Genomic DNA, 131,073 nt, shown 5'->3' with positions numbered 1-131,073 from the left:
AGATAACATGAAGGGTTGAATGGTAAAGTGAGATCCCTTGGGACTGAAACTTCCTTCTAAAGATGTGATTTAGTGTGCAGAGAGCAACTCCTTGCTGGTTCATAGCAAGTATCTTAACCAAACACACATCTTTCTCTGTTTCATTCCCATTCTGGATCCAATAGTCTCTTCAGCATGAAAGGTGACGGTACAGTTAGCTGCGCCAAATCAGACGTATGCTTTTGATTTGTAGACAAAATGTTTTTCTGCCCAAAGAGCAAACAGTCCCAACTTCATACCTGGCAGCAAGTGCTAACACAAAACAGTGAGATGGAGAGAAGGAGATTGTGTTGCATCTGTCCTGATTTAGAAATAAAAGTTTTTTCTTCAATGGGTATATAAGCATTGAGACTGCATGCTCTACAAGACGAGCTTAATGTATGTGTGTGTGTCTGTAGACAAAATCAGGACAAGTAAGTAACCCCCGAGCCAGCATGCGCTTTATTCCTGTACATCTCTCAGCCCTACGGAGTCTATGTTGGACACCTTGTTCTGACATGGAGCTGATAGACAGCGTGTTGGTGACATTGCTCCAAGTTCGCCGGCCTCTTTGCCTCCATGTCGCTTCGGTGGGGAATCCGCTGCGGGGTGCTATTCATTGCCTTTTTGTCCAGATGGTCAAGAGCTCCCAGGGTGCAGTGGGGTAGGCGCCGTTTGCCCAAGGGGGACTCCTGCCATCTGTTCCCATCCTCTCCTCTCTTCTCAGATAACTCTATGAGCCTCGGCCCGCTCAATTTAAAAGGCTCCAAAGCTGTTTGATTCGCCCCATTCAGTGTTTCCCCTGGAGTGATGGGCAAATAAAATCAGCTCACCTTATTGTCAAAACATCTGCACCAGGAAAATATGAAAAGGTTTTTATTCTCTAACGACAGGTCTATTTTACCATTGCCCTGTCCTCATTCCTTTTCTATTAGCTTCTATTTGTGCTATTTGTGTTTGTGTGTGTTTTTGGGGGGGGAAGGGGGGGATCCGACATAGTTTAAATGAGACAGAGCATCTTTCTGGAGTCATCTTAGCTCCGGGGAATGTCACGGGATAACGGGATGCTTCGCCTTTGCGGAATTACGTCTGCCTGGGCAGTAACCTACATTTAGTGAGCAGACTTACACATAAGGTTAATGAATCAGGCCTGCTGGAAGATGAATGGGCCCTTCACATAAGCATATACACACATAACAATTGGCAGTGCAATCATATCAGACAGAGAAACACGCACATGCTCACACATACACACAAACAAGGAGCTTTCTGTTTGCTGTAGCGCAAAAGCTAACAAGGTAAGCAGGCATCTGAATGGGTAATTTATTTATTTGTTCTGGCTCCGAGGAGCCGTGGGCGTCGACTAATAAGTGGAAGAAGGTTCCTGTGCACAGAACTGTGTGCAAGTGTGTGTGTATGAGAGTGAAAGGGAGGTTTTGATTTGAGAGTCGAAGCCCATCATCCGTGCATTGTTTCTTTTCACTCCCACCTGCAATTAAGACACGAAAAAGACGAGTGGGGAAATTCCTATCACTGATTCGATAGGTCAATTAGCTCAGGCATATCTAATGTCTGAGGCAGTTAACTAAAGATCGAGTGGATTAAGGAGGGCAGCTTGGATTCACTACATTTTGTCCAAGGCATGAAGGGAAGTGGATGTGTCGGATTACAGGGTAAGTGAGGTTGAGGGTGTGTGTGTGTGTGTACGTGTAACACAGAGAGAGATATGCTCCACACCTCCACCTCCATCTCGTCTCCTGTCCCTTCCCCCTCGATGGCGACCCTGGCTGAGATACGCCCCCCACCCCCCACCCTGGGGGAAGACCGCCATCCGACTCGCGTTGTCAAAATCAATTATACTCATGGCCCTCTTTTCTCCTCTGCAGCATTTACATGAGTCACAATTTTTCTCAAGCATCCACTTTCCTTGCTTCCTTCCCTCCGTTACGTCCCCAACACACCTCCCCACCCTTTGCACACTGCCTTGAGGGCCCCCCCGCTGTCAGAACCCAGGAATAATTCCCCTCCTTTTCCACCGCTTTTGGGAGGAAAGCGGCGCAAGGAGATTAATCTGCAGCGATGTACTGTGGGGACAAAAATAAAATAAAGGAGAAGAGAAGCGAAGCCGCGGGGCACAGCCTTCCTGCTAAGCAAAGCATAAAAAAACTGAACTGTCCACCCCAAGAGGAGGAGGATGGAGGGTTTAGAAAGAGGAGTGACAGGGTGAAACAGGATAGTAAAAGAGAGTTACTCACCTTGGGCCCTGGATGCATGATGTCGAAGGCAGCTGAGTTTGCTCACAGGATGTAATACAGATGGAAGCCTTTAGCTCTCCTCCTGAGCCAGAACTGTAAAAACATCTTTCAACATAAATGCTAAGCAGAATGGGCTCAGACCTGAGCTGTGCTCAGGTATCGTAGATCTTATTGAGCAGCAAACAATGTGACCTACGGCTGATATGTGGGAGGGTTTCAATAATCAATACCATGTTACTTGCCAGAGCACAGCCAAGCAGAGGCCTGGATGCTCCAAAAATTTCTCAGATTTAATGCCTGACTGACCCTAACAGCTAGCAGGGAGGGTTGAGTAGCAACTGCCACGGGCATCCGCAGGTAACGGCAAAATGCTTCGGGATTCAACCTGGAGTGTTTACCTGCCTCGACGAGTAACAGAAAATAATAACAATGCAGGGAGTAATTGGCATTGATGCGCTTTAAAAGCCCCCCTCCCAGCTCTCCCTCGCCTGCAAACACCTGCAGCCCACACAGCCAGGCAGCCCCCTGGGAAATCACACATTAGCATTTATCCGTTTCATCTGATGCACAAATCGGAGCCAAACATTTCAATAATACAACACAAGAGCAACTACACAACCTAAAGAAACAGGGGGTGGGACACTCAGCGAAAAAGGTATTTCCAGACGTTGAGAAGCATTTGGCTGTGATGCTAAATGGTTGGCTTGATCGGGGTGGAGGCGGGGGCGAGCGGGTGACCCCGGCTGACCCCCACTTGTTTCCCACGTAACCACCAGTGTGTTGAAATCTGTGAGATTTGCCAAAATAATTTACTGCAGCAGCTCCATGACAGACTGTGGTCGGTGAGGCCGTACTGCGCTTCTCTGAGCTGAATGCTAACGTTAGCCTGCTAACACGCTGATGCCATTAACACAATCTTTAGCAGGTAATGTTCACCATCTTGGTTTAGCACAATGGCATGCTAACATTAGCTACTTAACACACAGTCACTTTTGTTGGTCTTTTGTCAGGAGATCCCCAGAATGAATTGGAATCTTACTCACATTACCGTGGACGTCTGTATTAAATCACTAAATCAATTGATTTATCTGCTTTCTGGTAAAGACAATTCAGTCCCACTGTGGTTGACTGACGGACTGACATTACCAGCTAGGGTTGGCTACTGGTACCCTTAAAAAAACAACCTAGCTGTAAAGTCATGGCCACGTGTTTCGGTTCAAATTCTACCCGGAACACACTCCGTATCTGTTCTTGCTCACGCTAACTGGCAGGTTAGTTTGCACCCACTCTGGAACAACCCACGCAACAATTCATCAACTTCATACAGTTCCCCCCATTCAGACGCCAACCTCTCCTGCAGTCTCTGCTCGCTTCCTGGAGCTTGGCAGCCCCTGATCAGCCTCCCTGGCCTGCAGCGAGCAGGAAATGGCCTTTTGTTCTGAGATAATGTGAAATATAATGTTCCCCTGCACTCTCGGAAGGCATTCTGCCCTGACAGCCTCATCGCTGTGGGCAACAGTAGGCGCCAAGTATATGAGCACCTGCCAAACAGAGACGTCCATCAGCAGGGCGGCGATGCTGGTTCACAGCAGAGAGGAGAGGGGAATCCCCTGAAGACTTGTGGGAAAACAGGCTCCACTCACACACGGCGTTTCACGAAAAATCACCTCCGCCCACTCAACGCAACCTGGGAGATTTTCTATCATCTTCCGAAGCACACGTGAAAAAAAAGCACCTTTGAGTATATTCGGGGTGATGAAGAAAGTGAGGGCGAAACCGAGACGGTGCAAGAGAGCTTCTTCACTCCTCCGTCTGGAAAGGACCGGATTCAAACGCTTGCATCACCGGCGCTCGGCAGATTTCGTCTTCCTAAAATCATTTCATCAATCCACACGGTGTAAGCGGCGGCCGACGGGCGAACGAGAATTCACATGCGATGAATTCACACCCCCACAGACACATGTAAGGAATTAGGGCCGTTTCCAAATGCGACCGCATTGCGTCGGAGGGGCCTCACAGCGCCGATCGACATGACGAGGACCTGTATTTAGTCAGGCGCTGAAACCCTCATTGATCATTACGCCGTGGAGCCGCACTCTCCCCGCTGTGGAAACAGTGAGGGAGTTTGTTTATTTGAATGAATCACTGGCCAAAAACTCATAAATATCCTTGGCAACGGTACAGATTAACAGAACAGTTTGCAGAAGACGAACATCGGGGAACAAGAGAGGAACCTTTCGGCAATGGAAAAAAAAACGTACTTCAACCATTGATGCCATTAATGCCTACAGGAATAGGTTCGTGAACATGATAAAACGTGATCAAAATTGGAAGCTTGGTTGGGGACATCTGGATGAATTCAGCCAAAAAAACTTCTCTCGTTCTGGTAGATTTATTTGTCAGGCAGGAGCAGTTCTGGCAGCACGCAGGCCGGAAGGACAACTGACTAACCTCAGGAAGAACATCACGTTTTTAGATATAGAAGAAAATATTTCTATTGACCCAGAACTGGTGTCGTGGAGGAGCAGGTCCTCACGCCGCAATGCACGATCCAATCACATACATTAATGTCAACATAACGAACAAAGCGTGAGTGTTGTGTGGTGCTTGGTGTGTCTCTAACTCTCATCCTTATCAGACGTGTGTCTGCCTGGTTGGCACTTTCGGCTTTGCCCTCTGACCTTGCACTCCTCAAGACAGTGACTCCTTAAATGAGCACTATGAAAGAGCTGTTAATTATCAAACACGACACAACTCTTTTATCCTGCTCCTCGGGAGTTTAAAGTCAGTGTGCATTAGCAGGTTATTACTGTCATATTTTCTTACCTAAGCTTATATATATTAGCCCCTTTGAAGGATAATTGCGACCAGGGCCTATTTTCTGATGGAATAATAACTGCGTCCAGGAAACTTTATGCAGGATCAGCTCAACAGCTGGCAGGTCCTGAAAGTTAAAAGGCCTTTTTCTGCTACTTAGAGTAGCAGGTAGAGTTTCACCTCTTTCCACAGAGTCTATTCAGCTGTTGTCTGAGATAATGTGTTCTCAGAAACCGTGGAGAAATGCTCCTACAACTTCAACATTTTCACCGACGGGATTCTCCGTTAGGTGGAATATGTTGAGGGCGGCATATTCAGGTAATAAAAGGGTGTAAATCTGTCAGATTAGCGACAAAAATGTGTGTGGGATTAAGGTAAAGCATGTATGTGGCTCCTTTTGCTTTATTACTCATCTCACATTCAAGGATTCTTTTTTGGAGGAGGTACGCACCTAAATGGATTAAAGTCACAATTCACTCCACACACAATGCAGACATTTAGGCATATATCCTCTTCACTGTATCTCTGTGACTGTGCTCTTTGATGTTCAACCAGCCGCCCACTGTGACTTTCTTACAGCTCCTGAATTGTCTGTTCAGCAGGGCTTTGGCTCAGACATTTGGAGGTGCCTAACACTGCCATCTATTGTTCTTCTTCTAAAGGCTCTTAGGTTGTGCTTCACAGTTGGAACTGCATTGTTTTGGAGATTAAAGGAGGCTATCCACGAGGCTTCACAGCACTGGGTGAAAGTTTGGTAATATAACTTTTATGCCTCTCACCTGGGACTAGTCTATAAAAAAAATATATATATACTTTTTGGATTGTAGGATTATCTTCTTGTCAGTATTTATACTACCAGCCAAAGGTTTGGATAGATTTTCTCATTTAATTCAATGACAAAGTGTGTCCAAACTTTTGACTGGTACTGTATGGCTTATAGCTGCTGATTTTCCCAAAGTATGATAAAGAACAACCACGTTGTGGTTATTGTCAGGCGACTTTGTACACACTTGAGGTGTAACTGGGTTTAAAAAGGTTTTTTTAGACACTGATTTAGTTATCAATTTTTATAGGTGACAACTGAAAGTATAGCATTGTACTGGCGATCTCAAGAAAAAGCCATTGGGATTTTACATATCATTTCATAAGCTCTGTGGTTAATACGACCACCACTGTTATCAATCATGAATACAATCGCCTGAAGTGAAAAGCTAACGTTATAAGCACCACCACTACGGTTGCATGGGTTATGAGTATAATTATGATTCAAAATACTGTATAGTTTTAAGTTGGAGTAGTATACATCATAATATGTTGGAAAACACCTGTCAGAAAATAATTTCATAGAACGAAATGCAAGACATTATTTCAGGCAGTGCTAAATGCTAACTCAATTTCTGCAACATTCTATGAGGTTTTATTTAAGAGGCATTTTATGGCTTAATTAATTATCAAATTAATATTTTTTTGTGGTTTATGGTGCAGTTTGGACCATAAAAAAGGATAATGTTAAGGTTGTAAAAAGTATTTATGTTCACAGTTCATGTCTTTGTCTTTGTTCATTCCAATAAATAAAAAGAAAATCCAGAAATGTTAAATATTGATGCCTAGCTGCTTTACTTTAGTAGCAAGCAAACTCAACAACTTTATAGCATCTTTTTGGCAATCACTCCTAAATACCACACATTCCTTTTTGGATGATTTGCTGCCATGATTATCTCCTAGAAATAAAAAATACACAGAATCCAATCTTTTTATAATGTTCACGCTACCATTATATGCCCGCTTGCATCTCGAAACAGATCATAATTCTTACAAGAACGGATGCAAAAGGGCCTCGCGTCTGTACACCGGAGTTAGTGAATGCAAAAACAGGCCCATAAACTTGTAAGCAGGCATAAACAACAAAGCCTTGCCTGTCGTAGACCCTCTCCCGCCACACGCCGTTGACTCGGCTACAGTAATTACAGCGCCGCGCACCAAGGTATCTGAGATTACAGGGGTGAGTTACACCTGATGCCAGGGGAAAGTGCTCCATACTTTAAATATTTAATCAGTCCCTTCACCGAGACGCAAATGAGGCGAGTCAAAAGTTGCAGAGAGGCTGAGAGTTGGGTGGGAGGGGGCTTCCCTGGCTGCATTTTGTTTTCATGCAAACGTGAGTGGGTGGACACACACATATAATGTGAACACATGTGCACTCACATTAGAAAGTATTTCATCACCTCCTGATTTTTCTGAACATAGATCTTGCTCACATTTTGGGGGAACCTTAGAACCTTTGAGGGTGTACGGGGTGTGTGTGTGTGTGTGTGTGTGTGTGTGTGTGTGTGTGTGTGTGTGTGTGTGTGTGTGCGTGCGTGCGTGCGTGCGTGCGTGCGTGCGTGCGTGCGTGAGGACCCAGGGTGAGGGGTTGTCTGCACACCTGCCCAGAGTACGATGCCCAGACTCGGCTCGGCCACAGCGACACAGTTCTTCTCCGGGCTGAGCCGGTTGACTTGAGCTGCACAGGAAGTGACACAATCAGGCGCTAAATCCTGCGTGCCATGTATGTTCAAGTGACCGTGAAATTAACCGTCCAGAGGTGTATTTAAAGCACAGATCACAGGGGGAGGGAAACAAACTGATTCACACTGATGCCATATTACATTTATTTTACTTTTTGCGGCAAGTGCTTCTTAATATATTTGATCTTACATACCTCTCTTAAACAAGACATGTATTATTGTTGTTTATTTTGTGTTTTGTTCTTGTTGTTCATGAGTTATTGATCAATTAAAATATCTACAGATCTATCAGTGGTATCAATGTGGTATCAATAAAACCAAAATGTTGCCCTGATGGAATAATTACAAATGGTTTTATTGTTGCAGTCTGGGCTGACGGACTCAACTCTGTTGAGCCGATGCATCAAAGCTGCCTGCACTCGTTATCGTACTCATTTCTATGTCTAGATGAAAGAGAGCAGAGTGCAAAGGGGGGTTGGGGGGGCTTGTGAGTGGATGTTTGTGAATCTAAACGTGAGCACATATCTAAAGGCATCAGTGGAGAGTTGCTGGATCTGTCTTCAAAGTGCCAGAGATCCAAATGGGCTCCATCCGTTTCTGCACCACGGCAGTTACTGTTTGGTGTGTCTTACAACATGGTGTATTTCTCAGAACGATGACATGCAAAAGACTAAATCCCTCTTTAAGAAAAATATGTGTACATGTTCAGTAACCTTTAACAAAATCCAGTTTAATTAAACCAAACATTTAAGGCAGGGTTAAAACTGCTTTACTTTACCTCGTGGAAACAGATGAATTTGTAATAACACACAGCACCACATTGAACATAAAAACACAGTAGCATATCCATCATACTGCTGTGAAGCAGTAGACCTCCAACTGTCTGTTTTTACAAAAGTCATTGTCAGATTATAATATATCATAAAAAATTGTTAAGGTTTGGTATTTTTTAAAAAGTTAGCATGCACTATGTGTGATAAATGTAAGAGTATAATGTGTCATAAAAAGACTGTAATTGTGTAATAGGTTAAACAACGTGATAGTCTAGCCTGTTAAAAAAGTAGTGTTGTATTTAAAAAAAAAAAATGTAAGTCAACGAAATATGGGAAAAATGTCATAAGAAAAAAATTAAGTTAACAAGTTAAATAAGGCAAATTCACAGTGCAACAAGTCATTAAATATGTCACGACATTTTGATTGCCTTTTGTCTGCATGATGTCAAATTTGGAACAAGAGCTGAACATGAGTGTGCATTTAAACATCGTCCATCTGAACTGCGTACATTTGGACCGTCACTGTTGGTCCTTCCTGCCAGGAGAGTCATGTGACCCCTCTCGAGTGCTAATATGATACTATGAAAAAAACAATGCATGACAGAAAGTTTTCATAAACTGTGGCTCCAAAATTGTATTACTTTTATGAAAGATTCATTTAATTTATTTCCCGGCAGCTTTAATTACTGTTTATTCAGGTGTGAAGGGATGTAAACCAAAAGGGCCTCAACGTTTCTTACATTTCAAAAGGAGGAAATTGTGAGAAGGGGTTCTGTAGTTATTGGTCCTTAGAATTAGGCCAATAACTTTTGACTGGCCACCTCCCCCATTTCTCTGCATGTTTTTTAAATGTACTCTCTTTAAAGCTGTCAAAATGTAAGGTGTGACAGATATATTCAGCCAACTGCGCACTACGTTTTGCAGAAAATGTGATTAAATGCTGACGCTTTCGGCCCTGGTCCTTCAGACCAATTAAATGAAACCTTCGTTAAGTATTTTCTTTGGCCACTAAAGGTGCTGTGACAAGCCTTAATTACTGTTGTTTTTCCATCCACCTGGTGACAGCACTTCCAATATTCCAATGTTATCTTTTGCTTGTACACAGCGTTTCCTACCTTGAGTATCGTTAAAATATGTGAACACGGCAAATTGAGAACTAACCGTGTGTAATGGATAAGATTTACATCATGCCTTTCCAAGCTTCACCCCATTCTCACTCATGCCGGGACCACGCTGACATCACAGGCTGGAAGATGTGCCCGCACAATGACTTCATCACTCGCTGACATCACCTTGCACCTCTGTCAGCCGAGGGTGATGCGTCCGCGGTCTGACGCCATCCCTGCTGCGTTTACTGGACTGTTCTGTCAGTCAAGATGACATCAACGCAGCTTCACTTCTCTGAAACGATGAGTCAGCTGCTCCTGTCTGTTTGAAGGGATAGAGGAGGGAGGTTGGGGGGGGGGGGGGCAATTGTGGATAGCTCAACCTAAGATTCAGAAGGATTTCCATCCAAATTTCACATTTCCATCTACTACTATTACAATTGATGATGCTACACATAGAAACGGATGGAAGCAGATCATTCTGTGTGTTCAGCCCTCCTCCTTTTCCTTGGTAAATCACTTGATCAGATATATTGCTTCTGGTCCAAATGAAAGGTGGCAGGGGATCAGAGAGACTGACCGTGGTCCTGGGGTCCATACTACGGGAAGAGAGGTGAGGGTGAGTGCTGCTATGAATCTAATCAAAGCCCGTTAGGAGTTTTAGTTTGCAGAAAAGGAAACGGAGCATTTAGGCGTTTTTGTGAGACGGCTCAAGAAAGGTTCAAATTCAGCAGGATTGACTGCGGGGGCCCGCTGCTGTCATTCGGCAAGTTTGAATCTGAGCCTTGCACTATTTCTCCAGCGTCGTCCCATGAGGGGGTAAGCAGACACTCTTTAGACAATAGATCAGTTATCGCTGAACCGAGGAGGCGGAACCTGTGATAGATGCTGCTCCCTAGCTGATCGTTAAGGAGAGGGAGGTGAGGAGATTAAAAAGAAAGAAGGGGGATCTCTGAAGAGCTTTGTTTGGAGAGTTCTCTCCTCTTGCTGGTTGTTTCACGTGGTGGTTGACTCGTTACCAATGCGAGACAATGTAATCTAGTGCAGTAGGATCACAGGAGGAAGTCAGAGAGGAGTCCTCTCCCCTCATGTCTTCGCCTCTTCCCATTTGTTTTCTTTGACGCTCTTTTTTGGGCCAGCGCTGCGTGTCAAAATAGAGGAGAGGGTTTGTATCCGTACAGAAACTGTCTGTGATCCGTGTTTCCTCTTCTTTGATCCTCGAGCTGTGCACAGCCCCAGGATAAAGCATTTCAGGTTGTCTAAACAATTTCCAATCACCGTTTCCATATTTAGGTTCTTATGTGGAGGAGAGAGGAGAGGCCCTCGCATGCTAACACGCTCCTCTGTGAGCAGCAGGGGGAGGGGGGGCTGATTGTATCCATTAGGAGTGAAGCTAGACATTGATTTGTGCAGACTGAACGCAGACTGCGCAAACAAACGTGCACGTGTGCGCGCGCACACATCTGTGTGACCATATGCCGCGTGAGGTCAGCTTGTACACCCACCTCAGTCTGTCATGTGGCTCTCCAAACACACATCTGCTCCCCAGCGAGCCCCCCCCCCCCCCCCGCCCAACCAAGCCAGGATCTTATTAGCGAAGCCCCACCCACCACTCCTCCGCTCACCTTCCCAAATTACCCCAACATCTCGCTCTGCGGGAAAAAAAACAAAAAATAACCTGAAACAAATCAAGACCTGCAGAGCCAAACACAACAACTCTTCAGCTATTGAGTCTCCAGCTCGATTGTGTGGACAAGCACAAAACACTTGTGTGTGTGTGTGTGTGTGTGAGAGAGAGAGAGAGAGCTGCATGACATCATTCAGCAGTTCCTCTGGGCAGGACTCCATCCAACTAAATAATCCAGGCCAGCTCCATAAAGCAGGGAGTGCCGCCACATTCCCCCAGCCGTGAAATATCAAGTGGTATTAAGTCACCCTAACTGTCGGCCTCCTTACTCACGCTTCCTCGTGCTCTCCAACATGCATGAGTACCAACCCACACAGGCATCTGTCTCACCATGACACCAAAATATAAAGAAGTCTGCGTATCTGTTTTCTCTTTCTGTTTACGCATCAGTATCAGACGTGCAGTGAGCACGCAGCAGGTGGCTCCACATTAACCTTCGCCCACAGTCTGAGCAGCGCGGCAAAGCGCAGGGCAGGGATCTGGTTTCAGCCCCTCCAACTCGGCTTCCCTGCGGACTCCCATTATACATGACATCAGAGCCTCTCGACAGCCTCGCACAGCTGTGGCCGAGCGGATCTGAGCAACACCCAGGACCCAGCCCACCTTGTATGTCCTCAAACCCAGGCAGCTGGGACTCCTGCTCAGCTGAGACATTCAGACGCTTGCTTTATTTTTCATGTAACCAAATAGTTCTTTCTTTAATAAAAAAGGCACAATTCTGAATCTTTATTGGTTGACAGCTAGCGGCTTTGCTATGTCACTTGGTTCAATCCTATTGCTGGGAAACTTCGGCAATCGGTCCAAAGCGGACAGCCCTGTCTCCCACAAAATGACATTCCTTTGAAATTAAACTGCCTCCTCATTTAGGGGGAACGCCGTTTCTCCTGGATTTCACAGTCGTGGTTAATGCAGTATATTGAAACAAAACTAAAACACAGAACATTACTTGAAAAGTTTGTTGTTGTCATTACACAATAAGTGCAAAAAAAATGTTAAAAGAATGAAATCCCAAAAGTTTATGGAAATACAACAACAGGAAGCTCAATCATGCACATCATTTTCAGTTAACAGGTAATTTGTGAGCAAACAAGAACTCTCACAGTACTTTTCCGTTACTTGCAATGCTGATTTTTTTTTCTCTTTCGTTCTTGTGTGATACATTTGTATTTCCCCACACAGCTTCTTCTCCTTTCTGTTTCTTCAACAACCACTGAGGAATGCTAACAGGTGCTAGTTCCACTTTCCATCCGCCACAAACGTAATGGGACAAAAGAACAACTGGCGAGAGGCACCTGTTTTCTACCAGGCTGGGAAACTGGAACCCGCTTCCCAAATCACACTTGAGAAAGAAAAAAAAAAACAGAGCCCTTTGTTTTGTTACAGCTGAAGACAAGCAGCATACAGTTTGCATCAGTTAACCCTCCATGTCCCGCTGGATAGACGGCCTCTGAGGGGCGATGAAGTTCAGACTACGCTCCTCTCAGGGCTGAGCTACAGAGACACCATGTGGTGGGTCCTCAGCAGGGACACCCTACATAATGCTTACAATCATATGTATATATATATTTATATCTGTATATACAGTATATATAGATATATACATCACATAGTGGTAAAGAAGTATTGTACCTGTCTATAGGGTTTCGGGGCAGAGGATGTCGCATGTGTACTGTAAAACCCTCTGAGGCAAATTTCTAATTTGCGATATTGGGCAATACAAAATAAAATTAATCGAATTGTCTCAATGAAGAACTTTTCCTATATTTAAATCGCAAAAGACAAAAGAGAAATAAAAAAGTATTAGCATATTTTTGTGTGTATATATATCTCTACTGGACTACTCATACATCATGAATCAGGTCTAAAGGCTTCTAAAAAAAGACAGAAAAACAAGTTGGGCCCGCAGTGAACGATAGCTGAGTTATGACAAGATTCAAGAAAAACACACACCAGGATAACAAGATGTGTGGTAGAGTCCACCGAAAAAATACATTGTGGTTCATAGGTCTTTCGTTTTCTGAAAGAGGCCCTTTTTCAGTGTTTGGCCGAAATTGTATTTCTCTTAAAATGTTAGTATTATTATTAGCTATTTATTTGATCTATTCTACTTCTACTATGTTTTTTGTTTTTGTTTTTTTTCTATTAATCTATTCTATTTCTTTGAATTTGTTTGCACTTATATTACTAATAGTACTAAAGTACTAAATGTAAAAATGTATTTAAAAATCTATTAACATACACACATTAACAGAAAAAGATTCAGTGGGAAGATCTGTAATACATTGTTATGGTGCCGGGGGGAAAAAAAACCTAATAAATAAAGGCCGATACGAAATTTTATCTAGGGATTGATGACAAACGTTGGATTGTTGACTTTAAAAATATACACACACACACACATATATATATATATATATATGTGTATATTCAGTTGAGATCACCTGAGAGACATAAGGTCAACCATTCCCCAGAGAGCTCTGCAGGAGACAGCTGTTACAGATAGTCCATCCACACACACACACACACTCATGACGGCCGGGTGGATCCTCTCCAGGGCCATAGGTGCTGTGGAGCCATATGGTCGTTCTGGGTCACCACCTCCACTCAGGGTTCAGAGGTGCCTCATTCCTTATTGACATTAGATTAGACACATTTAACAGGATTGAACCATACGTGGGCCACACTGACACTGCTCCCACAGTATGTACAGCCAGTATTGATTTGAATATTTACTGTAACAATCAGTTGGCTGGCTGTGGAAATGTCAAAATGGCTTTTGAAGAGGCTTGAAAAGCGTTCGTTCCTGCCCTCCAGGGAATTTGACTTTCTGCAAAGCGAAAGGTAAAGTTTTCTAGAAGATTGAGGCGAATAAGCCTCAGAAGCTAAAGCCGTTTTGTGTGAGCGTGTGTTTCTCCGTTGCATGCACAGAGAACTGGCAGAACATTGCCCCTCTGAGGTTACATGCTAGATGGAAAATAACACTCCAAAATAATTCAGCAGTCTCTCCTTCTTCTTCTCCTCTTTACCATACTATCTTTGATCTCTCCAACCCAAGGCTCTCCTGTTCTAATTCATCTGCCTGTACCTTCCCCTTTTACAGCAGTACCCTCGTGCTGACTCTGCCTCTTTTCTATAAAAACTGGATTCAGAGGCTGCTTTATTCACAGAGGGATTGACTTCAATGCCCGTTTTATTTTCCTATCCCTTCTTTTTTTCCTCTCTGAGGAAATGCCACATCGAGATGAGAAAAGGGGGAGAGTTGTAGCAGCATCAGGAGGGAGAAGAGGAGCCTCTTTTGGATTGTATCTTCATCAGTTTGGCCCAGTGGTGCTGCTGCTGCAGCTCTGGGCAGCCCTTTTTTTTTACTTTCTTTCTCTCTCAGTCGTCCCTTTGCATGTGTGGCCAGAGAATATTACGTTTCGTGTAGACGGTTTCGATTACCCGAAAATGCCCGTTCCACCTTTTTGGTGAAAAAAAAGGAACATGTGATATCAGAGAAAAAATGTGGGCCGCGATAAGTTGCTCTGAGACCTCGTGGAGGGTGGGGGTTTCCTGATTGGAGATGATTGAGTGGAACCCTCGGGGCTCGGCTTTGGCATCTCCTGAAGAGGCCCCCGTCTCCCAGCTCCTCACCTGTGTAAATGCCCTCTTGTGCTGCCAGCTCTTGATTACTCTTCATCTGAGCTGGTGAGGAGAGTGGATGGAGGGCAAGGAAGAGAGAAAAGGGTGCCTTTTTGGAATAATTAAAAAGAGGAAATGCAAAGAGTCCCATCACAGACCTCCGGAAGCCAGGAGTCAAACAAAAACAACAACAACAAAAAACAAACCAAATAAAATGCAACATGCAACATTTAAAAACCCAAAATGTTTCATTTACAGATAAAACAAATACAAAAAATGTAATGTATCTTGTTGTATGTAGACCCCAACTTAAATATCAAGCATAATCCTGCATCCACAAATATATATTTTTTAACAAACAGATTTATGGATCAAATTGTTCTACAATCTATTATAAAACAAACCTTTATGCTAATAGTAGGTTGATGGAGCACCAACAAACTTCCAAAGAATATTGTGTACTTATCACAAACAAATATATGAATACTTCACATCTCGAGTCTTGGCTACAATATGCACTAATCCATTTGAAAATTCTCCAAACACAACTTCAACAAGTTATAAAATATGATATGCAAAGACACTTTTATCCAAAGAGACTTGAGTCAATAAGTGCATTTCGACCATATGGATACAAACCCAGAAGAACAAGAAAGTGCAATTTTATCAAATAAGCCAATTTACAACTTACTATAGATAAGAGCCATTATAAGTACAATTAAAGTGCTACAGATTGTTTTTTAGTCAAGGTGTAGATTGAAGAGGTGTGTCTTTAGTTTGCGGCGGAAGATGTGAAGGCTCTCTGCGGTCCTGGTGTCTTCAGAGAGCTCGTTCCACCATTTAGGAGCAGGACAGCAAAGAGTCGTGATCTAGTCGAGTGTTTTGCTCTCAGTGAAGGAGGGACGAGCAGTTTAGCAGATGCAGAGCAGAGAGTCCGGGTCGGGATGTGTTTGACCATGTCGTGGATGTAAGCTGGACCCGATCCATTCACAGCATGGTACGTGAGCACTGTAGGTTATTAAAAACTCAATTCTCCTCCTTTTTCTTATGTAATCAATAAAGAAATGAGAACGATGTAATGTCAATGTATAACTGTAATTCTGAGACAATCAATTGAGTCAATAAGCTAAAATATCATTGTATTAAATGTAATGTGCATACAGGAAAATGTAATAAAACCATTTACATTGTCAGACACTAAAAAACCCAGGTTACACTGAACGCGACATCCAGTGTAATACCACATTGCACCACTTCAAATAACTAGTCAACATTGAACGCATCAGAAGACGTCATGTGCCCAGAGGCGTGGACACTGCCTACCGCACCAACTTTAACCCAATCATCATAGAAGAACTCTGTAAACCAATAGAATAGTTTTCACACCTTTCCGATTATCTATATATGTGTTTGTCCCTTCGTTCGGGGTTCGTGAGTGAAACCGGTAGACAGTTAACTACGTTGAAGTCAAAGGACTCTCTGTGGCCTGTGGACTGGAGGAGCTTACGAATCCTCGATCGAGGTGTTAACTTTTTAGCGCAACGCTTATTCTTTTATTAAACTCTTTAGATCTAACTTTTTCGATCTGCGGTATCTTTTGTTCGTCCGGAGTTTTCTTCATTTTTGAACACAACAGCACCAATGTTTAGAACTGGATGCGGGCAGCCACCGGCAGCCAGTGAAGAGATCGGAGGAGTGGCGTAGGGTGGAAGAATTTTGTAAGGTTAAAGACCAGTCGAGCTGCTTCATTCTGCCGTTAAGCCTGACAGGTAAGGGTCAAGAAGGTTGGTACCCTCTAACCATTTCTAACTGAGTGGCTAAGGAAGCTGTTGATCATTTCTGCGTGGATTTAGATGTATCCAATGGGATCGGACGAGTTATTCAAAAATCAAGATTCTGCTCCTGTATGTCAGCCTTGAGGCCAGCACAAAACTCCACACACGGGTTTAAATGTGCTTTTAGCCTGGTACATACATGTTTTAGAGAACATATTCAGTTTGTTAGTTAATCATTTTATTTCAGGCAAATCTCAATATTTGACATGGTTTTGTATTGTATTGATTAACTTCTTCACCAGTTGAGCAGATTTAATGGTAGGACTATACCTCCTCCTGGCAACTTGAATTTCAATCTCTTCTCTCCTCTTTTTCTGCTTCTATCTCTGCTGTCAAAAGCTCTTTCTACCAATCCAGAATCGAATCTTCATTTTCTAACCCCTCAAAACTCTTTTCGATCTTCTCCAACCTCCTCGAACCCCCTAGTCCTCCTCCCTCCTCCACCCTTCTTCCGGGAGACTTTGTCAACTACTTTACCAAGAAAATAGTTGACATACGCGCCTTTCTCAAACCCACCTCCTACTTCTTGCATCGCACTGGCTTCACCTCTATCGCCCTCACTTTCCTCTTTCACCCCCCTGTCTCCTAACCAAATTCTTACCCTAGTAACCTCTGCCTGTCTGACCACCTGCCCTCTTGACCCCATTCCATCACATCTTCTACAACCTATCGCACCTGACCTTCTTCCTTTTCTCACCTGTCTCATCAACAATGCTCTGTTATCTGGCTGTTTTCCGAATTCTCTGAAGGAGGCAAGAGGTAACCCTCTCCTGAAGAAACCTACCCTCAACCCTTCTGAAGAAAACAACTACAGACCGGTCTCTCTTTCTCGCCTTTTTGTCCAAAACTCTTGAACGTGCGATCTTTAACCAACTCTCCTCCTATCTCCACCCTAACAACCTCCTTGACCCCCACCAGTCAGGCTTCAAGGCAGGCCATTCCACAGAGACCGCTCTCCTTGCTGTCTCAGAGCAACTCCACACTGCTAGAGCCGTCTCTCTCCTCTGTCCTCATCCTTTTGGACCTTTCTGCTGCATTTGACACAGTCAACCACCAGATCCTTATTTCCTCCCTTCAGGAACTTGGTGTCTCTTGGTGGCTCTGCTCTCTCCCTTCTCTCGTCCTACCTCGACGGCCGCACCTACCGGGTAACCTGGGAAGGATCTGTGTCGGAACCTTGTCCTCTTACTACAGGAGTTCCTCAGGGTTCCGTCCTGGGTCCCCTTCTCTTCTCGCTCTACACCAACTCTCTAGGCGCTGTCATTTGCTCGCATGGCTTCTCCTACCAGAGCTATGCCGATGACACCCAACTAATTCTCTCCTTCCCTCCCTCGGACACCCAGGTGGCGGCACGGATCTCTGCCTGTCTGACTGACATCTCTCAGTGGATGTCCACCCACCATCTGAAAATCAACCCCGACAAGACTGAACTACTTCTCTTTCCAGGAAAAGACTCTCCGACCCAGGACTTGACTGTCAACGTTGGCAACTCTGTGTTAACGCCCACTTTAACCGCTAAGAACCTCGGCGTCACAATCGACAGCCAACTCTCCCTGACTCCCAACATTGCTGCGACAACACAATCCTGTAGCTACACTATCTACAACATCAGGAGAATACGTCCTCTTCTCACTCAGAAGGCTTCCCAGGTACTGATTCAGGCTCTTGTCATCTCACGCCTGGACTACTGCAACTTCCTCCTGGCAGGTCTCCCTGCTACCGCCATTCGACCTCTGCAGCTCATCCAGAATGCAGCAGCTTGACTGGTCATTAACCTTCCGAAATTCTCCCACACTACTCCACTTCTCCGCTCTCTTCACTGGCTACCAGTGGCGGCCCGCATCCAGTTCAAAACATTGGTGCTCGCGTACCATGCTGTGAATGGATTGGGTCCAGCTTACATCCAGGACATGGTGAAACCTTACATCCCGACCCGCACTCTCCGCTCTGCATCTGCAAAACTGCTCGTCCCTCCCTCACTGAGAGGAAAACACTCGACTAGATCACGACTCTTTGCTGTCCTTGCTCCGAAATGGTGGAACGAGCTCTCTGAAGACAAAGGACAAAGTCACTGTTATAAACCAAGAAAAAATGCTAAGTTAATGTTTTATGTAAGTGTACTCTCAAACTTATCCCAAATTGAACCAACAAATTAAGATGGAAAGCCTTTTGTAAAAGCCTGTAGATCCAGTTTGTATTTTTGTATTGTGGGAGATTACCCATGCCAGACATTGGTAGGAAGTGTGCCATGTAAGGCATTTAAAGAATCATCCCCTGAATGTACCTTGACAGTGAGGAATAACCAGGTAAGAAGTGTCTTTTCTGCAATGCCTGTAACCATGTTAACTTAGCACACCAAAGATTAACACATCAATAAGACTTAAACGTTTTTCAACAACATTTAGACTCTTAGTTAAAACTAACAAATCTAAAAACTCAAACGTGTGTGTATAATAAAAGGTATTGAGGATTCATCTTTTGAAAAAAAGAACAGTTTAAGGCTGAGTCGGTAAAACAAATGAAACTTCTAAAAACCTAAAAAATAAAACCTCTAGCTCATTCATTCATCTCCACCAACCCTCACTCCCAACTTCCTCTCTCAGTTTTCTAATCCTTTGGATCCAAACTCCTCTGGAGGTAAATTATGCTGCAGCTGCTACTTTTAAGGTCCATAGTCTGTATTCAAAACAGGAAAACGCAACAACAAAAAGAATGTGTGAAAGACAGCGCACACCTGGGCGGGCATCTCTCTTTGAGCTCGGTTAAATAAGATCTGTGCTCTTATAATGGATTCTTGGGCTATCTGTGTGTGCTGATAAACACCAACAGACGCAGGAAACACAGCGGCGGCGGACCGTCACCTCCAACCTGCTCACAACGCCGGCCGGCCTCCATCTGTTGCCACTATTGAAAGCGTCTGGAAACACGTTTGTGTAATTTGGCATGTTCTTTCAAATGGAAATAATCCGCCTGTTTCTCTGTGCGAGGGGAGGCTCCACTCTGTCGTGGCTTTGAACGTAAGATTAAGAGGACGTTTTCCTTTTTTTATCGCGCAGGGTTCAACTCTCTCCCTCGACTGCTGATTTCTTTGCTTTCAGTCTGTCCGTCATAAAATGGAGGGCCTTTCTGAGAAGTGCTCTTGTCCGCTATCAGCTTGTGTGGAGGCAACGTTCAATGTATAGACTGTTTAATCTAGAGAGAAATAAATTCATGTAATTAGATTTTAAAGAACTCGCACACTATTTCTCGATGATGCGAAGGAGAGGAGAGGAGAGGAAGAGGAATCTGCTTTCCGTTTGTACTTGGCGGCATTGGTTGAAACGAATTGAATTGTCACAGGTCATCACCATAGGGTATATTGAAGGATATTGTACTATATGTGTATATTTGCATTAATGTTTTGTGTAATTACATTATCTCAGCCCCTGGCTAGCTTCTGACGTATCATTTAGTAGTTAAGCTTTTTTAAGCACATTTTACGAGTTGTCCTTTTAGATCAATAAATGTTGACCTGGAGAATTTATTTTTTTACCGACTGGCTTGAGGACTAGCTGAACAGATTGGAGCTCTGCTGCGGCAGCCAACATGACCAGCAGTGCAAACAAGTGTGACTCAGATAGCACCATACGATAAACAGTCTGATCCCACCGAGGAGAAAAGTGGAGGTCAAACTATTTGTGTGCACGCTTGAAAAGCTGTGTACTAAAATGTTTTTAATGAACATGCAGGGACAAAAAGCATTACGTCTGCAGTAAGTGAACATGGCTGTTTTGCATCACATTAGAGGCTGTCGGCACTGACGCCACGTTGGCATTTTTGTCCCTGGAGAACTGTAGCCTGCTTTAGTAAGATAATCCGTCATAAGGGTTTAGTGTTACAGCTGGATTTTGTGACCTGACTGAATTACAGCTGCTGCTGGCAAAGTTTTGACTACATCATACTGTTTATCTGTAGCTTTAGCCAAAACTGCTAACCCTCATATGGATTAAAAGGGCAGCAAATGTTGACAGCAACAATAGCAGAGGCTGGTGCAAAGTGATGTTTGCAATATCCTTTTACCTGGTGGTTAGTAGTAGCAACCAACAATAACACGTAGTCCTAATTAACAGCCAGCTTGATGTTCATTTAACACATAGCTGTTCATTTGGGAACATGGGATGTCATGCAGAAATACCATGTTCATAAGATATGCCACCAGGAATTCCAGACTATAGAGCACACCTATAAGCCGCACCACCTAAATTTAGAAGGAAAAAAAGATATGTGTACATATATAAGCCGCACCTCTCTATAAGCCGCAGGTGTCCAGCAGAAAAACGACTGCTGACGCAGAGGCGTCCGTGCCGGAGAGGCCTTTTTGTCTCAAAAATCGGAGACAACTATGGTCCACCTCTAAAATCTTCTTTTATGATCCTTTTGGCTTTCAGTCGGACCTGCACGGTGGAAACCCCTCGGCCGTCTGCTCTCTGTCCGTCTGTTCACCCAGTCTTCAAGAAAGTTTTCAAGTTCGGGCCATCTGCTTTTATTTCCTCTGGAAGCTTTTGTCGTCTTTTTACATCGAGTACGTTCTTCACGTTGCCGTCTCCAACGTCTCACAATTGATTCATTATTGCCAAGTTTACATGCAGCGGCTCTTTTTCTTTTCTCCGACAGCCAGATTGGTTGCCCGTAACTTAAATGCCGCATCATATGCATTCTTACGTGTTTGAATATGTGGCACGTCTTCCTCGGCTAGCACCTGTCTGTCTCACTCTTGCGCGATAGCCTGTAAAAAATGATACATTAGCCGCACCGTTGTATAAGCCGCAGGAGTCAAAGGGTGGGGAAAAAGTAGCGGCTTATAGTCCGGAATTCACGGTACAGATATTTTGACTGTAAAATTTACAAAAACCTTTGATAATTGCAACAGCATCTGATACTCTCTAACGTTTCAGAAGATTTCTGCTATTCTCCATTGCTAATAGTAATGTGTACAGATGTAGTCTTCAATTAAATATTGCCAAAATGATCTTCATAAAGTTGGAGGACACACAAAAGATAGGAAGAAAATTGAAAGAGGATGCTCTTGTGGGTGTAGGGCCGTCGTGAAAGAGACTGTCCTATCAATAAAAATGTGAACACCGAGGAAAATACTGCTCAAGCTGTTTCCAGAATGTTTTTTTTACACTCCAAGACCATTAGATAATAGTGTAATATCTGGTGTTTGACCCTTCTCTCATCATACCTGGACATTCCAGCAGTTCAGGTGGTCAAATCAGCAGCCAAATGTATCTTTGCCAACCGAATGGTTGGAATAGAGGAGGCTCTTGCTGCCAATAACTCACCTCTGCCAACTGCCAGCTGCTGACATTTAGCGGCAAACATCACAGTTTACAGCGTTCTCACAAATGTAAATACGCAAGAAAGCATTTGCACGTAGACAAACACTGGGAACGCACACAGCCAAGTTCTCTGCGTGGGAGAACTACCTCAGTATCAAAACCACATCACACCCTGAAACCACAGTGGAATCCCACAGCGAGACTGTGGCGGAACGACACACACTCATGCAACGCTTCACAGAGGGTTGCATGAGAACCTGGTCTCCAGCCTAACCCAGTCAGCCGGTTCTGGACACGCTGCCGGAGCAGAATGGAAACGGCAACATTGAATTGGGCTTCCAAGGTGAGAATGGATATCTAGGAAGGATGAGGAAAGGTATGTTTATTTCGTACAGCTCCAAATTTTAGCTGTAATAAGGGTAAATGCAAAATTCTATATCTGTAAAGAGATATTTCCGTTATATTAGGCGGCATGGTTATTGTGTGGTGCTACATTTATTTCTGTTTACTGAGGAACTGCTTAACTACATGAATTCACAGCACAGCTATTTTAGGAGATATCTTATTGTCAAACTAGCAAATATCAAAACTTTTTTGTACTTTAGATTGAGCGACTATGAGAGTTGTGCTGTTTCCTTCACTTGAAAAGAGTTGGCAACCCAGGGCTGTTCTTCTCGGTTGGATTGTTTTAGAAACCTAGCCAGCTCCTCAAGATTACCAACCCTAGCTTTTAAGACACAATTACGACTGTTGATGGGAATATGAACATGCGTGGCGTCTTTTCCAGTCTAGGTTAGTTGTACAAAAAAGACAAATGGCGAGGAAATAGGTCCGTGCTCTGGGAACAAATTGGACAACGGTTAGAGAGTAAATTCTACAACATTATATTGATGAACTCTCACACCCCGACAGAAAAAAGAAAGAAGCTGTGCACCAATGCTCAGTGTTGAACCAAACAAGTAAGGTTTATGGGCCAGGGGCCAAGATCTCACCAAACTCCTTTACAAATTACACTGCATTTAAACAGTGACAGCTGCTAGTAGGCCTCAGTTTGTTATGGCATATGAACAGGCAATTGGCATTCTCGTGAGATTTGCAGATTTTGGTCATCTTTAATGATGCCAGTGCTCCAGTGATTCAGAATGTTATAGAGGGGTGTTTTATGAAAGGTTTGTGCTCCTTCCTGACATTGCGTGCGCCACTAGACTTGACAATAAACTGTGACATTTTATGCACACTATTCACCGTAGCCAAGGTCAGCGGTTGGATTGTGGCATGTAGAATGCGTAAGAATATCAAATCGATGACAGACCGAGAACGAGACAAACATGCAAATAAATAAATTTGTTTCTGGCTTTACAGATGCTTGATGACTCAGCCTTACGTTGGGAGACAGCTCCTCAAGTTGAATGACGGCAATGGGTGTGCTTTTAACAGGTGGACACATGCACAGAATATATAAACAAGCAGCACACACACACACACAAACAGATAACTGCATGCTCCTCACCTCTTTTACTCACCTTCTGGACTCTGCAGGACAGTTGGATGGGAGCCCTCATCTTCATCTGGTAAACACACACTCTCACAGTCAGGACAACATGCTTTTCAAAATCCATGCTGAGCCTGAACAAATGCTCACGGCCCCGAGAACCAACACTCACAACGCCCTGCGGACAGGCGCACAAGTCCCCGCCCAAACACACACAAGAGACCCCCACAGAGGAAGTGAGATTAGCTTTTTGCTGCTGCTGTAATTCAGTTATCCTTCGCCGCCCGAGGCCAAACGGCGGGCAGGGAGCAATATTCCGCTGTGTCTGTACTTTGTGTAGCTGGCTGCTCGCTCATCCCTCTTGTTCACAGGTAAATGCAAACTCCTCTTGCTTGTCTACTCTATGCCTTATCTGTCTTCCTACAACCTCAGTAACACTGTGTGTGTGCTACCATTGGTACTAAGCTGCCATCTGAAATCCACCAAGGTAACGCTTCATATCATACTTTTCCCCCAGGAATTCTATCGTACCTTCATGTCTCACCTCTGCTCCCCGTCACAACCGCCTGAAAAACATACATCTAAATTGGCAGAAAGGGGCAGAGGGGGCGGGGAAACGCTCTGACAAGGCCCACCAACGCGTTGCCAGCGAGTGCTTGGCGTGCCAGAGGCCCACGTCATTAATCTGCGGCCCCACACTCAAACGCATGCACACCATCCATGAGTCATAAGCGCACATATATGCACTCCTGCACCCGGTGGGAGGAAGCTTTTTAGCGCAGGTTGGCTGCGATCCGGGGCTTCTTTCCTGCCTCCACTAAGGACCCCTTGCCAGGCCGGGCTTGGAAAGAGGTCACATCTCCAAGGTGTGTCTAAACCGAGATGACATGTGGATGTGGCAGGGAGCAGCGCTCTCGGCTCCCTACCGCCACATATCGCGCCGCCTGCCAGAAAAGCAGCCACGGTTCTTTTCTTTCCCCCTTTTTTTCTCCTTTTTTCTTCATTTTCTTCTTCTTCTCCCCCACAAAAACTACTCGTTGCCAGAGAAAAAAGGGGATCATTGTTTGTTTAATGGTTGTTCCATTCCTCAGGTTTATCCTGAAAAAACATAAATCAAGTAGAGAACGCTTGACAACTGGAATGATGCTTAATGCTCATTTGGGTCAACATTACTTCTTTTGCCTGAGGAGTTCTTTCTGTCACTTCTCATTTAACAGTTACTCCACTGACTGACATGTTTGTGGAAATGCATCCCTGGGACTTATCATAACATGACAGCGTAGTATTTACAGTACATGTATCGTCAGATCTTTCCCGTAATTACACCTTGGCAGATGGTTATGATAACAAATGTGTGAATTATAATTTAACACACAAACCCTTGTGGTTTTCATTCACAGAAAATATTTCTTTTTAATAATCTCAGTAAGGATGGATGTTGAATGTTGCCAAATCCCTGGTTCCTGTGAACAGTATGATTTGCGAGTGACACCTTCCTGTGAAACAGGATGTCTGTATTTAGACTGACTCAATGGAAGGTGAGTAGCCCATAAAGATTCCCTCCAGACATGTATTAAGACATAAAAATAATCTGCTTTGAATTATAATGTATCTGACGTGGTGCTGGAATGTGTGTGGGTGTAGGTGTGTGTGTGTACTTAAATAACAAACTACATTTATATAAGTTTATAAGTTGCGTATCGGATCCTGATTGGTTTCTAAATAAGTGGTGATGTTCAAACATGCTTATCTTCAACTCCAACACACACCTTCAGCAGAGGAATGTGGAAACGCGTGAGGTATGTTGTTAAAGTGAGGTAACAACATGCTGGAGACTTTTGAGAAAAGATGGGACTTGATCGTAGCAGAACCTAGATCTTACTCTCTCTCCCTGGAGGCTGGAGTCTGGATTCTCTCTGCAGACCCGATAAGCCGGTGTAGTCTCTTCTTGTCCTGTATCCAGGACATTTAATAACCTTTTTCAGGTGCTTATTTTTATCCAAGTCATGTTACAGAATGTCCGTTCAAAAAACGCTGTATTTCTTCTGTGCCTTTAAAAAGCGGTCTGTTTGCTCCACATATGTTGGAAATCCCATTCCCATAAACAGAATTTGGCTCAGAAGTTTCACTAGGCGGCCCAAAACAGCCGCCGCCATGGTAGAAAATAAGGTCTGTCCTGCTGCGTAAATCAGTTATTGAAAGTCAGAATGAAGAGGCCGATAAACCCAAACCTCCGTTGCAATCACTACTGGTGCAGCACCTTTCACAGTGTTAACTTTTTACTTTCTTATTTAGTTTAGTTGTTAAATTGGAGAAAATGCGGCAGTTCATAGCTGTAAACATCTGCTGCCAATAAATACAACTGTTAACTCATTTGGTGTAGTAAGAAAATAATTTATTGTGAAATATTTGACATTACGTGTTGTGAAATCCTGGAAATACAATTTTCTTTCAGGAATAACATGTATGCATATTAGTTACAGGTTTCTTGCAATTGGAGATTCCTTTAGGACCTACAGTTACCCTGTGGTCACTCCACAGTAGCTTTGTTAAAAATGTATGTGAAGCCACATGGGACCACATGGTGGAAGGGTTAACGGAGAATGCTGGAGAGGAGTTGTGCCTGTTTTCCAGCTGATGTGAAATTCTGTCCCAACTCTGCTGTCAAAGGCCCCCCTTTATTTTCATCTGCGGTAGTACATTTTGTAAGTATTGCTAAAGGCAAATGATCACCTCACAGGAGGAACTGTTAGCACTCTTAAAGAGTGAGTAACGTCTTCATTTTTTGTGTCAAAGGCCCAACACTGCTCCTGTGCCTCCCCCGGCTTTTTCTTTTTCAAAGCTGACAGCGCAGGATCACGGTTATCTGGTAAATGGAAATGCGCTGAAAGCTACCCACACTCAGCGGATTGCTTTGGCTTGCATCATTTTGCTGGCTGAATTAGTGCTTACTAGGTGGTAATAAAACAACTGGGAGCTGGAACATTGAGTTCAGGGTGAAGACAGCGTAGTGAAGGAGGACCCCTGGGGAATCTATATCCCTAAAACATAGTTATGTCCACAGATCCTGGCCAAGACCTGAGAAGGTATCAGGTTTGACGCACAGCGCAACACATCGGATTCAGACCTTTCCTGGTTTTGATTTACTGCATTTTGGAACATCACCTGCATTTGGTTTCCGCTGAAAAATCAAACCCAGTTGTGCTGAGAGCACACAAAATTAAGCGAAACTGAGACTTTATGGATTGCAGGAGTTAACGTGTTGCTAATATACCCTTTATTAGGTACACCTATTCAATTACTTTTGGGCAAGACAACTTGCTGAAGTTCAAACCGAGCATCAGAATGGCGAAGAAAGGGGATTTAAGTGACTTTGACCTTGGCATGGTTGTTGGTGCCAGGCCGGCTGGTCTGAGTACGCCACAAGCTGCTGAAATAATGGGATTTTCATGCACAACCATCTCTAGGGTTTACAGGGAAAGAGAAAACATCCAGTGACCGGCAGTTTTGTGGACAGAAAAATCATTGTTGATGTGAGAGGTCTGAGGAGAATGAGTAGACTGGTTCAAAATGATAGTAACTCAAATAACCACTCGTTGCAACCAAGCAATGCAGAATACCAACTCTGAATGTACAACACGTGGATCCTTGAAGAAGGTGGGCTACAGCAGCAGAAGACTGGCACTCCTGTTACCTAAGAGCAGGAAACTGAGACTACAATTCACACAAGCTCACCAGAATGGGACAATAGAAGAAAAAACGTTGCCCGGTCTGATGAGTCTTGATTTCAGCTGCAACGTTCAGATGGTAGGGTCAAAACCTAGCGTACACAACATGAGAGCATGGATCCATCCTGCCTTGTATCAACGGTTCAGGCTGCTGGTGGGGGTGTAATGGTGTGGGGGATATTTTCTTGGCACACTTTGGGCCCTTTAGCAGCAATTGAGCATCGTTTAAATGCGGCACCCTACCTGAGGATTGTTGCTGACCATGTCCATCCCTTTATGACCACAGCCATCTTCTGATGGCTACTTCCAGCAGGATAACGCAGCGTGTCACAAACCTAATATTATCAAACTGGTTTCTTGAACACGATAACGAGTTCACTGTCACATGATCTCAATCCAATACAGCACCTCTGGGATGTGGTGGAACGGCAGATCTGCATCATAGATGTGCACCAGACAAATCTGCAGCAACTGTGTGATGTCAACATGGACCAAAATCTCTGAGGAATGTTTCCAACCCCTTGTCGAAAGTATGCCACAAATAATTAAGGCAGTTCTAAAGGCAAAAGGGGGTCCAACCTTTTACTGGCAAGGTGTACCTAATGTTCTGGCATTCAGGTACCATGGATATTTCACAGCGTATGTATGATTTTATTAGGCCACAAAGAGCTACAGAGAGCACAACGATTTGGGATGATGTGCATGATGAGTGCAGAGCGGTGTGGTCAAGACGAGGTCAGCGAGGACAACGTGGGAGTGGACAGGATCAGGTTTAAATGAGTGTATCTATTAAAGAACTGCAATGGGTGCAGATCAGATGTAATTTGATATTTCAACAGTAAACAACATGGACATACTGATTATAGTCACAAGAATGAGTAGCCATGAGTGTTAGTCTAATCAGACACTAAAGCACTTAAGCATGTATGGAAATGTCAATGTAGTCTTCTGTGTGTGAGGTCACATTTCTGCTTGTAACAGAGGAGGACGTAATCATCGCAACGTCACCCAAAGGGCAGTTATGAGGAGTTCTTGGCTTGATGGCAACAATGAAGGTAAGTGAGCATATTTGGACAGCAAAGGGACGCATATGGCATGAGCAAGTGAGCTTTCAATCACAAGAGAGATCCGCCTTAAAGCATACCCTGCTTTATGGTCTATCGCTCTCAATGAACAATAATTTACTAAATGAATCATGCTGTATTGAAGCACACTTGAAACGAGAAATACAGGACATTACCTCATGTTTACAATGCTGAGGCACCCGTTCCCGTTGTACTGCAGGGAAGTGAAAAAAAGTGTGGTTGTAACTTGAGCATATCCAGCATCCAGCAGCAAAGGTAAACTGCACACTCACAACCAAGATCCCTGAAGCCCCGCCCACAATGCGGAATAGAGCACTGTTTGCTTGTAAATTCAAAAAATATTAATATTGAAAACGATGATTGCACCAAATTCAGCAAGGGTTTGGGTTCCCAAATAAATTCTCACTCAGAACAAGAGTGAAATGGATCAGATCCCTGTTATAGATTTAAGCTGCCAATGGGGAGGTCTTTTACATTTTTTGTTGTTGTTGTGACGTTAACCCATAACTCATAGAAGAAAAGGGGATTTCCAAATCCTTATAGTGATATGTGGACAATGTAGAGACCGTGAACATGTACAGTATGTTCTAGTGTTATTGACGACCATTCCTAAAGTTGCAGAGATATTTGACTCCAAATCAAAGAGGTGAAAGAACCAGATGACAGTGTATAACGATTAGGGTGAACAGATTAAAAAAAGTTATCTAATCAATTAACTTTTTATAATTAATTAAATTCATTATTCATTCATATTCATTCAATATATATTATAAATTAAAAGTTAGTTTTTCTTCTAAAGACTAAATCTTATAAGTAATTAGTAATCATTTTAGAAAGCGGGTATTTTAGACACTGTTGTTTGATTATATTTTTTTAACCGCAAAACTACCTACGTGTGATCATCTTGGAGGTAGAATATCACCAGGTGGAACATGTTGAACTAGCACCTCTTCCTTCTGTCCTCGTGCACTTTGCTCTCAACTCTCCATCATTTGACGCTGTGTTTGAAGTGCCAACAACCTCCCAACATTTAGCCAGGATGTCTTTTAGGGACACAGTGGTGGTCCTCTAGCTATCGACATGTTCCGGGCACAATCAGTCCTAAAGTGGTTCGTTTGCCACTTATCCCCTTTGTGATTGACATGTGGAGGAATTCCTCTGCACTGTTTTTTTACTTCCAAACCAAAAAGGTCTCTCCATCTTCAAGTTTTGCCTCACCAATCTAACTGCGGGCACTGCACGCGGTGGTTTCAGGGGTCAGGGGTCAACGCACACTGGAAGTAAACAAAGTTGTGTCAACTGCGTTGTCTATGTTACAGATCAATTCATCCCTCAGCAGAGAAAGTCCCCCTCCCTGTCCCACCCATTGAAGAAGCTTTGGAGGACAGGTATAGGTCACACTTCCAATGTCCAAACATTTGGCCAGACTGTAATCCTTTATGACTAATTTAATTTAGCTACTGACTGTATGAGGTAAATCCTTATTAGCCTCTTTGATTAACCACTAATTATGCTTCAGACAGCAGCCAGCTGTTTGCAGGCGGCAGCTTTTCCCTCCAGTTAGTATCAGAGCGTGTTGACGTGAGAGGGGTCAGGGTAAATGAGCCTGTTAGTCACCCGAGGCTGAACTGGGCCATAACAGTGATAGAAAAGTGCTGTTAGGAGCCTCTGGAGTTCTCATGTTGTCCTCTCATCACTCTTTACAGCCTGGCTGAGCAGCTGGAAGCGGAAAACACAGCCTTCGGTGTCAAACTAAAGAGAGAAGTCCCATGTTTGGGTTTCCTTTGGCTTTTGGGGGTTTGGAGAGCAGCAAGTCCCAAGGCTGAGTCACTCTCTCCTCTTGGATACAGTTTTTTGTGTTTGTGTTTGGACCCCTGAGCGTTCTGCTCAGGACCTGACCCTCACCTGACCCTCGTCTTTTTCCCCACAAGCACACACGTTAGAGCGCTGAAAAATGTTAGATTTAGAAGTGTTTTCTAGACAACGCAAGCTCTCAACTCCGGTCCCAAGGCATCAATTCGGTGCGGTGTGTACTCGTAAGAGCCCACATACTTTAAAATCACACACACACACACACACACACACACTCACACATCCACACAGTGTCACACCTAATGGTGTAAGTGCGTAGTAAGCGAGCTCCTCTAAAAGGGCTGAGATCCTTTTGACTGATTCATTAATTGGCTAAATGTTCACGTCTAGCAGTTAAACCTTCTTCAGGAAGGAAAGATATATTTTTTAGAATTTGGTATACATCATAAGTAAAAATAGGGACCTAACCACCCAGTATGGTAGACACTAGTAAATTAATTATAATTGATAGCAGACTATTTTAAAAAGTGTACATGAACTGAACAAGCAAGATTTCTTCAATGAGGTTATTATTGGAATGAAGGTTCCAATAATAAACGAACATTGAGTGTTTACAGCACATTCAGAGATGTCTTCCCTTCATTACAAGTTTACAAAGTTCTATCTCCAAAAAGGGAAGGGAATTAAATAGGAGATTGCTGGGACATTACAGTCCCATGAAATAAAGCAGTTTGTCTATTTCTGCAGGCATTCTACCAGTCGACATAACAGTGTATTAACTTTTGAGTGAGTGTGCTGTTAAAGCTAGTGACAGGCCATTGGAAGGTGTTTATATAGAGACACAGCAAGATTAGAAGATCATGTCAAATCAAGACATATAGTTAGCATAATGTGCCTTGGTAGAGATACACTTGAAAGCTCTGGAAAAGCAGACATTGAGTTTCAAGATTATTTTGTCAAAACAATCATTAGTTGCAGCTCTTTTTCCATCTGTAGGTTAATTCCATCATAAACCTGAGAAATAGAACCTGGACTTCTGAAGAGCTCACACTGTGGTGTGTGGTCGGCTGCAGCTGATGTGCCCCAGGTGCTGCACCGCCTCCATCAGCTCTCAAAGTGACCGTTCACCTCTAAATTGGACAAGAGACGGAGCAGCAAGTGAGGGGATCTGAAGCACGTGGCAGCTCTCCACATTATATAAATCCACACCGCTTTATGGGCTCCATCAGGGTAGCGATCTAAATCTGGGTTAACAAGCAGAGCTTACCGCTAAGAGCCCAGGGCAACAGAAAAGAGAAGAAAAGTTCTTTTTCTGAAATTCATTTCCCATAAATCATCTCAGGCTGCAGTCTTTGAAGTGGCTTTTTTAGGATCTGGACAGGATGTGTGTGGATTAGAGGGTTTTTTCCAACCCAAAGAGGGAGAGGAGAGAGGAAAGGCATGAAGAGTAGGAGGGGAGAGGAGAGGAAGGGCAAGGTGATGAGGAAAGTAGAGGGTTAGGAGAAGTGAAGAATGGCAAGGAGAGGACCTGAAGTGAAGGGAAGAGGAGAGGAGAGGTGAGGAATGGTAAAGGCACAAGATGAAGTGAAGAAAGGAGATGGATGGTAAGGTGAGAATATTATTGGCATTAAAGGAATCAGCATAGAAGATCAGAGGAAAAGAGATGAGAGGAGACAAATTGAGAGAAGGAATTATAAAAGATGAAAGGACAATAAATGAGAGGAGGGAGCCTAGGAGAGGTGTAATCAGAGGAGGAGAGGAGAGGAATCAGGAGAAGAGGAGAGAGGAAAGGAGGAGAGAGCTGGAATCAGGAGAGGAGAGGAACCCACAGCTGCATTGTGATGCTGAGAGCAACTGATAATCCACACATAAATAGAAACTGTGAACAAAAAGGGAACACAGCATGCAGAAGAATATGTGCTAAGCCTTATTTGGACTCTCATTGTTCACTGCTCGTCATCTCCTGTGGATGGAGCAGAGGAGGGGGGTGGGGGGGAGTGCCGCTGGGCAGGCACGCCGCCAAATGCAAATATTGTGGAATAAATGGTGCTAAATCTCAACTGTGCCACTTTGCACCTAAGCCTGTGTTGAATTAACACTGTTATCATAAACAAAACATTATGTCGGTGTGGAAGTGGGCTACGCGTTGACAGATGGTTAAGAGCATTAGAGAGATACCTGCCAAAGGGCGCCTCTCACCCCGTTTGGGATATTAAAATTCAAAAGGCGAGCAGCGGCGGCAAAAGCACCCGTGGCATATGGCCCGGTAAATATTGACTGATATTTTAATTACCCTTTGCATAATCTAATAATTAATCGCAAACATTAGAGTTTCACCTTTCCCCGCCGCTGCTGACTCGGTGTGAAGGGCCGTCACACACTAATGAAGGTTAACGGCCAACCGCCATTTCTTTTTGATGTAGTATTTAGATCCTTTACAAAGGCCAACACTGCAATACATGCTATACATTATAAATGAAGCGCCGCAAAAGTATTCACGGCGGACAACGCCCGCTTATACAGTATATATAATGTATTATTACTGAATTTTAATAGTAATTTTCATACCTCGTAGAGTGCAATACATTGTCTATGCTGGGTAAGGCAAGTCATATTATATTGTTTTACATGATTGCAGGTTTGTGATGGAAAATGCCCAAAACAGAATCATTTTGCTCTCTGGTCTGTAAGGTCCAAGAACATTTTAGTTTAATTCACTCCTCGTGAGGAGTACAACTCAGCCTGGGAAAACAGTTCTATAAAGGTTGGGCTTTTTATGGCTCTGGAGGATGTTGTGTGCAAAAACCTTTAGGCTAGGACAAAGAACTTCAGGACTCTTGGAGTCCTAATAAAGTGGTTTTAATAAAAAAAAGAAGTTGTGATGCAGAGGTTTCCTGAGCATTCAAAGTCCGCAAGCCACAAAGAACATTGGGTTGAATTCATTGGAACATTTCGGGCATAGTCGCCTCTTATTGGGTAACGTGCTGGTGTCTATTTTATTATTTAAGTTTAAAAGATATGGAGTTGGCTCTGGGTTGGTTTAATGTTCCACGCCACGACACGTTGACGTCATCTGCACCGAAACCAGCTACAACAACAGAGCTATCTGACCTTGGAGCTCGTCTCCACATTCCTGCGGGCGACTCCTTGTGAGCCTTTGCTTCGGTGTCTTTTGACTGGACACCTTCAAGTTATATAGGATAAGATACAATTGCTCATCTGTTACAGTTTATAGTATCATCTACATTGTGTTTACTGGGGGGGGGGGGGGGGGTCCTTAATCCGATTACATGTCCCGCAAGCATAAATCACTTCTAAACATCAAGCTAAATATGGCTTGGTTATATGTTACTGATACATAATGTCATAAGTCTTTGTTGTTTTCACTTCATCCCCTATTCCCACTTCCACAGGTTTGTTTCTTAGGATATGGGAGCCTGCGTGTTGGAGATGGATGTTGTTTCAAAAATGTAGCATGCGTTGGCAGGCCAAGCATACAGAGTTTACCTGTAATGCTAATGCCAATGTCCCATTCTCCATGGCAATAGATGTCAGATTAACGGAGATGTTGAGGGAATCGTGGATTTATCACAAAAGGTTACAGGAAGCGCTGAAGTTAAGGGCGCATGTTAACTGTGCTCTATAGGCGACACATTAAACGTTTATAAGGGAGATTTTGAACATTGTTTGATCAAGTAATAAAACGTCATAATTCACAGGAGGGGATGGCAGAATGGAAATATTCCCCACCCCTAGAAAATAGTCCCTCTGCAAACTATTGATCTACAGATTATCCAGGAAGACAGTTTTGTTTCATGTACTTATCAATCCTTTAACTTTATTTTCCTTGCAGTGTTTTTCTTACTAAATTTTGTGTGTGGGCATGTGTGTCCACGCACAGTACTGTACGAGTGTGTGCGTGTGTGTGTCAGTTCATGTTTATGCATCCTGTAAGAGGGATTGCATGAAAGGAAAAAGATGGTTAGACGTGAAGAGGGGCTCCGAGAGGCTCCACAGTGTTCATACTTTCTCCCTGGAGACAGGGAGGGGGGCTGGAGTATGTTGCACCGGGTCGGCATGGTGGGACCATCGACCCCCCCGCGGGCCTGAGGAGTTCAAGGGCACGCGGGCTTGCCGTCTGACAACTTGAGCACGGGAGGCGAGCGCACGAGGAAGCGCGTGAGGCACGCGGGCAGCAGTCAGTCGGTCCGCGCGGAAGAGGCTGCTTCTCGGTCTCCGGTAGCCGCGGCGGGCTGTCCGTGGAACTATTGAGCAAGTGTTTATTGTTCTGTGGGATCGCGTGGAACTCCCCTCTAATTGCTCTCGTTCATCAACACGGGCCAAAGGCTGATGTTGAAAACATCTGAAAACTTTTTAGCGCGAGTGCGCGTGCATGTAGAGTCCGACGCGAGGCTGGAAAACGAGGCCGCGATGTGCGACAGGTTGGAGGGCCGATTGTTGCTTTTACCTGCGAGTCCGAAAGCTGCCATACGTGACCTACTCAGTATAACTAACATTAATAATACTATTTAATTTTAGAATACATTCCCAGTGACGTCAGAACATGAAGTAAACAAACTCAAGTTACGGATTCTACAACGTTTTATTGCCTTGTCACACGTTGCAGATTTATTGACTGATGACATATTCTTGGTTGAAATTAGTCTTATGACACTTTGAAAGAGGATTAATAACAAGCACGCACCAGCTCTCCATTACCCATTTTACATTGTCTGACGTTATTCATGTTACCGGTGTAGACGGTCAAGGATGAGCCACGTTGACGTCACGTGGTCACTAGTGACCTCTATTTGCGGTCTTAATAGCGTAGACATGAATACATTATAGAATGAGGTCATTACGGAGGTGAAATCCCCACAGTACATCATAACAAAGAACGAATATTGTTACTTACTACTTGGTTACTTACTACTATTGGTACTTTTCCTTTTTCATATTCCATCTCTTGCTGTAGTCTTTCTGGGTTCTATCATTTCCAAGCTGGCAACATGACAAGAAGCTGATGTCCAGTAAGAACGTTTTACTGGATAACACTGGTAGAACAACAGTGTGTTCAGAGTTACTTAAAGTAATTAACATACATGACTACAACTGGTCTGCACCAGTCATGTCCTAGAACACAGTTAGTATTATACTGCCCTCTACAGGATATCAGAAATACTGTTGGTTGATGTTATGAATCAAAGAAAATGTGTTTACTACAATATACGCTGCTTAAGATGCGACTTCACTATGGAGTCAATAAAGAAAAAAAAGCTCAGAATTAATACATTTTCAGAGTTTATTTTTCTAATATTTCTTTATATCACAAAAAGTCTCCAAAGTGCTGACTAGGATCTGTATAGAAACTGTACACAAAGCAAGGCACTATACACTGAGAGATTAAAAAAAAAGAATTACACACATTACATCATCACCCCGGCCTACATCTTTTTCTTCTGACACAATAACGACAGTAGACGCAAAAATAAAGCTGCTTTGTTGGATTTGTAAAATGGCGAACTGTACAGAGAGTTCTGTGATTTCCAGTATTTATCATCATATGACACAGACTGACTCAATATCATTCAGCATTCATAGCTCAGTGAATATTCATGGAGCTTCAAAATATATATTCAAAGATAAATATAAATGATTTGTAATGGACAAATACATAAAGCAAAAGCAGAGCACGTGAAGTGGAGTGTGTTGAACAGGCTGACAGGTCTGCTCCCACTCTCCACAGAAGGCCGCATGACCGACAATGTAAGGTGACCGGGCTGTTTTCTGCATATGGTACATATGTACATTAACATTAAATTCAATAAACTTAACAAAAGGTGCATTTGTCTCCTAACTTTACGACCGGAAAACACAGACTCAAAGATGGTGGAGGAACACCTTCTCCGTAGCTTCGCTGCTCCCTTCCTCCGTCGTGGTTACCTCAGGTGAGGCTCCCAACCTCCGCTATGTCCCAGGCATCCCGGTGTCTTCAGATCAGCTCGCTGTCTCAACCCCCCTTAAAAAAGTCCTTTGGCTTTCTTCAGCTTCACCTGCTTCCAGCCAGGCAAAGCGCTGTACTCCTCTCTGGTGGTCTGCAGGGCTTTCTGCGGGAGCACAGCACCGATTATTCAAGAGATGCAACCCTTGTTTGGCCAACTCCAATCTTTTTAAAGTCTGGATTAAATGAAAAATGCCTTTCCAACCCAGTTCACAAACCCATTCAAAGTGGGAACCGTGTAACACATGAAATAGAAAGTCTATTTCTTCCTTATTTGTATGACAACCCATCATCATCTCTTCCTGTAAAACTGAATATGATGTGTGGTAACGTAAATGAATCCAGACCAATTTCAACCAATAATATCCTCAGTCAATAAATCTGGTGACAAGCCAGCGTGCTGGAGGACAAGCTTTTAAGCCCGCCCACTTTTCAGCAATCCAATAAAAACCAGAGGATTTGATTTAAATGATTTAAAAAAATGACATGCTATAGGTCTTCTTTACTCACTCGGAAGAACTTGGAACGTGTGTGTGTGCGTGTGTGTGTGTGTGTGAGAGAGAGAGGGAGAGACGTTACAGACCGTCTGCACTACATGAAACATTCACGTGGCACATGAGGGAAAGTTTGTTATAAAAATGTCATATCTTGGATATAAGAGACTGATGGCCAGTCACACGTCATGTCAGACCAGCTAACTACGAGACATCTCTAAGAACTGACACATCCTTCGGCTTGCATGGTGAGGAATGAGTGACATCACCCACGCGTCAGTGAGATGGAGAACACAGCTGTCATTCCTCAGCTCACACAGTGGCAGAGCTCATACGTTCAATACGTAGGTCAGAACATGCCGATAAATAAACGAGTTAGACGTTTTATCAGAGAGGAAATGGAGAAAAAAAACACCAATGAGGAAGACTTGGATAGAAAATGGGCCATTGTTGAGTTGAGTGAGGATGCTGTGCAGCAGAAGCATTAGTCCAGGTCATCCATGCCCAAGCACGACTCACCTTCCCATAAGCCCCTACACCCTGGAGGGTAGAGTGAATGAAATGATAAGTTTACATAAAGCCAACAAGATGAAAATGAAGACAAGAGTGGGAAAAGAGGAAGAGCGCCATGAACAGAAGATGAAATCTGAAAAAGCTCAATGATGCATATTACACATTTCCAGAAAGTATTTCTACAACCTCAAGTATTTATGAAGAGCAATCTTCCAGAAAGCCATATTTGAGTAAACACATTTGCCGGTCTTCGTACACGTACCGCTTATGAATATGAATAAATCGAATGAAAAGACCCAACGATGAATGTGTTGCTTGGTTTGTCTTATTGCATTCCCATGAGGACCAGTCCTATTATTTAAAGGGATTCCCTCAGAATTCTGAGGGATAATATACGTGTATTCATATTTTTTCTTTTAACCACACCGGCCAATAATTCATTCTACGTAACGCTCTCACATTTGTTGGACTTTGTTTTGCCCAATTCAACTATACGTTTCAACTCCCCAGCTAAACCCTCTCTCGTTCACTCACTTATTGGCAGGCCCAGATATTAATATCTATAAGAAACACGTGGCACCTCTAAAGTAACACGGGAGACAGTCTGTAGGCTCTCACCTCAAAGTCCTCGTCGGACAGGTAGACCTCCAGGCGAAGAGGGTCAACGCCCTCGGGCAGCGGCCGGATCAGAACATCTGCCAGTGGGTACGTGGTCTTACACAGCCGGGCCAACACATCCTCCACTAGGATGATCTGGTTACACACCTCAGCCTCCTGATAACAAACACACCAGCACTAACGTATATTAGCTTTCAAATGATGATCAAGTCTGTAAACTAGTCTCAGTCGGTGTGTTCATACTAATGGACACAGGCAGACAGTCAGAGCAGCACTGGTCCTTATTACATAATGAGTCATCAGATAAGTGGATTTGATCCACACCCTCTCAGTGATCTCAGCGATGTCCTCTCTGTGCTCCCAGCTGGGGAACATGTTGGTGAAGGTGAGAGGCTCCAGACCGGCGTGGATCAGGTACGCTTTGGGAGGCTTCTTCTCATTCTTTTCTGTGGAAAATAAAATTACAATATTTGTGTTTTATTACATTGTGATATTAGTATTCTCATATTATTTATCATGACATTCATAGAATAATACAGAGATGATGGCATGAAATGTAAATCGCTCATTTTTCAGGATCATGTCAACCAGAGAACATGTGGAAATAAAACATGTCTCAGATAAGGGACAGGGAACGATATATATTGATGTTGGAAATATATTTGTAAGATAACAGTGAGACATGAACGTGTATGCATGTATGTTTCAGAACCTAACCCTCCCTATGAGGTCGTTACCATAAGATCACTACTGTAACCAAATTTCGATGATTGCTCACGCTACCGCAGTAACCGTGTCGTAATCAGGCCATGTGGTTCTTTGACAAAAACACAATTCTTCTTTTTAAATTGTGTCTTCAAGATGAAGAGAATATTCAACTTTCATTGTCGTAAAATCCATGTCTTTCTCACATATTACCGACCTCTCCCGGCTCAGTATTTATGCATGTACCATGGCATCATAGGTGAAAGCCTTTTCTCTGTCTGATAAGAGAACGGGAGTACCTCTGCAGTACTGCAGCACAGTCTCCATGGCACACTTCCTGTCCGAGTCCCAGCGGATTTGGGCTGAGCCGGTGCTTTCGCTGTCCTGAGGCCACCAGCCCTGCCACAGATACACCTCGTGATGGTTGTCCACCAGGAACAGGGCTGAGCGTCAGAGAAAGAAAACAAGGGGAGGACCTTTAGGGTGAGGACAATGTCGTCGAGAGCCGAGCAAACGCAAAACACACCCGGGTGCATCGCAATCCTCCTCATTCATCACACAATCATGTAGATATACTTCTGATAGAGGCCTAGCTGCCAAAATCTTTTTGCATACATACTAATGTAAAAATGATGAAGACTGAGGTCATTCATAGGTGAAGTTAATGTCTCACTCATGTCAACACATTTCCTTCACAATTTGTAAAAAGGTCAGGTATCCTCATCGAAAGAGGTTTGTTATGTGCTTCAGAAATTGTAATTATATATTTATTGTAATTATATTCACATCGTAACTCTAGAATGTTGATGTCAGGATCTGGTAATGGTTCCCATCACATGTACAGAAGGAGAAAAGATTGCGTGTACCTGGTTGTGAAGCCGCATAGAGGTCCTCCTGCAGGAAGGGCATGGAGTTGACCTCCCTGGGGTCTCTGGCAGGGTAAAGAAACTCTACTGCCACAAACTCCCCGGAGCTGCTGCTCAGCTGGTACAGACGCGGTGAGAAGTTAAACCTTCCTGGGTCTGTGGGCCAAAGACCAGCACGGGCCGTTTACCACACCAACCGCAGCCAAAGGGGTTTGGGCTTCGCGCACACGGTCTCCCCCCTACCTTGCAGCATGCAGTCGTACGCTTTCCTGTCCCTCCTCCTGAGGGGCTCCCAGAATCCCGCGGGCTCTGCTCCCTCGTCACACTCCCAGATGGTCACCTTGCTGCTGCTGTGAAGGCCCGTTTCCAGAGGACAACTGCACATAGACAAAAGGTGTCACACTGGCTGATAACGCCATTAGGGCAAACAACATCAAGTGTTGATACACTCACTGCTCTCTGATGTGGTTGGCGGCGGTGCGCGCCACCTCCCGCGTGTGCGCCTGAGACTTGCAGCCGTGCCACAGGTAGATGGCGGCCTGGCTCGCACTCAGCAGCACCATGGACGCCCTGGAGCGCAGGCTAGTGCAGTGACAGGCCACCTCCAGCAGGTGGCCCTCCACCTCCGCCTCCCCCCGCACACAGTACAGACGCCAGTCACCTGGGGGACGTTGGTAAAACAAACAACGTATTTTGTATAATTATTTAGCTTAAGTGTGTGCAGCTCGCAGCCTGTGCATGATGGAGCAGCAGCAGTAATGTGGACTCACTTTGAGAGTTCTCCTCCTCCTCTTCTCTCCGCCCCGAGTGGATCACCATCCCTCCTTTGAAGCACTGCAGGAAACACGGAGGCTCCTTACCCTGCTGGACCTGAACCTGGAAGAGGGGTAAACATCAACACAACTATGTGTAGAAGTGGAATGGTATCGACAGGGATTCCTTCACGTACCTGCGCTCCACGCTCCTCGTCCAGCTCCACGGTCATGAGCGCCGACGTTCCTTTCTCGCTGACTGTGGAGTTGCGGCCCTGCCAGAAGAAGTAGCAGCACTTCTCCCTCCCGGCCCCCGCCGACTTCTGCTGCTCCGGGTTCTGTCTCCTCCCAACTGATGGACAGAGGCAGTCAGACAGTCCAAATGCTGCATACGGCAGCACAATCAACTTTTGGACGGTTTCCCAACATTTGTTTTTTTGCATCCAGTTTAGACATTGTTTTTGGAAATGATGATAGAACATGGTCTCACAAGGACAAATTATACACTTGATTAAAATGCACAAGGTCATTCTACCACATAATGAACATGATATACAGAGAAAGCATTTTTCACATTATTATGTAATGTAAAAAATGATATGCCCAGCGCAAATAGACACTATTCTGTAGAGTAGCAACATAGATAAGTCAAATAAATCATCCTGACTTGTTCTTGCAGGCTTTGGAAACAAAGGCAGTGTATTTTTGCAAACAAAATAACTGACTCCTTAAATTTGCAGGAACCAAAGACTCAGTGGAACAATAATGAACGAAAAACAAGTATCTAGTGTTGTATCTTCTAAAGCAAATGCTGTCATTAGTGGGGCTTTCAGTCTAAACATTATAGCTTCTCAGAAGTTACAGATGGGTCGTCACCACCCAAATTTTTCTGATTTAATTAAGTTGCACTTGAATTAAGTTATCAATAAAAATGTAATGCCATGGACCATTATGGATAATAGTACTAATAAAATATAGTAGAGCACAAGCTCCTTGTGTGGGTGTGAAAAGTGAGGACACTGACCCGCAGCGCTGACCATGTACTTCCACTTCATCACGTATGTGTCCCCCTCGTGGAACTGGCCTATGCTCTGGCACGGCAGGCGGCTATAGTCAAACTCCAGGATGTGCCACACCTCCACGCCCAGTGTGCTGATCTCGTAACTGCGCCACTCCTCGGCCTCCACCAGGCCGTAGCCCCGCCCCACGTTGAATCCGTCTAGTCTGGTGCAGACGGGCGCCTGAGGGAGGGGCAGCATCAGGGAGGCGTCATACGCATGGGGCTGATTGAAGGGGGGCTGTTCCTGGGGTAACAGGGCAGAAAGGAATGGCCATTTCCTTCTCTGCAGCATTGGTTATGTCACCGGCCTTTGCCGATACCGACGGGCTTTCTGGTACCTTTTGATTGGTGATGTGTTCGTTGTTTTTTGCGGGGCTTGGTGTTCTCCTGGAGTCGCACCAGTCCAGGAACTTCTCTTTGAACAGGGTGGTTTCGTTGTGCTGAGTCAGCCTGCCAAACACGGCCCAGTCCGGTCGGCCCTGACCTTTCCTGCAGGCAAGGAGACACAGACTCAGTATTGCATGAACACTTGATTGCCGTGGATTGAATTACTTCTTCACAGTCGGCCTATTATCTAATGCAGATTGAGTACCAGCAAAGGAGCAAATTGATGTCCTGCTGGCAGAAACAAAACCTTTAAAAAATATATTCATCAATTTAAGCTGCATGCTAATTTTAGAACATGATTAACCATATCATAATACAGCTCTTTCCAAAATGGATTGAAAGCCATCATATCCCTGCAGGCTCTGTTCACAGCCACTAGTCTAAGTAATTCTACCAGAATACGGACGTAGCTGTTTACAGGATCTGTAGAGTTTTGGAACTTTCCGCTAGTATTTTAAAGGGTTAGTACGGAATCCTAAGTATCAATCACAATAACAGAAACCAATGAATAGATTGAGGAAGCTGCAACCACTCCTGTTCTGTGAGGTAAAAACTCCTATTTTTGTCTATGGGGTCTTTGAAGAGAGGTCAGATACAGACTTCAGTTCTCCCTTCCAAAAGGCAGTCTGACAGTAAAGGAAAAAGTTCCTGATATGGCGTTTACATTGATATTGATTTTTTGTGTCAAAGATCTATTTTGCTGCTGCACTTTTGCTTCGCTCCCACTCGGGTGCGGTTTGTTTCTCAAAACTAGAATAACTGGAATCAAGTAAACACTAGTACTTTGGGAAAGCAACCCAACTTCAAGAAGTCCAAAAGTTTGTGAAATCTCCTCAGCCACAAACAATGTAGAACCACATGTTTCCATACTTGGGTATGAGAGTGTTGCACTCGCCCGGGTCGAGCGGGTTGATGTCACAGTTGGTGTAATCGAAGGTGCCGTTCCACAGGTGCTTTGCCAGCTGGAAGGCCACCTTCCTCTGTGCCAGCGTCACCTCCTTCCCGTGCCATATGTACATCTCGCTGCCAAAGTCAAACACCAAGACCTGTGCAGAAACACACGTTTCTTTGGTGGCGGCAGGGCTCTTGCACAATGTATTCTTTTTATTACCATTGGATGGAGCCAAAGTACAAATATACACAGGCCTGATTAACACATTCAACATGCATTTAGACTCCTTTCAGGCGGTCTGACCTCCTTGGGGAAGAGCAGGGAACAGCTCGGGACCTTGGCCCAAAAATCATCATCTGGGACCAGCTTGTCGTCTATCAGGCGGTAGATACAGTTGGTCTCCACGATGGCCCCCTCGTACAGCTCGTCTTCGTCTGGTGTCCCTGCGGCTGTGAGAAGAGAGACAAGGCCTTCAGCTGCAGTTCCGTTGCTCTGGGACAGGTTGGGTTGATTACGCCGGATACGAATCCTTACACTGATAACTCAACTGCCCCCCCAAAATATTCCAGAAGTCCTTGGCAGAATGGCTGTGCGTGCTGACGCCTTCCTCGATGACCTGGACGTAGTTGGCTCGGCAGCCTAAGTCTCTCTTTCTCTGGATGAAGTTTGCCAACTCTGAAGCCTAAACAAATGAGAAAATAACTATACAAATGAGTTTGGCTGATTACACAAACAAAGTGGCTTCTTAATCAACATAAAAATGTTTTTTTTTAAAGCCTGTGGGCTATAATGACCTAAACTCAAATAACCTCTCAGAAAAAAGTCCTTCTACGTACAAACTGAGGTCAGCCATGCAGGCTACGAACAATAGTCATGTTTTGTCTCCGTTTCCTGCAACAACTTGCACACACTTCTGCTGCTGCTGCTGTACCACAGTTGCTTCCTCACAGCGTTGTGTCTACATCTTGCACATTAGGAGGAGGACTCGCCTTGTTCTTCTCGATTACGTTGGCAAACTCCCCGGTCCAGATAAAGCAGTGGTGTGGCGTTACGAGTAGGAAGCAATCCCCGCTGTTCAGGGAGGACGCTCTGGGCTCCACCAGCCTGGTCTGGACGTGCCGTCGGCCTGGTGTTGAGAAATTAAATGAAATCAACATACAACATTGGTGGGAGCTCCAATAATCGTCACCGGCACGCCTGGATTCTCGTACTGAGGGTGTCGGGGGCAACATTGTGCCATTCACCGCCATTTGGCCCTGTACATGTATGTACGCGTATCTGCCTTGTCAAGTACTCGCCTCGTTGAGTTCCATTTCCAGATCATTCTGTAACTACATTAAATCAGAAATGGCTCTTCTAAGAAACTAGTCATACAAGCAGGGATAGAGACAGCTAGCCTCCAAACACCACCCCACCACCCACATCTCCCCCCTGTAAAAAAAAAACAGTGGGGGAATTTGCTTTGTCATTCTCTTAAACAGACAAATTGGATCACTGGTCAAGAAGCTGCCCTGCATGTGTCTTCACTGGAACACAGACACAGTTGGGGGTGCAGGTGCATCTGTTTGTGTACGGGTTGAGCCACCTGTTCACTTCACTGACCTTTGACCTGTAAGAGCATGAGTTTCTTGTAAGGCACAGCGCTATTGTTGGACATCTGCTCGGAGATGTTGACGCTGCGCAGGTTGATGTTGCTGAAGTTCTCCTTGCTTGCCAGACCGGCCAGAGCCACGTCGGAGAAACCAGAGTTTTTGTTCGCTGCGATGGACACAACAGATACAAACACTCGGATGGAAAAATCTATTCAGTGCTTTAATTTATTGTCTGTTATATAGATGAGACAAAGCCTGGAGATGACCTTTCATGCCAGACTACCCCGGTCTTCATACAACTAACAAACGTAGACAGATTAAGTGTTTTTTTATTGCAGTACAACAGTGATGGAGGAAGTTACTGAAGTGGCATATCGACTTTGTAGCTTATCTAACGTCACTCTTATAACAAGAAACACCCCGTCCAGCTTTTGAGGAGGGCTTCATTCAAATGAGCGGACCATTCATAGGCTGCAATAATATCAGTGACGCTAATTTAGATGCACCAAAGGGATATTCTGGGTTTTATTGTGCAACTTTAGAAGTTGTTTTAAACAAAATGGAGCACCTAGTCAGCGGTCACTCACTCTTCTCAGCCTTCATCCTCTTGCTCTCCAGCAGGCCAACGTTGAGTCTCTGTTCCGTGTACTCGTGTCTGATGTCCTCCCTGGCGGCCAGCATCTTCAGAGGGTTTCTAGACGACTGGACGTTACGTGCCGGGCGCACCGCCCGCTTGTGCTGCTCCATTTCCGAGGTCAGCCTGGGCGAGAGGTCAGAGGGGAACGCGCAGTAAGAGCGAGTCTCACAACGACGTTGGTTTTGTTACATAGAAATCACCGCCGGCAGGCGAGAGCTTACTTTGGCAGCTGGGGGCCGAAGATGGCATCGAAGTCGTCGAGGCTAATCTCCAGCCTGTTGGTGGTGGGGGAGAGCTCCTCCACTTGGCGGTAGAACTTGGAGAACGTTTCGTCTTCGAGGGTCATCACCTCCTTCACCTTCTTCTGCGTGACTGTGATGGTCGATTCTGGCAGTCCAGACACTGGGGAGGAGGGGAGGGGGAGTTGTATTATCCAGGATTCATGGAAGTTACTATTACAAATGATGAGCTCATGTTTTTCTAATGGAAGGTACTCTTATTTATTAATAAATAAATTAAAAACTATTATTTAACTTTATTATTTGTGAAGGACACTTTAAATTATTGTAGAAGTGTAGAACTTCAGTGTTTCTTGGTATATATATTTAGCGGATTTATTGTGTTTGTTCATTTGATGATTCTCAGAAGATTGTTTTTGTGCATTTAATTGTATTGGCATGAATGTTTAAAAAAACAAAAACACAAAAAATGAATGTATTAATAATATAAATTACACATCCCTATTGTTTGGGCAAATGTGGGTGTAGAGATCGTCCTTCAATCAGGTTCAATCCCTGACCCTGCAAATCTGTACGTCAATGTGTCCTTGAGCAAAATTGACCATTAACCCCAACATTGCTCCCGTAGCTGTGACCTCGGTGTGTTAATGTTAGCTTCTGATGGGTAAATGGCCTGTACTTGTATAGCGCTTTTCTAGTCTTCTGACCACTGAAAGCGCTTTAACACTACATGACATCATTCACCCATTCACACACTGATGACAGGAGAACCACACACAGTGACACCTGCCATCGGTAACTAATATTCACACACTGTAGTCGCAGCTACAGGAGCAATGTTGGGTTAAGTGTCTTGCCCAAGGACACAACGGCATGCGGGTTAGACGGGCCAGGGATCGAACCGACAACCCTCTGATTGAAGGACGACCGTGCTCCCCACTCACCCACAGTCGCCCCGGGTATGGGGCCTCTGTGTATGGTAGCTCCTGTTATCTGGGTGTGAATGATGACACGGTCACAAGAATAAAAAAGCGCTTCACTGGTAGAGCGATTTACAATCCATTTAACATATTTCAAATTATTTTATTTTCTTGTGCGGCTGTAGCCTCCCATCGTAACCCTGTAAGACGTACTACTGTTGTGACTTTCGTGTAAAAGTGACTTTTATGTGCTTATTTTAACTCTGGGTGCATGATACATTTTTAAGACATGTATGTAACACATATGCATGTGTAAAAAAGGCTCTTAAAATATTCTTGCTGTAATCAGCAGTCGGCGCAATACTGAAAAGTTACAGGTTATTTCGGAGGTATCATAAAACCATACCATAAAAGCATGAGAGATCTAGAAAAAATAGATTATCTCTTGCAAATGAATCATCACACAGCACTAGTTGGAGAATCCCATGTGCATACACCTGATATCCATCAGAAGATTTAATGCTTTGGAAGAATTTATAATCAATTCTGTGTTTTACTGTGGGAACATTTCTTCGCAGTGACTGAGCTGATGTGATAAACGAGACTGACCTTTGCTGTTGAGCTTGCCGATAAATGACTCCAGTTTATCCAGCTTCATGTCCGACTCCAGGTTCAGATCTGGCATGGCCTTGATCTCTGCACAACCGCACGCGCAGACACACACAGACAGACAGACATAGCTGATAGAGCCATACATTGACACTCATTGTAGCACAGACCCAACCGTATCTGGTGGAGGCATGAAGTCAGAGCTTCTCCCAGTCATTGAGGCTGATATTGAACATTGAATGAGCCTAAATGAAAAGTTGCACGCAGTCACTGTAATACTAAAGCACGTCACAAGTGTTATAATAACGCAACAGCCACTGAAAGTTAATCTTTTCTGTACTACAGACTCATGCATGTGGATGGTAACACTATCGAATGGGTTCATATTCTATTAGGCTTTGATAACCTAATAGAAGTGGTGATTGTTTTGTGGTTCTGGTTATGATGATGAATATTCAATTCAGTGCAACATCAATACAACAAAATAAAAGAAGAATAGACCTTCAATATCAGTCATCTCCTTCGTGTCTTGTGAAAGAGAAGAAAAGACTACACAGTGATTAAATAAGACAAACCCTAAATCTATCCATTGAAGTTCAAGTCAACAATTCAGCTAATTATAGAGTGTAGATTTTGTTGTGGACAGTGTGTGTTTGGTGTTGAGCTGACCTTCTTGAGGTTTGGCGATGGCAAGGCTGCTGTTCTTGGGTTTGGAGGACACTGGGGCCTGGAGGGCCGAAGGGGAAGCCAACCCTCGATTTGATAAGACAAAAACATGTGAGGTCAGTAGAACATGGTTCGATGCACAACAAAGTATAGGTCAGACTTGAAGACGCTAGCACTTTGCTGGCGTCAGTGATGTAGATGGAGTTGCCACCCGTCCCTTAAAATACGTAATCATCCCGTATGTGAGAATAAAATAATGGGTCCCGTTTTGAATCAATACGGGACGGGGTTTGTCCCGTACTTTCCGAGCTGTCAATGCAGCATCCTATTCGGCCCTGTATTGGGTAATACTTAATACTGCCATCGTTGGTTTGATGAAACCTGAACCTGAAATAATGGCGTCCCCCCCCCCCCCCTCCCCTCGGCCGTAGTGTCCCTTAGATGTAGAGGACTAAAAAGTTAAACATTGCTGTTACAGATCTCTGTATTATCGGCAATATCAAAATGTAGAAGCTTTTATTTGGTGAAAATCCTGAGGCATTGTGTCCTGATCCAAGTCTCGAACGGACGCTTGCTGAAGTAGCACAACAGACCGCGCCCTAATCTGCTAGCGTGCCAGTTGACCACTACACTGACCAAAGTTGCTAGTTTTTTAGGTTATTTCTCATGTTCAACTTTTTGAATGGCAATTGGTCAAAACTGACTAGAGGTGAAGGAATAAAGAAACACGGCCTAAAGCTTATCAAGCTTTACAGCTGGACTTGCTTTGCTAGGCACGCCTCGGAGATGGACAACGACTGGAGAGGACGTGCATGTTCAGGTTCTCCTCTCACCTTTCTTCACCATGCGTGCGGCCACAGTGAACTGGGTGGAGTCATTGGCGGCGCCGTAGCCTTTGGTCTTCCAAGACTCCTCCTGGGCTACGATTAGCCGCTTCCTCTCCTGGATGGACAAGTGAGCCTCATTCCCCTGGTGCTCCATCTCCGACTCAGCTATCCTCTAAGAAGGGAGAGAAGTTACCGTCAGAACACTCTTGATGGACTGAACGTTAAAGGGAGAACGGGGGACTGGGGTACCTGGATGCAAGGAGTATATCCTCCTTGACAAGATGTTGCTTACTACACTACAGCAAAATCAAACTAGAATATCAGCATGGTGTTCGTATGCCTCAGCTGACCAGTCATACAGCAGATGACATTCATGTCATGACTTCATTTCTTGCAACTCTATTGACATTTGTTTGACATAAAAATTGGAATATCTTTGCGTTATGGCCCAAAATCTATTTCTGAGGTCACAGTAACATGAACCTTTAATCAGGTTGTCCAAATCAAAAATGTCCTCCAGGCAATCCTGAAAAATACACATTACAACGGAGGGACATCCTGAAAAAAATAAAATAATAAAATACACCATCATGGAACCAATTTACGCTGTCATGGCCTGGTTGTGAAAATACATTTAAATGTGGAGAAATTCCTTTAACAGCCATCCACATTCACAACAAAATAGCAGAGCACAACGAGGACACCAAAGTGTGTGTGTGTGTGTGTGTGTGTGTGTGTGTGTGTGGGGGGGGGGGGGTTAACAGACCGGAAGCACCTTAATGTCTGCGTTTCTTGTCTACTGTTTACAAATGTTTTTGCATCACTCGTTTAGGTTAAAATAAAAAATGTTAGCTCAAAAGGAAAGAAAAGAATAGCAGGGTGTGTCTATTCGTGTTTAATCATCACATGACCCATTTGTTCTTGGAGCTGGAACTGGTCAATTCAACGGAGTGCGTTCACATGCAAAGGCCGCCACTTGGGGAGGGGGAGTTGGTGGGGGGACTTGCGAGCGCACTCCATGCGGCAATAACAGTGGTCACCTTCCGTCTCCAGGGGTGTCTCTCATCCACCTGGGTGGGTCTTGGAGATCTGGTGGTCTTCACAAACCAGAGGCGTGGGATGAAGAAGGTAAGAAAGGACGACGGGTTTAGAGATTGGAGAATGAGAGATGGCAGAATGTATCCAAGCTTTGCACACCATGCTGACTCGGGGAGGGGGGGGGGGGGGGGGGGGGGAGTGGCGAAGCTTCGGGACGGGGAGGCTGTGGAGAAGAGGTTCCGAACCTTTTTTGCCTCACAGACCAGTTTCATGTTAGGCAATGTTTCGCGGACCGGTCACACAACAAAAGAGGGTGGGGGGGGTGTAGCCGCTGCGCACGGCAAGACGCTTGGATGACGCTTAGGAAATTGTGTCGAGAGGGACAAGCGCATGGGGGGGGAGAGCATATATTTATAAGAGCCTGCGTGATGAGCAAACACTGTGGGGTTAGAAAGAGGTGGGCAATGCATTCTGTAAAGGGTTCAGGCTTCTTGCCCAAGCCAGGATACCTCAGCCAAAAATATATGTACAAGGTATATAACATGTATATATTTAGTTTAGTTACACTTAATCTGATTTGTTTTTTGTCCTTATGCCATTTTAAAGCATTCTTCAATGTGGCCGGTTTGTATCATTAGAGAATACAAAACTACTTTCACATAAAAAAAACTGTATGAATGAATTTAAATGGAAATAGTTCTAACTGCTAAATGCGCCACTATGACCACCAGCTCGTCGACAACTTTGTCTCTCGTTTCCGCCGGTGGCTCATTAAAGGGAATCTGCAGAGTTGTTAAGCCTCATGAGGGTTTGTCACTACAAGTAACCTTCTTGACATAATTCATCAGGTTGTTTCCAGCTTAAATGTTTGTACTTTTCTCTTCAAATATTTAGTCAGCGTGAACATTATAATCAGCCTTAAAAAAAGTCCATCATATTACTGGGGGAGGAGGGATGGGAGAAGTGTGCCGACGGGGCAACAGTTATGAACATTACAGTCCTACTCTGGCCTTCATATACAACAAATAAATATCGCTGGAGAAGTTACTTTACAGCAACAGTGTGTCAGAGATCCCCGACGTAATGCTGTAACCCAACAAGCAGGAGGTGGGATGAATTAGACAACACCGTCACCATGATTTTAAGGGACACACCCAAATACAGCACCACTACCAACACCACCGCACGCACGCGCACACGCACACACAAATCCAATTGAAAATGCCCTTGATGAATACCACCGTGGTGCCTGTGTGTGTGTGTGTGATTTCGGCCTCGCACTGGCCTTACCCAGAGCTCGTCGGACACGTCGATCTCATCGATCATCATCAGCAGTTCGTCATCCTACAGACAAGCGGCCACAGGAGAGAATGGAGGGACATGTTTGCTGTTGTCCCGGGAATAATATCAAGGCCAAATCACATGACCGACTTCTTAAAGTCTCTTTTTTAAACCGTCTCCCATCAGACACATTTCATCACAGCCAGAAGCTGTAAAAAAATAACTTCATTATGGTCAGATTTTCAGCTTTGAGACAGGTCCTTAAACACACTGTGGGTGATGCTCACTACTGTCCAAAAAAGCACCAAAACAACTTCAAGCTTCAAACTGTGATATTTTATCAAAACATTTAGTTCTACACGTCATTTAGCTGCATGCTAAACAGTTTGCTAAACTGTTTGCTTGGACTAAATTCACCTCATAAAAATTCAGAGCAGATAGGTTGTAAAAATGGGAATCGAACAATGTAGATTTATAAATTACATTCAGAAATTCAGTTTTTATAAAAATAAACAAACAATTTATGGCAGTTATACAGTTAAACTTCATTTTAGATTTTTTTTTGTCCTCTCTACTACGAGCCACAATTAGGCCGTTTCAATAGAGGTACTTTTATATTGCAATTTAAAAATGAGGCAACAGAGAGTAAAAAGAACAAGTACTGCCTGTGGTTCAGGAGGGTTAAGGAGTTACAAACAGACTGGTGGAAAAAACAAAAGAAAACAGCATTGGTGGTGCAATAAGGATGGTCGTCTGCTAGTTGTTTATCTGCTCCTCTTTAAACTAAAACAGTTTGCACCGATTGTGTTGAATGAGAGGATAAAAAAACGTTTTTTGTTCCAAAACATTTTTTGGGAGAGAAAATATTCTCAGCGGTTTCACAGAGTGGAAAGCAAAACTGCTCCTGACCTTGAATGAGCAATACGAGCTGAACAAACCCTGATAGGACGCCGGGCACTGTTTGGATGTGTCTAAACAGAGAGGTGTGGCGTCCTGCCCCCATCCTCCAAAAACAAAACCAGAGGATGCCAACACAGACACTCAACACGCAGAGAATGAAATGAGGTTTATTTTTCTCATGGTAAAAGGACATGCAAACAGGCAAAGTCAGAGAGAAGAATGAAAGGTTGTCACATGCAGTTCAGTGGATAATAAGGTTGAAATGCAGTCAAGGAGCTTTTTAATAAAGTCTGAAAAAGTACAAATACACTACATCTCAATGCATCCTACTAAGATAAAACGACTGGAACAAGTGAAAAAAATGTCAATTTAACTACGTTTTTCAAAATAATGCCATGCAATTTTGTTTTAAATCATCTGATATCGTTTTTTGTTTAATGATGAATGAAATGCCAATGACGGATGTCTTAGTGTACTGGCAATGCTAAAAAACTACATAACCACGTGACATTTTCAAACACACAATATGCAACCTTAACTATAGGGGCTAAAGAACACAACTCAGATAACAGTTGCATAATAAACCGCTAATAAATGCTTAGTAAAAAGATGTTTAAATCTTTTTAAAGCAACCAAAATAGCTTAATAAAAGTAAGTTTCCTATAATAGTCTAACCTACGTGTAATAACGTTCTTAAGTAAAACCTTTGAAATGTTGCCATTGTTAAGAACAGAATCAGCACAAAACAAATGCAGCGGCCGTGCGTGAGACAGAGCAGAGGAAAGAGACAAAGCTGTGAAAAGACACACACACACACACATGGACATGGACGGATACACAACCTCTCCGTTTGGACGTATCGCAAGCTGTTGCCACTGACTGATGCCGACCTCCTCATGTTTTACCGTTACATGTCAGCAGAAACATTCTCCTCAACTCTGACTTTTTGGCCAAAACAGGAAATGCAACCACTTGGGATCCTGCTACGTAGCACGTCACTCAAACGTGACGGATAGAGCGCGATGAAAAAACCTGCGCGACGGACAGCATCGGACTCCGCCCGTCTGAGTGAGCAGGTCAGGTGGTTACCTTCTTCTTAAAGATCTGCTCCTCCTCCTCCAAGTGGTGAAGGTGCTGTTCGTCGGCAGTCGCCTGCGCCGCGTCTTGCTTCCTGTTAATCCGGCTCCTCCAGTCGTCCTCGCCGCTCTTCTTCAACAAGGCCACTCTGACAGGGAGAGAAAAAAGATTTCCCAAAACATAGAAAAGAAAATGCATTCATTTTTATGAGGCCACCCACTCACACAGTTACTAAAGTGTAGAGACAATATGGCGCTGCCAGGAGGACCTTCAGTCTACATGCCACACCAGTTAACAGTAAGAAGTACATTGCATAGAGATACATAAAGATAACAGGCTGTCCAACAGCACCAAACCAGGTGGAGGGATTCATTCATCTGCTAAATAAACATAGGTCCTCCCTATAACAAGAGCTCACCTAAATTTGAACATGTATTTTTTTGAGTGAGTTGTGAAAAAATGAGATTACATGTACAGCACAAAGTGAGGAACAGAAGTTCAATTATGGAGCAGGCATAATGGAGGGGTCAACGTGTTGACAGTGCCCTGGTCACCCTCCCCGCCCCCTCTCTAACAACCAGCCCTCTGTCACCCAGCGAGGGGGACGTCCTGTTTTGCCCCTGATGGCCTCCACCACGACGCAAAAACAGGATGAGAGTTCAGTGTGAATAGATGGCGCCAGCGGCATCTGGGACCCGTTCCTAATAGATCCTTTTGAAAACTTTTGACGCGGGGACAGATGTGGCCGGAAGACTGGAACGCGCTGGGGCGATTCCATCAGGTCAATCAATCAATTATGAGCGCCAGCGCTGGCCAGCGTGGGTCTCGGTCAACACAGTAGCTAACGCAGCGTGACATAACTGGACTTATGCAATTGTTTCCTTGGAGGGAAAACAGATACTGAGCTCCAGCTCAAATGTACATGGTGAACATTTCCGATGGCGCCGCAGTGATTTTATAAAAGAATGCGTGAAATCGTGGTGTGTGAGTAGAAAGATACCAAAAATATATAAATATTCAGAGAATTGTGTTGAGTCAAGGTCAGAAACAAAGGAATACAAAATGTGGAACTGACCACCACTCATCTATTGACCTGACTCTCCAGCATTGTAATGAGGCGCCTGATTTGTCTTGGCAAGCTTGCCAGCGAACTCCCCTTTAAATGATAATGTTTCCTTAAATCAATGCGCTACGAAGGAGCCTTAACATGGATGTCCATTGAATCCTCTATCCAGTTTCCAATATACGGTTCTTGTAGCAGCACCTCGGTCTCGTCTTTATGATCTTTCTCCATCTAACCCACAATTAAAACAAAAAAAGGTGAGGGAATGGAGTCCTCTTTGGGTCATACCCACACTTCTACCTGCACGTGGGCAAACACTGAGTAAAGAAACATTTGCGATTGACGCGAAAAGAAAACCGACTCACCTGTCTCTGATGGACATCTGTCTGGCCCTCGTCATGTTGCTCAGCTCCTCTTCCTCCTCCAGCTGAAACAGGCCAACGCTGGCAGGGGAAACAGATCCGACTCTGGATGTGACCACAGTAGAGTCCGGCAGCGCTGTGAGAGAGTGAGAGAGTGCGCGCACACGCACACACACGCACACGCACACACATACAGTGAATCAAATCAACTACACAAATCAAATCATCTACACAAATGTTCACATTTGAATTTTAAAATAATTTTTTTGCTTAGGAGAAATACATTGTGACCGCATTAATATCAACGTTATTTAACTCGCTTTACCAATGAGGGAAAAGGTAATTCTTACGTAGTTATTTGTGTTTAAATTAAATAAAATAAAATAATAATAATTAGCTTACGGTGTGATTATTGATAAATGATAAAACAGTAATAAAAAAATATTGCACATCCTGCCATTTACAAAGGCCCTATGTAGGAAACATCTCACCAAATACAATACAATATTTAAAAAAGCTTTCCGACTACAGGCTTTGGTGTAAAATGTAGTCACGTCTCTCACAGTGCAACCTCAGCAGCACAGAGCAGCGTGGGAGCAAACATCATGTCAGCTTTAAACCTGCTTGCCAGCCTGCTGCTGTGATGCGTTCACGAGTGGCGAGAAGCTGCTCGGACACAAAGGAAGCCTGAGGACCACAATCTGAATAAAACGCATTCACAGTCGCAGTGACTGCGGTCAAAGGACAGTTTGCTCTTTAATTATTCAAAGCCTCCTGCAGCATCACTCTCATTCCTTACATGTTGTCACTACGTCACTAAGATTTGTGTAAAACCTTCAATGCTAACATGACGTTATTAAGACAAAGCTGACGTTTAGAAATTATTCCATATTATACCATATTCTCCATTTATATGTTAGCATGCTAAAATTTTGCATGCAGTCTTAAATTGACAGTTGCATTCATTTCAGTCAGACAGTTTTTTCTTTAACCTCTCCCGCAGTTAGTATTCCTTTTAATTGTATCTTGCTGTTAAAGAACACTAATATCCAAGAGCAACTTATTAACAGAAAAATGTGTCACATCTTCATTCCTACACAAAAAAAAAAAACTATTTTGCCAGTGTTGTTTTCTTGTCGACCATGGATTTGATTTTCAGAGTGAACTGTAAAAATAATGATGATGCAATTCATTGAAAATCGACAAAGACACCGTCAAAGTTCACACGAGTAAACATGAAACGATAAAGAGGCGGTGGCCCCGCTGTGCTCACCCACGCTGACGGCCCTGCTCCTCTGGCTGTCTGCGTACTGCGCGTGAGTCTCCTGCTGCTCCAGGATCATGGGACTCTCTGAGCTCTGCATCGCTGTGTCTCCCCACCCTTTAGCCAGCTGCCACTCCTCCTCTTCCTCCCCCACTTCCTCCTCGTCCACCTCTCTTCTCTTTCCTCCCGTCTGGGGCTGGGGCAGAGCAGCCTGCCTGACCGCTCCCTCCGGGGAGGACAGCTTCCTCTTCCCTCCTCCCAGATCAGGGCCGTCTTTGCCCCGCGGCAACATTTGGCACCTCTGGTGGTCCGCCGGGTCCCGGGACCTCCGGGAGGGGCCCTCAAAGCTTGGAAGGAGGGGCTCAACCTGGGCCCCCGCTGCTGCTCGGGTTAAGTGGATGTCTCCGGCATGGTCCGTGGAGACGGTGCCGCCTCTCTGAGCGGAGGAGGACGATGATGAGGCGGGGAGGTTTCCGAACCGAGAGGCCGGACCATTTTGAAGCTGAGTGACAGGGAGGAGGAAAGAGTCAAGAGAAAGAAGTGGGTCAGTTTGACCACGGACGCTGAGAAACAAGTCGGGCAAACTCTGCTGACGCCGACTAATCAATCTGACACTGCATTTCCTGAGCCATTGGAAGCCTGCGTTACAAAGCCATGCTAGCCGAAGTTAGTGAACTAACCTGACATTTCTGCTGAGTAATAAATGACAAGCAGCAGTAAACATCCATGGAAACCACAGACAAAATAAACTCAATGCAAAAGAGTCCTCAGGATTTCTTAATCTTTCTCCTTTTTCTGAATCAATTCCCTTCAGTGTGGACCCGGCTGAGGAAAGACAACAGCCCATGCGGTGGGGGGTGAGAGGCAAAGCGCTCTCCTTGTCCTCTCCTCCACCACAGAGGCATCTTTGCAAGCCCTCGAGCATCGCTGAGTCAGAGCTCACTCCGACGGGCAACGGGCCCGTTCACAGTGACATCACACAGGACGCGGCGCGAGGGCCGCCATGCGTGGGCATTTCTAAGGAGCTGCACGGCCACGGCTTGGTGGCGGTTCGGAGGGAGCTTACTTGTAGAGGCTCTCCGGGGCTGAAACACAGCAGTTCATCCCTCACGTCTATGTCTGAAGGCTCCTGGAGCGGGGAGATTCACATGCTGGAGGGTTCACGCACTGTACAGTTTGTATACCCTCGAATAAAATATGTGATTTTGAACTAATTTTATATATATATATATATATATATATATATATATATATATATATATATATAAAAATAAAAATCATATAAAATTAAAAATGTACTATTTTTGAAATTAATTAATTAACATATTAATTTCATGTACTATTTTTGAACCAGAACCGCGGAAAATATGCTTATTCACTGCTTAATAACTATGTTTAAAGCATAAACGGGCAGAGTTAATAATTTTCTCTCTTCGGTTGCATCTTAAAGTCTCCGCCGGTTACCTGACATTCAGGAGAAGAATGCAGTAAATTTGTCAACGGATTAAACCAATATCAAGCTGTTCCTTACCTGCTCCATATCTCCCAGCGTGATGGGTTGTGTCTGGTAGCGGGCGTTGGTCCTGCGCTGGCGCGTGTCCCCCCTGGTCCGAGTGACCCTGATGGGAGGTTGAGCCAGCCGGTTGAACAGCGCCATCTTTTCCGCCAGACTGAGAGTGCTGAGGTCGGGCTCATCCGGACCCTCACTGTGAGCCTTTTCCTCCACTGTGGACACCAGCTTAGAGATCGGGTACACCTTGGTATCCTGCACCTGCCCCGACTGCTGTCGGGTGGCGGCAGCCCTCTTTTCCCGGGGGGCTGCGGCACTTTGCTGCGAAGACGCCTGCAGGCTGCGGGCCGGGTGACACCACGGAGACAAAGAGGAAGTAGAAAGGGAACACTTTTGGTGAGCCTGGACAGAGCTCATGCAAGCTGGCAGGTGGGATGCTACATGGCGGGCGGGAGGGTGTAGCCGCGTGCATCAGGTGTCCATGACATCCAATCAACAGAGCTTTGAAAAAGGGTTGTTAGACGCACAGAGCGAGTCATGCCCACCACAAACAACCATTATTATTATTATTATTATATATAAAATCTAGTCTCTTCAGTATTATAATAAGAAAATTATGTAGTTTGCTACGATCACACGAGAGGGCACCAAAACTCTTAAAACTGCAGTTCATTCCCATCCAGTGGAGTGAAAACAAACACTTTCAGCATTCAGCGATCACGTTAGTCACACGCTGGGGGTTGGCGTGAGGATTCAGTACCGTGCCATGTACCTGTATGGTGGGGCGGTGCTGTAAACTAGGGTGGGGCTAGGGACGCGTGCTACAGCTGTTTGAAAGGTTACTGTGTGTGGCGCATGAGTAGGGACACTACGGGGATAAAGACACACACACACACACACACACACACACACACAGATTACACTCTGATAACCACGGGAAGGGATGTTCATTCAAGCTGAGAAAGAGGAGTATGAAATATGTTGAGGTTCAGAAAGGTGGCCTAAATAAAAAAATAAAAACTTAATTCAGAAGTCAACGAGGATTCCAAAAGAAATGTTCAATCCCTTTCAGCGAAAAAAACAATACACAATGTGATGTTGCAAGGGAGAGCTTGTGAAAGTTTTCAGATATCTCAATTACAGAAAAATCATCCTGCCTCACTAACCCCAACTAAAGTCTCGCCGTGAAACTTATCCACCCAGAATCAGGGAAGCGTCATTAAAAGGGTTCTATATTTATATAGCAGCAAACAACTATTTGCTATGTAAAGATACAGCAGCGTAATGTGGTCACTCCCTCTCTAACTCTTGTAACTCTGCACTGCGCTCAGTCATCTGTTACGCCTGATAACAGCCCCTAGTGACAGCGTGGCTGTGGGAGTGTAGCGCCACCCTCTGGATCCCGCCAACGTAAACACTGTTAGCGCTGTTCACACCTGTTGGCATAGTCAGCTTTAAGGCGACTGGTTGTCGCGAAAAATATATTTTCTCGTTATTTTATTTATATTGTGAGAACCCAAACAAAATCCTCTTCCTCACCGCTGTTTTTACGGGTGGAGGCAGACATATAAAATCTCGGAAAAAAATTGTTAAGACTCACGTGGCGGCGATGACTACTTCCTCAGTGGTGACTGGCTGAGTCCGGGACCGGTCTTGTGTCCTCCTGAGTCTCCTGTCCACTGCAGTGTTTCTGTACCGCGGTTTTGGAGCTCCACCATCAATGGTCTTCTCCAGCTCCTGAATGGAAACGGCAGAAACGTGAGAAACCATCCAAAATCAATAGAATACTTCCCCACACCAAAACTCTAGTGGCATGATCTGGGAAAAGAAACATTGGCCTCAAACCATCGGGAGGGAGGTATTTGCTGTGAAAGAGACACTGGTTTGAGGACTAAATTTGCCACTCAAGGACATCAAATAAGCAGCCATTAAAAAAAAAGATGGAGTACATTAGGATCATATCTATTGGAGAGCTAAGGAGCGAAACGCGCCCCCATAAAAAGCTTTGTGCTTGCCGTCTGGAACCAGCGTGAAATCTGTCGAAGTAAGAGGACAAACAGACGAAAGTTGAAGCTCACCCTGAAGAGAGAGCGCTTGGCGGCTACGCTCAGCTTGGCCCGCTCATCTAGCTTCTCTTCATCAGCTACAGAGAGGATAGAGGAATACTTTGGTTACTACAGTAGTCATCGTAACATACTTCGGAACCTTCTCCAGGGTTTTCATTTTTAAATGACTGCATTGGTAACATTAAAAGGACAGCAGAGACATCTGTTTGCAACAGCTCACAGGACTAAGGTTAGCTTGATTGAATTATAACACCTGCTTTAGTTTACCCCAAGACTTTTTACCAAATAGAACAGTAAATGGTTATTTTATATATATATAGATATATATAGATATATATCTATATATCATTGCAATCCAAAGTGTATGACAATATAAAGCTTGATAGGCGTTGCAACAGTAACCAAGCGTAGTGGCTAAGCAATGGGTTAATTATTTGTCAGCAGGCCAGAAGCAACATTTATTACATTTTTTTTAACATATTCCATTTATTATCACTTTCACCCTTAACACTTAAAATGTAAGCCTTGTGATGTTTAAGATAAACCTGTTACTGGCATCATTGAGGAGACTTTGTAGTCCTGGATACACACATACAAAAAATATGACATCATCAAAAAACTATTCCCTTTGACTGACGCCGTTGTGGCGCGCTCCCTCTGATTCTCCACGCTGCAGAAAGCGTCCCAGCTGAGCGTTTGCTTATAAGAAGCAGATGAGGTGGTTCTGCTGCTACTGTCAGCAACAGCAACGACTGAATAAACCCTACATCTAGACGTTGGGCTTGTTATGAAAAATAAGGGGTTATTTAGCCTCCACCCAGGTGTCTATCCTCGAAGCTTTCTCATAAAGCCTTTGGAAAATTACATGTTATTTATTCGCGGCTGCCGGCAGTAAACGTGAAGCTCTAGATAATCATCTAGTTTTCATTGGCAGCGGTATACATGGGCTAGATATTGTCAGGTATGATAGAGAACAGTTCCCGTCCTACTTGGAAACCACTGCATGACTCAGACGATTTGAACTGGAACGGAAAGCAGCTCAACACAAACTTAGAGCCTTTTTCACATCATCATGATCTCATCAACTGGGCCTATCCAATGACTGATTCAATTTACCCAGGAGAATTGGGGAAAATTGATAATACCACAAACAAAACTACATTGCTGCTGCTACACTATGTAACTAAGTACTACCTAATAATCAAACACATACAGCCATGACAGAAATCCCACTAAAGCTACCCAGGCTTAACCAATTACCTCTCTAACACTTGTGTAAAGAAGTTACAGCAGCTCACAAGTTTTACCTTATGCATTCATTAACATTAGTTGCGGGTAATAAAACCTCTGACCACGTTTGTCAAAATGCATGCATTATGACTTGTTTTACTGCTGGAGATATACTTCGAAAATCCCATTCAATCAAACATACGTCAAATCTTTGCAAAAAAACCGACGTCTTACCTTCAGTGGAAGCAAGATCTGAACTCACCCGGGACCTTTGAAAAAAAATTTACAAAGAAAAAATAACATCAGCAAAAAAGTAGTTGTTTCCATGCAACAATGCTTGACTCTGTATTATGGGGTTGTGAGTGGTTAGAGACGGGCGAGAGGAAGCCCGAGAGTCGGTCCAGGCTGCTGGAAATGGGACGGTGAAATGAAAACAGGGAAACAAAAAGCTGTCTAAGAATGGGAGAATTAGACGGCATTAATGAGGTCTGAAGGTTCCATGGTCACAGGCAGTGATTAACAACAAAAGGCCAATTCATGCTTCCTTGGTCCAGTGACATGTGATGACCACTGCCAAGGTCCAATCAAAGGGACCTTTGGCCTTTAAGCTTCCCTGCTTAGTAATATTGTTAGAGAGGTGGATTCAACCAGAACGGAAGTGTGTATGAATGTGTATGATTGAGCCAACTGTATTAATGTGATTATTAATTTACTAGATACTAAATAAATACTTATTGTACATTACACTGCATTTACTTGATCAGTATAGTGCACCAAAACCTGATTGGAATCAGTATATTTGTGCATAAAAAAAAAAAATAACATTATGTTCACATTCCTTTGACATGCATGAAGAGAAGGATATTTCCCAGCATTCTTCACTCTCAGCCATGCAGTCCAGTGAAGTACCTATCGGTCTCCTGGCGCTCAGCAGAAGTGATGGGCTGCGTCCTAAATCTCTCTGAGGTCTTTCTACTCTCCCCAGGATTGAGATACTGCAGGGGCCTGCGCTCCCTGTCCCTCATCCCTCTCCACGGGGCCCCGTTGCCTGCGAGAGCCACGTCCCCGACAAACTCACTGTTGGGGCCATACGAGGAGAGGGACCAACAGATAAGCGTACCAAAAGGAAAGAGAAAAATACAGCGTGGTGACAGAGATAGAGATCGAGCGTTTCAGAAGCAGTGGCATAGGTTTGAAAACCACAACCCTGTTTTTTTTAAATATTCAAACAAGACCATGCAGATTTACCAGTGGTTAACGCATGCACACGTTCACCCGGTCAGTAACCAAACAAGTCAAACAGCAGAATAATAAAAAGCATTCTTCATAGAAAGCTAAAGTGTTCTGCGACAAATGCGTGAATGCCATTTCTACGGATTAGAAAAGCTCTATGCGTTGATGCTGACACCAGCCTTACTTGCTTGTTAGTCATTCAGCAGCAGGGAGAGGTTGGCTAACAAGCATCAGTGTGAGGTCTACGGAAGCCAGCCGGCGAGGAGCGGCGTTTTACTTTGCCACCTACAGCTCGTTGATGCGGTCGGTGTGAGGGGTGGTGGTGGCGCTCTCCATGTAGGAGTGCCTGAGCTGGGCTACTGACACCCGGCTGTCCTGGAGACGCTCTTGGTTTCCGACATTGTCACACTCACTGACTACTTGGCAGTCATGCTGCGGGTTCCTCTGACTGAACCCTCGTGGATCCCGAGCCTCTGACACGGAGCGAATCTGTGCTGCATGGGAAGCCCTGGGCTGGGTCTGGGTGGCGGCCATCCCTTTGTGGATATACATGGCAGTATCTCGCCGTCTGGGCCCTCTCCCTGAGGCTTGAAGACGGAAGGTCGGCTCCGTTTCGTCCCATCTTTCTCTGCTTTGTCGTCGTCCTCTCGCCGGTCCCTCTACCTCATTCGCCGTGGTCATCCCTTGCTCCTCTTCCCCCCTTCCTCTCAGTGGGTCCTCAGTGCTCCTCTCCCTGCGGCGTATCTCTGAGGGCAGCACTGCTTTCCTGCTCCTGAGGAGGCCCGCTGTCTTGAAAACCTCAGATTCCTCAGTATCGTCTTCCAGCGGCTCTTGCAGTCCAGGACCGGAAGCCATCGTCAGATAACTTGGGTAACTGGCAACATCTTGACCTCCCAAGGGCCCAAGTTGAGTGAGATGAGGCTGGGGGTGATAGGGGTAGACCTGCTGGGGCCCTGGTGGAGCTGTGTGTTGGTGTGTAGAGGTCTGGGTCCGGGGTCTGTGGTAGATTGGCACATCTGTAACCTCTGCCGGCTCTGGGCTCTGCTGGCGGCCCTCCTCCCTGGCAAGTCTCTCCCTAACTCGGATTCTTCAGGGAAACAAAGGACTGGTTAACATTTTTAGTTCATGTCCTAACAAGGACTTATAGGAGGTCTGATAGGAGCAGATTTTTATTTTTTATAATTCTTTTTCTTTACAAAGGATTCTACTCTGGGTTTGGAACCCAGCCCTTCTAGGGTCCTTCAGTGGCTGGGTTCCAAACGGCAACGCATCCTTAGAATCAGTTACCAAAGATGTCCCAACTTGGTCAGATTGTGTTTGCGCAAACAAATAATCTAAAAATAATATTTTCTGGCGACATTAAATGCTGAAGAATTGAAGTTATGTTTTGGTAAAATTCCTATTTCTCAAAAGTAAAGTATTTGGAAGTGAGGGTGTAGTAACAGGTAAGATCTAAAATAGGGATTTCTAGGCAATCTTAAATCTAAGGTTTAGTGATGGGGGAGGGCGGGGTAATTTCAGGGGCACGGGGCACCCCCTGATATAATGGCAGGGGAAACAGTTGAATATACCTTTGTTTTTACATAGGGATTAAACTTAACACAGCAACTAGTGAATGAAGAGGAAGTTATGTTCCCAAGCGCAGGGATCAGAAGCTTGTGGCAAAAGGGAGGACAATGAAAGCGCTAAAAGCAAGGGTTCTTAAACCTTAGTGGAATACGATCAGACCAGGATCCGCACTGTCAATGACATTCAACCCTACGAGAAGATGAAAGAAAGTATGTTCTTGTAGGGAACAGTGCTGGGTTCTGTCCTGACCTATGGTTTAAGAACCAGTGCTCATACAGCACTGTTTGATGAGTTGTGGTAAGTCCAGCACAATGGGAACACGGCAACATGGCAGGTGATATTGGGGTGAGACCAGCCTTGTACCTCGAGGGCCAGTTGATGAGGGAATGGGTGTCGCCCTCAGCATCAGTCTGGAGGGACCAATCAGTGCTCGCCCTTGCACTGTTCCAAATGAAACCCGGTGGGAGACAAGTGAATAAGTGGGTGGGTGGGTAAAAGTCTGTGTTTAGTATTCAGCCTTTCTTTTCGTGGAGTGCACTCATAGACAAGCCCCACATTACACAAACCACTGACTTCCAGTTGAGCATGACCCAAGTGAGAATGGGTTTGGACAACAGCAAGATCCTGCTTGGAATAATAGTCCAACACCCCATTGAGACGTTTCATTGTTATTGTGGTTTTGTGAAAGGCATCACACACACACCATATAATATGAACAATACATCTATTATTTAATGCTTGTTAAATGAACAGAAAATTGATCAGAGTAGGCCACAGACGACCTGTACTATACAAATGATCTCTTTCTATTTTTCAGTTTGTTGTTAGAAATCTAGTCTTTCTTGGGCTTCAACAAGTGCAAGTCCGGCTGAATGTCTGAGGTGGAGATGCAACGGACATGGTGATTGTCAGTTGTCAGGATCTGGATCTGGATTTGTTGAACATCATCACACATCACTTTTGTTAATAAATGTAGGTAGATCCAGACATCTTACGAGCATGCCTCCCCATGTGTTAAATTGCTCTTCCTGTACTGCAGGTTAATGAGTTCCAGATGAACATCACTGGGAGCATTATCCAACAAGGAGGAAGAGATACTTTTCATTTCACTCTCAACTGCTTGGAACCACTTTGAACTCCATGCCGAGCCCCTAACATGGATGAGTACTTGTGGCGGGGATCAACTGGTGGTGTGGCTCCTTTCCGGGTTTGCAGATGGGGGAACAGTCTTGCCCTCCACGTTGGCTTTGAAGAAACCTTCTCATGAAATCCATCACCAGGCTGTATAGGTCACGTGCAAAGAGGCCCTTGCCATGTAGTTTGGTATTTAGTCCATTCAAAAGTAGAGTCATATCAACAGCAAATACAAAATCTGTTTTCCAGGTTACGTCTGAGAGCTCTGTGATGTCCTTGCCTTTTTTCTCACAAAACTCCCTGCTTTGCCTAAGCTGAGCCACCTTACAGTGGTGTGGTAGCCTATGTCACTGTGTTCATGCTCCTCCAGGAGTGCAATAAACTGTCTGTGGGGCCAGATTGTCCCATTTCTGTCCATAGACAACCCTCCCCATCGCTGTGCCTTTCATGGACTGCATTGATGAAAGATCTTCTGTAATCAGGGCTTTGGTTATGCCACGTATAAAGAGTAGTAACTGAGCTGTGTCGCGGACATTGCCGCTCTCGCCCAAAGACAAGAAGAAGAATTCAAAATGATCAGCTTTTTTTTGCAGCTGAAGCTTCAAATTATCCGGGATTTCTTCGATCCTCCTCGTGACTGTGCGCCTGGAGAGCGACACGTTCTCGGGCACAGTAGTGAAGCAGATTCCGCCAAACACATTTTAATTAACTCTCCATCAGAGAATGGCTTACTGTTTTTTGCAATCTAGTGGGATATCACTTAGCTTGCCTGGGTGCTGCATCCCTGGATGTGTGAAGCTTGGTAAGAAGGCTTTGTTGCTTTAGCAGTTTAGAGAGCAAAGCCTCAGACGTCCTTACCCGCTGCACGTCAGCGCGTTTCTTTTCGCAATGGCGATTAAAATTGTAATCCTTAAACACTGCGATTTTTTCTCTCCAAACAAAGCACACAGCTTTACCTTTGACTTCAGTGAAGAGGTTTATGTTTTGTCCAGAAAGTTACACCTGCACTAATCTGCAAATTGACAAGAAAAACAAAAAAAGCAAGGCAGCTTTTCTGTGTGTGATGTACACCAGCGTTTCCCCTACCATTAAATACATTATATCAGGGGGGCACCTGTGTATGCATGTAATTTAAGGCCTAATGCCCTCATGTATAATGCCCGGGTCTGGTGTAATTGAAGCAGCTCTTTAGAGAAAAAATAAAAATACTTCTAATACTACAACGACCGGAATTCACGTCCAAAACAGAAGAATAAGAACAATGAAAAAAATGTATATCCGATAGTAGTGTAGTTAAATTGAGTAGTAACATGCCTATTGCGGAGGTCTGCGAGGGTCCACTTGGGTCTCAGGAACTGAGTACTTAACTTGGACCCCAGCAAGTAATTCAAGTCAAGAAGTCGACGTTTGTAACATTATATGTGTTCAATCCAATTAGTTTTGGTTTCACATGGCAACAAAGGCATTATTGAACACTACAAGGCATTGCTTCTTCACGTGAAGCTGGGGAAACATGTCTCCCGGACCATCAGCACCGGTTCCCCCGAAGGCTGCGTTCTCTCCCCTCTGCTCTTCTCCCTGTACAACAATAGCTGCACCTCCAGTCACCAGTCCGTCAACCTCCTGAAGTTTGCTGATGACACCACCCTCATTGGACTAATCTCCAGTGGGTCCGTCTACAGGTGGCTGCACCACGACATCTGGTGGGTCTAGCTCCACCCTTTAGTACCAAACAACTGTGCCAGCTACCCCAACGGAAGGGTACCCAAAAAGTGGTACGGTATGGTTCGGATTTTTGGTACCATTCTCAACTTTTGGCAGTGGAGACACAAATAAAAGGGTACCGACCTGACCCGTACCGTACCGCTCGGTGGAAACGCGCCATAAGACCTCCCGCCACACGAGCAGTTTCTTCCCGTCGGCAGTCGGGCTCTGACTGACTAACTCTGACATTCCACCGGTCACTTACTTTCATTCTGCACACGTCACTTTCACTTGTCAATTTTCACTGGTCACTTTTGTCAGTTCCTGTTCGCTAGTGCACTTTATTTTGTTAATATTTTTAACTTTAACTTTATTCTTTTATTTTAAACTAACCCATAGCCTTATTCTACTAACCCATAGCATTTTATTTTATTACTTGCACTGCTGTCTTGTCATCTATTGTCATACTGTCACGCACCAACCGCCAAGTCAAATTCCTTGTGTGTCTGACATATTTTGGCAATAAATGTTTCCTGATTCCTGACTGTCGTCATCATCATCATCATATGGGTGACACCTACATGTACTTTGATTGCTAAACCTCGTCCCTTATGTAGAACACCTCTTCTAAGGCATTAAGCCAGCTGCTTTTGTTTTATTCCATTGTTTGGCTTTGCAGACTCTAGAGCCTGCCAGAACCTTCCTGTAACTGATGAAATAAAAGGAACAAAATGTCCTTTTGTGGTTCAGTTCAAACCAACACATCCTCTATTTGTCAGAGCAAGGTTTGGCCGTTTGGTTTAGACGGTGTTCATATGGATGTTTTTAACCTGTTATTTTGGTTTAGTCTTGAAATGAAAAATGAAATAGTTATGAAAGGGGCCCTTTATCAAAAGAGTGTCCAGGTGGATCTCTGTTTTCTACAACTTGGTTCAGGAAGAATTGCCATAAAGATTAAACGACCGTGAATGGTTTCTTCTGAAACTACACAAAAAGTGTACAGACACCACCAGAAGGAATTGTTCAAATTGACAATTAAAACACCAGTTTAACTGTGGCCGGGGAAAAAAGGACAGTCTTCAAAGTGCCGAATGATCTAAAGTTCATTACGTGATTGACAAAACAGTACACCACAGACACACAGACACACGTTTTCAAACCAGAGAGGGATTTAGGAGCAGCGAGAGGAAGCAATGGGATAGGGAATAGCCTCATATAGTCTGTGTGTGTTGATGATTATAATAATCTTCATCTAGATAATGTCCTTCATTAGCACGACAGACTGAAGGGTCAAAACTGGTCAAGAGCTGGGCTGGGCCAGCTGGTTGTTACATCGCAGGTGATGAGTGGGCTGATAATATCTTTAACAGCAGTAGTAGTCACTACCAAAACACTCCTTAGCACGTATCCCCTGCAGCAGCAATGCATCCCTCTGCTGTAAATTAAAACACTAGTGCTTTAAAAGATAGACGTCATTAAACGAGTGCTGGTCTGTTGGGAAAAGCCAAAGCTATAAAAATAAACCTGCATGTCATGTATTTAATGATTGCCTGATTCAGTGAGCACTGGAACTGGTAACCAATACTCAAGAAAAACAATTGCTCCTCTTCGCTATGCATAGTCCCAGCTTAATCTCGGAGAAGGACAAATATTTTTATCAGTCTACAGCCTGGTATGTTGTGGAAACCCAATGGACTCAGGCTGCCTGACCTGGTGTGAAACCATAGTCCTGCCATGACAGGAAAACCGTGGACACGTATGGATAAGCGGGACAGAGATGCAGAGGAGGGACTCAGTCGACAGGACTTGGCGGTTAACTCTGGCAACTCCGTGTTAACGCCCACTTTGACTGCTAAGAACCTCGGCGTGACATTTTTCACTCTCCCTGACTCCCAACGTTACTGCGACAACACAATCCTGTAGATACACGCTCTACAACATCAGGAGAATTACGTCCTCTTCTCACTGAGAAGGCTGCCCAGGTACTGATTCAGGCTCTTGTCATCTCACGCCTCGACTACTGCAACTCCCTCCTGGCAGGTCTCCCTGCCACCGCCATTCGACCTCTGCAGCACATCCAGAATACAGCAGCTCGACTGATCTTTAATCTTCCAAAATTCTCCCACACTACTCCACTCCTCCGCTCTCTTCACTGGCTACTGGTGGATACCCGCATCCAGTTCAAAACATTGGCACGTACAAACCCTACATCCCAACCCGCATATCTGCAAAACTGCTTGTTCATCTTCCTCCGCAAACTAAAGACAAACCTCTTCAGACTTCCTCTTCAAAACACTAACAAATTATAGCACTTAAATTGTACTTATAATGGCACTTATCTATGGCAAATTGTAAATTGGCTTATTTGATTAAATTGCACTTTCTTGTCTCTTGTTCTCCTGAGTTTGTATCTTTATGGCTGAAATGCACTTATTGTTAGTCGCTTTGGATAAAAGCGTTAGCTAAATGACACGTAATGTAATGACCGATAAGTCTGTCACAGTCTATTTAACTTTGCTGGCTCCTTGTTGAAACCATTGAACCCTGCCTGTGTGGATTTAAATGCTGCGTTCTGGCCGGAGAAGGGCTCTATCAAATACAGAACACCTATTTTCATAAAAAGTGAAACAGTGAAAAGAAGCGTTTTGGATATGAAAAAAAGGCGATCAGAGGACTCACCCCTGTCTGCTGAGGATGTTGTGGGCCTGCTGCTCGATGAACAGGTCACCAGGAGACGCCCCGTGCTTAGGTGAGGACAGGGAGAGGTGCCTGCTTAGCTTGGGTGAACTAGGTTGCATCACTGTGACGAAGTAGTCCTTGGCAGGAACCCTGGCGGGCGAGGACAACGATGGCCCGTCCATGTAAGAGGACGGAGGCTCGGGCGGAGCAGCTCTGCGTTGATTCTCTAGATTCATCAGCCTCTCCCTCTCTGTAAAGGAGTCCGCCCTGGTCCGACCCATCCCTTGACCTGGGTCCGAGTGGCCGTGCAGTGGGGCCCGAGAGTTGGCGCCCAAGCTGCCGGTGTAAGAACGATGGGCGATGTCCTGCCCGTCTTTCCCCACCGACTCCCCTCGGATTCGCCTCTCTGAGCCTTCCAATTCCTTCCGGGTACGAGTGGAGCGCGGGGGTTGTCCCAAGTCCGGCTCCTGATCTAAAGAGATGCCATAGCGCTCTGCCAGCTGTCTGCGCCTCTCTGCCTTGTAGCGGGCGATTCGTTCAGCCTTTGACTCAGGCTTAGGGCCGCCGGTGGTGGAAGCCGAAGTGCAGGCGGGCTCCATGGGGACGGAGGACTGAGGGTCAGGTCTGCAGAGAGCTCTGGCCTGTCGCTCTGGAGCCGCCACCTGCATCTCTGGGCATTCAAATCCATCCATGCCATACCGCTGGACTGTAACTAGGAGGAGCAAAGAGAACACAAGTCAGCTATTGCCATAGAAACACACATAGGCGGGTCAAGGCGTGGCACTTGTCTCACCACCAAAGGGCTCACAGGGATCCGAGGCCCTCGTGTATCGGGGTGTGTCCTCCTCCAGAAGCCGGTTGGCCACCAAACTCGGCAGCAGAGACGGATGCACCTCACCATCGATGCCCTCCAACCGCCGAGCGATACGCTCCTTTCTGCACGCACAAGTAGTCAAACTCAGACATGTTATTATCACAACATTGTCCTTATCAGAAACTCTTTCGAGCATTTTATATACTCATCAAAACTCTCACCTGTTCATTTCCCAGTCACTAGTGCTTGTTGTGATGCCTTCGAATCGTTTTCTCAATTCAGAAACTACAGAGAGAATGAATAGATACAATACTGTTATGGCTCAATGATAAGGAAAACGTCAGTTTTAGTGTCATCCAAACAAAATAAATGAAACTGCTAAAGTTGTTTACAGGTTGGATTCAGATTGCAGATATAGTTTGCAATGTTCCCAATAGAGACTGTGTTGGGTGTATGTACTTACTTTATATACCTTTTAAGAAAAATGTATATGTATGAAAACACACATATCATTTTAGTTTTAAGTCAGCTCTCAATTTAGATGGCAGAAACCTGACAAATTGGAATGATTAACCAATTCATATTCATTCAAAAATAATACGAGCCGTTCACGACATATGATAGCTGTAGCCTCCTTACTTTGATCCACAAACTCCTTAAGCTAGTTGAAATGAATACAAGGGGGTCCTGATCCATAACTATTAACTAGAGAAGCTTAAAGTGGATGTACATCCGTTTACAGCGCAAAACAATTTCTACGGAGTGTACTAGAGCTAAATTCATTGTACCTGGGGAGGAGTTACTCATGGCATTAATGGTAAATGGTAAATGGACTGTACTTGTATAGCGCTTTTCTAGTCTTCTGACCACTCAAAGCGCTTTAACACTACATGACATCATTCACCCATTCATACACTGATGACAGGAGAACCACACACAGTGACACCTGCCATCAGTAACTACCATTCACACACTGTAGTCGCAGCTACAGGAGCAATGTTGGGTTAAGTGCCTTGCCCAAGGACACAACGGCATGCGGGTTAGCCGGGCCTGGGATCGAACCGACAACCCTCTGATTGGAGGACGACCGTGCTCCCCACTCACCCACAGTCGCCCGTTAATTAATGGTAATACGCTACAGCTAATCCAGAGATGCATGTCATCTGCACCAGCTAAGACTGAGAACTTGTTGACGTTACCAAAATATATTGTACATTTGTCTTTGATATTAAGAAAAAGAAAGCTTTGATGAGACCTTTGGGTGTAACAAGTTTGACGCCAAAACAATACCAAGTTTAGGAAACCAACTCCAAATTTGTAAAACTTTACAATTACAATATCCAAGGTTTTGTTTTTTCAATGCTGACATTATGACTGGTAAAAAGTGACGATAGGACCATCTCTCTTTGTTGTGGGTAAATGGGTTCCGTCAAAAGTAGAGTTTTGTATTGTACAATGTGTGAGGACTGTGCTTGTAGCAAAACTGGTTTAAGACAAATCTTGTCATGACTCCACCGTACAAAGAGGCTGCTGTTGCACAACAGCAATTCTCAAAAAACATGGCCTTGTGAGGGTGATTTGCAAGCAAGCAGAAATAAAAACAAATCCGTACTCACCTCTTGGGAGATTGGCCAAGAGGCTAACATCTATATCCTTGGTACTTTTTGCCGGGTCCTCTTTTTCATCAAGGGAGAATTCTTTCTGAAAGCTGAGGGGTGGAGAAATAGGAAAAATACTGACTTGTTATTGAAACAGCACTGAGCTGTGGGAAAAGTTCAGGCATTGTTTAAAGACCGGCAATGGGAGCAGTTGTGAGGGGCTCAACTCACAAATCTGACCTTGATCAGAACAGTGCATCAAAACCTTTCAAAAGGACGTTGTTGGAAGCAGGACAGGTTTGAATGACGTTCAAAAATCTAGCCGATCAACCAACAAGTTATAGATGAAGCTCCAAAAAATATCAAGCCCATCATATAATACATTTGGATTCCGACCTGCAAGTCTCAAATCCCCAAATATTGATCTTATTTGAAATGTTTTAGTCTCGTCACCCCCTTGCACGCATGCATACGCTGTAAATAACTCTCCCAGAAACACATTTATGATTTGGTTCAAAACCAAATTGTGATGATGCAGCTGTGACTGAACTGGCAGTGCATTACTTATGTGAGGAACCGCCAAGAATTGGGGGGAAAACATGACTTGCGGTCTGGTCCGTTCCAGGCACCTCGGAGTTGTGAACACACTGATGAATCGGTTTTCATGACTGAAATCTTCCAATATCTCATTCCTACAGGCACAGTGTTATAGGCACCCCCAAATGGTTTGCAGCCAACTTGGCTGAAAGTGGTTTCTATATTTTTAAATAACAAAAAAATGCAATGTTTTAAGTGGAATATCAAATATTATATGTGACTACTTGTTTTGAGAGAAGCATTTGTCACACAATGTGTTCCGAGACACACTGAAAGAACACCATTTTTACAACATCTGGCTAGGATAAATTATGCTATTTTAGAACACCTAAAGTACAGGTAAGTAACACATAACATTTAAGTATGTCTTACCTCAAAGCTCTCTTCTGCAGCAATCTGGGGTTGCTCAGTTTATTGGGGATCTCACTCCCAAGTCCTGCGGAGAGAAGAAAAGAGTACCTTAGTTAATGCGCCAACGCCCATTCGCTTTCTTTCTGAACAGCAAGACCTCCTCTCTGCTCATTAAAAGCTAAAACACAAGGTGAACCAGTCCGAATGTCCCCTGGTTAATTAGGTGGACTTTCACGGAGAAAACAAGTGATTTGGAAAACAATAATCTGCCGTCATATATATATATATATGGCGGGCAGATTTTTTTATATATATATATATATATATATATATATAATAACCAAACTGGGTAGTTAAAAGTCCCCCACCCCCAAACAGCACCATATCATCCTTACACATAACTTCCAGAGAAAGTCACTGACTCATTTTTGAGGATTGGCCTATCTGCGGTGCACGAGGTCATAGCGTCAAGGGTTTGATAGAGGGGCAATTTGTCACTGAGACAGCGAAAGCACTAGAAAGTCTGACCACTCGTCAAGGTTGCAGTGCTATTGGGACGTGGCTGGGAGGGGCCAAGTGCATCAATGTCACCGGGAGGCCCTTTCATACCCGGCGTGAATACAGATGTGGAAAAGCACAAAGAGCGACGGAGAACCATATTGTCCAGTCCACCTCAGTTGTTTATTGGAAAAGGGCCCAAAGTCCACCTGCCTACAGAGAAATCTCATTACAAAAATTAGGGTATTAGCTGGTTTTAGTTATGAGAGTCTTGTGAGTAAGTTGAGTATGGCAGAACATCCCTTGGGGAAATGTGTGCTTCAGTTATTGACTTTAGACCTCAAAACATGTAGTTTTGGCTGCGCTTGGACCTCAGAGTGGCCAGAGCGGCGTAATTTCAGGACAAACATGTGGTCTCACTTCCACCCCTTGCGAGTTCAACTCAAGGCCGCCTGACTCCCCCACTGCTCCACCTAGAAAACCCCTAACCTCTCCCCAGAGGCCGCCCATTCCAGATCTGTTCGTCCTTATTAAGGATGTTTGGGTTGATGCTTTAAATCCCTTCCGCTTAAGCAAAACAAGAGAGGGCTTATTTGGAGAGGGAGGTGTGCTTTGTGTTTATGCTCAGGGAGGGTCTGGTATTGTTTCAGCTGGGAGGGGGCAGGGGGAGAGGTGAAAACAACTTATTCCTCCCAAGCAATGATAACTATGAGCTATTTGTGTATTCTTTTGAAATTGGTACAATTTAGTACAAGTTGATGACATTTTATACATCAATATAAATTGATGTACTACTTGTGTTGTCCCCTGATGGTCAGGAGAAAAAAATGCTTTTAGTTTACAGTACTGTAAAAGAGCTTGCAAAACCCTGCAGGAGGCTTATACTCTTCGCCCGGACTCAAAAGACTTGGCTTGCCAGTTCTCTATAAAAGCAGGTGGCGAGCACAATGTTATCAAGGCCGATAGTCATAAAAGTCAAATACATTATTTGAAAAATACCAGAATATACCTTTAAGTTAGAGTGTGAAACAAAACCAGATGCTGCAGTAAAGGTTAATGAACTGCTAGTGTGAATGAAAGCAAAGTATTTTTCCCTTGGGGCCTTTGTCACTTCTGACGTATGCAGTTTCCCACAACCCAGACCTGTATTTCTCTTACACATCACATGCCCTTTTCGTAAAGGCTTGTGGGCAATCGTGGGTAATCATGGGCACCCTCTTTCCTCCCCCCATCTTCTGAGAGCCTCAATGCATTCGTCATTCCAGACGCAGGCCACTGAAAAAGCGCTAAAACAATCACACATGTGGCGGGCCCTTTGATGCTGGTTGTAATCTACAGAAAACCTATTGGCTGTAATAGCCGGGAGGGAGCGTGGCAGGAATTCCTCTACACCTTGCGCGTGTTGATATGGCTGTAAAAAACGTGTGACACTAAAAAAACAAGGGGGATGAGAAAAGTTTTACAATTCAATGGGGTGTCATACAGCCTTTTTATGGGAAGGTATCAGAAGAGGTGAGGGCGCAAAAGACTAAGACCATAATATGGTTGCCAATCAAACAAACGCTTGCTACGTCATCCACACAAAAAAGCATCCAGTGTGGTCCCTAAAGTGGCATCGGGGCCGAGCATGTGTCTAAATTGAGAACGCACGATTAACTTAAGATTCCTGGGATTAAGACGTGCTATGAAGGAGATGTTAAAACATGTCTGCATTACATCACACTGCATTGGCAGTGTGAAAATTAAAGCTCAAAGTATGGTTTAGATTTTTTTTCTACCTTTGCATTTGCAAGTGCCTTGGTCATTTAAAGTGCTGATTGTGGAGAAACAATACCCTCCCATCCCCCCCAATAGTTGCCCACATACTCGGCCTTGACCCCTTTGAGCTAAAGCCTCACGGAGGAAGGCTTAAGAAGCAAAGCATTAAAGAAAAACAAACAGATGGGGAATCAGAAATGAGGCGATGAAGTGGCTGCAAACAGAAGGTTTAACAAAGGATGTGACAATAAGCCAATTACGTCTTTAACACTAATGACAATGGGTTGGCCAAACAAGCAGCTCTGTCTCAGTTCATTCAGGGGAGGAAACAGATCACATGACCGCTATACTGACACGTCTAGATCCTCCAAAAACGCTCCTAAGCACAGCAGCCTCTCTGCTCATCAAAAGTCTCAAACTGTGAACCACCTGTAGTGAATTCCCAGACTGCTTTAGAGGCCAGATCTCAAATCTCACTCTAAATTATTAGAGAGAATGGTGAATAGACTGTACAGCACTTTCCTAGTCTTCAGACCACTCAAAGCGCTTTAACAATTCATGTCATTCACACACATGACAGGAGCTACCATACACAGAACGTTCACATCATCCACACACACACACACACACACCATAGTCAGAGCTACAGGAGCAATGTTTGGGTTGAGTGTCTTGGGCTGCTTTAGTCAACCAACCGGTCATGATGGTCTGACTGATTGAAAAACCATGCTTAGAGAATATGACAATTTCTCACTTCATCTATTACCTTAGTAAACAGTGGTTTGGGGTTGCAATTTCTATAGTTTGAAGTCTTCAATACATCATGACGTTGATTCATTCAATTATGATCCATTTAGAGTAAAATAGAACTTGAGGGTCTTTTTTACCTGCAAATGCAGGGTAACGCTTAAGGACAGGACTAACTTCTGAATGACTGGTAGTGAAAGCAAACTGAGTCATAAATTGAGTCTGTACCCCTCCTCAAAAATGCAAAGAAGGCCTCTGCAAAATAATGAATATCGGGGGGCCAAAACGCCGAACTTGATGCTTCCAAACAGTGGAGAGCCCAGATGACTCAGCACTGATCTCTCCTACAAACAGGATGCTGCGACTGGCAAGCTTTCTAAGTGATAAAAATGGGACTACGCTAACACCAAGACTTTACAATGACAATTACAATAGCAGTGACACTTGGTTCATTCAGCTAAATTGCTGCTTTAACTTGAATATCTTATATTAGAGATGTTCTATTATGCAGCCCCAGTGATAAAGCCGAAGAATACAATCATACATGCAACTTCTTTCCTAAATCGGAGTCGGACTGGCTGTGAAGCCTAGAAATAGCTTCTTCCCTACAACAGCCCCAGCATTGGTGGAGTCCCTTATCTCTGCTACGTAGTGTCCTTGGAGGCTACAGCTGCAGTGCAAAGGACGGCAGGCTAGAAGGCAGGACAGTAAGGACAGAGGAAGGGAGTCTGCAGTTTGTTGCCTGCCAACTTCTCAGAGCCCAGATCCACAGAGCCGGAGCAACCCTCTCCCCAAGCGCTCATTCCGAGCTCCGCATGCACAGACGCTGCAGAGCCCCACTCTCTGCGCTTACCTTGGCTGCAAAACTTGACATGAGTCAGGTAATTCGAGATCCATGGGTTCCGATACATGTTGGCATCAAAGTCAGGGGTGACCGAAGTGAAGGGGATAGAAAGAGAGAGGTTCAGCTGCCTAGGAGGTGATGCAGCTACAAAAACAGTTTATCAGTGCTCCGAGACAGATAGAGAGGGAGAGACAGAGGGGAGGCAGGTAGAGTTAGACCTATAGGAGGGAGGGGGAGAGAGAGAGAGAGAGAGAGAGAGAGAGGTCTCCCAAATGCAGTGTCAGTGGAAGTAAAAGGTAGTAAACAGAGGAGTAGTGAAGCTGCAGCTCTTCTGAGATCCACTCCCCCGCCCCCGTTGCTCTAACTAGCTCCTAAGCAGCGCACTACCAGCGTGAGGCTGAAAGCTGCTCAGTGCCGGCTAAGCTCATTAGCAGAGGCAAACAAATTAGGTCCCATCCCTCCACTGCCGATTGGAGCAAGAAGTCCTTGCGTATTCCAGATTGAGCCTAGCAGACGCAGAGAAGAGGGGTATATATATTTGTGTGTGGGTCAGAGAGAGAGATAGAGAGAGGCGGTTAGGAGTGTCCCAGGGAGAGTGCTGCCTTCCCTTTGGCTCAAGCACAAGAGCGGGATGCCAAAGAAACCGGTGCATAGCGTCAGAGGAGGAGGGGAGAGAAGAGAGCGCACAGGCCGGGGTTGATGGGAGTGGAAATTTAAAAAAAAAAAGAAAGTGCGCTTGTGAAGAGGAGAAAGTTAAAATGACCCTCTCAGCCAGATGAGACATTCCAGTAGACTGAGCGGGGACAAAATAAAAAGGGAACAGCAGAGAGCAAGAGCAAGAATGGGGACTAGGGAATAGGACTAGAGTGTGTGTGTAAACAGTAATGAGGCGGCGCTGTGTCCACTTGGGTGTAATGGCATCACAACGCTAAGCTCTTCTGGTTGTTCTTCTGAAGAGAGGCCCGTGGGGAGACGGCTAGTGTGATTCATTATTAGTCCCACGAGTCTCCTTTTAGCGCACTCATCAAAAGTGATGCACCCCTTGGTACGATTGTGCTGCGAGTAAAAGACAAAAGCACTCGACACCTTTATGCATTAAAAAAAATGGCTGCTTATGGTTGTACTGAGGAGGACAAGGGGAGGCGAGCCAAACAAATACTGAGACGCTATTGCGTGATGCGATTCTAATAAAAGCGGGGACAGCAGTGCATTTCTTGCCAGGTCATCACAGCATACCAGACAGGCCTTTTCACATCGTAATGTTCCTCAGAAACTACTTAAATCTGTCCTCGCCGTCAAAGGGCCACACAGGTGTGTCGACATAAAGCCCGGCTGACTTTAGAGCCGTGTGTGTGGGTGCGCGTGTAACCTTCAGAGGTGGGATGTTTGGACACCTCTCTGAGATGAGCTCATCTGGCTCAGCTTGTGACACACACACACACACACACACACACACACACACACACACACACACACAGCGAGAGGCTGAGAGTTAGTCACAAAACTATTTAACTGGTATTTTCTGCACCAATTTTCAGGGGTAAGACAAACGCAGTGCCAGACTGAGCAACAGACAAAGCATCAGCTAATGAACTAATAAAGTACAAAAAAACATCCACTGTTAACAATTAATTATCATAATTTTGACTGTGTGGGGATGAATGCAAGGTGTTGGAAACAAGAGACTAGCTATAGTTACCTCATTCTTCATCAACAATAATATTTAATTTATATTTTGTTCTGTGGTTAGATACTAACTGAATAGTGTACAGTACCAGTCAAAAGTTGTACCGTGTATTCTTCATTTGTCTCGAACAGTTTTTTTGTGCTACTTGACAACTCCAATGCTATTTTGAGCATTAACTTGCAACTAAAACTTCACAGGCTTTTTGCTTTCTATCTGTTCCACACATAAGGGGCTAGTATACTCAGTACATGAACTTGTAAACACTCTCCTCTGTCGCTTCAGCCTGTCTGAGTTGTACGGTTATTCAGTTACTTGTGTAATCAAATGTTTTATTTTTTCTCACTTGCCCTCAAGCAGCTACCTTTTTCCACTTTTCAAAACTTTTTCATTATGCCAAAAACAAATCAGCGATGAGGTTGAGCAGTCATCGTCACCTACCAACATCTGGCTGTCTGACTTGCATGTAATGTTGCTTTGTTTGACTCACCTGCTTCGGGGATGACATCAGGCTTACGAAACAGCCCCACAGCTTCTACCCTGTTATTAGCAATAATGACACTGGCAAGACCTTACAAGTCGTCGCCATGATGCAACACTGCTCTTGTTCTCTAATCTTTGTGGGGGGATTGAGGGATTTATTCAAACAGTATAACAAGTACGTAAACAAAGAAGCGTCTACGGAAGCTAAAAAGTGTGAAGGAATCACATTTATTTGTTGTTCACATATTGAGTCATGATCAGTAGCTGTGAGGACTGCGAGCGAATGCAGTGCCGCATTGGGGGGACTTACATTAGCTCCCCATAACAGCCAAAAAGTCAATGAGGAAAGTTTAGCAATACGAGTTTGGCTGTGAAGTCCAAATAATCTACTATTTGAGGAATATGCATCGTTTAGAAAACTGATTTCAGTTTGCTTCTGTAAATGTTCACACATTGACCACTGACCGGCACAGAATGGTTTGAGGAATGACAGTCAGGAGACCAGAAACTGGACCAGAGGTAAGGGAGAAGATAATTAAAACCTGGCACAGCATTGCAAAACTTGATAAGTGGTTAAACAGATAGGCTGCAGGAAGCATAGAGCCATTAAAAGCACTCTTAACCTTTTGTTTTGAAGACCATATGACTGACGTTTTTTTATTTAAAATCTTCAATTATATATCTTACACTATTTTGTGCTGATGTTGCAACACTTAATGCCAAAAAGTTTAAGCCACAGGCTTTAGTTTTTTTTCTGTCATAGTGAATGAAGTGCAAGTGTTAAAAGGGGTTCAGACTCAATTTTAAAGTGACAGGCAGTTGGGTTGTACTGAGATGCTGAAAGCAGCGGCGGTAAATGGTAAATGGACTACTTGTATAGCGCTTTTCTAGTCTTCAGACCACTCAAAGCGCTTTAACACTACATGACATCATTCACCCATTCACACACTGATTGAGAACCATACACAGTGACACCTGCACATCAGTAACTAACATTCAAACACTGGAGTCACAGCTACAGGAGCAATGTTGGGTTAAGTGTCTTGCCCAAGGACACATGGACATGCGGGTTAGCAGAGCCTGGGATCGAACCGACAACCCTCTGATTGGAGGACGGCCGTGCTCCCCACTCACCCACAGTGGGTGGTGATGGCGGTGAAAAAAGTAGCCCAGGAGTTACTGTCAGACCGGCCCACTCCATACAGGGCACGCTGCCCACTCAAGGCCTCACACGTATTAACCAGGAAGTGGCCTACTTGAAAAAAAATACCCCATACACTTTTATTTATTGTTTTTTAATAACAATTGGATCCACCAATTTGCCTAGATGGACACATGGAATAAAATGATACTGGCTATTGTAACACTCCAAGTAGGGCTGTACAGTATGGCCAAAAATCCATATCCCGTATTAAGAAAGAGTCTGACAATATCCCGGTATGTGGGTGTATTGCTTTTTCAAGTAAATGCATTCATTGACCCCGAAAAAGGACCGTGGCTACCCGAACAGAGTTCGCCGCTCGCTGGCCAACTTGGTTGCACATGGCCGCAGAGTTGGCTGTTAGCTCGTTGTGGTGTTAGTGTTGCCACGAAGGCAATACCAGCAGCTCGACAGACTTCGCAATAAATCGTTTTCTGATCTAACTTACGTCGGATTTTCCAAAACCAAAAACCCTCCATACAAACACAGCTCCTCTCTTAGGCACAAGTTGTGTTCTTTATGTATCGCTCTTTTTCGTGTTTTCACGTAGCAACAGAGTTACTTCTTGTTGTGCGCTCTATCCAGCATGCAGTTAATGTTACAAATTCTTACTGTGTCACAAGCGGTCGTGTCGTGGTGTTTTACCCTGTTCAGAAGTGTTTGTTGTGAGTTTTTCGTTGTAAAAAAGGTAGAAGCATGACTCAATCTCAACACAGGTATGACAAGTAGCTCCAACCGCTGGGCTCTCCGTCAGGACGTGTAAAAATAAATTCAGTTACGGCGTATCACTGGTATGCGAGAAATTCATACCGCACGGAAATTATATACCGGTATATCGTGCAGACCGAACTCCAGGGTAGGTATAATTTGCTAGATGAATATGCTTTGAGCTGGTATCAGATGGTTATACATAGAACTACAGAGCCTTAAATGCAGACGATAAATTAACTGGAATCAGGGCAGAATTATAAGCTACATTGCAGTAATTTTCACAACCTATTGTGTGTTCTGTCTAACAGTGGTGTTGCATGGTGGCTTTGTAATTGTGTGTGTGTGTGTGTGGGGGGGGGAGGGGGGTGTTGAAGGTTCATTACAGAGCAATAAGTTGTGTCCTACAACTGAGATCTTTTAATATTTTGCACATTCGTCTAGACATCTCTTCTTTTTCTCCCTGAGCTTTTGAGTTTCACCTTTAAAAGAATGACGACCCGCGTCCCAAAACGGATTCGTCTGCGAGGGAGCAATGCAAGTGTTGTGTACGCTATATCAGGGGTGTCAAACTCAATGACAGAAAGGGTCTAAATGAAATACTGGGACTACATTGTAGGCTGGTGGCCATTTAGTATCGTCCAGTATGGCCAGTTATGATAGACATATAATATTTTATACATATAATATTCAGTCTAAATACTCAAATACACAGTCGGGGCCATGGACTATGTTAATGCGTTTGATAAAAATGTTAACAGAGCAAAAAATAAATTAATTAACTAAGGTTACTGCAATTTCTTATTCAATGAAAAAATGTGTCCAAACTTTTGACTGGTACAGGATGTCACTTGAAATGTTAATTTGTTGATGAAATGTTGAGTAGGATTACTGTTCAGTATCAAGCTGATGTACTGGTAAGCTGACACTACAGGAAAGCCACTTTAGGTTCTTGAAGTTAAACACACTTCAACCGAGAGCAAGGCGGGAGTAAGTTTGATGTCATAATAACAGAACAGCTTCACTAATCATCCCCCCCAGATGTTCAGTTGGCTGCTCAGAATGGACGCCGTTTCAGCCTGGATAAGCTCACATGTGCAGCCAGTCAGTGGGGCATTATTAGATAAATACTTCCAGACAGTATGTGTTTGCACTCAGAGTGACCTCGAGCACGCAGAGGCATCCCTACAGGTCTGCTCGGAGAGTGCTTAATGGCTGCATCACCTTTGTGCGAGGAGGGAAGTAAGCAATACCAGGGCTTGTCTCCCGCTCTGGGTTCTTTCACAGCCATCTTCGGAATAAAGATTTATGCCATCCCTGAGGAAAGACATCAGTCTTGCCTGGCGAGAAGATTGGCGGAAAGGATCCAGCGCACACCGCCAGGCCGTCTATGCAGTACGCAGGCACATCACAAGGCCCGAGCTTTAGCAGAAAGGCCATAAATTCTGATGGTGGCGGGGGGTGCGGAGAGGGAAAGGTAAAGATATTTATATCCACACATGAAAAGGGGGTTCAACGGAGGAAAGCGGACGCTAAAACCCCATGTGTGAGGTTGTTTGATGTCTTCGTACTAGCCATAAGTAAACAAATTCCTCTGTGCAACCCTTGACCTTAAGAGTCAAAATGCCTTAGAATTTGAATCTGGGATCAAATTCACTCACTTAACCAAAGTACTCTTTCAGGTAATACAAGTGAAAGGAAGTGGTGTGCGACTTTAAAGGCATGTACATTGAGGCATGTAGCGTAACACACACACACACACACACACACACACACACACACACACACACACACACACACACACACACACACACACACACACACACACACACACACACACACACACACACACACACTGAATCACCCAATAAATCTGGTCAGTGAGAGCCACAGCACCCGAATTCCTCGTCGATCACACTTGCCAGGGAATTTGTTTCCATCCCCAGGCAACGAGGAGACATTCCCAAGTAATCCTGGAGGACAGAAACACTTGGCGGCGTGGGGGGGGCGGGGGGGTAGACTGAGTCAAGAGTCGTTGTAGTGTGGCGTGGTTGCACAGCATCGCCAGAGACAATCTGTTCTCCCACTTATTGTCCTGGTCTTTCAGCCGATTTTCATCTTACACCCCAGCTGGATCTCAGGCAAAACACACGTAATTCAAAAAGGGAAGGTCCGGAAGTCAACACTCCACTGGGGCTGCTGTGTTCCAATGCCACAGCTTAGTTTGGAAAAAGCCTGATGATTTTAGTATTGGTATGACGGAAACATGAAATTCGGCCAATACCAAGCGATTCTGAGGGTGTGAATCTTATATATTCTAGTGAATACAGAAATGCTTGCAAACGTTTCTTTGTGTTTACGTTGCTTTCTCTGTATATTTTATGGGTGTTAAACCGTAAAGAAAACCTGAATGTGTGGTCTGTGATACCACAGCAGCTTGTGTCAGAAGTTTGAAGTCAATTCCAAGGGCAAAGACCTCAGGTAAAAGTCCCATGTGCTCCTAGTAGCTCATCAGAAATCATTATTAAGTCAATTTAAAACTGCGTACGGTAGATTTAAAATAATGGAAAAGCGGTCATGGAGATGTAAATATGCCCGACCCTTTAGACCACCGGGACTGAACCCTCTGCAAGACTTTGGGAACTACATAAAGATTTGAGAGGGTCCACGTGGTCCCTAGACAGGGACACGGATCCAGTTACCATAGACCAAGATGTCATTACCCGAACTGGAACTCTGGTCAACAATTTTCTGGTTACACCTCATCCCTCATGACTGTTAAATTGTTGTTGGTCACCCTAGAGGTGGAGCAGTACTCCTATGCTAGCATCATCCCAAAACAAAAAGCAGACACAAGAAGTTTGCCACTAGCTGGTGGAACGTTTATTGGGCTGAGGAGGAAGAGACTCAGTGGAGAGTAAAAAAAAGCGCTAAAGTAAAGCTGGACCTATATCCGTAAGGTGACTCTTGGGTCTGTGAATGTGTGAGGCCCTGTTATATTTGAAGTCTTGGGCCTTCACTGGCTCTGCTAATCCAGCATTGTGAATTGGAAGACACATCCAATTTAAAGAAGCAACTGTTGATCACGAGACATTGGGATTGGCATTCACACTATTTTCTAACACTGTAAATCAGTTTTAACAAATGAATAAATACAACTCCCCAGATCATATGTTGATCTATGCTGCCAATTTAGTCTGACAAAAAGGGCAGAATGAACGGGATGTCAAGTTGAGACACTGTCCAGCTAAGGCAACAGAACAGTAAACAAGACATGTCTGGGGTCAGTTCAATGCCTATTGTTTCGTAACATTCGGTTTAGTAATCCCTGGCTGTTGACAAGGGGACATCCAGGCTAAAATAAGGTTATTAACAGCTGTATGAGACATGTTCAGTCATGGTGCTCCTGTCAGTGAGACATTAACCCATATACAGGCTGAACGGTTCAGGCCTGTTGTCTCCAAACACGCTGCTGTGGGTCTTTCTCCCAATCTTGACAGGCGAATAAGCAATCAAAAGGCAAATGAAAAAAGTCAGAATGATTACACAGACGAAGACCCAACACAGCTACATCTATACTGTGACTCGTGACCACAGTGCACTTCTTCTAAGTCCCGACAGTCTGACAGCCCCAATGACAGCTTAGGAGGGTGCTAATGACACAGCCGGGAATCAGATCAGACCTCAGCAAATTAGGTCACTGTGAACTAGGGCTTGTGTATACTTGGAGCGGATGGCAAAAAATGAATCTCATCGCTCAGGAATCACGATTTAAAGAAAGCACACAAGAGAATATCAGAATTACATTTCTTCAAAAAAGCAGTAACAGGTTCAAACATTAAAATAAAGATTTTTTTTCACCAAACAACTGGAGTCTGCAGCAGCTGAATTACAACCTGGGTTTTGATTGTTGGGTGTTGAGCACAGCGCTTAAATAAAGACAGGGCTATATCAAGGCAAAACCTTGTGTGAAGAAATGTTTGGGGCATGTTGCCCTGCTGGACAGCACTCTATTTCTGTCTGTGTGCCCTGACAGAGCGAGAGCAGGTGCGACACAATGAATAACTGTAGTTTCAGCCAGTCACTCACTGCTGAAATCACACATGGGAGAGCGAAGTGGAGTCGAAATCTCACCTCAGACTGCTCCATTTCCTCACGTTTACACAGATAACCAGTGGATGATCTCCGGTTAAGAGATTGGAAGTTCAACAAAATCTGAATTAATTACTGATACAGGGAGAAATTGCTGGAGGTCAAAAGCTTAGACCATCTATTCTCAAATCTTTGTGTACTGGCTTCAACCCTAAAAACACTGAATCTGAAATCCTATTAATGATTATAAATGGTTTTCGGCCCCAAAGTCATTCAACCAGTCTGATGGTCAACCGATTGCATACTTGTCACATGAAAGCCACATACCTTCCGCCCGTAAGACGTCTTCTCAGAGAACTATTGAGTTAAGTGCTTCAGGTGGTTAAAGTTAGAAACTTTGCTGAAAGTCAGAGTCCCGCTGGTTCCACAGTCCCAGAGAAGGTCAGAGCTCCGGAGGCTTCTGGGACAGGACTACTGGGACACAAAGATAGACTGGTCTGCAGGCCCTGGCCAGCTCACACCCACCACCCACGTTCTATCTACAACCCTCCTTTAGGGGCGCATATTTTGTGGCTAGACCCACGGCAGGCATGAACGTGAGGGGCGGGGTGGAAGGTTGGTAAATTTAGAACGGTGTTTTCCCACCCTGCCAGGGCCCATCCCTATCAGTCAAATTACGACAGTGACAAGTGACGTCATGAGAGCCAATCGAACCGGTGGCAGTGGGAAGACCGAGATGAAGGAATATGGCGTTAAAAGTATGTTACATTCAAACGCTTTGAATAATGGACACGTTCATAAAGAGGTTTGGTGAAGACAACAGTCACTGAAGTCCACAATATTCATTGGTATTCAGGTACAACCATGGCCATTTCATATCCATCCTGATTCAACAGATACAATATTTTCAAAAACTTGGTCAATTAAAAACATGATAATTTTGGCGCATAACAATAGTTGTTGGCTAAATACATATGGTATCGGAACTTCCAAATTCAGTATACTTTATCTGGGGTTTGGGCTGCAAAAAAGACTTCAAATTAAATTTTTACATACTATTCATAGAATGTTACATGAGTTTCACCCCTACATTAGAAATGACAAATCATGCCCCAGATGATAACACGGGCAACATGATAACTATGTGTAGTCTCTAAGCATGAACTGAAGTAACCCTGATGATATCACTGGGGTATTTTAAAAAAAATTAAGAAAGCACCCAACAAAGAAACAGTCTTTATAAACATGTGTAGAATATGAGTAACGCCTGTTACATGGTTAAAATGCGACTTGCTTTTCATGGAAAGAGTTACAATTTGAATCTAGTGGGAATAACCTATTTAAGGACCTACATATTAACATTTTGATAGCACTCAATCTCTCCAAAATAGATGTTAGCCACTCTCTGGGGCCAGATCAGCTGACAGCCCAATAGTCCCTCAGATAAACGAACTGGCCACTGACAAACACTGTACCAATCACAGACAGAAAGACCGTACAGTTTTATGGCCCCACCAAGCTGTGACAATTTACACCAATGTCTGTCGCAAATTTCATCCCTATACATTTTTGTGAAATCGTCATCAGCATAACATTTTTTGAGTTGTTTTTTAAAAAAGGTCAGTGACCTCCGACCCCACAGTATAAATAAACTTCATCCTTAAGTCCTGGTGGACACTTACCAAAAAATTGAAAAAGTGCTCAAGGTTTTAGAGATATCACAATAATGGGAGTGACATGAGATCGCAGTGACCCTGACCTTTAACCTTCCATTAAAAACCTCATCCAAAATCCTTGAGTCCAGTTGGATATTTGTGTCAGATTTGAACACAATCCCCGAAAGCCCTCCTGAAATATCACGTTCCGCTGAACGGACAACCCCAAAACACCATCCATCCTCGCCGATATATGAGGTCTTCTTATCCGCTATTGGTGTTTTACATCACATGTTAGAACAAATCTTTTGACTGACAAGACGTATCAAAAGAAAGTATTGGCGGAGGCACTAGTGTCTCCGCCAATAAAGTGTCACGGTATGGCTCAGTCTAATATGAGGCATGCAGTGTGTATCAAACCAAACAATGCTAAACAGTGAAGGTAGTTAATTCAGCCGCAGATAACTCATTTATCATGCTGCAGTGCACATTTCAGGTTCAAAAGCACAGTGAGGTATATGAGACAGATGGAGAGAAAGCCAAGGAATCAACATAGCCACACACAAAGGGCTTCGTTCAGCTAGGCACCCAACAAAGGACACACTGGGTGGTGGAGAAGGACTCTGGGACACAGATAGAGGCATATAGAGTACAAGAGGAGCGTCTCTTTCTTAGTGCTCTTTTGTTTGTGGATATTAGTCTAGGGCACATATGTCAGAGTCAAGGCCCGCGGGCCACATCCGGCCCGCGAGAAGGTTTTTTACGGCCCCTGGGATGATCTTGATTTATTATTAGAACCGGCCCGCAGACCGCAGCAAGCCGGCAGCCCGCAGATCTTTTACACGCACCAATACTACATTTCCCACAATGCAACACAATGCAACGGTGACGCACCGAGCAGTAGGCTGCTTCATTTCAATATTTATTGGCACAGCAGTTGTCAGCATCACAGTAAAATTAACTTTCAGATACCCATCAAAAATGGCAAAACGGAAGGTGGACACTGAGAACCGGGGGTTTCAAACAAGGTGGGAGTCGGAGTATTTGTTCACGGAGGTAGCTGGAAAACCTGTGTGTCTTCTGTGTGGAGAAAGTGTGGCGGTACTGAAAGAGTATAATCTGCGTTCCCGAGCGCACAGTTGGCTGATAAAATAGGTATGCTTGCCGCTGACTTTCGACGCTGATTTGCTGACTTTGAAGCACAAAAAAGCAGGTTGGAACTGCTCGGTAACCCATTTGCTGTTGACGTGGAAAGCTCACCACCAAACCTCCAAATGGAGTTGATTGACCTCCAATGCAATGATGCACTGAGGGCAAAATATGCGGCAGTGGGTGCTGCGGAGTTCGCCCGTTTCCTCCCCGACACAATGCCCCAGCTGCGCATCCAGGCTGCTCAAACGTTGTCTATGTTTGGCAGCACATACCTGTGTGAACAACTGTTTTCTTTGATGAACTTGAACAAAACATCACACAGAAGTCGACTTACTGCTGAACACCTCCACTCAATTCTGAGGATTTCCTCAGCTCAGAGCCTTACCCCGAACATTGATGAACTTGTGGAAAAGATGGGACACCACCAAGTATCACCCTCAACCTCAAACAAGTGAACATTACTGTGCAATCACATATTTAGAGTTTTTACTCAGTTCAAGTTTAAAAGTTAAAGTTTAATATTTGTTTTCACTGCATGTTACTTCTCCTTAAACAAAGTGTTGTTTTTGATTAATAGATTTTTGCACTTTATTTTATTGTATTTCAATCCAATTATATTTTAAAAATATTTCAGTTGAGTGGATGATAGAAAATTGCTATTATTGTTTTTTTCTTTGAAGTAAATTTAGCCCACTTTTGCTAAAATAGAAAATATAGGCTACTGATGGTGCCTTGAATACCGGTTTCTTTCATTTAATGTTCATGTTATGGGGATTTTTATATAAAGGAAATTTGTCTTTTGTGTCTGTTGAAAATTAAAGATTACTGACAGAGCCATAAGAAAATATTGCTTTATTTATCTGATCATATTGGAATATATTTGTTAGGTTTTCAGTAGGTTCAATTAGGTTCACTAGACTATATGCGTCATTTAAAAAATTTTCAATGAACATTCGAACAGTCCGGCCCTCGGCTTGTAGCTAAATTTTTTATTTGGCCCTCCGTCCATTTGACTTTGACACCCCTGGTCTAGGGTATCCTATGAACTGCCATGTGCCCACTGTGGTTTTGAGCTCCATCTAGTGTTGACAACCACACCGTTCACCTCAGTGGCCTCTGATCCGCTTTGTTTGGTCCCAACACGACCTCACCCTCAAAGTTTACACCAAACGATTTGTTTTATGGCTGCGTGAATAGGTAAAGCCTTTAATACGATTTATTTTAGCTGGTTGATAGAGAAGGTCTGGGCACGGGGGATTGGGGAGGGGTGAGGCCGGGATGTTCTTGTGCTTTGAATTATAATTATTGAAAGCGACAGCTTTAGTAGAGGAGAAATATCAGTTCTCCCCAAGCCGGTGGAGAAAGGTTGAATAAAATGAGATTTCAATTTAGCCCCTCGCTCGGCAAGACAAGAGCTAGATCAAGGTTTGCAGACATACCTCCCGACCACACTGAGGCCTCAGTGCAACAAAGACAAGTGAGGGCCAAAATGTTTGCCTCCGGTTTCCCCATAAACTGTTGCAGACAGACCACAACAATTTCCGGGGATGGAAATATGCCTACTATTAAACCCTCTCCCCACTTTGATGAGGGTTGGCCATGCAGGCGTAACTCAGCAGCTTTTTGTTTGAAAGGATTATTCTGTACGCCCATGAACGCAGGACTAGAGACGGGATAGATTTTGACCTGTGAAACCCCACCAGCAGCATGAGACACCATTCACACAGAACACTGAGCCCGAGGAACCGACAGCACCAATTAAACGGAGACAATAAAATGTTGGCTTGTGTAAATAAAAAATTTAAAAACAGACGGGGGAAACCGAGGACAGGTTAGAGGACAGAGGCAAGTATATATTGTCGCTATTGACAGCTCCATTTTTAATGACACTTTGAGAATGGGGATTATTTTAAAAAGGCAATAGTTGCATTACTTACACAATAAACAAAAAAGAAAAAATGGCTTAATCTTTCTGTGACAAGCAAATTGTGCGAGCTTTAGCAAAGTAGCAATCTGCCTTTTACTTCCCTCGTTATCCCAAACACGGTCCGTCCCCCCGAGCTGTGCTCTCCCAGGCTGCATGGTAAGCATCCAGATGTGCCACGACTGTTGGAATCAAAGCCGCTTCCTCTTGCCAAACATAACCTCCTACCAGTGATGCAGGCCCCCACACTCGCACCTTTTTAGTGCAGGGAAAACACACAAGGTCGAGGTGTCGTTCTGCAGCCACAAATAGAGCCGATAAGAGCCTGAGATTAGGAAGATAAAAAGGTCAGTGGGTGAAGGAAATAAATGGGGAGTGGACGAGGACGCACAGGGGAGCAATAGCTGAGAATGCTGGGAAAATAAAGAGTAAGATTAGACAATAAAAAAAGGTAAGAGGGTGTCCTCCCTACATTTACCGCTCGTGTGCTACTTGGTCGTTGCATAAACCAGAAACCATTTCTTTTTTCCTCCAAATTCTGCTGGCAGATGAATAAGCTTTTCGGATCGCATTAATGAGCGGACACATCTACCGCAGAGAGCAGGGACAATGGAAGAAGAAGGGACTGTACCTTTCATAGCGTCCTGTCTATTCCCAGTTTATGTCTGTAAAACAACTTCAGAAACAGCAGCAGGAGATTCTGAGAACATTGTAGAGAAGAAGCGCGATACAGCGGGAGGACTGGAAAGGACTAGGAGTCACATGACCAGAACTGAGGCCCACCAGTTGCCCCTGCCCACAAAACCACAGGGTGGGTTTGGCGTTGACCCGTATAGGAAGCAACTGGAGCAGTTGGAGGGTCAACCGGGATAACAGCCAAGGATTTATCAAGTGGGGGGCGGGGGGGTTACACCTGACGTGTTTCTGACAGCGCTGACAGACGACAATGGGAACTTGTCATAATGAGGACGAAGTGGTGGCCGGGAGAGGGATGGAGAGTTTGGCCAAGTCACCCAGCACAGATCGAAGGGGGAGGGGGTGAAATCCTTTTTATCCTTTCCAGCAGCCCTGAACCCAACCCAACAGAAGGACAGTAATACAGAGAGAACGACGGCCTCGGAGGCAGCGGGAACAACTCTCCCCCATGGCTGAGGAGCAGCCGCAACTGACAAGCACTCAGCCAGTTGCTGCTGCAGATGAACGGTGCTGGACCGCTCTGACCGAGGGATCGTTTGCCTCCAGGCTGAAGCATCTGGAGAGTTTATTTCAAAGTGTCCGAGTTTGAAATGTTACAATGAAAAGTGGTGACATGACTTTCATAATGATCTGTATTGCAAAAGCTAAAACAAACAATTAGAGCACAGACTGCCATGATTTCCATTCAACCTTGGTGCCACAACATGATGGACCTCTAGAGCTTTCTGCTGAAACTAAAAGTAGACACGTGAAAGCCTGTGGCTTCCAAGGTCTGCTTTCAATTTGACAAGTAATTTACAAAAAGAAAAAAAAAAACCTTGAAGCTGCATTCATCACGTTAACAACATTAGCAATGACGCAGTGTTCCTGAGAGCATGATCGTGCAGATGGATGACAACAACACATTTGTTGTTTACTTAACTCTAAGGGAAGGCTCACCGTTGCCACATAGCAGGGCTTTTTTGACCAAGCTTTTTTTATTTATACTGCTGTGAAAGTTTGATTTGATTCATTTTATGTTGAGAAAAATAACTATTAGGTTGTCTCTCTTCATTTCCAGTGCTGTGCTGGTTTCAAATAGAATACAAAAGTCGTAGTCTTGAATGTTACGGCAGGCTCTGTGAACCAGAGGCGAAACATTATAAAACTGGGGTTTGCTGAAATGCAGCTAACTGTTATCAGCAGAAAATGTCCACCTACACAACGAAATCCCACTGCCAGTGTAGACAGGATATTTAGCGTCTCCTAGTTGGTGAAGAACTAGAGGTCAGTAACCTTGGTAAGGAAGATGGTAAGCCATCCAGGAAGGGAATATAGCAGCGAGGGCTGTGTGTTAGCAACCACAAAAAGTTACAATACAGGGCTGATTCATACCATCATCATCCACAGACCATATGTGGCCTAACTAAGCTTCGACGTGGTGCCCTGCAGCGGGCACGCGATTCTCGTCTACTCCTCGTGCACGTGGTGGGATTACTCAGCCGTGGCTGTGTATGCAAATATTGCGGACACGCCAACAGCAGCGCAACTCCGCCCCAGAGCATTCCATCCGCTTGCTTGCCTATAAAAGGCAGCAGGCCCTCAGCTGCCACGTGGTATCGACCCAGGGACAATGACGAGCAGCACCAGATGCAGGTGTGTGTGTGTGTTCACGTAGTCAGACTCCATAATGACTACTTTTCAACTCATTACCGAACTGACCTGTGCTAACTGGTTAGACATAAAGTGGGTGAAGAGCACCTGGAGCAACTTGATAATGTCCCACATGGTGAGCTCACAAATTGCGCTGCGTTCTTGGGTTTAGGGACAAAACTCCTTTTTTTTTTTTATACTGGATGATTAAATCAAAGATTGTGGGCGGGGCTTCCTCTGCTGGTACACAACTAATAGCGCCACGGCTCCCAATCACAGGTGACTACGCAAACATTTCCACTATACCTAAAAAAGGTAAACCCTTTAGTACATGCAACACACATACAATTCCAATTTGCAGAAGGAACAATGTGGGTGGATTTGGTAATGTATAAGACACCCTTGCTTAGCAATGAGCTGGGAACAAAGCAACTTTTCAATAAAAAAAAAAATAAAAAAAACAAACAGCTTGGTGGGATGATCTGAGGGATATGGGAAAAGCCTTCATTTCTGTTACACAAAACATATTTTGGTTTGTCTTGATCAATTTTTAAGCCACTTTGGTTGAACTGCTCAACACACAGTCATCTCTGTCATCTTGTGACCATTTGAGAGGTCACAAGATGACATGAGTGCACCAGAAGTAACTGCAACAAACCCCTCACTTCACTGTGCACACAATCATGGAAAGTATGGCAGAATGGAGGATTAGTCTGAAAACTGTGACGGACAGATAGTTTTACTGTTTACAAATCGGTTTTATCCTCCAAAAAAAAAAATTTTTATCTAAGCAGGAGTCTTGGAAAAAAAAAAAGATCCACGCAAAACCCTGATATTCCTTTTACTATTTAGGAAGATAAGTGAGGTTTGGAGAATAGGTGAAGGCAACAAAAGGTGTGATTAGTCCGCCAAAGTCAACAAGAGCGCGAGGGTGATGTCATTCAAAACACACAACACAACTACACAAAGGCCAAAAAGAAAGTTACCGGATTGTGTTTACTTTATGTGTCCAGAGCCAGAGCCTATCCCATTTCTCATTTCAGAAATGTCAATGAGTTATTGTTTTGATTATGAATTACAATATGTTTAAAAAAAAACAACCAGAAAGACCTAGACCAGTTTCTTGGTTGTTGATGTGACAATATTCGAGTTTGCGATGGAGGAATAACATATTGGTAAGTGGATTAAAGTTCAACAGGGTCTCCGCTAACGCATGCACACTCTACCGCCGACTCCCTGACACCATTAGGCCACTGAAGCCTGTGTGTGTGTGTGTACCTGACTACACATTGCCCATTGTGTCAACACAACAGCTGTCAGGGTCTAATCTGTCTTGCATCTAGAAAGACAGGCACGCAGTGGAAAGTTTGTGCATCAGTGCCAATGAGGGTGTTGGATTATTAATATTAGAAGACTGTTATCACTGTGGACTTCCCGCATCACTGCTGCTGGTCTGTGACAGCTGACACAAGAAAAAAGCTTGTCGTATGGTGGCCATGCTGCTCTACATGATCGCAGAAAATCTGAGGAAAGCAGCATGACGACAACCATAGAAACAACTAACGGGGCCTTGTGGGGAGAGGTTGATGCGACAATGCCGAGAGACCCCTTCCTGCTGAGAACCATGACCTGAGATTTTGAGGTGCTGATCTTCATCCCAACCGCTTCACTCGGCTGCAAACCTCTCCATCGAGAGTTGGAGGTCACAGAACGGAGATGCCATTAGGACTAAATCATCTGAAAAAGCAACAATCCACAGCATCCGAACTGTAAACCGTACTTCCTCCGACTACGCCTGTTGATAAAGGATTGGTGATATGATGTGGTGTTAATTCCCCTCATCATAGGAACACATGACGTCATTGACAAAGTGTTACCAATGTCTGGTGGAAGTTAACCAGCAAAACAAAAAGGCCTTGTAAGCTCATGTCTAGCTGACAAAAGCCAGATTCCTCCCTTCCTACTGGGATCAATAGGCCCCGCTGGTCTGTAATGCACACCATGTACTCTTGGCTGCAGGTAATGCGCGTTTTTGTCCCATGAAACTGGGAGATGAATGTGGACTTATAAGATCACCATTGAGACAGAAAGACTGAAAACAAATGATTGACTTGGTGAGCACAGCGTGTTGAGGGTTCACACGGATTAAAGATTAGCCAAGTATTTCATTTTCAACGTTCATAGTGCAATACAGATCCAAATTCACACCTGCCCACTGGTTTAGAGGAATAATTCAGCAAAACTCAAATAACCTCTGACTGTGTGGAGAGAAGTGAATCTCACATGAAGTTGTTTTTTTTAAATGAGTAAAGCAAAGCTTTACACAAGAGTGATTCACTCTTCACTCCATAACGGTCAATTACTGGACAACAGTTCAGCATTGTTTCTGTGACCTACTTCAGTGAAATGAACCACCAAAGGTCTGAGGACAGTGGCCTAGAGCGGTAAAGTAGTTGAGAACGTAAAGAATATATGAAGAATATAAAAGAACAGATACTATAACCATATCACAAATTATACAGGATCTTTATTCCTTTTAATCCATACAACCAGTTCCATAATGAATCAAATCAAAGTGCCAAGAAGGCACAATTTCAACGCTTGCGTTACATGTTATTATTAGGGTCCTCGCAACGAGTAGTCGTAGAGGAACCTATTGTATTTCAAGGAATTCTTCTTCTTTTCTCTAAGGAATTTTCCCTTTTTGAGGCCATTATCATATTCAAAAAGTTGTTAAATTTGGCAAGCTTATCAGAACTGGTGAAAAATTTGATATTTTGGATGTTTTGCATTTGGGTACGGAGAAATGTCTCCATAGCGCCCCCTAAAAAGGTAAAAAAGTACCCCACTAGGCCAGTTTTCCCCCCCGATGTCCAATCGATTTAAAATTTGGTATGCAAATGCGCTAACTAGATTTTCCGCCATTTTGAATTTTATGAAAAACACGTTTTTGGCCATTTCTCCTAAACGCTATTACTGATTGTCACAGAATTTTCTGTGGATCATTGTTGGATCAATGTCCCCCTGCCCTATCAATATCTTGTTATCTTCTTGTTTTGAGAAGATATGGGCTAATGAACTTCGCAAGGGGTGTGGCTTAATCTTGCAAGACTCATAACTTCCAAATAATTTGGCTTACCCTCACCAAACTTGTAACACATATGAACATTGAACCCCTGACCACACACTGATCGTTTTAGAATATTTGAAGAATAGGGTGCGCTGCTATTAATCAATGAAAATCTGCCTTTTTGGCTTATTTTCATTTTCATGATTTCCTAGTGTTATAAAAGACCGAACTCCTCCCAGGGATTAAACCAGATTCTTTTCAAATTTGCGCAGTGTGATCTTGAGGACCTTCGCTCTAAAAATTGTATTTGGCCGGAAGAAATTCCAAACTATATGTGTAGAGAGCATTTTCAAAAAAACACCAATCTGTATTGAAAGTTGTTTTAACTCGACCATACTTTATCTAATCTGCTCCATATTTCTCATACAGCATGAACTTAACTTTAACTTAAGACGTTAATAAGGCTTCACTGTGAATATTATAAGAATCCGATAATCGGTGGCGAGATGGTGCATCTGCAAAGTTTATGCTTCGCCAAGAACAACTAAACCATTGTAACTCTACTGGACATAATCGGATTCTTTCCAATTTACACATGTTTGATGACACTCTGGGCCTGAAGACATGTAAAGTTGAATCATGTCATAGCGCCACCTACTGGTAACCGGAAGTCAAATCTTCTAGTATCCAGTCAAAAACGAAGGTGGCATTTCGAGAGGCTTTAATTTCGAGAATGGTACTTCAGAATATCCTGGTAACCACAGAGTGACAGCTTGGGGATGTGCACTCTATGCCTGAAGTGGAAATACTGTGTAACTATTGATTTTTTCCTTTTAAATGTAATCTGAAATTGACGAGATGTAGTCTTGTGATTGATATTTTGGCGCATATATGGCATTTTGAGAGGCTTTACTTTTGGAATAGTACATCAGAATGTCCTGCTTATCCCTCGGTGACACCTTGGGGGATGTATACTATTAGTCTAAAGTGAAATCATAATGTTACTATTGATAGTTTTATTTTAATTCTGATCTGAAATGGACCAAAAGTAGTCTCGTCATGGAGAAATTTTAGGGAAATTGGCTCATGTATGGTATTTTGAGAGGCTTTCATTTTGGAATAGTACATTACAATGTCTTGCTCATCCCTGGGTGACGCCTTGGGGATGTGTACTATCGGGCTGAAGTGATATGATCATCTAACTATTGATAGTTTCCTTTTAATTCTAACCTGAACTTGAACAAAAGTAGTCTTGAACTAAAGTGGTCTTGAACAAAAGTAGTCTTGGAATTGAATGAAATTAAATGTATGGTATTTTGAGAGGGTTTCATTTGGGAACGGTACCCTGAGTGACACCTTCACCTGAGGTGGAATTATCATGTAGCTATTGGTCGTTTCCTTTTTAAATACCATCTGAAATTGATTATACGGCTGGTGAGATTTAAGAGGTTTGGTAATCTATGACATCTAGGGTTGCTCCACACGGTTAACGACGACTGACTCTTTGACGCTTTGTCCGACGGCCGCAGGGGTTCTTGGCTGCGTATCTAGGCGTCCAGCTGGTGCCCCGATGTGCGGTGTTGCGAGGACCTGTCCAACGCTGCTCGCAGCTTTAATTATTATTATTATTATTGGAACCCTGTACGCATCAATAGGTCATCCTCAAATCCCCGAGCCCTTTCACTTAGAAGGAACTGCGCCAAGATTCACTAGCTGCCAATGTAGGCTAACAAAAGGTTTTCAATCACAAAAAAAACCAAATCACTCAGACTATCGTAGCATAGTGGATGGAAAAAAATAAAAACTTTGGGAAGAAGAGTTATATTAACTGGAGTTTACTAGAGAGCTTTTTTTCCCAGACCAGTGATCTGGAACACTGAATGTGGAAGCAATATGGGTGCAGAAAATGCACGACGTTACACATCCACTGTACAACATAATGTTCCAAGCCAAGAGGCTTCCTCATGGTTTCCTTACCCACAAATTACAGTGATCATTTTGTTCAAAATATACTTAGTTCAATAGTTTAACATCAAATTGCCACAAAGTGTTTTTTTCCAATTGATTTACTGGCAGCAAACGCAAGAGGCAGGGCTGTTTTGAGACTTGAAGACCTATGAATGATTCCTTTTTTACATGTTTCCCCCCCGTTTTGATGCTATGGCAAACCATACTTCTAACATCCGTCAGCTAATCAGCAAAAGCCACATGCACGTTTCCAGGTGGACTCGGGTTTAATCTCCAGCACTGAGCCACAGTACGTCTCTCAACAGGAGAGACAAACTCACTCACCATCTGCTTCCAATAGCTTCTAAGCCTCCCCTCCTCTCTGGGAGGCAGCGGACCCATGTGAACCCGAGCCCTGGCTCTCCACACCGGTGGGCCCCCAAAACAATGATGTCACTCCCCGACAGGCTTACGTGCTAATGTCTGCTGGCTGTTTCTTCCTCCGATAAACAGAAGGTGGAGACCCCGGGAACACTCGCAAGACTAGTGCACATAAGCAAACTGCTCTTATCATTAGGGGAAAACCAGAAAATGTGTGTATAATATGGTGGAACTATAAAAAAAAAAAAGATCCTAGTCATTCAAATCAAAGCAGACACATGAGCGTGGCACAGCATTTATACAACGTTTTCAGACTCTCAGCACCCCCACCGACTGCGTATGAGCCAATGTTTCTGTCAACTTCCATCTGGGCAAAACAAAAATCCAACAGTGTTTCACTGTAAGGCTACTAAATTACAGAATGTTTTTCCCAATGATCTGTTATCCTAAAGCAAAGCGTTCTTTGCCCAACCACTGACTGGGACTGAAGCAAGAAGATTCAGTATATTATTATACTATATTGTCAATAGCTGCACTCCCTGAATAGACAGGACAATTTTTGGACAAACAAAAAAAGGGACTTCTGAGAGACGCAGACCAAAGGATCTACAATGTTCACCTGGAAGATATATTTAGGATATCAAACTGATTCAGCAGCAGAAAGAGGTTAGAAAGACAAAGATTAAAGCTAATGCCTATATATCAGTGTATCAGTGAACCATCACATCCCCGGGGACCCAGGCTGAAGACAATGGAATTTTTAACTACTGCTCCTATGAAGTACTGTGAAGTCTTTACTCAGTGTGGCTGCAAAGCAGAGCACACTGTTTATTATCCGGAGGGCTTAATTGTTTTATTCTCTTTGCGTACAAACCGTTTGGCCCGCTTCTCTTCCTGCAGCGTTTCTTGCACATGCCTCATAGTACATCAAACTGTGGGAACTCATTGGGAATCGTGTGCTCGGACTTTAAGAAAAATAACCGATCAAAAATGCTTAATTGGAATAAAGGGGAGTTTAACCACCCCACCTAACCTAAAAACACTCTCTTCTAATAAGTTTTAAAAAGATTTGAGACAGTTTCTGCTTTTATAATGGGTGCGTGGTGTAGCTTAGAGCAGGTAACATCATCGGAGAGTGAAAAGGACCTTAAAGTGAAGTGAAAAATTATATTTGTAAATCGCTAGTGTCTGCAATTATCACTCCTTGGGCGACCATGGCGCATGGAGTAGAGAGGGTGCGCCGGTAACCACATCGATGGTCACTTCTCTCAACCACCTCCACTAGCTCCCTTATCGCTACCTCCTCCCCAAACTCTCTTATCTAAACCCACCCCTTTCTAACAAAAATAGACAATAAACAGTGTTTTATTGCCCTCAAAAAGAGAAACAAGTTTGAGAATGTTGTTCCTTGTCTTCCAGACTCAGGCATCCTGAGCATTAAGGTCAGGCTGATAAGTCCAAATTCAAGTTTGAAATGGAAATGTGTGTGTGTCATCATTCAAATGAAACAAATGTTGCCGTATTGCAAGAATGAGAAGAAAAAAAAAAAAAAAAAAACATTAACACAAAGGCGTGAGATAAAACTGTCAAAGACAGTTCCAGTTTCTAATTTGATGTGGATATAACTTGATCATATTGGACTATATTCTGCGGAGCCAGCAGCACAGCACCGGCACCAAAATGTAAATACTTTAGAGGTGAAATAAAAAAGCTCAGGAAGAAAAAGAAACGTCCGGAGGAAGGTGTCAAGGGGAATCAAAATATTGACTAATCTGACTTATTGGATAACCACCGACTGGTGACACAAGTTATCATTTGTTATGCATCTTCAACACCACCTATATGTGTATAGGCTATACACACAATCACACACCCAGCATGCAACACTACTGATACCACTGGTGTCTACACCCCATTCTTTATTCTGTTCTGTCCATTTCTACAATATAGCGCATATTAATTCTATGCTCTGGTTCCAGCGTCTTCATTGTGGTGCCTTTCTCTGCTCACATTCATTCTTCCACGTATATAACCATCTGAAACCAGCCCAGAGTTACGCATGTTCTTCTAGCAAACCTATACCTACATGGGAGTTTTACAATAACCAATAATCATCTAAAATAATTTCATGTGTATTGGTACTTTTCCAAGTAGGCCACTGCCGGTCTGACAGTGGCTCTGGGACGCTTTTTCCCCCAGTCGGCCGGTGGATGAGGGAACTATTAGCTTTCACTTCCAAGTGTGGAAGGAAAACACAAGAAGAAGCCTTCTTTATTGCAAACAGGGCATTTATTTCAGAGGATTATAGAGCAAAGCACAAAAGGAGAGAAAAGTGGGAAAACACAAGACAGAGGTATGGGTTATAATCTGCCAAATGTACTCCATTTCAGTTGAATTTGAAACATGCAGTAAGGAACAGGATAGGCTTTACTTTTAAGGGCCAACATGTCACAGGAAAAACGTTTCCTTTGTTTTCCATTGAGCCATGGCGTTATCTACTGATGCTGAAGGATTCTGCATCTTCTATCCGACAAAACAGAGGAAAACTCTAAATATCCCTTAATAAGGCTCCATGGTGTATGATATCAATGCCGAAAACAAGACCATGTTGTATTCAATCACGCAATACGTTGAGCCATAACAGGTTTGTTTATGCATCTCTGTCGACGCTTTGCAACTTTGAATAATTGCTCACTGCTGTTCGGCGTAAAGCATAGTTTATGCTTCTGCGTTTTCAGAGAGACGCAAGTACACGCAGGTGCAAGAGCCCCTTGCGTGTCCCTTGCGTGGCTTTTCACACGTCCTTGCGTGCGTCGACCCATTTTTCTAGCCTCCTGCAGCCCACAAGGCTGTAATTCGTCTGATAACTACATCCTTTACGGAGTCTCACGTTTCCGTTTTCATAGCACAATATCGCCATTATTAAAACGAAGATTTTTTTACAAGAGAACGGATCAGATTGAAGAGCTTTTGTCGGAAAAAATCCGTAAATATGAGCACTTCTACAAACGCACCTATAGACGCAGACCAACGTCGGTTCCGCGCTGCTGCAGTATTGGATGCCATGCATAGTGAAACACAAATATATATATGACGCCGTGGCACACGTTCACACGGAAATGTAGAATAGCGTTGAGAGTTAACTTTTCCCAAGTTGTCCAACGTTAAACGCAGACGCATTACACCAGCCTTCACTTTTTCTAATTAAGGTGACGTACGCGTCGACCAATACGAATAGTCTCCACCTGTCGGAAGGATGAGCTCATCAGGATGGACGCTTTCTTAATATTTAAAAAAATAAATTCCCATACCACACTAAATGTCCGTAAAAGCACCTTCCGATAGCCACAAAGAGACAATACCAGTGATAGCAACATGTTGTGTTGAGGTGGCATCGAACTTCTCTTCTGTTTTTCTGACGTCGTAAGAAAAACCTTCCGAGATTAAATGTCAAGGAGCTTCCTCGCGTTTGAAAACCACATGCAACGGAATTTGCACGCATGAATATTCAGGCGAATGAACTTACCGACGCCGTGCAGCAGGAAACAATGTGGTTACTGAAGGCCCTTTAACCTAACAGAAGCTTGTATTATCCGCGGACACATGCACGCACGCACAGCCGGCTGTCGCTCACACATGGATGTGTACGGAGAGCATAACCGCTTGCTGGAAAACTTCTTCTTCTGTCAAGTCAACTACTGGACAATGAAACAACCAGTTACCGACTGGAACTTTCAAAACAAAAGCTTTATTCACTTTGCGCGTAAGGGAGACTTTATTGAGGTACAAATGTGATCTGATGATATCTACAAAAATATACTTGTTTTTGAGTATATTTTGTTTGAAAAAGTTGTAGGCTGAACACAAGTGACGCATTATTGTTGCCTTTGTTTCAGCTGTAAACGAAACAACGGACAAAATAATGCAGACAACTGCAGGTAGTATGTGGGTTTTGATGTGATAAAATTTCCACAGTTACCTCCTTTTTTTCTGAAGTTACTCATTTTGGGCTTTTATTTTGAAATCAAAAAACATTATGATTGATCTCAATATTTTGGCTTTGCTGTTGAAGGACATTTTTTTTCTAGTGTTTTTCACCTGTAGTCAGACAAACCTGAGGCAGCAGCTAAACCTTTACTGTCCTCTTCATAATAAGTCAATACCCTCCTTTTAAGCTGCTTGGGTATTTAAAAAGTCCTTGTCTCCTTATTTGTATATTAAATATTCTAGTCATCTCTCTTTTGGTTTTTATCCTCTGTGATTTAAGGGGTCCGCCTGAGTGCAACGGACAATCAATTCTCAGCCTTCTCTAATGGCAGAGTTAACAGTCCTTCCACATATCCTGTCCATTAAAACTAGCCAGGCTAAACATTTGATTAGACCACAGTTGGAGCTGCTCCTATCTCTGCGACTCCAGCACTTAACAGGCTTGTAAAATGCAAAATGCCGGAGGTTTATAGATCGCTCTCTCCTACTGTCCACCCCTTTTAAAAAAGAAAGGATTAATTATTTGGAGGTTAGGAGCACAGTCTTCTATCAGACATGAGCATGTGACTTTGTTTGATAGACTTGTTGCCTCCCTTCTTGGTTCACTTTGGCTCCTTTGAATAGTCTCCCGGCTCAGATGCATGTTGCTAAGGGAAACGGGCCAATGGCAAACAAATGATCCCCAGCCACAGTCAGAATAGTTGATGAACCTGCAGTGAAAATGAAACACCAGCAGCCATATGGCAAATACAGAGGAGCAGTTCATTGTTTGGACCTGTGGGCTGATAACAAGGCCCACATATTTCGGCCCTCCCTTCTGCAACGTGATGATATTCTAAGTAATACGGCACCGTGGTTGCAAATATATGCCCTATATCTCGTTTTTTGCTTGTGTGAAATATAAAGCCCTCTTTGTTTACAAAAATGGAGTCTAACACACAATGCTTTTGTTGCTGCTGAGCTGTTTCCTTTAACAATGATGCAAAAGTGGGCCGTTGGGTTATTGGGTAGTGCATTCCATGAACGCCAGCATGCCGATATGAAAGTTGTAAATCAGATGCACAGAAGGCAGACAGGCGGACCACAGACTGCCCAGTGACCTTCTGCTGATATAGATTTTGTCTCCTCTCTGAGTAGATCTGAATGGTTATATCAGCTTAACACTGAAACATAGGGTTTTTGGTTCCTCTTCTCACATTTGTGCCTGTTTAAATCTATTCAAAATGGATCGGCATCAAAATACGGTAAGATTTGATGTGATACAATTTCTTGCTGGCTAAAAACAAGATTTTGATTGTCAATACATACACAAATAAAAATGAAAATGAAGGTTTAGTGTGTTTAAGGCAACGACATAAGTAGCGGCCTTCCACAGAACAATTTTAGCTGTTGTTGATATGCAAATGTTGTATTAGCCTTTCGTTTTGTTATAGCTATGTATACATGATAAATGATATGATAAAAACATCTTTATTAAGTCTCACAATAGGCTACATTGTGCAATAGGCACAATACGTTTTTACAAAATATGATGACATATATGAGGATACGGTACAATATCCCCCCGTAGTATATTACATTTTAATCCATCAGATTGCCATAACTGTGTGCATGTATGTTTGCATGCTTATGTGCACTTTCTTGCATTACTACTGGTTCAGTTTTTGGGCAGATATCCCATAATGCTTTCTTGGAGCAACGTGAAAGACACCATTTCTAATTTCACTTCCTTAACTCTGGGAAAGCGTATCATGAGAGTCATGTTGTTTACTCCAGAAATACACGGTTTCAGTGTAACTGTTATGCTCTCTAAACTAAGTTTGATGGCATTTCCATTCGGAACTCGACGCAGAAGAAACACATGTGTCTCCATAGCAGGCCTTTGAGCTTGTGACGTTGTGACCCACATGGGTTTGGCATGAAGTGAACAACTCTGGCGACCACAGGACTCTCATAACATTACATAAAACCAAGACAGGCTGAGTGAGAGACATCTGAAAAAGATCAGTACAATATTAGGGAAGTGCACTGTTGTGTCCAAGACAAAAAAATAATAGACACCCTGTGATGGTAACATCTCCAATTCATATCTCTCATTTGAGTAAATATTTAGGCAAGGCAAGGCAATTTTATTTGTATAGCGGTTTCACACAAGGCAGACTCAAAGTGCTTTACATCATAACATTTCATACAATAAAGTGAAATAAAATGCAGAAATTAAAAGACAATTAAAAACAGCAAATAAAATTATAAATTAAAATCTTATTTAAATTGTTTAATTAAAGGCAGAGGTTAAAAGTGCAATGTAGGTAAAATTTAGCAGAAGGCAAAGCTGAACATAAAAGTTTTCAGTCTTGTTTTAAACGTGGTCAGAGTTGGGGCAAGTCTTAAATCTTCAGGAAGTTTATTCCAGCTGTTTGTTGCGTGGTAACTAAATGATGCTTTCCCATGATTTGTATTTACTCTGGAAATCACTAACAGATTGGTGTCAGAAGATCTTAGTGATCTTGAAGGCTTATGTAGTGGAAGCATATCAGTGATTTACTTTGGCCCTAAACCATGTAGTGATTTATATGTGAGCAGTAGGATTTTGAAATTAATTCTCTGACATACTGCGAGCCAATGTAAGGTTTTAAGAATTGGTGTAATGTGCTCACATTTTTTGGTCTTTGTTAGAACTCTAGCAGCAGCGTTCTGAACAAGCTGGAGCTGCCTGACAGTTTTTTTTGGGAGACCTGCAAGGAGACCATTACAATAGTCTAGCCTACTAGTTATTTGAAGAAAACAAAAGTCTAAAGGCCCTCTAGTAGCCTTTCGGGTTCCATTTTATTACTTCCCACAAAAGGGTGTGGGGTTATGAACGGATGCAATGAACAATGATTTTTTTTCTATTCTTATGGCCTTACTGGCAGGGGGGCTAAAAATATCACTTTTCCCGAGGATGTCTCTAGAGGAAACACAGCATGGATGCACTCAACAAGTTTTTGGCATCTAAATATATAGTTATGTGATTATACCATATGTCATTTTGGCTTGAGGCTGGTACTAGAAGAGAGCACATGGAGTGTCCAAAATAAGTTCAATTTTCATATGCCCATTATATTGACATTGGCATTTTTGGTGTCCAAATCCAAATGATGGCCTTAATTTAAGGTAACAAGGTAAAACCAAGATGATGAACGTGGCGCACGGGTAGAGAGGGTTGGCAAGGTTGGCGGTTCAAGCCCCAGCTGCTCCATGTCCCATATTGAAGTGTCCCTGAGCAAGACACCTAACCCCTAATTGCTCCCCAGGCAAAAATGTAAAAAGCTATGGCCTATAAATGCAATGTAAGTTGCTTTGGATAAAAGCGTCATCTTAAATGACCTGTAATGATTCTGCACAGACAATTTTATTTCAATTCAATTTTAACTCTAAACTGGTGTTTATTGTCCCAATCGTGTCAGTGTTAAATAAACAGTCAACAAAATGTTATCAATTTAACTCAGAATAAGTGTTAAATACACTGTACGTAGTCACAACATCAAGAAGTGTGACAGTGGTGTACAGCTACATTTCAAACCTATCAAAGAGTTAACTTAACTCTACTAAGTGTCGGAAATAAATCGGCTCAGTGTTAAATACACTCTATGTAGAGTTAAAAACCCAAGTCCATGGCACTGGATAATGACTCCAACTCTTTTGTACAATTGACTCTGTAACATTTGAATCAACTTTTTGCAGTGTGATTTCAACTCTGCACTTCAACACGTTTGCCTAACACTAAATTAACTAAGAATTTTGCTGTGTAGCCTATTAGTTCAGTTAGGCTTTACTTAGGAGCAGCTTTAACTAGATGCTAAGGTCTGTGTCCTAACGTGCACGCCATAGATTGTGTATAAGAAGTAGACATAAAGACATCACCTGGTTGGTGGATTCTGTTTATAAAACCTCGAGTGCGGGAACATAGGTGTCACCATCTCGGGTTTTGGTCAATGCCATCCAAGCTTTTTGAAACCAGAAGTAACCCTACACAAGAGGGTGGTGTGCTAAGTACAAACAATTGCTGAAGAAGACATTTTCAGATGACCAAATGAAAAAACGTTTAAAGAGTTAAAGTTCAAAGCAATTTCATTGATGCAGGACTGTTTGTTTACTGAAGGCTAAGAGCTAAAGCTTCAGGCCTCGTTTGTGGAGAACGCTGTGTTAAAGGATTACAATTTGAATCTGCACTATAGGACAAAACACAGAGACAAAAACAAGAATTGACCGATGAAGAGCTGGTGCGGCCCTCATGGTTTGCTAGCCAAGCTGCAGAACCAACAAGGACTTTTTACCAAGCTTCACAAATCCACGGAGGGATCAGTCAAGACCAGTTATGTGGTATTCCACAAAAACACTTATTTTCTGAGGGGGAGTTTATCAAAGAGTGTTTGCGCTATTATGCCCTGAGAAAAAAGGTGTTTGTGGATGTGCCGCTCTCCAGATGAACCGCAACAAGAAGGATCAAGTTTCAGCTGCAAAACAAGGCATATCATTTGGGCTTTTTCTCCTTGGCTTTGGATGAGGGCTATGATTGTGTGTGACACAGCCAAGTTACTCGTCTTTGTATGTGGGATAACGGAGAACTTTAAGATTACAGAGGAGCTGGCAGCGATGCAGTCAATGAAAGGGACAACAACAGGAAGTGATTTGTTCACGGAGGTATACGCATGCTTCGAAAAGCTGGGACTGAAATGGGACAAACTGGTATGTATCACATCTGATGGTTGTCCAAATCGGCCATGGAAAAATGTTGAACAAGAAAATGCTCTTATACATCCGATGGTGTTAGGTAAGTCAGTGCTAAAGTGTTCAATTCAACTGTTGAATCCGGGAGCTCCTGTCCTACGCTCCAACCGCTATGCATCACAAGCCTTCATTTCTAAATACACATTCATTAGGGCGACTAACGTACAAAACACATAAAACTGTCTCATAAAGCTTTTCATTTAGATGCTTTCATTTAGATGCTATGAATCAAATGGAAGCAAAGTTCACCTGGCTGAGTGTATTTGTTCAGGGTCACATCGCACAATCTCTCTTGGTGATGTTTGAGGCCCTGGTGAGTGAAAGTTATACTGCTGTTGTGGGAAACTAAACTCTGAAAAAGGATCTTTATTCTTTTCATTCTGAAACACAAAGAATCTCAGCTAGCATTTGCCGCAGCGAGTTGGACAAAGTTCCAATCCAAAATGTGCTTTACAATCAAAGCTTTTCTGACATCCAAAATGATACCCATTATAGCACCTTATCTACCTTAAGTAACATCTCATTAAGCTATTTTGAGCATCCATTGTAAGTAAGTCATAATATATTGATTAAAGTAAGGATTTTCTCAGACATGAATGGACCATTCTTGACAGCTCTGCTATTTTCAACAGGCAGATTGTTTTCTATTTCCTACTCTGAGCCGATGGAGCCCATCATTAGGCACTTAAATGATGAAAAACATTCTTCTGTTTTTCTCACAGTGTCATTATGAGCAGCTGCTGGCCTGCACAGCATCGTTCTCATCAGCAGGAACAAAAGACAACGCTGCTCAAAAACGACACTGATAACACAAAATGTAATTAAAGGCAGTGGCAGAGAGGGGTCTGGCATAGCAACTCTGCCGGAACTAACAAGGATACACGGTCTGGTTTGTCCGGAGATATAACGAACAATGGCAAAAAAGAGGGCCTGTTTGTGCATGCAGAGCTGGCAGAGTCTGCTGCTCGTTTGACATTGTTTGACCTCATTACCTCGGCAGACACGACAACCCCATGCCAAGAATGGCATGCAGCAATGAGATGGACCCACGCAAACCTTTTGTCCATAATCCTCAAAACAATCCACAATTTCATGAAAGAAATTAAATACTGTTATTATTGTCACAATAGCAGTGAGCGGAGAATGCAAGGGGAGTATCTGTATTTCAGCATAATTCAATAATTCTTTTGTGTGGACATATTTCCCACCTATACCATGAGGTTTATTAGTGTATATGAAACAGAGACCTTCTGAAAAAAGGAGACTATACACATGGTTTATGCGAACTCTGCAACCCGGGATATTAGTCTTTGCAAAACAGGGTACATTACAAATGTTGCATCAAGTTATGACATTTTTTCCTTTCCTTTTCTGCATTCGTATCAAATGAGTGATAGGAAATACTCCAGGTTAAAAGCCAGAGTTGTTAAAGACATTGGGTGGAAAATGAAACTTTGGAACTTGTTGGAGCTATATTTTTATTTTTGTTTATTTTGGGTTTAAGTTAATTTATAGCCTTACTTATTTCTTTTTCTTTTCCTGTTAAAGTTAATTTGGTGTATTTTGTATTTATGCTTTACTCGTATTGTCGTTTATTGGTCACATGGTGTTATGTTCATTTGCATAAGTAGGTCAAGGTGGGAGGTACTTCAGGCACGAGGGCATATGGTTTTTTACCAGCGTGAGAGAGGCAGCAGAAATGTCTGTGAGCTTGCTTATGTGTGTGAATAAACCGCCTCAAACTCAATCTTGTTATGGACATTACTTTGCTTTGGTACCTCTGAACCTGCGTAAAGCCTAACCATGACGTAGCCTCGAGTGGCCATTTGAGAAGTTTGTTATTATTTGTTTTTGTTTAAGTTTATGGACAAATAGCCACTACATTAAGTAAAAAACCCGCCCTGGATATATCGTTGGTTTACGTGGATACTGGACTTGTCGTTTGCTGGATTACCGTTTCGAAAGTGGATTACTCACCTGGATGCGGGAGACAAACAAAGGAAAGGGCCTAGGAGTGACGGAGGTGTGGGCTGGATACAGTGCAAACATCGAATAATACGACCCATCCGACAGTGTAAAGTTTCCCTGGACACCGTACTGGATAACGGTGAAGCTACTGGAGCGCTGGAGCTGCACTACGGAGTGGAGGATATTATTTGCTGCAATTTGAATTCGCAAAGGCCCAAAGCCTTCACAGGTAACGCGCACGGCCGCGCGCAACAACAGCTACTGCGTGCATTCAACTCCGTGTACAAAGGCAACCACCGCAACAAACAAAGTTCCACAAGGTATGTGCTGTATTCAATCTTTGCAAACAACTGTGTGTGTACATGACCGGCATCAACAAAGGGTAAAATGTCTGACGTTGCATCTAAAGCCAAAAGCGACACGGCGCTTCCTACAAGAAGACGCACAAGTTTTACTGCTAAAGGAATGATGTTTTTTATGCAAACGTGTCAGGAAAAGAGATCGATGCAATGCAAACGAGCCAAATCCTACATGAATCAGATGGATAAGTTGATGCATTCTGCAGACAATATTGATGCAGTCAAGTCTCTTTTGGATCAAATAATAATATGTGTTGATGAGGCAAAACATCATTTATCATTTGTGTCACTGGACATACCTCAGGATGAGAAGGAGAAACAAGATAAATATTTTGAACGAAAGGAGAAGTGTTTTTCAAGCTTTATTGATGACGTCAAAGGCTGGTTATCAAATACAGGCCATTCATATGAACTTCCAATTAAACCACCTGATAATCAAACTGATATTGGGCCTGAGGACAGTGTATCCAATAAAGGTTCTGCAGCGCGTTCAAAGGCTGGCTCTAAATTGTCAAGGATTTCATCCAGTGCATCTGCAAAAATATTAGCGCAAGCAGAGAGAGCAGCATTACAGGAGCGCATGGCTGCTCTAAAACAAAAGCACACTTTGGAGGCGCAGGAGGAACAAATAAGACTTGAACAAGAGGAATTACGGAAGAAACGGGAACATTTAAGGAGAGAAAAGGAACAACTTGCTCTGGAGGCAGAATTAAAGGTGACAAATGCAAAATTGGAGGTTCTGCAAGTAAGCTCAAAGTGTGGCTCTAAAGTGTCAAGATGTGCATCTCAAACATCAAGTGGCATGAATTCTTACTTGAAAAGGTCAGAAATTCAAGGGACATATGAACTAAATCTGAATGCTGAACGCTATGTGCCCACCAATAAAAGCTCTGAACCTACCTCCAGTCGCTTGTTAAATTCTGTCCCTGTTGGTGTTCAACCCAAACATGTTGTAAAACAAATACCCATACCTAATGTCATTTCTGTGTTTCAAAGGCAAGGTACACAATCACTTGGTTCGCAAGATGTTTGTGACGATAATCAACCCACCAATTCTCTGGACATTTTGAATATCATGCAGCGTCAAAATGAAATAACTGCGCTGTTGGTCCAACAAAACACAGCCTCTGCTCTGCCTATGAGAAATATACCTGTATTTGATGGTGATCCCCTGTATTTCAAATCTTTTCTCAGAGCCTTTGAAAATTGCATTGAGGATAAAACTCAAAATTTCAGTGATTGTCTGTACTTCCTAGAACAGTACACTAGGGGGCAACCAAGAGACATTGTAAGAAGTTGTCAGCATATGCCCTCTGAACCAGGTTATCAAAGAGCAAAAGCGCTTTTGATTGAACATTTTGGCAGTGAACATAAAATCTCTTCTGCTTACATGGACAAAATCAACAACTGGCCCTCAATAAAACCTGAGGATGTTAACGCTCTGCAGTCATTCGCTTTGTTCCTTCGAGGTTGCTCCAACATAGTACATCATATAAAGTACATGAAGGAGTTGGACATGCCAGCTAACCTCAGGACAATCCTAATGAAACTCCCATACAAGCTGAGGGAAAAGTGGAGAAATGTGGCATGTGACATACTGGAGCAAACTGGAAGCAGAGCAGTGTATGTTGATTTTGTGAATTTCATTGAAAAACAAGTCAAAATTGTTTCAGATCCTCTGTTTGGAAATATTAATGATGTTTCTCCAGCCAGCTATACAAAGCTATCCATGCAAGTTAAGCAGAAAAGGAAAAGTGGTACATTTGCCACCAGCATTAATGCACCAAAGGATGGACATAAAGAAATGGAAAACTTGACAGCTCACAGTAACCAGCTCAAATGTATGTTCTGCTATCTTACCAATCACACTCTGGAAAAATGCTTTCAGTTTAGAAGAAAGACACAACAGGACAAGATTCAGTTTCTAAAGGAGAAGGGCGTTTGTTTTGGGTGCTTGAAACATGGACACACGAGCAAAGACTGTAGGGGTCGGTTGGATTGTGAAGTGTGTCACAGGAAACATCCATCTGTCCTGCATGTGGAGAAGGAGGATACTACAAGGATAACCTCCAAAGAAACTGTGAGCACTGTATCCGGGAAGCAGCAGACGTGTGGTCATATTGGGGCTGGTGAAGAGGATATTGCAGTTTTTTCCATTGTGGCTGTGCAGGTGAAAAGTCGGAAAAGTAATAAAGTTGTGCATACTTATGCTTTCCTGGATCCTGGGAGCTCTGGGACTTTCTGTACTACAAGTATGGCTGAAAGGCTGGGAGTATCAGGAAAAAACTGTAATGTAGTGTTGAGGACAATGGGGCAGACTAAAACCATTAGCACTACTATAGTAACTGGTCTGGAGGTGTCTGGATTTGACACCGATGACTTTATTGAGCTACCATCTGTTCTGACACAAACAAAAATGCCTGTATCTAAAATCAATGTGCCATGTCAGGATGATGTTGCCAAATGGGCGTATTTGAGCAGCATTAGGCTACATGAAGTAGATGCAGATGTAGACTTGCTCATTGGAACCGACTCGCCTAAAGTTTTGGAGCCATGGGAACTGATAAATAGTCAATGTGGTGGACCGTATGCAGTGAGGACCAGAGTTGGCTGGGTCATAAACGGGCCTCTTCGTGCTGGAAACTCTGAAGGTACTGGTGTCAAATCAGGATGCATAGTTGTAACTGCTAATCACATATCTGTGGAACACTTGGAAAGTATGTTGATGCAACAGTATAATCATGACTTTACTGAAAGAACAAGTGATGAACAACTTGAGATGTCAAGAGAAGACATTAAATTCATGAAAATTGTGGAGAGTACGACAGTGCTTAACAATGAACATTATTACATTGACTTACCTTTCAGAATTGACGATCCTGTTTTGCCAAATAATCGCTGCATTGCACTACAAAGACTCCAAAGCCTGAAGAGGAGATTTAATAGAAATAGTTCATTCAAGGCTCAATACGTTGATTTCCTTAACAACATGTTAGAGCAAGGATATGCAGAAAAGGTTCCCACAAATGAGCCCACTCTGGAACAAGGAAAGGTGTGGTACATTCCCCACCATGGTGTACATCATCCAACCAAAGGAAAGTTGCGTGTTGTGTTTGATTGCGGCTGTACCTACAAAGGTACATCATTGAACAGTCAGCTCTTGCAGGGCCCAGACTTCACTAACACGCTAATTGGTGTCCTTCTTCGGTTTAGAGAAGAGCCCATCGCTGTTATGGCTGATATCAACGCCATGTTCCATCAGGTCCGGGTGCCATATAAGCACGTTAACTTCTTGCGCTTTCTATGGTGGCCCAATGGAGACGCTACAGCGGAGCCAGAGGAATACAGGATGTGCGTGCATTTGTTTGGAGCTGTATCCTCTCCAAGCTGCTCAAACTATGCACTGAGGAGAACTGCTGAGGATAATGCACTGCAATATTCACCCGATGTCCTTCGTACAGTCAAGACAAATTTCTACGTGGACGACTGTCTTAAGTCCACTGTGACAGAGGAAGATGCAGTGAAGCTCATACATGGATTAACATCTCTCTGTAAAAAAGGTGGCTTCCATCTCCAAAAGTGGGTCACAAATAACTCAAATGTGTTTGCACTTATTCCTAGCAACATCAGAGCAGTGGGTTTGGAGAACATGGATTTGGACAGGGACCAACTCCCTGTGGAAAGAGCTCTGGGGATGCAATGGTGTGTTCAAGGAGATACGTTCAGCTTCAGGACTGCAGTGCAGGAACGTCCACACACTAGGAGGGGCATCCTTTCTGTGGTGAGCTCTCTTTACGACCCGCTGGGTTTTTTGTCTCCTTTCATAATCCCTGCCAAGTTACTGTTACAGGAGCTGTGCAGAATGAACTTCAAATGGGATGAGCCAGTTCCCTGTGATGTCTCTGAACATTGGTCTGAGTGGCTCTCTGAACTTCAACATATGAGTGGATTTAAAGTGGAACGGTGCATTAAACCCAAAAACTTTGGAACACAATTGAAAGCAGAACTGCATCATTTTTCAGATGCTAGTCAAATAGGATATGGCACTGTTTCATACTTGAGATTGGAGAGCACTGACAATGTGCATGTTTCATTTATCACAGGCAAAGCTCGTGTCGCTCCTCTAAAGCAACTAACCATTCCACGCCTTGAGCTTGCTGCAGCTGTGCTTGCTGTTCGAGTGAACACAATGCTGTTGAAAGAGCTACAGTTGCCATTGCAAAGGTCATTCTTTTGGACCGATAGCACTACTGTTCTCAAGTACATCTTTAATGAAACAAAGCGCTTTCACACATATGTTGCCAATCGTGTCAGCACCATAAGAGAATCCACAGACAAAGATCAGTGGAGGTATGTAAACACCAAAGACAATCCTGCAGATGAAGCTTCTCGAGGACTAAGAGCTCAGGAGTTTGGAAAAGGAAAATGGCTAAAAGGACCGGACTTTTTGCACTTGCCCCCCACCAGATGGCCGAAACTCGACTTGGACGCCTCTTCCATTCCATCGGATGATGCAGAGGTGAAAAGGGAACTTAAGGTGAATGCTGTTACAATACACAGTGACAATCCCCTCAGTCAGCTCATTCACTATTTTTCATCCTGGAGAAAGCTTAAAACATCAGTGGCCTGGCTGTTGGAGCTGAAAGAAAGACTTTTACTTTTGAGCCGAAAGAGAAAGGAATATGTGGTCAACCAGAATGAGAATGTGGAAAAGGAGATTAAAAAATTCAAAGCCGCACTTGGAAAATCCAACTTGACACCAGAGCGGTTGGAGGAAGCCGAAAAGGCAATAATTCAGTTTGCGCAAAACCAAAGATTCAGTACTGAAATTTCCTCACTAAAACATGACCCAAAGACTGTTTTTAAAGACAGTCCTCTGTATCGCCTCGACCCCTTCATCGAAGATGGCATCCTCAGAGTTGGTGGACGTCTGTTTAAGTCTGTTCTGCCGTGGGAGGTAAAGCATCCTGTGATTCTGTCAAAGGATTTGCATGTTTCCCAGCTCATATTGCGTTACATCCATTGCCAACTTGGACATGCTGGACGCAATTACATGCTGCACAGATTGAGACAGAAGTATTGGATCATAAATGCCAACTCTGCGGCCAGGAAGATTCTCTCACAATGTACAGTGTGCAGAAGGTACAGAGGAAAGCTTGGAGAACAGAAGATGTCCGACTTACCGGAGGAACGAGTTGTGCCTGATAACGCACCCTTTACAAATGCGGGAGTGGACTATTTTGGACCATTGGAGGTGAGGAGAGGGAGAACTGTGCTGAAGCGATATGGAGTGATATTTACCTGTATGAGTGGCCGCGCAGTACACCTTGAGGTGGCACACTCCCTCGACACAGACTCCTGCATTAATGCTGTGCGAAGATTTATCTGCAGAAGGGGACCTGTGACAAGTATAAGGTCAGATAATGGCACAAATTTTGTTGGTGCGAAGAAGGAACTGAGGCAGGCATTGGCCGCTTTAAATCACTCTAAAATTGAAAGGACTTTTGTGCAGGAAGGAATGACGTGGAGTTTTAACACCCCAGCTGCATCTCACCAAGGTGGCGTTTGGGAGCGTCTGATTCGCTCTGTGCGCAGTGTACTTATCTTTGTTATTGGACATCAACTGCTGGACGAGGAAGGCCTGCAAACGCTGTTTTGCGAGGTGGAGGCGATACTCAATGACCGGCCAATAACTAAGGCTTCAGAAGATCCCAATGATTTAGAAGCGCTTACTCCAAATCACATTCTCCTGTTAAAAGGCAAGCCCATTCTGCCATTAGGTCTGTTTGAGAAATCTGATCTGTACATTAAGAGGAGATGGAGGCAAGTGCAGTACGTTGCGGAGCTTTTCTGGAAAAGATGGACAGCGGAGTATTTGCTTGTAATGCAAGAAAGGCAAAAATGGACGAAGCAAAAGAGAAACTTTATTCCAGGAGATATTGTCGTAATCGCTGATGCCACAGCTCCAAGAGGCTCATGGATGATGGGCAGAGTGCTAAGCGCCATAGCTGACTCCCGAGGACTGGTTCGCTCTGTGAAGGTCCAAACGAAGATCAGCGTCCTGGACAGACCAATAACCAAGCTCTGTCTTCTCTTGGAGGCTAATAATTGACTATACAACTCATTCTTTCTCCTATCTCTGTCTTCCATCTGTTTGTTTCTTTCAGATATGGAGAATCCGAAGATGTGAAGATTCCAGTTTAATGCTTAAGCTACAATTAGAAAATAGCTCCTTTGTGTTAAAGCTAAGGTTAATTGTGGGTAAAGTACCGTTACAATTAGGGGCTGGGTTGTTGGAGCTATATTTTTATTTTTGTTTATTTTGGGTTTAAGTTAATTTATAGCCTTACTTATTTCTTTTTCTTTTCCTGTTAAAGTTAATTTGGTGTATTTTGTATTTATGCTTTACTCGTATTGTCGTTTATTGGTCACATGGTGTTATGTTCATTTGCATAAGTAGGTCAAGGTGGGAGGTACTTCAGGCACGAGGGCATATGGTTTTTTACCAGCGTGAGAGAGGCAGCAGAAATGTCTGTGAGCTTGCTTATGTGTGTGAATAAACCGCCTCAAACTCAATCTTGTTATGGACATTACTTTGCTTTGGTACCTCTGAACCTGCGTAAAGCCTAACCATGACGTAGCCTCGAGTGGCCATTTGAGAAGTTTGTTATTATTTGTTTTTGTTTAAGTTTATGGACAAATAGCCACTACAGAACTAAAGTGCAGTTCGAACTTTTTAAATGCCACTTTGAAATTGTTTAAATGCCACTTTAAAAAGTTTACACTGCACTTCAAAGTCCTTTTGTATTTTATATTTCTTAGCTTCACCACCATGCAAACAGTTGTTTTATTTTCCAGGGTTTTCAAAAAGACAAGACTGTAATGTTACTGACTCAAGCCATAACTGACTGGTTGTTCCAATGCGTTTATTTCACAATTCCAACATGTAATAGCATTCTCGTTGTATATCTGTCTTTTTCTCACCCGATCCTAGATGCTCTATGTATGCCCCAACCACAGGGGCTTCCACCTGGTGGACACTCCTATCTGCTACTGATTATTGTGAAATAGCAACAAATTATACAACCGTCTGTCACGGGTCAGAGCCAATGATGTAATAGACATTGATTTTCAACAAAGTCAAAGTTCACTTTTTAACATAGTCGTGTGAGCAGTGCTTTTGGCAGGAAAAGCTACTCTTCTTAGAAACTGCTTAAAAACTGCTTTCTGGGTGGGTAAAGAATTACAAACTTCGTCTTTGCTGAATATGCTTTCAGTCTGATCTAATGCAAGCAGCTGTATGGTATTGATTAACAGTGCCATTTCTGAATCATACACAACCTTTGTGGCCTCCCAGGTCCTGCAGGCAGGCCATAAATACATAAATAATACAACAGCTCAGGGGGGCTGTGAAAATTACAGAGAGAAAAGAAAACAATCTGCTCGCTGCCTACATGTCCAACCTGTTGATAGAAAGGTTTGTACACAAGAGAGAGACGACAGGAGGAAAACCAGAAAGAATGGAAGGTATAACAAGATGAGAACAGGAAAGGGGGGAAGGAAAACACAAAGTGATTGATGGTTATCTGAGCCAATAATGGCAGCTGTGTGTGTGTTGACAGTCATTGTAATCATTTTGAGCCAACCTTGAGATTAAACTAAGTAGTAGTAGGGTTGAACTATACTTACTTACTACAAGAAACTTTAAAAATGTGTTTTTGACGTCCATAGCAATATTGTTGCCATGCAAGTCAGTCTGCTCTGTTCAGTACTGGTTTGGGGTTTGCCGTACTTTGTGCATCCAGCAGGGCACACACAAGTTTTTCTCTGGTATTCTGCAATTGAGGCTTTATCACAATGCAAGACCTGTGTGAAGTCAAGGCGGGGTGGTAGATTCTCTGCAGTGTTAATTTTGGCAGCTATTTTTGATTTAGTCTTAGTCTTTAAACGAAAAATGCATATTAGTTTTAGTCATATTTAGTCATTTCAATCCTTTTCAGTTTTAGTCTAGTTTTAGTCGACGAAAACTAGACTAAAATGTAATTGTTTTAGTCTAGTTTTAGTCACATTTAATAGCCATATTAAACTCCTTTTCTTCCCTTCTCAGGCCCAGGAAACCCCTGTGTTGTGTCTACAGCTGCATAATAGTCTAGCTTGCAGTACTTGGTTGTCCATTAGATGTCCCTCCTGGGACAGGTCTATAGCAGGGGTCGGCAAACTTTTTGACTCGCGGGCCACAATGGGTTGTAAAATTTGACGGAGGAGCCGGGCCAAGAACAAGTGTTTGTGTGAGCTAATATAAATGACATGTGAAAAATCATTACATGAAAGGATTTGGATTTTAACAAGTAGCAAAGCATTTATTTGCAAGGCAATTTAACAAATTGGCAAAGGTGTAACAACTTCATGAGGACCAGGGATCTAAACGCAACACTTTGTTGTCTTTGTCTGTTTACTTTTGCTTTTGACACGGCCACTAGCAACTTTATGGTCCTTTACTGTGAAATTGCTTGTCCCATCAAAAGAGACCCCTTAACGTCCTACAATCGTTGCAATACATCCACCGTCTCATCCACCGAGGAAACGCTGCCTGACGTCGCCAGAGAACAGAGCAGAAAGGTTCGACAGTCTGTTAAACGGGTCTTCATGTTTCTGTGAAGCAGCGCGGCTTCAGTTTAACAGTCAGCTAAACCGAGTACAAACCGTACTTTGCCTGTCTCTTGTCTGTTAGCTGCGTGCGAATTTAGGGGGAAAAAAGTATTGTGACTTTGTCAACCACCAACATGTTCGTCTCATCTCCTCTCGTTAACGAAAGTTTTAGTCATAGTTTTTATTTTTTAAGATCGTTTTCGTCACGTCTTAGTCTCGTCTTAGTCATGGAAAAAAGGTTCGTTAACGAAAAATTTTCGTCATCGTTTTCGTCAACGAAATTAACACTGATTCTCTGCCAGTTCCTTTTGATTGGAAGAGATTGTCCCCTGTTCCTCAGGCTGTGGAGAGTGAGATACAGGAGAGAGAGGGAGAAAGGGTAGGCCACAGGAAAGGTTAAACTGATTAACGCTTACCTCCTCTCCAGTGAATGTTTTTCTCTGTGCGGCAGAATCAGACAGGATAAGTCATAGCCTACAGGTGTTAACGAAAGTGGTCTTTTTCGGAGTTGGGGGGATATGCAGGAATTTAATTTTAGTTTATGTAAAATCCTACCTATCCACTGCCAAAAAAATGTGATTGCTTTTATATCGTTGTTTGGTCAATTTGTAAACGAATCCTTTGCAGTACACAGCTACAGAGTGTTGGATATTTCTATCACAGATTTATTTTCCACATCAGAGCAACAATGGAACATTGTGATGGTGAATAACATGTTTTATGTATAATACGTGTTGTAGTAAAATAAGTATTCAGTATTCTTAAATGGGTGGTGGTACCCCTCTTCAAAAAAGGGGACCAGAGAGTGTGTGCCAATTACAGGGGTATCACACTACTCAGCCTCCCGGGTAAAGTCTACTCTAAGGTGCTGGAAAGGAGGGTTCGGCCGATAGTCGAACCAAGGATTGAAGAGGAACAATGCGGTTTTTGTCCTGGTCGTGGAACAACGGACCAGCTCTTCACTATTTCCAAGATCATAGAAGGGGCTTGGGAGTATGCTCAATCCAGTCTACATGTGTTTTGTGGACTTGGAGAAGGCGTATGACCGGGTCCCCCGAGAGATACTGTGGGAGGTGCTGCGGGAGTACGGGGTGAGGGGGTCCTTAATTGGGGCCATCCAATCCTTGTACGCCCAAAGCAAGAGCTGTGTTCGGGTGCTCGGCAGTAAGTCGAAGGCGTTTCCGGTGGGGGTTGGCCTTCGCCAGGGCTGCGCCTTGTCACCAATCTTGTTTGTGGTTTTCATGGACAGGATATCGAGGCGTAGTCGGGGGGAGGAGGGTCTACAGTTTGGGGGGCTGCGGATCTCATCGCTGCTTTTTGCAGATGATGTGGTCCTGATGGCATCTTCCGTCTGTGACCTCCAACTCTCACTGGAGCGTTTCGCAGTCGAGTGTGAAGCGGTCGGGATGAGGATTAGCACCTCTAAATCTCAAGCCATGGTTCTCAGCAGGAAACCGATGGATTGCCTACTCCAGGTAGGGAATGTGTCCTTACCCCAAGTGAAGGAGTTCAAGTACCTCGGAGTCTTGTTCACGAGTGAGGGGAAGATGGAGTGTGAGTTTGGCCGGAGAATCGGAGCAGCGGGGGCGGTATTGCACTCGCTTTACCGCACCGTTGTGACGAAAAGAGAGCTGAGCCGGAAGGCAAAGCTCTCGATCTACCGGTCAATCTTCGTTCTTACCCTCACCTATGGTCATGAAGGATGGGTCATGACCGAAAGAACTAGGTCACGGGTACAAGCGGCCGAAATGGGTTTCCTCAGGAGAGTGGCTGGCGTCTCCCTTAGGGATAGGCTGAGAAGCTCAGCCATTCGCGAGGAGCTCGGAGTAGAGCCGCTGCTCCTTTGCGTCGAAAGGAGCCGGTTGAGGTGGTTTAGGCATCTGGTGAGGATGCCCCCTGGGCGCCTCCCTAGGGAGGTGTTTCAGGCACGGCCAGCTGGGAAGAGGCCCCGGGGAAGACCCAGGACTAGGTGGAGAGATTATATCTCTGCACTGGCCTGGGAACGCCTTGGGATCTCCCAGTCAGAGCTGGTAGATGTGGCCCGGGAAAGGGAAGTTTGGGGTCCCCTGCTGGAGCTGTTGCCCCCGCGACCCGACCCCGGATAAGCGGTTGAAAATGGATGGATGGATGGATATTCTTAAATGTCTCTTCATTAAGGTTTCTCAATGACATGACTGCCATGATTAAATTAGCTATCTAAATAATTGACAAGGTTTATAAATTTATGATTTATTTTCTCCATCTTAACTTATCTTCAATGTATTTACATTCGTGCGCATATCTTTTAGAAAATGGCTGCAGCCAGAATCGTTGCAGAAAGTGAACTACAAAATGTGAGGAGACAGCACTGTGAATAGACTCCTCCAAGAATTCGCAAATTACATTTGTTGAAGCTCTCAATGGGATACCACTACCCACAACGAGCAGGGCGGCTGACTCAAGTAATGAAGTGATCAGTTTTTTTTATTGCATTTACTTTTTATAACTTTCAAAAATACTTATTTTTACATAGGTCAGCGGGCTCATCTGAAAATTGGCCTGGGTTAAACACCCAAAGAAAATTGTGTGTGTATGTTTATTTATTCATTTGAGACGTAGTTTGTTAGATTTAAATGATGTATTTATATATTCCTTTTTTTATTGCGCAGATGGGCTTCAATGGGGTGGTTTACAGCAAATTAAGAGACTGAGCCTTTTATTTCCAGATATGCCACAGCAATAAGTGACGAGGAGTTAATCCGCTGTGCTGAGACAGTTGAAGAGGGGCTGCAACGGATGCGAGAGCCAACAGGTGATATTGAACAGAGCAACCGGTACCTCTAGAGCCCTCTGCGTTGGAATCTATAAATCCAGATAGTGTTGTTCAAACACACCCTTATGATGACATGCTCAATGCTATGCATGTGCCTAATGCTGACCAGTTTGTGCTTAGACTCTCACTAATAGTTTCGCAAATGGGGGTGAATTATGACAAAGGTTCAAATACCATTGTTTAAGGGGATCCAGGATTTTCGGCGTTCCAACCTGAAATGAACAGCATTAGTGAATGATCTCTAAGTTGGATGCATTAATTAAACAAACACCGGACACAACCGATCGATACATAAAGCGATATGTCAATACAGAGTGACGCCAGTATGACTGTCATAGAGTTACTCAAAGATTTATCCGAGGTGATCTATAAGGTTTTTTTGTGTGTCTTAAAGGGTTGTTACATGTGTGTAATATACTGCCCCCAGAAAAGTTTTAAAATGTAATACTGAGGATTGTGTGTGCGATTAATTGGGTTGTCCCCTCCGGTCCTACCGTACAGATGTCATGACAAGCTCATGTTCCCATTGTGTGGCAGGCTTTGAATCGGATTGGCGAGTTCACTCACAGAGACCAATTGCTGTTTGGGGTGTAGGTATCAACTGAGTTGCAGAAGGCTGTGGAAAAGGGATACAGGATTGTGTCCATTGAAGTTTGGGATTTCCCCAACAAGACAATCACGTTTTTCAGTGGGTATGTGAAGACGTTCATGAAATGTAAACAGGAAGCTTCAGGAGAAATATGTCAGACTATTTTGAAGAAGAGGGCATTCAATTAAACCCAGACAAAATCTGTGTCAACAAAGCCATGAGACAAACTACTTTTAATCTCTCTTAAACATAATTGATGTTTAGTGACCATTTTGAGACAATTCTGTTTTATGCAGACATGCAGACGCCCGCGGTTCTTGTGTAAAAGATGTTAACGTCTTTATAGGAACCCTGACAACTGCCCATGCGAGATTGCTGGTCTATGACTTGTTAGACAAACTGCATGAAAGGATCTTGTACTGTGACACAGACAGCATTGCCTTTACATTGAGAGGGGATGAATGGGTGGCGCCCCGGTGCGCATATCTCGGGGACTTGACTGACGAGATAAACAGCGGTGACGTATGTGGTCAGCCATGTGAAGACCACATTAGAGTTTGTATCAGGCGGTCACAAATGTTATGCCTATAACACCCTGCATAGTAAAACAAATGTAAAGGCGTCACATTAAACGCTAGAAACAAGTCTGTTGTCACACCCCAGTTTACTACCACCTGACAAACAACCTACTCATGATAGATGACTGATGCTGGTAATAATATAGTTCAAAATGTTTTCACCAAATATGTATGTATGTGTGTTTGTGTGTATATGTACATTTATGTATATGTACATAATGTAATTTTTCAAGGCAAATCTAGTTGTACTATTAGTTTAAACACCAACTCATTCTGTTTAAAAACCTCCCCCGGCTTAAATATCAAATTACACTACTGGCCAGACAGATGTTTCCAGGTAAAACTAAATATTTTTAGAGGCCTTTAACAACGTGACCCAGCAATCATATGGTTATCTTCTCATAGATTATAAAGCTTTGACTCCCGAACATTTAAGACTCAGAACAGCTTTGCTGTCGGGACAACAGGTTGTGTATATTCCAGAAAAAACAAGGCGGTAATACCTCTAAAATGTTGTCGCGCATGCAGAGGAATTTGTCATTTGTCACCCTCAATTAGGGGTGTAACGGTTCATTTTAACAACGATTCGATTTGAATCGCGATTCAAGGTTGTCGATTCGATTCATGGACAATCTGGGTTAATTTAGAACGATTCGATTCGATTCAGTGACTTGATATCGATTCAGTAACTTTACTGGACAGTGCAGGCAAAGTTTCCGAGATCCCTGTTGTTTCTTGTACCATTTCAATCGATTTGTAATCGATATATGTCGTCCGGAATGCCGATTTGCGGAGCACAGATCGATTCAGTTGGATCGCAGGAATATAAATCGATGAATGAATCGTTACACCCCTACCCTCAACGTATTGAGAGGTAACATTCCTTTGACCGACAAACATGCCCCTTATGCCTTCTAAAAGAAAAAGATTATCTGTCTGGCGGTTGAAATAAGGTTTAAATTAATTATGGATATTATAAACAAGCAAACAACAATTGATGGCAAATGTATTAACCTTTTATTTGAATCAAGTGCCATTTTCAATGTAAACATTCCACAATGTTTGGATCAATTCACAGAACCCCGGATTTTCAAACACATTGTAGGGTTGCATGTCTTTACAGATAAACTTGGCATTTGTTACTGTGATGTTGAGTTTCGTGCTGGCGAGGCTTGAGGTGTCTGCAGAGCTGGAGTTACCTTCTGCTGCTGCTGCAGCGGTAACGCTGCTAGAGGTCCTGGACTGTCGGCGTTGCTTGATCCCACGGCGCCTTAGTAGATGGTTGGAAAGATTTGGTGTGTTTCCGTGTTTTTTATTTGGCTTCAACATATTCTACAAACAGCGACGAATTATTTAGAACACCTCCGTGTTTGCAAAAGCTAAAATGTTTCCACACACTGGATCGATAAGTTAGTTTGTAAATGTCTTGCTCGCAGTCGTCTCCTCCACGCTGTGTCTTGTTGTTGTTTTGTGCGGCTGCCGCTGCGTACTGATGACGTCACAGACAAGCAGACTGAATCGAGTAAAGTTTAAGGTGTCTAAAGTGCTAAAAAACAAACAAACAAACAAACACACATCCATACCGTTTTTGTACTTATATCCAATGTGCAGTTTCCAAGTATCGATACAATCGAATATGTACCATTTCAATCGATTTGTAATCGATATATGTCGTCCGGAATGCCGATTTGCGGAGCACAGATCGATTCAGTTGGATCGCAGGAATATAAATCGATTAATCAATTCAGTAAATGAATCGTTACACCCCTACCCTCAACGTATTGAGAGGTAACATTCCTTTGACCGACAAACATGCCCTTTATGCCTTCTAAAAGAAAAAGATTATCTGTCTGGCGGTTGATAAAAGTCAAACTGACCAGGGAGGAAAAGACCCTTAATCAGATGGGAGGATTTTTATTACCACTATTAGGGGCTGCTATTCTATTTACGTATAATTTGTCTTGTCAATAGTAGGAGATAAAAATGAAGGACACTCAAATGTTTCTGGTCCCTCAGCATCAGATTGGATTAGTAAAGCAGCAGCAGGATCAACGCGGCCCTAATAAGACAAGCCCTTTGTATGAAAAAGCCAAAAAATATTCTGTTATTTTACAACGATGCTTGGATGTGGTAAGACAGGGTGAGCGCAACAAGGGAGTGTTCTCTCTATGACCACCATCCTGTGAAAGTGACTCAAGCCCTGTCGTTTCAGTAGATGACGTACCAGGAAAATGCTTGATTTTAGGCAATGTGATTTGACACATACTGGGGGAAAAAAAGTAAAAAAGCTGTATGTATGTATATTTGGATGCTTTGAACCACTCAAAACTGACTCTTGGACAGTCATGGGGGAGATCGTCAACAACCAAACAATCTGTATGACCTGGTGAAAAGTGTCACCTCATTGTATAATGTTTTAGACCAGTGATTCCCAAAGCCCCCTGGTGGGCAAAGGTACTGCAGTTGGGCAGCAAGAGGTCCATCCATCCATTGTCAAACCGCTTATCCTGCACACAGGGTCGCGGGGGGGCTGGAGTCCATCCCAGCCAACTTCAGGCAATAGACAGGGTACATCCTGGATTGGTCGCCAGCCAATCGCAGGGCCAACACAGAGACATACAATCATTCACACTCACATTCACACATCTACGGGCAATTTAAAGTCCCCAATTAACCTGATCCCAAGAACATGTCTTTGGACTGTGGGAGGAAGCCGGAGAACCCGGAGAGAACCCACGCAGACACGGGGAGAACATGCAGACTCTACACAGAAAGGCCACTGGGCGGAATCGAACCCAGGACCTTCTTGCTGTGAGGCAACAGTGCTAACCACCACGCCACCGTGCCGCCCTGCCGCGGTCATTTACAATAAATAAATAAGTCATTTACAATAAATAAATAAATAAAACGTTTTTAATTTTCAATTTTGAAAAGTTTTGAAATTAATATAAAAATATTTATGATGCGGCATATTAGTTATGTGAAACATTAATTGATGAAGCACAAACAATTTGAACGAACAGATTGGTTAATCGGTTGATCCATACTGGTTGTACACGGCGCGCAAGGCGCTCTGCCAAACATGCCAATGCTCGGTCTACGACGGCAAGATGCTGAGTGGCGCTCAAGCGCGTGAGATATGGAGCTTGTTTCAGGGTGCGTCGGAGAAACAAAGCTGTCGTTCTTGCAGAGCACTTCATGAGATTAAAGAGCGAGAGACAGTGCCCTTTTCTTTACAATAGCGGAACCATCTTAACAGGGAAATAAGTTATTCTAAAAGGAGCCCTTGGTAGGCGGCGTGGCTGGAAAGCAGTCGAAGAAGTCGTGGATGGCGAGGGGGGCGGCGGGAGCGGACGCACCTCGCAGTATCGATCGGACCCTGAAATTTTTGCTCGCTCAAGACGGACTTTTGCTCTCGCGAGACAGACTTTTGCTGTCGGATGTTTGATTTACGTGCGCGCATCAACCAGATTTGCGCTCTCGAATTTTGACAGTGCACATTTGCGCTGATAGACTGCAGTATCTTATGCGCCTTATTGTGCGGAGAAAATGGTATACAAAACATACATTGACGAGCCGCTTTGGCTGCAGTGAATTTGTCTATCTTAAAGTGTTGAGGTTCAAGCCGCCAGTCGGTCTTTCGTCAGGGACAGGTTTGGCAATACCAATGTGGGAATGGCAGAAAGCCCTTCACTTGTCCGAAGCCGCTAAGGCGATAGACTAGAAATCCATCTGCGTCTCCTGGCGTGATTCCAAATTTGTCCGTTCTTTAGATAGGTCTCTTTTTTCCCATTGAATGTATGCAGATGAGCAAGCGATGGTGGTATAGTGGTGAGCATAGCTTCTTTCCAAGCAGTTGACCCGGGTTCGATTCCCGGCTATCGCACATGTTTTCCTCTCTATCGCGTCTCTCGCTGTGATTTGAAATTTGTCCAATCTTTAGATAGGTCTATTTTTTCCCATCCAATGTTTGCACATGAGCAAGCGGTGGTGGTATAGTGGTGAGCATTGCTGCCTTCCAAGCAGTTGACCAGGGTTCAATTCCCTGCCATCGCAGATGTTTTCCACTGTATCTCTTAAAGTATTTAGGTTTAATCTGCCAGTCGGTCTTTCGTCAGGGACAGGTTTGCGAATACCCATGTGGGAATAAGGGAAAGCCTTTCCCGTGTCCGTAGCCTCGTGATCCTTATTGCCGTTTTCCAGTGATGACCCTCTTGTGTGCATAGCTTCATTCCGAGTAGGTGTTTCATTCGCTTATTTAGGCTGGAGGCTGAGTCCAAAAAATGTACCATTACCGCTGAATCAATTGACGAGCCGCTTTGGCTGCAGTGAACTTGTCTTCATGAGGGCTCAAAATCTCCATCGATGACGACTGCTGTTTTGGCAGGGAGCCATGAACCTGAACCTGAACTCGAAGGTTGTCGTGGGCGAGTGGTCAGGGCGATAGACTAGAATCCATTGGGGTCTCCCCGCGCAATTCCAAATTGTCTGTTCTTTAGATAGGTCTCGTTTTTTACATCCAATCTTTGAACATGAGCAAGCGATGGTGGTATAGTGGTGAGCATAGCTGACTTCCAAGCAGTTGACCCGGGTTCCATTCCCGGCCATCGCAGATGTTTTCCGCTGTATCCCTTACACTATCTTAAAGTGTTTAGGTTCAAACCGCCAGTTGGTCTTTCGTCAGGGACAGGTTTGCGAATACCAATGGGGGAAAACCTTTCCCGTGTCCGAAGCCTGGTGATCCTTATTGCCGTTTCATTCCAAGTAGGTATTTCATTCGCTTATTTAGGCTGGAGACTGAGTCCAAAAAATGTACCATTACCGCTAAATCAATTGACGAGCCGCTTTCGCTGCAGTTAACTTGTCTTCATCAGGGCTCAAAATCTCCATCGATGACGACTGCTGTTTTGCCAGGGAGCCATGAACCTGAACCTGAACTCAAAGGTTGTCGTGGGCGAGTGGTCAGGGCGATAGACTAGAATCCATTGGGGTCTCCCCGCGCAATTCCAAATTGTCTGTTCTTTAGATAGGTCTCGTTTTTCACATCCAATGTTTTAACATAAGCAAGCGATGGTGGTATAGTGGTGAGCATAGCTGCCGTCCAAGCAGTTGACCCGAGTTCGATTCCGGGCCATCGCAGGTGTTTTCCTCTGTATCACTTACTCTATCTTAAAGTGTTTAGGTTCAAACCGCCAGTTGGTCTTTCGTCAGGGACAGGTTTGCGAATACCAATGGGGGAAAACCTTTCCCGTGTCCGAAGCCTGGTGATCCTTATTGCCGTTTCATTCCAAGTAGGTATTTCATTCGCTTATTTAGGCTGGAGGCTGAGTCCAAAAAATGTACCATTACCGCTGAATCAATTGACGAGCCGCTTTGGCTGCAGTGAACTTGTCTTCATGAGGGCTCAAAATCTCCATCGATGACGACTGCTGTTTTGCCAGGGAGCCATGAACCTGAACCTGAACTCGAAGGTTGTCGTGGGCGAGTGGTCAGGGCGATAGACTAGAATCCATTGGGGTCTCCCCGCGCAATTCCAAATTGTCTGTTCTTTAGATAGGTCTCGTTTTTCACATCCAATGTTTGAACATAAGCAAGCGATGGTGGTATAGTGGTGAGCATAGCTGCCGTCCAAGCAGTTGACCCGGGTTCGATTCCGGGCCATAGCAGGTGTTTTCCTCTGTATCACTTACACTATCTTAAAGTGTTTAGGTTCAAACCGCCAGTCGGTCTTTCGTCAGGGACAGGTTTGCGAATACCAATGGGGGAAAGCCTTTCCCGGGTCCGAAGCCTGGTGATCCTTATTGCCGTTGTTCAGTGATGACCCCCCCCTTTGTGTGCATAGTTTCATTCCAAGTAGGTGTTTCATTCGCTTATTTAGGCTGGAGGCTGAGTCCAAAAAATGTACCATTACCGCTGAATCAATTGACGAGCCGCTTTGGCTGCAGTGAACTTGTCTTCATGAGGGCTCAAAATCTCCATCGATGACGACTGCTGTTTTGGCAGGGAGCCATGAACCTGAACCTGAACTCGAAGGTTGTCGTGGGCGAGTGGTCAGGGCGATAGACTAGAATCCATTGGGGTCTCCCCGCGCAATTCCAAATTGTCTGTTCTTTAGATAGGTCTCGTTTTTCACATCCAATGTTTGAATATAAGCAAGCGATGGTGGTATAGTGGTGAGCATAGCTGCCTTCCAAGCAGTTGACCCGGGTTCGATTCCCGGCCATCGCAGGTGTTTTCCTCTGTATCACTTACACTATCTTAAAGTGTTTAGGTTCAAACCGCCAGTCGGTCTTTCGTCAGGGACAGGTTTGCGAATACCAATGGGGGAAAGCCTTTCCCGGGTCCGAAGCCTGGTGATCCTTATTGCCGTTGTTCAGTAATGACCCCCCCCCTATGTGTGCATAGTTTCATTCCAAGTAGGTGTTTCATTCGCTTATTTAGGCTGGAGGCTGAGTCCAAAAAATGTACCATTACCGCTGAATCAATTGACGAGCCGCTTTCGCTGCAGTTAACTTGTCTTCATCAGGGCTCAAAATCTCCATCGATGACGACTGCTGTTTTGCCAGGGAGCCATGAACCTGAACCTGAACTCGAAGGTTGTCGTGGGCGAGTGGTCAGGGCGATAGACTAGAATCCATTGGGGTCTCCCCGCGCAATTCCAAATTGTCTGTTCTTTAGATAGGTCTCGTTTTTCACATCCAATCTTTGAACATAAGCAAGCGATGGTGGTACAGTGGTGAGCATAGCTGACTTCCAAGCAGTTGACCCGGGTTCCATTCCCGGCCATCGCAGATGTTTTCCGCTGTATCCCTTACACTATCTTAAAGTGTTTAGGTTCAAACCGCCAGTTGGTCTTTCGTCAGGGACAGGTTTGCGAATACCAATGGGGGAAAACCTTTCCCGTGTCCGAAGCCTGGTGATCCTTATTGCCGTTTCATTCCAAGTAGGTATTTCATTCGCTTATTTAGGCTGGAGGCTGAGTCCAAAAAATGTACCATTACCGCTAAATCAATTGACGAGCCGCTTTCGCTGCAGTTAACTTGTCTTCATCAGGGCTCAAAATCTCCATCGATGACGACTGCTGTTTTGCCAGGGAGCCATGAACCTGAACCTGAACTCGAAGGTTGTCGTGGGCGAGTGGTCAGGGCCGATAGACTAGAATCCATTGGGGTCTCCCCGCGCAATTCCAAATTGTCTGTTCTTTAGATAGGTCTCGTTTTTCACATCCAATGTTTGAAGATAAGCAAGCGATGGTGGTATAGTGGTGAGCATAGCTGCCGTCCAAGCAGTTGACCCGGGTTCGATTCCGGGCCATCGCAGGTGTTTTCCTCTGTATCACTTACACTATGTTAAAGTGTGTAGGTTCAAACCGCCGGTCGGTCTTTCGTCAGGGACAGGTTTGCGAATACCAATGGGGGAAAGCCTTTCCCGTGTCCGAAGCCTGGTGATCCTTATTGCCGTTTCATTCCAAGTAGGTATTTCATTCGCTTATTTAGGCTGGAGGCTGAGTCCAAAAAATGTACCATTACCGCTAAATCAATTGACGAGCCGCTTTCGCTGCAGTTAACTTGTCTTCATCAGGGCTCAAAATCTCCATCGATGACGACTGCTGTTTTGCCAGGGAGCCATGAACCTGAACCTGAACTCGAAGGTTGTCGTGGGCGAGTGGTCAGGGCCGATAGACTAGAATCCATTGGGGTCTCCCCGCGCAATTCCAAATTGTCTGTTCTTTAGATAGGTCTCGTTTTTCACATCCAATGTTTGAAGATAAGCAAGCGATGGTGGTATAGTGGTGAGCATAGCTGCCGTCCAAGCAGTTGACCCGGGTTCGATTCCGGGCCATCGCAGGTGTTTTCCTCTGTATCACTTACACTATGTTAAAGTGTGTAGGTTCAAACCGCCGGTCGGTCTTTCGTCAGGGACAGGTTTGCGAATACCAATGGGGGAAAGCCTTTCCCGTGTCCGAAGCCTGGTGATCCTTATTGCCGTTTCATTCCAAGTAGGTATTTCATTCGCTTATTTAGGCTGGAGGCTGAGTCCAAAAAATGTACCATTACCGCTAAATCAATTGACGAGCCGCTTTCGCTGCAGTTAACTTGTCTTCATCAGGGCTCAAAATCTCCATCGATGACGACTGCTGTTTTGCCAGGGAGCCATGAACCTGAACCTGAACTCGAAGGTTGTCGTGGGCGAGTGGTCAGGGCCGATAGACTAGAATCCATTGGGGTCTCCCCGCGCAATTCCAAATTGTCTGTTCTTTAGATAGGTCTCGTTTTTCACATCCAATGTTTGAAGATAAGCAAGCGATGGTGGTATAGTGGTGAGCATAGCTGCCGTCCAAGCAGTTGACCCGGGTTCGATTCCGGGCCATCGCAGGTGTTTTCCTCTGTATCACTTACACTATGTTAAAGTGTGTAGGTTCAAACCGCCGGTCGGTCTTTCGTCAGGGACAGGTTTGCGAATACCAATGGGGGAAAGCCTTTCCCGTGTCCGAAGCCTGGTGATCCTTATTGCCGTTTCATTCCAAGTAGGTATTTCATTCGCTTATTTAGGCTGGAGGCTGAGTCCAAAAAATGTACCATTACCGCTAAATCAATTGACGAGCCGCTTTCGCTGCAGTTAACTTGTCTTCATCAGGGCTCAAAATCTCCATCGATGACGACTGCTGTTTTGCCAGGGAGCCATGAACCTGAACCTGAACTCGAAGGTTGTCGTGGGCGAGTGGTCAGGGCCGATAGACTAGAATCCATTGGGGTCTCCCCGCGCAATTCCAAATTGTCTGTTCTTTAGATAGGTCTCGTTTTTCACATCCAATGTTTGAAGATAAGCAAGCGATGGTGGTATAGTGGTGAGCATAGCTGCCGTCCAAGCAGTTGACCCGGGTTCGATTCCGGGCCATCGCAGGTGTTTTCCTCTGTATCACTTACACTATGTTAAAGTGTGTAGGTTCAAACCGCCGGTCGGTCTTTCGTCAGGGACAGGTTTGCGAATACCAATGGGGGAAAGCCTTTCCCGTGTCCGAAGCCTAGTGATCCTTATTGCCGTTGTCCAGTGATGACCCCCTCTTGTGTGCATAGTTTCATTCCAAGTAGGTGTTTCATTCGCTTATTTAGACTCGAGGCTGAGTCCGAAAAATGTACCATTACCGCTGAATCAATTGACGAGCCGCTTTGGCTGCAGTGAACTTGTCTTCATGAGGGCTCAAAATCTCCATCGATGACGACTGCTGTTTTGCCAGGGAGCCATGAACCTGAACCTGAACTCGAAGGTTGTCGTGGGCGAGTGGTCAGGGCGATAGACTAGAATCCATTGGGGTCTCCCCGTGCAATTCCAAATTGTCTGTTCTTTAGATAGGTCTCGTTTTTCACATCCAATGTTTGAACATAAGCAAGCGATGGTGGTATAGTGGTGAGCATAGCTGCCGTCCAAGCAGTTGACCCGGGTTCGATTCCGGGCCATCGCAGGTGTTTTCCTCTGTATCACTTACACTATGTTAAAGTGTTTAGGTTCAAACCGCCAGTTGGTCTTTCGTCAGGGACAGGTTTGCGAATACCAATGGGGGAAAACCTTTCCCGTGTCCGAAGCCTGGTGATCCTTATTGCCGTTTCATTCCAAGTAGGTATTTCATTCGCTTATTTAGGCTGGAGGCTGAGTCCAAAAAATGTACCATTACCGCTAAATCAATTGACGAGCCGCTTTCGCTGCAGTTAACTTGTCTTCATCAGGGCTCAAAATCTCCATCGATGACGACTGCTGTTTTGCCAGGGAGCCATGAACCTGAACCTGAACTCGAAGGTTGTCGTGGGCGAGTGGTCAGGGCGATAGACTAGAATCCATTGGGGTCTCCCCGCGCAATTCCAAATTGTCTGTTCTTTAGATAGGTCTCGTTTTTCACATCCAATGTTTGAAGATAAGCAAGCGATGGTGGTATAGTGGTGAGCATAGCTGCCGTCCAAGCAGTTGACCCGGGTTCGATTCCGGGCCATCGCAGGTGTTTTCCTCTGTATCACTTACACTATGTTAAAGTGTGTAGGTTCAAACCGCCGGTCGGTCTTTCGTCAGGGACAGGTTTGCGAATACCAATGGGGGAAAGCCTTTCCCGGGTCCGAAGCCTGGTGATCCTTATTGCCGTTGTTCAGTGACGACCCCCCCTATGTGTGCATAGTTTCATTCCAAGTAGGTGTTTCATTCGCTTATTTAGGCTGGAGGCTGAGTCCAAAAAATGTACCATTACCGCTGAATCAATTGACGAGCCGCTTTGGCTGCAGTGAACTTGTCTTCATGAGGGCTCAAAATCTCCATCGATGATGACTGCTGTTTTGCCAGGGAGCCATGAACCTGAACCTGAACTCGAAGGTTGTCGTGGGCGAGTGGTCAGGGCGATAGACTAGAATCCATTGGGGTCTCCCCGCGCAATTCCAAATTGTCTGTTCTTTAGATAGGTCTCGTTTTTCACATCCAATGTTTGAACATAAGCAAGCGATGTAGGTATAGTGGTGAGCATAGCTGCCGTCCAAGCAGTTGACCCGAGTTCGATTCCGGGCCATCGCAGGTGTTTTCCTCTGTATCACTTACTCTATCTTAAAGTGTTTAGGTTCAAACCGCCAGTTGGTCTTTCGTCAGGGACAGGTTTGCGAATACCAATGGGGGAAAACCTTTCCCGTGTCCGAAGCCTGGTGATCCTTATTGCCGTTTCATTCCAAGTAGGTATTTCATTCGCTTATTTAGGCTGGAGGCTGAGTCCAAAAAATGTACCATTACCGCTAAATCAATTGACGAGCCGCTTTCGCTGCAGTTAACTTGTCTTGTCTTCTGAAGAAAACAACTACAGACCGGTCTCTCTTCTTCCCTTCTTGTCCAAAACCCTTGAACGTGCTATCTTTAATCAACTCTCCTCTTATCTCCACTGTAACAACCTCCTTGACCCCCACCAGTCAGGTTTCAAGGCAGGCCACTCTACAGAGACTGCTCTCCTTGCTGTCTCTGAGCAACTCCACACTGCTAGAGCCGCCTCTCTCTCCTCTGTCCTCATCCTTCTGGACCTCTCTGCTGCATTTGACACGGTCAACCACCAGATCCTTATTTCCTCCCTTCAAGAACTTGGTGTCACAGGCTCTGCTCTCTCCCTTCTCTCGTCCTACCTCGATGGCCGCACCTACCGGGTAACCTGGCGAGGATCTGTGTCGGAACCGTGTCCTCTTACTACTGGAGTTCCTCAGGGTTCCGTGCTGGGTCCCCTCCTGTTTTCGCTTTACACCAACTCTCTTGGCGCTGTCATTCGCTCGCATGGCTTCTCTTACCACAGCTATGCCGATGACACCCAACTAATTCTCTCCTTCCCTCGCTCGGACACCCAGGTGGCGGCTCGGATCTCTGCCTGTCTAACTGACATCTCTCAGTGGATGTCCGCCCACCATCTGAAAATCAACCCCGACAAGACTGAACTACTTCTCTTTCCCGGAAAAGATTCGCTTACCCAGGACCTGACAGTCAACTTTGGAAACTCTGTGCTAACGCCCACTTCGACTGCTAAGAACCTCGGCGTCACACTCGACAACCAACTCTCCCTGACTCCCAACATCAC

The 131,073-nt window shown here is 44.0% G+C and overlaps 1 protein-coding gene, 1 long non-coding RNA gene and 4 other non-coding genes across 38 annotated transcripts; 5 read left to right on the top strand and 1 right to left on the bottom strand.

Annotated features, from left to right (window-relative positions):
* Positions 1-35,345: 35,345 nt before the first annotated feature.
* On the bottom strand, positions 35,346-99,443 carry svila (supervillin a). 33 transcript variants are annotated; one of them, XM_078096996.1, is made up of 43 exons: positions 75,162-75,780; positions 71,327-71,390; positions 70,376-70,467; positions 68,981-69,044; positions 68,739-68,881; positions 67,946-68,657; positions 62,792-62,869; positions 61,149-61,946; positions 60,536-60,703; positions 59,861-59,895; positions 58,409-58,473; positions 57,931-58,067; positions 57,103-57,198; positions 56,352-56,670; positions 55,887-55,949; positions 54,830-55,322; positions 53,560-53,692; positions 52,144-52,279; positions 50,164-50,217; positions 48,876-48,932; positions 47,842-48,007; positions 47,012-47,095; positions 46,343-46,429; positions 44,796-44,976; positions 44,525-44,697; positions 43,948-44,103; positions 43,335-43,471; positions 42,880-43,027; positions 42,649-42,794; positions 42,324-42,499; positions 41,405-41,555; positions 41,031-41,310; positions 40,204-40,358; positions 40,025-40,130; positions 39,708-39,915; positions 39,498-39,631; positions 39,255-39,410; positions 38,688-38,831; positions 38,008-38,129; positions 37,684-37,839; positions 37,072-37,092; positions 36,069-36,164; positions 35,867-35,998 (listed from the first exon to the last, which is right to left on the bottom strand). In XM_078096996.1, exons 1-42 carry the CDS (start codon positions 75,217-75,219, stop codon positions 36,078-36,080), a joined length of 6,939 nt encoding a protein of 2,312 aa, XP_077953122.1. In that variant the 5' UTR covers positions 75,220-75,780; the 3' UTR covers positions 35,867-35,998; positions 36,069-36,077. The 33 variants fall into 33 exon arrangements, with proteins under 33 accessions (XP_077953138.1, XP_077953125.1, XP_077953139.1 ...); XM_078097012.1 differs by lacking the exon at positions 75,162-75,780 and adding an exon at positions 99,304-99,443 and having other exon boundaries at positions 35,346-36,164; XM_078096999.1 differs by lacking the exon at positions 75,162-75,780 and adding an exon at positions 88,683-88,781 and having other exon boundaries at positions 35,346-36,164.
* A 6,553-nt stretch (positions 99,444-105,996) lies between these two features.
* LOC120817296 (uncharacterized) lies at positions 105,997-113,437 on the top strand. The gene is made up of 2 exons (XR_013454535.1): positions 105,997-106,822; positions 110,483-113,437. It is a non-coding gene; the product is annotated as an uncharacterized LOC120817296 (long non-coding RNA).
* A 9,866-nt stretch (positions 113,438-123,303) lies between these two features.
* trnag-ucc (transfer RNA glycine (anticodon UCC)) lies at positions 123,304-123,375 on the top strand. The gene has a single exon. It is a non-coding gene; the product is annotated as a tRNA-Gly (tRNA).
* A 98-nt stretch (positions 123,376-123,473) lies between these two features.
* Positions 123,474-123,545, top strand: trnag-ucc (transfer RNA glycine (anticodon UCC)). The gene has a single exon. It is a non-coding gene; the product is annotated as a tRNA-Gly (tRNA).
* A 2,100-nt stretch (positions 123,546-125,645) lies between these two features.
* trnag-ucc (transfer RNA glycine (anticodon UCC)) lies at positions 125,646-125,717 on the top strand. The gene has a single exon. It is a non-coding gene; the product is annotated as a tRNA-Gly (tRNA).
* A 491-nt stretch (positions 125,718-126,208) lies between these two features.
* On the top strand, positions 126,209-126,280 carry trnag-ucc (transfer RNA glycine (anticodon UCC)). Its single transcript has one exon. It is a non-coding gene; the product is annotated as a tRNA-Gly (tRNA).
* The last annotated feature ends 4,793 nt before the right edge of the window (positions 126,281-131,073 follow it).

The sequence above is a fragment of the Gasterosteus aculeatus genome, chromosome 21, assembly GCF_964276395.1.
Source record: "Gasterosteus aculeatus chromosome 21, fGasAcu3.hap1.1, whole genome shotgun sequence".
NCBI lineage: Eukaryota > Metazoa > Chordata > Actinopteri > Perciformes > Gasterosteidae > Gasterosteus > Gasterosteus aculeatus.
The sequence above is the reverse complement of the archived record's forward strand: the minus strand, read 5'-3'. Positions and strand labels throughout refer to the sequence as shown.

Bases quoted from the DNA above. Each gene is read 5' to 3' on its own strand.
- svila (XM_040167007.2), bottom strand. From the start codon at position 75,219: ATGTATCGGAACCCATGGATCTCGAATTACCTGACTCATGTCAAGTTT. The intron at 53,693-54,829 runs GTGAGCACAGCG...ACTCTCTCACAG, and splicing joins GAGCAGGGCCGTCAGCGTGG to CGCTGCCGGACTCTACTGTG. The intron at 36,165-37,071 runs GTGAGTCGTGCT...GTGCTCCCGCAG, and splicing joins GTGTAGGGGCTTATGGGAAG to AAAGCCCTGCAGACCACCAG.